Source organism: Calliopsis andreniformis, unplaced genomic scaffold (assembly GCF_051401765.1).
Source record: "Calliopsis andreniformis isolate RMS-2024a unplaced genomic scaffold, iyCalAndr_principal scaffold0004, whole genome shotgun sequence".
NCBI lineage: Eukaryota > Metazoa > Arthropoda > Insecta > Hymenoptera > Andrenidae > Calliopsis > Calliopsis andreniformis.
Genome location: NW_027480424.1, coordinates 5,063,833 through 5,208,011, shown reverse-complemented (window position 1 = coordinate 5,208,011; position 144,179 = coordinate 5,063,833).

Genomic DNA, 144,179 nt, shown 5'->3' with positions numbered 1-144,179 from the left:
AACTGTTGTATTTATACTGTATTTTATGCTTCTGACGTTGACTTCTAAGGCACTAAGTATTCGATATGGTGGAGCAACGCCCTAGAGTGAAGCCTAGGGTGCCCGGAACGTAGAAATGACCATCACTTTCAAACTGGTTGCGATTACTCCTGTTATATGATGGGAAAACTGTTGTATTTTTATTGCATTTTATGCTTCGGGCGTTGACTTCTAAGGCACTAACTATTCAATCTGTTGGAGCAACGCCCTAGGGTGAATCCTTGGTTTCCCGGGACGTAGAAATGGCCATAACTTTCACACTGGTAGCAATTATTCGATTTATACAATGGAAAAACTGTTCTATTTATTCTGTGTTTTATGTTTCGCGCGTTGACTTCTAAGGCCCTAACTATTCGATCTAGTGGAGCAACGCCCTAGGGTGAAGCCTAGGTTGCCTGGAAAGTAGAAATGTCCATAACTTTCATACTGGTTGCTATTATTCGTTTTATACGATGGAAGAACTGTTGTATTTATACTGTATTTTATGCTTCTGACGTTGACTTCTAAGGCACTAACTATTCGATCTGGTGGAACAACGCACTAGGGTGAAGCCTAGGTTGCCCGGAACGTAGAAATGACCATAACTTTCACACTGGTAGCAATTATTCAGTTTATACAATGGAAAAACTGTTCTATTTATTTTGTGTTTTATGTTCCGCGCGTTGACTTCTAAGGCCCTAACTATTCGATCTGGTGCAGCATCGCCCTAGGGTGAAGCCTAGGTTGCCCGGATAGTAGAAATGACCATAACTTTCATAGTGGTTGCAATTATTCGTTTTATACGATGGAAAAACTGTTGTATTTATATTGTATTTTATGCTTCTGGCGTTGACTTCTGAGGCCCTAACTATTCGATCTGTTGGAGCAACGCCCTAGAGTGAAGCCTTGGTTTCGCGGAACGTAGAAATGACCATGACTTTCATACTGGTTGCAATTATTCGTTTTATACGATGGAAGAACTGTTGTATTTATACTGTATTTTATGCTTCTGACGTTGACTTCTAAGGCACTAACTATTCGATCTGGTGGAGCTACGCCCTAGAGTGAAACCTAGGTTGCCCGGAACGTAGAAATGACCATTACTTTCACACTCTTTGCAATTATTCGTTTTATACGATGGAAAAGCTGTTGCATTTATATTGTATTTTATGCTTCTGGCGTTGACTTCTTAGGCCCTAACTATTCGATCTGGTGGAGCAACGCCTTAGAGTGAAGCCTTGGTTTCCCGGAACGTAGAAATGACCATCACTTTCATACTGGTTGCAACTATTCGTTTTATACGATGGAAAAACTGTTGTATTTATATTGTATTTTATGCTTGTGGCGTTGTATTCTAAGGCACTAACTGTTCGATCTGGTGGAGCAACACCCTAGAGTGAAGCTTAGGTTGCCCGGAACATAGAAATGACCATAACCATCACACTGGTTGCTATTATTCGTTTTATTCGATGGAAAAACTGTTATATTTATATTGTATTTTATGTATTCTGGCGCTGACTTCTTAGGCCCTAACTATTCGATCTGGTGGAACAACGCCATAGAGTGAAGTCTAGGTTGCCCGAAACGTAGAAATGACCATCACTTTCACACTGGTTGCAATTATTCATACTATAGGATGGAAAACCTGTTGTATTTATATTGTATTTTATGCTCCAGGTGTTGACTTCTTAGGCCCTAACTATTCGATCTGGTGGAGCAACGCCCTAGAGTGAAGCCTAGGTTGCCCGGAACGTAGGAATGACCATCACTTTCAAACTGGTTACACTTATTCCTGTTATACGATGGAAAAACTGTTGTATTCTTATTGCATTTTATGCTTCGGGCGTTGACTTCTAAGGCCCTAACTATTCAATCTGTTGGAGCAACGCCCTAGGGTGAAGCCTAGGTTGCCCGGAAAGTAGAAATGTCCATAACTTTCATACTGGTTGCAATTATCTGATTTATACGATGGAAAAACTGTTGTATTTATATTGTATTTTATGCTTCTGGCGTTCACTTCTTAGGCCTTAACTATTCGATCTGGTGGAGCTACGCCCTAGAGTGAAACTTAGGTTGCCCGGAACGTAGAAATGACCATTACATTCACACTCTTTGCAATTATTCATTTTATACGGTGGAAAAACTGTTGTACTTATATTGTATTTTATGCTTGTGGCGTTGAATTCTAAGGCACTAACTATTCGATCTGGTGGAGCAACGCCCTAGAGTGAAGCCTAGGGTGCCCGGAACGTAGAAATGACCATCACTTTCAAACTGGTTGCAACTATCCCTGTTATATGATGGAAAAACTGTTGCATTTTTATTGCATTTTATGCTTCGGGCGCTGACTTCCAAGGCCCTAACTGTCCAATCTGTTGGAGCAACACCCTAGGGTGAAGCCTAGGTTGCACGGAAAGTAGAAATGACCATAACTTTCATACTCGTTGCAATTATACGTTTTATACGATGGAAAAGCTGCTGTATTTATATTGTATTTTATGCTTCTTGCGCTCACTTCTTAGGCCCTAACTGTTCGATATGGTGGAACATCGCCCTAGGGTGAAGCCTAGGTTTCCCGGAACGTAGAGATGACCATAACTTTCACAGTTGTAGCAATTATTCGACTTATACAATGGAAAAACAGTTCTATTAGTTTTGTTTTTTATGTTTCGGGCATTGACTTCTAAGGCACTAACTATTCGATCTGGTGGAGCAACGCCCTAGGGTGAAGCCTAGGTTGCCCGGAAAGTAGAAATGTCCATAACTTTCATACTGGTTGCAATTATTCGTTTTATACGATGGAAAAGCTGTTGTATTTATATTGTATCTTATGCTTCCGGCGTTGACTTCTGAGGCCCTAACTATTCGATCTGTTGGAGCAACGCCCTAGAGTGAAGCCTTGGTTTCCCGGAACGTAGAAATGACCCTGACTTTCATACTGGTTGCAATTATTCGTTTTATACGATGGAAGAACTGTTGTATTTATACTGTATTTTATGCTTCTGGCGTTGACTTCTAAGGCACTATTTTCGATCTGGTGGAGCTGCGCACTAGGGTGAAGGCTATGTTGCCCGGAAAGTAGAAATGACCATAACTTTCAAACTGGTTGCAATGATTCCTGTTATACGACGGAAAAACTGTTGTATTTATTTTGTATTTTATGCTTCTGGCGTTGACTTCTAAGCCAATAAGTATTCGATATGGTGGAGCAACGCCCTAGAGTGAAGCATAGGGTGCCCGGAACGTAGAAATGACCATCACTTTCAAACTGGTTGCAATTACTCCTGTAATATGATGGAAAAACTGTTGTATTTTTATTGCATTTTATGCTTCGGGCGTTGACTTCTAAGGCACTAACTATTCAATCTGTTGGAGCAACGCCCTAGGGTGAATCCTAGGTTGCCCGGAAAGTAGAAATGACCATAACTTTCATACTGGTTGCAATTATCCGGTTTATACGATGGAAAAGCTGTTGTATTTATATTGTATTTTATGCTTCTGGCGTTCACTTCTTAGGCCTTAACTATTCGATCTGGTGGAACAACGCACTAGGGCGAAGCCTAGGTTTCCCGGGACGTAGAAATGGCCATAACTTTCACACTGGAAGCAATTATTCGATTTATACAATGGAAAAACTGTTCTATTTATTTTGTGTTTTATGTTTCGCGCGTTGACTTCTAAGGCCCTAACTATTCGATCTAGTGGAGCAACGCCCTAGGGTGAAGCCTAGGTTGCCTGGAAAGTAGAAATGTCCATAACTTTCATACTGGTTGCAATTATTCGTTTTATACGATGGAAGAACTGTTGTATTTATACTGTATTTTATGCTTCTGACGTTGACTTCTAAGGCACTAGCTATTCGATCTGGTGGAGCTACGCCCTAGAGTGAAACCTAGGTTGCCCGGAACGTAGAAATGACCATTACTTTCACACTCTTTGCAATTATTCATTTTATACGATGGAAAAGCTGTTGCATTTATATTGTATTTTATGCTTCTGGCGTTGACTTCTTAGGCCCTAGCTATTCGATCTGGTGGAGCAACGCCTTAGAGTGGAGCCTTGGTTTCCCGGAACGTAGAAATGACCATCACTTTCATACTGGTTGCAACTATTCGTTTTATACGATGGAAAAACTGTTGTATTTATATTGTATTTTATGCTTGTGGCGTTGAATTCTAAGGCACTAACTATTCGACCTGGTGGAGCAACGCCCTAGAGTGAAGCCTAGGTTGCCCGGAAAGTAGAAATGACCATAACTTTCACACTCGTTGCAATTATACGTTTTATACGATGGAAAAGCTGTTGTATTTATATTGTATTTTATGCTTCTGGCGTTCACTTCTTAGGCCTTAACTATTCGATCTGGTGGAACAACGCACTAGGGTGAAGCCTAGGTTTCCCGGGACGTAGAAATGGCCATAACTTTCACACTGGAAGCAATTATTCGATTTATACAATGGAAAAACTGTTCTATTTATTTTGTGTTTTATGTTTCGCGCGTTGACTTCTAAGGCCCTAACTATTCGATCTAGTGGAGCAACGCCCTAGGGTGAAGCCTAGGTTGCCTGGGAAGTAGAAATGTCCATAACTTTCATACTGGTTGCAGTTATTCGTTTTATACGATGGAAGAACTGTTGTATTTATACTGTATTTTATGCTTCTGCCGTTGACTTCTAAGGCCCTAACTATTCGATCTGGTGGAGCAACGCCTTAGAGTGACGCCTAGGTTGCCCGGAACGTAGAAATGGCCATATCTTTCACACTGATTGCTATTGTTCCTGTTATACGATGGAAAAGCTGTTGTATTTATATTGTACATTATGCTTCTGGCGTTGACTTCTAAGGCCCTAACTATTCGATCTGGTGGAGCAACGCCCTAGGGTGAAGCCTGGGTTTCCCGGAACGTAGAAATGACCATAACTTTCACACTGGTTGCAATTATTCGTTTTATGCGATGGAAAAACTGTCGTATTTATATTGTATTTTATGCTTCTGGCGTTCACTTCTTAGGCCTTAACTATTCGATATGGTGGAGCAACGCCCTAGAGTGAAGCCTAGGGTGCCCGGAACGTAGAAATGACCATCACTTTCAAACTGGTTGCGATTACTCCAGTTATATGATGGGAAAACTGTTGTATTTTTATTGCATTTTATGCTTCGGGCGTTGACTTCTAAGGCACTAACTATTCAATCTGTTGGAGCAACGCCCTAGGGTGAATCCTAGGTTGCCCGGAAAGTAGAAATGACCATAACTTTCATACTGGTTGCAATTATCCGGTTTATACGATGGAAAAACTGTTGTATTTATATTGTATTTTATGCTTCTGGCGTTCACTTCTTAGGCCTTAACGATTCGATCTGGTGGAACAACGCACTAGGGTGATGCCTAGGTTTCCCGGAACGTAGAAATGGCCATAACTTTCACACTGGTAGCAATTATTCGATTTATACAATGGAAAAACTGTTCTATTTATTTTGTGTTTTATGTTTCGCGCGTTGTCTTCTAAGGCCCTAACTATTCGATCTAGTGGAGCAACGCCCTAGGGTGAAGCCTAGGTTGCCTGGAAAGTAGAAATGTCCATAACTTTCATACTGGTTGCAATTATTCGTTTTATACGATGGAAGAACTGATGTATTTATGCTGTATTTTATGCTTCTGACGTTGACTTCTAAGGCACTAAGTATTCGATATGGTGGAGCAACGCCCTCGAGTTAAGCCTAGGGTGACCGGAACGTAGAAATGACCATCACTTTCAAACTGGTTGCAATTACTCCTGTTATATGATGGAAAAACTGTTGTATTTCTATTGCATTTTATGCTTCGGGCGTTGACTTCTAAGGCACTAACTATTCAATCTGTTGGAGCAACGCCCTAGGGTGAATCCAAGGTTGCCCGGAAAGTAGAAATGTCCATAGCTTTCATACTGGTTGCAATTATCCGGTTTATACGATGGAAAAACTGTTGTATTTATATTGTATTTTATGCTTCTGACGTAGACTTCTAAGGCACTAACTATTCGATCTGGTGGAGCTACGCCCTAGAGTGAAGCCTAGGTTGCCCGGAACGTAGAAATGACCATAACTTTCACACTGGTTGCAATTATTCGTTTTATACGATGGAAAAACTGTTGTATTTATATTGTATTTTATGCTTCTGGCGTTCACTTCTTGGACCCTAACTATTCGATCGGGTGGAACAACGCCCTAGAGTGAAGCCTTGGTTTCCCGGAACGTAGAAATGACCATCACTTTCATACTGGTTGCAATTATTCGTTTTATACGATGGAAAGACTGTTGTACTTAAATTGTATTTTATGCTTGTGGCGTTGAATTCTAAGGCACTAACTATTCGATCTGGTGGAGCAACGCCCTAGAGTGAAGCCTAGGGTGCCCGGAACGTAGAAATGACCATCACTTTCACACTGGTAGCAATTATTCGATTTATACAATGGAAAAACTGTTCTATTTATTTTGTGTTTTATGTTTCGCGCGTTGACTTCTAAGGCCCTAACTATTCGATCTGGTGGAACATCGCCCTAGGGTGAAGCCTAGGTTGCCCGGAAAGTAGAAATGTCCATAACTTTCACACTGGTTGCAATTGTTCGTTTTATACGATGGAAAAACTGTTGTATTTATATTGTATTTTATGCTTCTGGCGTTCACTTCTTAGGCCCTAACTATTCGATCGGGTGGAACAACGCCCTAGGGTGAAGCCTAGGTTGCCCGGAAAGTAGAAATGACCTTAACTTTCAAACTGGATGCAATTATTCCTGTTATACGATGGAAAAGCTGTTGCATTTATATTGTATTTTAGGCTTCTGCCGTTGACTTCTTAGGCCCTAACTATTCGATCTGGTGGAGCAACGCCCTAGAGTGAAGCCTAGGGTGCCCGGAACGTAGAAATGACCATCACTTTCGAACTGGTTGCAATTGTTCGTTTTGTACGATGGAAAAACTGTTGTATCTATACTGTATTTTATGCTTCTGACGTTGACTTCTAACGCACTAACAATTCGATCTATTGGAGCAACGCCCTAGAGTGAAGCCTTGGTTTCCCGGAACGTAGAAATGACCATGACTTTCACACCGGTAGCAATTATTCGATTTATACAATGGAAAAACTGTTCTATTTGTTTAGTGTTTTATGTTTCGCGCGTTGTCTTCTAAGGCCCTAACTATTCGATCTAGTGGAGCAACGCCCTAGGGTGAAGCCTAGGTTGCCTGGAAAGTAGAAATGTCCATAACTTTCACACTGGTTGCAATTATTCGTTTTATACGATGGAAGAACTGTTGTATTTATACTGTATTTTATGCTTCTGACGTTGACTTCTAAGGCACTAAGTATTCGATATGGTGGAGCAACGCCCTAGAGTGAAGCCTAGGGTGCCCGGAACGTAGAAATGACCATCACTTTCAAACTGGTTGCAATTACTCCTGTTATATGATGGAAAAACTGTTGTATTTTTATTGCATTTTATGCTTCGGGCGTTGACTTGTAAGGCCCTAACTATTCAATCTGTTGGAGCAACGCCCTAAGGTGAAGCCTAGGTTGCCCGGAAAGTAGAAATGTCCACATCTTTCATACTGGTTGCAATTATTCGTTTTATACGATGGAAAAACTGTTGTATTTATATTGTATTTTATGCTTCTGGCGTTCACTTCGTAGGCCTTAACTATTTGATCTGGTGGAACAACGCACTAGGGTGAAGCCTAGGTTGCCCGGAACGTAGAAATGACCATAACTTTCACACTGGTAGCAATTATTCGATTTATACAATGGAAATACTGTTCTATTTATTTTGTGCTTTATGTTTCGCGCGTTGACTTCTAAGGCCCTAACTATTCGATCGAGTGGAGCAACGCCCTAGGGTGAAGCCTAGGTTGCCTGGAAGGTAGAAATGTCCATAACTTTCATACTGGTTGCAATTATTCGTTTTATACGATGGAAGAACTGTTGTATTTATACTGTATTTTATGCTTCTGACGTTGACTTCTAAGGCACTAACTATTCGATCTGGTGGAGCTACGCCCGAGAGTGAAGCCTAGGTTGCCCGGAACCTAGAAATGACCATTACATTCACACTCTTTGCAATTATTCATTTTATACGATGGAAAAGCTGTTGCATTTATATTGTATTTTATGCTTCTGGCGTTGACTTCTTAGGCCCTAACTATTCGATCTGTTGGAGCAACGCCTTAGAGTGAAGCCTTGGTTTCCCGGAACGTAGAAATGACCATCACTTTCATACTGGTTGCAATTATTCGTTTTATACGATGGAAAAACTGTTGTACTTATATTGTATTTTATGCTTGTGGCGTTGAATTCTAAGGCACTAACTATTCGATCTGGTGGAGCAACGCCCTAGAGTGAAGCCTAGCGTGCCCGGAACGTAGAAATGACCATCACTTTCAAACTGGTTGTAACTATCCCTGTTATATGATGGAAAAACTGTTGCATTTTTAGTGCATTTAATGCTTCGGGCGTTGACTTCTAAGGCACTAACTATTCAATCTGTTGGAGCAACGCCCTAGGGTGAAGCCTAGGTTTCCCGGAATGTAGAAATGTCCATAACTTTCATACTGCTTGCAATTACCCGTTTTATACGATGGAAGAACTGTTGTATTTATACTATATTTTATGCTTCTGACGTTGACTTCTAAGGCACTAACTATTCGATCTGGCGGAACAACGCACTAGGGTGAAGCCTAGGTTGACCGGCACGTAGAAATGACCATAACTTTCACACTGGTAGCAATTATTCGATTTATACAATGGATAAACTGTTCTATTTATTTTGTGTTTTATGTTTCACTCGTTGACTTCTAAGGCCCTAACTATTCGATCGAGTGGAGCAACGCCCTACGGTGAAGCCCAGGTTGCCTGGAAAGTAGAAATGTCCATAACTTTCATACTGGTTGCAATTATTCGTTTTATACGATGGAAGAACTGTTGTATTTATACTGTATTTTATGCTTCTGACGTTGACTTCTAAGGCACTAACTATTCGATCTGGTGGAGCTACGCCCGAGAGTGAAGCCTAGGGTGACCGGAACGTAGAAATGACCATCACTTTCAAACTGGTTGCAATTACTCCTGTTATATGATGGAAAAACTGTTGTATTTCTATTGCATTTTATGCTTCGGGCGTTGACTTCTAAGGCACTAACTATTCAATCTGTTGGAGCAACGCCCTAGGGTGAATCCAAGGTTGCCCGGAAAGTAGAAATGTCCATAGCTTTCATACTGGTTGCAATTATCCGGTTTATACGATGGAAAAACTGTTGTATTTATATTGTATTTTATGCTTCTGACGTAGACTTCTTAGGCCCTAACTATTCGATCTGTTGGAGCAACGCCTTAGAGTGAAGCCTTGGTTTCCCGGAACGTAGAAATGACCATCACTTTCATACTGGTTGCAATTATTCGTTTTATACGATGGAAAAACTGTTGTACTTATATTGTATTTTATGCTTGTGGCGTTGAATTCTAAGGCACTAACTATTCGATCTGGTGGAGCAACGCCCTAGAGTGAAGCCTAGCGTGCCCGGAACGTAGAAATGACCATCACTTTCAAACTGGTTGTAACTATCCCTGTTATATGATGGAAAAACTGTTGCATTTTTAGTGCATTTAATGCTTCGGGCGTTGACTTCTAAGGCACTAACTATTCAATCTGTTGGAGCAACGCCCTAGGGTGAAGCCTAGGTTTCCCGGAATGTAGAAATGTCCATAACTTTCATACTGCTTGCAATTACCCGTTTTATACGATGGAAGAACTGTTGTATTTATACTATATTTTATGCTTCTGACGTTGACTTCTAAGGCACTAACTATTCGATCTGGCGGAACAACGCACTAGGGTGAAGCCTAGGTTGACCGGCACGTAGAAATGACCATAACTTTCACACTGGTAGCAATTATTCGATTTATACAATGGATAAACTGTTCTATTTATTTTGTGTTTTATGTTTCACTCGTTGACTTCTAAGGCCCTAACTATTCGATCGAGTGGAGCAACGCCCTACGGTGAAGCCCAGGTTGCCTGGAAAGTAGAAATGTCCATAACTTTCATACTGGTTGCAATTATTCGTTTTATACGATGGAAGAACTGATGTATTTATGCTGTATTTTATGCTTCTGACGTTGACTTCTAAGGCACTAAGTATTCGATATGGTGGAGCAACGCCCTCGAGTTAAGCCTAGGGTGACCGGAACGTAGAAATGACCATCACTTTCAAACTGGTTGCAATTACTCCTGTTATATGATGGAAAAACTGTTGTATTTCTATTGCATTTTATGCTTCGGGCGTTGACTTCTAAGGCACTAACTATTCAATCTGTTGGAGCAACGCCCTAGGGTGAATCCAAGGTTGCCCGGAAAGTAGAAATGTCCATAGCTTTCATACTGGTTGCAATTATCCGGTTTATACGATGGAAAAACTGTTGTATTTATATTGTATTTTATGCTTCTGACGTAGACTTCTAAGGCACTAACTATTCGATCTGGTGGAGCTACGCCCTAGAGTGAAGCCTAGGTTGCCCGGAACGTAGAAATGACCATAACTTTCACACTGGTTGCAATTATTCGTTTTATACGATGGAAAAACTGTTGTATTTATATTGTATTTTATGCTTCTGGCGTTCACTTCTTGGACCCTAACTATTCGATCGGGTGGAACAACGCCCTAGAGTGAAGCCTTGGTTTCCCGGAACGTAGAAATGACCATCACTTTCATACTGGTTGCAATTATTCGTTTTATACGATGGAAAGACTGTTGTACTTAAATTGTATTTTATGCTTGTGGCGTTGAATTCTAAGGCACTAACTATTCGATCTGGTGGAGCAACGCCCTAGAGTGAAGCCTAGGGTGCCCGGAACGTAGAAATGACCATCACTTTCACACTGGTAGCAATTATTCGATTTATACAATGGAAAAACTGTTCTATTTATTTTGTGTTTTATGTTTCGCGCGTTGACTTCTAAGGCCCTAACTATTCGATCTGGTGGAACATCGCCCTAGGGTGAAGCCTAGGTTGCCCGGAAAGTAGAAATGTCCATAACTTTCACACTGGTTGCAATTGTTCGTTTTATACGATGGAAAAACTGTTGTATTTATATTGTATTTTATGCTTCTGGCGTTCACTTCTTAGGCCCTAACTATTCGATCGGGTGGAACAACGCCCTAGGGTGAAGCCTAGGTTGCCCGGAAAGTAGAAATGACCTTAACTTTCAAACTGGATGCAATTATTCCTGTTATACGATGGAAAAGCTGTTGCATTTATATTGTATTTTAGGCTTCTGCCGTTGACTTCTTAGGCCCTAACTATTCGATCTGGTGGAGCAACGCCCTAGAGTGAAGCCTAGGGTGCCCGGAACGTAGAAATGACCATCACTTTCGAACTGGTTGCAATTGTTCGTTTTGTACGATGGAAAAACTGTTGTATCTATACTGTATTTTATGCTTCTGACGTTGACTTCTAACGCACTAACAATTCGATCTATTGGAGCAACGCCCTAGAGTGAAGCCTTGGTTTCCCGGAACGTAGAAATGACCATGACTTTCACACCGGTAGCAATTATTCGATTTATACAATGGAAAAACTGTTCTATTTGTTTAGTGTTTTATGTTTCGCGCGTTGTCTTCTAAGGCCCTAACTATTCGATCTAGTGGAGCAACGCCCTAGGGTGAAGCCTAGGTTGCCTGGAAAGTAGAAATGTCCATAACTTTCACACTGGTTGCAATTATTCGTTTTATACGATGGAAGAACTGTTGTATTTATACTGTATTTTATGCTTCTGACGTTGACTTCTAAGGCACTAAGTATTCGATATGGTGGAGCAACGCCCTAGAGTGAAGCCTAGGGTGCCCGGAACGTAGAAATGACCATCACTTTCAAACTGGTTGCAATTACTCCTGTTATATGATGGAAAAACTGTTGTATTTTTATTGCATTTTATGCTTCGGGCGTTGACTTGTAAGGCCCTAACTATTCAATCTGTTGGAGCAACGCCCTAAGGTGAAGCCTAGGTTGCCCGGAAAGTAGAAATGTCCACATCTTTCATACTGGTTGCAATTATTCGTTTTATACGATGGAAAAACTGTTGTATTTATATTGTATTTTATGCTTCTGGCGTTCACTTCGTAGGCCTTAACTATTTGATCTGGTGGAACAACGCACTAGGGTGAAGCCTAGGTTGCCCGGAACGTAGAAATGACCATAACTTTCACACTGGTAGCAATTATTCGATTTATACAATGGAAATACTGTTCTATTTATTTTGTGCTTTATGTTTCGCGCGTTGACTTCTAAGGCCCTAACTATTCGATCGAGTGGAGCAACGCCCTAGGGTGAAGCCTAGGTTGCCTGGAAAGTAGAAATGTCCATAACTTTCATACTGGTTGCAATTATTCGTTTTATACGATGGAAGAACTGTTGTATTTATACTGTATTTTATGCTTCTGACGTTGACTTCTAAGGCACTAACTATTCGATCTGGTGGAGCTACGCCCGAGAGTGAAGCCTAGGTTGCCCGGAACCTAGAAATGACCATTACATTCACACTCTTTGCAATTATTCATTTTATACGATGGAAAAGCTGTTGCATTTATATTGTATTTTATGCTTCTGGCGTTGACTTCTTAGGCCCTAACTATTCGATCTGTTGGAGCAACGCCTTAGAGTGAAGCCTTGGTTTCCCGGAACGTAGAAATGACCATCACTTTCATACTGGTTGCAATTATTCGTTTTATACGATGGAAAAACTGTTGTACTTATATTGTATTTTATGCTTGTGGCGTTGAATTCTAAGGCACTAACTATTCGATCTGGTGGAGCAACGCCCTAGAGTGAAGCCTAGCGTGCCCGGAACGTAGAAATGACCATCACTTTCAAACTGGTTGTAACTATCCCTGTTATATGATGGAAAAACTGTTGCATTTTTAGTGCATTTAATGCTTCGGGCGTTGACTTCTAAGGCACTAACTATTCAATCTGTTGGAGCAACGCCCTAGGGTGAAGCCTAGGTTTCCCGGAATGTAGAAATGTCCATAACTTTCATACTGCTTGCAATTACCCGTTTTATACGATGGAAGAACTGTTGTATTTATACTATATTTTATGCTTCTGACGTTGACTTCTAAGGCACTAACTATTCGATCTGGCGGAACAACGCACTAGGGTGAAGCCTAGGTTGACCGGCACGTAGAAATGACCATAACTTTCACACTGGTAGCAATTATTCGATTTATACAATGGATAAACTGTTCTATTTATTTTGTGTTTTATGTTTCACTCGTTGACTTCTAAGGCCCTAACTATTCGATCGAGTGGAGCAACGCCCTACGGTGAAGCCCAGGTTGCCTGGAAAGTAGAAATGTCCATAACTTTCATACTGGTTGCAATTATTCGTTTTATACGATGGAAGAACTGTTGTATTTATACTGTATTTTATGCTTCTGACGTTGACTTCTAAGGCACTAACTATTCGATCTGGTGGAGCTACGCCCGAGAGTGAAGCCTAGGTTGCCCGGAACGTAGAAATGACCATAACTTTCACACTGGTTGCAATTATTCGTTTTATACGATGGAAAAACTGTTGTATTTATATTGTATTTTATGCTTCTGGCGTTCACTTCTTAGGCCCTAACTATTCGATCGGGTGGAACAACGCCCTAGGGTGAAGCCTAGGTTGCCCGGAAAGTAGAAATGACCATAACTTTCAAACTGGTTGCAATTATTCCGGTTATACGATGGAGGAACTGTTGTATTTATATTGTATTTTATGCTTCTGGCGTTCACTTCTTAGGCCTTAACTATTCGATCTGATGGAGCTACGCCCTAGAGTGAAATCTAGGTTGCCCGGAACGTAGAAATGACCATTACATTCACACTCTTTGCAATTATTCATTTTATACGATGGAAAAGCTGTTGCATTTATATTGTATTTTATGCTTCTGGCGTTGACTTCTTAGGCCCTAACTATTCGATCTGTTGGAGCAACGCCTTAGAGTGAAGCCTTGGTTTCGCGGAACGTAGAAATGACCATCACTTTCATACTGGTTGCAATTATTCGTTTTATACGATGGAAAAACTGTTGTACTTATATTGTATTTTATGCTTGTGGCGTTGAATTCTAAGGAACTAACTATTCGATCTGGTGGAGCAACGCCCTAGAGTGAAGCCTAGGGTGCCCGGAACGTAGAAATGACCATCACTTTCAAACTGGTTGCAACTATCCCAGTTATATGATGGAAAAACTGTTGTATTTATATTGTATTTTATGCTTCTGGCGTTCACTTCTTAGGCCCTAACTATTCGATCGGGTGGAACATCGCCCTAGGGTGAAGCCTAGGTTTCCCGGAACGTAGAGATGACCATAACTTTCACAGTTGTAGCAATTATTCGATTTCTACAATGGAAAAACTGTTCTATTTATTTTGTGTTTTATGTTCCGCGCGTTGACTTCTAAGGCCCTAACTATTCGATCTGGCGCAGCATCGCCCTAGGGTGAAGCCTAGGTTGCCCGGAAAGTAGAAATGTCCATAACTTTCATACTGGTTGCAATTATTCGTTTTATACGATGGAAAAACTGTTGTATTTATATTGTATTTTATGCTTCTGGCGTTGACTTCTAAGGCACTAAGTATTCGATATGGTGGAGCAACGCCCTAGAGTGAAGCCTAGGGTGCCCGGAACATAGAAATGACCATCACTTTCAAACTGGTTGCAATTACTCCTGTTATACGATGGAAAGACTGTTGTATTTATACTGTATTTTATGCTTCTGACGTTGACTTCTAACGCACTAACTATTCGATCTGGTGGAGCAACGTCCTAGAGTGAAACCTAGGTTCCCCGGAACGTAGAAATGACCATAACTTTCACACTGGTTGCAATTATTCGTTTTATACGATGGAAAAACTGTTGTATTTATATTGTATTTTATGCTTCTGGCGTTCACTTCTTAGGCCCTAACTATTCGATCGGGTGGAACAACGCCCTAGGGTGAAGCCTAGGTTGCCCGGAAAGTAGAAATGACCATAGCTTTCAAACTGGTTGCAATTATTCCTGTTATACGATGGAAAAACTGTTGTGTTTATATTGTATTTTATGCTTCTGGCGTTGACTTCTAAGGCACTAAGAATTCGATATGGTGGAGCAACGCCCTAGAGTGAAGCCTAGGGTGCCCGGAACGTAGAACTGCCCATCACTTTCAAACTGGTTGCAATTACTCCTGTTATATGATGGAAAAACTGTTGTATTTTTATTGCGTTTGATGCTTCGGGCGTTGACTTCTAGGGCTCTAACTATTCAATCTGTTGGAGCAACGCCCTAGGGTGAATCCTAGGTTGCCCGGAACGTAGAAATGACCATAACTTTCACACTGGTTGCAATTATTCGTTTCATACGATGGAAAAACTGTTGTATTTATATTGTATTTTATGCTTCTGGCGTTCACTTCTTAGGCCCTAACTATTCGATCGGGTGGAACAACGCCCTAGGGTGAAGCCTAGGTTGCCCGGAAAGTAGAAATGTCCATAACTTTCACACTGGTTGCAATTATTCGTTTTATACGATGGAAAAACTGTTGTATTTATATTGTATTTTATTCTTCTGGCGTTCACTTCTTAGGCCCTAACTATTCGATCGGGTGGAACAACGCCCTAGGGTGATGCCTAGGTTGCCCGGAAAGTAGAAATGACCATAACTTTCAAACTGGTAGCAATTATTCCTGTTATACGATGGAAAACCTGTTGCATTTATATTGTATTTTATGCTTCTGGCGTTGACTTCTAACGCACTAACTATTCGATCTGGTGGAGCAACGCCCTAGAGTGAACCCAGGTTGCCCGGAACGTAGAAATGACCATTACTTTCACACTCTTTGCAATTTGTCATTTTAAACGATGGAAAAGCTGTTGCATTTATATTGTATTTTATGCTTCTGGCGTTGACTTCTTAGGCCCTAACTATTCGATCGGGTGGAGCAACGCCTTAGAGTGACGCCTAGGTTGCCCGGAACGTAGAAATGGCCATATCTTTCACACTGATTGCTATTGTTCCTGTTATACGATGGAAAAGCTGTTGTATTTATATTGTACATTATGCTTCTGGCGTTGACTTCTTAGGCCTTCACTATTCGATCTGGTGGAGCAACGCCCTAGGGTGAAGCCTTGGTTGCCTGGATAGTAGAAATGACCATAACTTTCATAGTGGTTGCAATTATTAGTTTTATAGGATGGAAAAACTGTTGTATTTATATTGTATTTTATGCTTCTGGCGTTGACTTCTGAGGCCCTAACTATCCGATCTGTTGGAGCAACGCCCTAGAGTGAAGCCTTGGTTTCCCGGAACGTAGAAATGACCATGACTTTCACACTGGTTGCAATTATCCGTTTTATACGATGGAAAAACTGTTGTATTTATATTGTATTTTATGCTTCTGGCGTTGACTTCTAAGGCACTAACTGTTCGATCTGGTGGAGCAACGCCCTAGAGTGAAGATTAGGTTGCCCGGAACATAGAAATGACCATAACCTTCACACTGGTGGCTATTATTCGTTTTATTCGATGGAAAAACTGTTATATTTATATTGTATTTTATGCTTCCGGCGCTGACTTCTTAGGCCCTAACTATTCGATCTGGTGGAACAACGCCCTAGAGTGAAGTCTAGGTTGCCCGAAACGTAGAAATGACCATCAGTTTCACACTGGTTGCAATTATTCATATTATAGGATGGAAAACCTGTTGTATTTATATTGTATTTTATGCTTCTGACGTTGACTTCTAAGGCACCAACTATTCGATCAGTTGGAGAAACGCCCTAGAGTGAAGCCTAGGTTGCCCGGAACGTAGAAATGACCATAACTTTCACACTGCTTGCAATTATTCGTTTTATACGATGGAAAAACTGTTGTATTTACATTGTATTTTATGCTTCTGGCGTTCACTTCTTAGGCCCTAACTATTCGATCGGGTGGAGCAACGCCCTAGGGTGAATCCTAGATTGCCCGGGAAGTAGAAATGACCATAACTTTCATACTGGTTGCAATTATCCGTTTTAAACGATGGTAAAACTGTTGTATTTATATTGTATTTTATGCTTCTGGCGTTCACTCCTTAGGCCTCAACTATTCGATCTGGTGGAACAACGCACTAGGGTGAAGCCTAGGTTGCCCGGAACGTAGAAATGACCATAACTTTCACACTGGTAGCAATTATTCGATTTATACAATGGTAAAACTGTTCTATTTATTTTGTGTTTCATGTTCCGCGCGTTGACTTCTAAGGCCCTAACTATTCGATCTGGTGCAGCATCGCCCTAGTGTGAAGCCTAGGTTGCCAGGATAGTAGAAATGACCATAACTTTCATAGTGGTTGCAATTATTCGTTTTATACGATGGAAAAACTGTTGTATTTATATTGTATTTTATGCTTCTGGCGTTGACTTCTGAGGCCCTAACTATTCGATCTGTTGGAGCAACGCCCTAGAGTGAAGCCTTGGTTTCCCGGAACGTAGAAATGACCATGACTTTCATACTGGTTGCAATTATTCGTTTTATTCGATGGAAAAACTGTTATATTTATATTGTATTTTATGCTTCTGGCGCTGACTTCTTAGGCCCTAACTATTCGATCTGGTGGAACAACGCCCTAGAGTGAAGTCCAGGTTGCCCGAAACGTAGAAATGACCATCACTTTCACACTGGTTGCAATTATTCATACTATAGCATGGAAAACCTGTTGTATTTATATTGTATTTTATGCTTCTGGCATTGACTTCTAACGCACTAACTATTCGATCTGGTGGAGCAACGCCCTAGAGTGAAACCTAGGTTGCCGGGAACGTAGAAGTGACCATAACTTTCACACTGGTTGCAATTATTCCTGTTATACGATGGAAAAACTGTTGCATTTATATTGTATTTTATGCTTCTGGCGTTGACTTCTTTGGCCCTAACTATTCGATCTGGTGGAGCAACGCCCTAGAGTGAAGCCTAGGTTGCCAGGAACGTAGAAATGACCATCAATTTCAAACTGGTTACAATTATTCCTGTTGTACGATGGAAAAACTGTTGTATTTTTATTGCATTTTATGCTTCTTGCGCTCACTTCTTAGGCCCTAACTATTCGATCTGGTGGAACATCGCCCTAGGGTGAAGCCTAGGTTTCCCGGAACGTAGAGATGACCATAACTTTCACAGTTGTAGCAATTAATCGATTTCTACAATGGAAAAACTGTTCTATTTATTTTGTGTTTTATGTTCCGCGCGTTGACTTCTAAGGCCCTAACTATTCGATCTGGCGCAGCATCGCCCTAGGGTGAAGCCTAGGTTGCCCGGAAAGTAGAAATGTCCATAACTTTCATACTGGTTGCAATTATTCGTTTTATACGATGGAAAAACTGTTGTATTTATATTGTATTTTATGCTTCTGGCGTTGACTTCTAAGGCACTAAGTATTCGATATGGTGGAGCAACGCCATAGAGTGAAGCCTAGGGTGCCCGGAACATAGAAATGACCATCACTTTCAAACTGGTTGCAATTACTCCTGTTATACGATGGAAAGACTGTTGTATTTATACTGTATTTTATGCTTCTGACGTTGACTTCTAACGCACTAACTATTCGATCTGGTGGAGCAACGTCCTAGAGTGAAACCTAGGTTCCCCGGAACGTAGAAATGACCATAACTTTCACACTGGTTGCAATTATTCGTTTTATACGATGGAAAAACTGTTCTATTTATTTTGTGTTTTATGTTCCGCGCGTTGACTTCTAAGGCCCTAACTATTCGATCTGGCGCAGCATCGCCCTAGGGTGAAGCCTAGGTTGCCCGGAAGGTAGAAATGACCATAACTTTCATACTGGTTGCAATTATTCGTTTTATACGATGGAAAAACTGTTGTATTTATACTGTATTCTATGCTTCTGACGTTGACTTCTAAGGCCCTAACTATTCGATCTGGTGCAGCATCGCCCTAGTGTGAAGCCTAGGTTGCCAGGATAGTAGAAATGACCATAACTTTCATAGTGGTTGCAATTATTCGTTTTATACGATGGAAAAACTGTTGTATTTATATTGTATTTTATGCTTCTGGCGTTGACTTCTGAGGCCCTAACTATTCGATCTGTTGGAGCAACGCCCTAGAGTGAAGCCTTGGTTTCCCGGAACGTAGAAATGACCATGACTTTCATACTGGTTGCAATTATTCGTTTTATTCGATGGAAAAACTGTTATATTTATATTGTATTTTATGCTTCTGGCGCTGACTTCTTAGGCCCTAACTATTCGATCTGGTGGAACAACGCCCTAGAGTGAAGTCCAGGTTGCCCGAAACGTAGAAATGACCATCACTTTCACACTGGTTGCAATTATTCATACTATAGCATGGAAAACCTGTTGTATTTATATTGTATTTTATGCTCCTGGTGTTGACTTCTTTGGCCCTAACTATTCGATCTGGTGGAGCAACGCCCTAGAGTGAAGCCTAGGTTGCCAGGAACGTAGAAATGACCATCAATTTGAAACTGGTTACAATTATTCCTGTTGTACGATGGAAAAACTGTTGTATTTTTATTGCATTTTATGCTTCGGGCGTTGACTTCTAAGGCCCTAACTATTCAATCTGTTGGAGCAACGTCCTAGGGTGAAGCCTAGGTTGCCCGGAAAGTAGAAATGTCCATAACTTTCATACTGGTTGCAATTATTCGTTTTATACGATGGAAAAACTGTTGTATTTATATTGTATTTTACGCTTCTGGCGTTCACTTCTTAGGCCTTAACTATTCGATCTGGTGGAACAACGCGCTAAGGTGAAGCCTAGGTTTCCCCGAACGTAGAAATGGCCATAACTTTCACACTGGTAGCAATTATTCGATTTATACAATGGAAAATCTGTTCTATTTATTTTGTGTTTTATGTTTCGCTCGTTGACTTATAAGGCCCTAACTATTCGATCGAGTGGAGCAACGCCCTACGGTGAAGCCTAGGTTGCCTGGAAAGTAGAAATGTCCATAACTTTCATACTGGTTGCAATTATTCGTTTTATACGATGGAAGAACTGTTGTATTTATACTGTATTTTATGCTTCTGACGTTGACTTCTAAGGCACTAACTATTCGATCTGGTGGAGCTACGCCCGAGAGTGAAGCCTAGGTTGCCCCGAACGTAGAAATGACCATAACTTTCACACTGGTTGCAATTATTCGTTTTATACGATGGAAAAACTGTTGTATTTATATTGTATTTTATGCTTCTGGCGTTCACTTCTTAGGCCCTAACTATTCGATCGGATGGAACAACGCCCTAGGGTGAAGCCTAGGTTGCCCGGAAAGTAGAAATGACCATAACTTTCAAACTGGTTGCAATTATTCCGGTTATACGATCGAGGAACTGTTGTATTTATATTGTATTTTATGCTTCTGGCGTTGACTTCTAAGACAGTAAGTATTCGATACGGTCTAGCAACGCCCTAGAGTGAAGCCTAGGGTGCCCGCAACGTAGAAATGACCATCACTTTCAAACTGGTTGCAATTACTCCTGTTATATGATGGAAAAACAGTTGTAGTTTTATTGCATTTTATGCTTCTGGCGTTGACTTCTTAGGCCCTAACTATTCGATCTGTTGGAGCAACGCCTTAGAGTGAAGCCTTGGTTTCCCGGAACGTAGAAATGACCATCACTTTCATACTGGTTGCAATTATTCGTTTTGTACGATGGAAAAACTGTTGTACTTATATTGTATTTTATGCTTGTGGCGTTGAATTCTAAGGCACTAACTATTCGATCTGGTGGAGCAACGCCCTAGAGTGAAGCCTAGGGTGCCCGGAACGTAGAAATGACCATCACTTTCAAACTGGTTGCAACTATCCCAGTTATATGATGGAAAAACTGTTGCATTTTTATTGCATTTTATGCTTCGGGCGCTGACTTCCAAGGCCCTAACTGTCCAATCTGTTGGAGCAACGCCCTAGGGTGAAGCCTAGGTTGCCCGGAAAGTAGAAATGACCATAACTTTCATACTCGTTGCAATTATACGTTTTATACGATGGAAAAGCTGTTGTATTTATATTGTATTTTATGCTTCTTGCGCTCACTTCTTAGGCCCTAACTATTCGATCTGGTGGAACATCGCCCTAGGGTGAAGCCTAGGTTTCCCGGAACGTAGAGATGACCATAACTTTCACAGTTGTAGCAATTATTCGATTTCTACAATGGAAAAACTGTTCTATTTATATTGTGTTTTATGTTCCGCGCGTTGACTTCTAAGGCCCTAACTATTCGATCTGGCGCAGCATCGCCCTAGGGTGAAGCCTAGGTTGCCCGGAAAGTAGAAATGTCCATAACTTTCATACTGGTTGCAATTATTCGTTTTATACGATGGAAAAACTGTTGTATTTATGCTGTATTTTATGCTTCTGACGTTGACTTCTAACGCACTAACTATTCGATCTGGTGGAGCAACGCCCTAGAGTGAAACCTAGGTTGCCCGGAACGTAGAAATGACCATTACTTTCATACTCTTTGCAATTTGTCATTTTATACGATGGAAAAGCTGTTGCATTTATATTGTATTTTATGCTTCTGGCGTTGACCTCTTAGGCCCTAACTATTCCATCGGGTGGAACAACGCCCTAGGGTGAAGCCTAGGTTGCCCGGAAAGTAGAAATGACCATAACTTTCAAACTGGTTGCAATTATTCCTGTTATACGATGGAAAAACTGTTGTATTTATATTGTATTTTATGCTTCTGGCGTTGACTTCTTAGGCCTTCACTATTCGATCTGGTGGAGCAACGCCCTAGAGTGAAGCCTTGGTTTCCCGGAACGTAGAAATGACCATGACTTTCATACTCGTTGCAATTATACGTTTTATACGATGGAAAAGCTGTTGTATTTATATTGTATTTTATGCTTCTTGCGCTCACTTCTTAGGCCCTAACTATTCGATCTGGTGGAACATCGCCCTAGGGTGAAGCCTAGGTTTCCCGGAACGTAGAGATGACCATAACTTTCACAGTTGTAGCAATTATTCGATTTATACTATGGTAAAACAGTTCTATTAATTTTGTTTTTTATGTCTCGGGCGTTGACTTCTAAGGCACTAACTATTCGATCTGGTGGAGCAACGCCCTAGAGTGAAGCCTAAGATGCCTGGAACGTAGAAATGACCATAGCCTTCACGCTGGTTGCAATTATTCGTTTTATGCGATGGAAAAGCTGTTGTATTTATATTGTATTTTATGCTTCTAGCGTTCACTTCTTAGGCCTTAACTATTCGATCTGGTGGAACAACGCACTAGTGTGAAGCCTAGGTTTCCCGGAACGTAGAAATGGCCATAACTTTCACACTGGTAGCAATTATTCGAATTATACAATGGAAAAACTGTTCTACTTATTTTGTGTTTTATGTTTCGCGCGTTGACTTCTGAGACCCTAACTATTCGATCTGTTGGAACAACGCCCTAGAGTGAAGCCTTGGTTTCCGGGACGTAGAAATGACCATGACATTCATACTGGTTGCAATTATTCGTTTTATACGATGGAAAAACTGTTGTATTAATATTGTATTTTATGCTTCTGTCGTTGACTTCTAAGGCACTAACTGTTCGATCTGGTGGAGCAACGCCCTAGAGTGAAGCTTAGGTTGCCCGGAACATAGAAATGACCATAACCTTCACAATGATGGCTATTATTCGTTTTATTCGATGGAAAAACTGTTATATTTATATTGTATTTTATGCTTCTGGCGCTGACTTCTTAGGCCCTAACTATTCAGTCGGGTGGAACAACGCCCTAGGGTGAAGCCCAGGTTGCCCGGAAAGTAGGAATGACCATAACTTTCAAACAGGTTGCAATTATTCCTGTTATGCGATGGAAAAACTGTTGTATTTATATTGTATTTTATGCTTCTGGCGTTGACTTCTAAGGCACTAAGTATTCGATATGGTGGAGCAACGCCCTAGAGTGAAGCCTAGGGTGCCCGGAACATAGAAATGACCATCACTTTCAAACTGGTTGCCATTACTCCTGTTATAGGATGGAAAGACTGTTGTATTTATACTGTATTTTATGCTTCTGACGTTGACTTCTAACGCACTAACTATTCGATCTGGTGGAGCAACGCCCTAGAGTGAAACCTAGGTTCCCCGGAACGTAGAAATGACCATTACTTTCGCACTCTTTGCAATTTGTCATTTTATACGATGAAAAAGCTGTTGCATTTATATTGTATTTTATGCTTCTGGCGTTCACTTCTTAGGCCTTCACTATTCGATCTGGTGGAGCAACGCCCTAGGGTGAACCCTTGGCTGCCCGGATAGTAGAAATGACCATAACTTTCATAGTGGTTGCAATTATTAGTTTTATAGGATGGAATAACTGTTGTATTTATATTGTATTTTATGCTTCTGGCGTTGACTTCTGAGGCCCTAACTATTCAATCTGTTGGAGCAACGCCCTAGGGTGAATCCTAGGTTGCCCGGGAAGTAGAAATGACCATAACTTTCATACTGGTTGCAATTATGCGGTTTATACGATGGAAAAACTGTTGTATTTATATTGTATTTTATGCTTCAGGCGTTCACTTCGTAGGCACTAACTTTTCAGTCTGTTGGAGCAACGCCCTAAGGTGAATCCTAGGTTGCCCGGAACGTAGAAATGACCATAACTTTCACACTGGTTGCAATTATTCGTTTCATACGATGGAAAAACTGTTGTATTTATATTGTATTTTATGCTTCTGGCGTTCACTTCTTAGGCCCTAACTGTTCGATCTGGTGGAGCAACGCACTAGGGTGAAGCCTAGGTTGCCCGGAACGTAGAAATGACCATAACTTTCACACTGGTAGCAATTATTCGATTTATACAATGGTAAAACTGTTCTATTTATTTTGTGTTTCATGTTCCGCGCGTTGACTTCTAAGGACCTAACTATTCGATCTGGTGCAGCATCGCCCTAGTGTGAAGCCTAGGTTGCCTGGAAAGTAGAAATGTCCATAACTTTCATACTGGTTGCAATTATTCGTTTTATACGATGGAAGAACTGTTGTATTTATACTGTATTTTATGCTTCTGACGTTGACTTCTAAGGCACTAACTATTCGATCTGGTGGAGCTACGCCCTAGGGTGAATCCTAGGTTGCCCGGAACGTAGAAATGACCATAACTTTCACACTGGTTGCAATTATTCGTTTTATACGATGGAAAAACTGTTGTATTTGTATTGTATTTTATTCTTCTGGCGTTCACTTCTTAGGCCTTAACTATTCGATCTGGTGGAACAACGCGCTAAGGTGAAGCCTAGGTTTCCCGGACCGTAGAAATGGCCATAACTTTCACACTGGTAGCAATTATTCGATTTATACAATGGAAAATCTGTTCTATTTATTTTGTGTTTTATGTTTCGCTCGTTGACTTCTAAGGCCCTAACTATTCGATCGAGTGGAGCAGCGCCCTACGGTGAAGCCTAGGTTGCCTGGAAAGTAGAAATGTCCATAACTTTCATACTGGTTGCAATTATCTGTTCTATAGGATGGAAAAACTGTTGTATTTATATTGTATTTTATGCTTCTGGCGTTGACTTCTGAGGCCCTAACTATCCGATCTGTTGGAGCAACGCCCTAGAGTGAAGCCTTGGTTTCCCGGAACGAAGAAATGACCATGACTTTCATACTGGTTGCAATTATCCGTTTTATACGATGGAAAAACTGTTGTATTTATATTGTATTTTATGCTTCTGGCGTTCACTTCTTAGGCCTTAACTATTCGATCTGATGGAGCTACGCCCTAGAGTGAAATCTAGGTTGCCCGGAACGTAGAAATGACCATCACTTTCATACTGGTTGCAATTATTCGTTTTATACGATGGAAAAACTGTTGTACTTATATTGTATTTTATGCTTGTGGCGTTGAATTCTAAGGCACTAACTATTCGGTCGGGTGGAACAACGCCCTAGGGTGAAGCCTAGGTTGCCCGGAAAGTAGGAATGACCATAACTTTCAAACAGGTTGCAATCATTCCTGTTATGCGATGGAAAAACTGTTGTATTTATATTGTATTTTATGCTTGTGGCGTTGACTTCTAAGGCACTAAGTATTCGATATGGTGGAGCAACGCCCTAGAGTGAAGCCTAGGGTGCCCGGAACATAGAAATGACCATCACTTTCAAACTGGTTGCAATTACTCCTGTTATACGATGGAAAGACTGTTGTATTTATACTGTATTTTATGCTTCTGACGTTGACTTCTAACGCACTAACTATTCGATCTGGTGGAGCAACGCCCTAGAGTGAAACCTAGGTTCCCCGGAACGTAGAAATGACCATTACTTTCGCACTCTTTGCAATTTGTCATTATATACGATGAAAAAGCTGTTGCATTTATATTGTATTTTATGCTTCTGGCGTTCACTTCTTAGGCCTTCACTATTCGATCTGGTGGAGCAACGCCCTAGGGTGAAGCCTTGGTTGCCCTGATAGTAGAAATGACCATAACTTTCATAGTGGTTGCAATTATGCGGTTTATACGATGGAAAAACTGTTGTATTTATATTGTATTTTATGCTTCTGGCGTTCACTTCGTAGGCACTAACTTTTCAGTCTGTTGGAGCAACGCCCTAAGGTGAATCCTAGGTTGCCCGGAACGTAGAAATGACCATAACTTTCACACTGGTTGCAATTATTCGTTTCATACGATGGAAAAACTGTTATATTTATATTGTATTTTATGCTTCCGGCGCTGACTTCTTAGGCCCTAACTATTCGATCTGGTGGAACAACGCCCTAGAGTGAAGTCTAGGTTGCCCGAAACGTAGAAATGACCATCACTCGCACACTGGTTGCAATTATTCGTTTTATACGATGGAAAAACTGTTGTATTTATATTGTATTTTATGCTTCTGGCGTTAAACCTCTAAGGCACTAAGTATTCGATATTGTGGAGCAACGCCCTAGAGTGAAGCCTAGGGTGCCCGGAACGTAGAAATGACCATCACTTTCAAACTGGTTGCAATTACTCCTGTAATATGATGGAAAAACTGTTGTATTTTTATTGCATTTGATGCTTCGGGCGTTGACTTCGAAGGCACTAACTATTCAATCCGTCGGAGCAACGCACAAGGGTGAATCCTAGGTTGCCCGGAAAGTAGAAATGACCATAACTTTCATACTGGTTGCAATTATTCGTTTTATACGATGGAAAAGCTGTTGTATTTCTACTGTATTTTATGCTTCTGCCGTTGACTTCTGAGGCCCTAACTATCCGATCTGTTGGAGCATCGCCCTAGGGTGAAGCCTAGGTTGCCCGGAACGTAGAAATGACCATTACTTTCACACTCTTTGCAATTATTCATTTTATACGATGGAAAAGCTGTTGCATTTATATTGTATTTTATGCTTCCGGCGTTGACTTCTTAGGCCCTAGCTATTCGATCTGGTGGAGCAACGCCTTATAGTGACGCCTAGGTTGCCTGGAACGTAGAAATGACCATATCTTTCACACTGGTTGCTATTGTTCCTGTTATACGATTGAAAAGCTGTTGTATTTATATTGTACCTTATGCTTCTGGCGTTGACTTCTAAGGCCCTAACTATTCGATCTGGTGGACCAACGCCCTAGGGTGAAGCCTAGGTTGCCCAGATCGTAGAAATGACCATCACTTTCACACTGGTTGCAATTATTCCTGTTATACGATGGAAAAACTGTTGTATTTTTTTGCATTTTATGCTTCGGATGCTGACCTCTAAGGACCCAACTATTCAGTCTGTTGGAGCAACGCCCTAGGGTGAAGCCTAGGTTGCCCGGAAAGTAGGAATGTCCATAACTTTCATACTGGTTGCAATTATTGGTTTTATACGATGGAAAGACTGTTGTATTTATATTGTAATTTAAGCTTCTGACGTTGAATTCTATGGCACCAACCATTCGATCTAGTGGAGCAACGCCCTAGAGTGAAGCCTAGGTTGCCCAGAACGTAGAAGTGACCATAACTTTCACACTGGTTGCAATTATTCGTTTTATACGATGGAAAAACTGTTGTATTTATATTGTATTTTATGCTTCTGGCGTTCACTTCTTAGGCCCTAACTATTCGATCGGGTGGAACAACGCCCTAGGGTGAAGCCTAGGTTGCCCGGAAAGTAGAAATGACCATAACTTTCGAACTGGTTGCAATCATTCCTGTTATACGACGGAAAAACTGTTGTATTTATATTGTATTTTATGCTTCTGGCGTTGGCTTCTAAGGAACTAAGTATTTGATATGGTGGAGCAACGGCCTAGAGTGAAGCCTAGGGTGCCCGGAACGTAGAAATGACCATCACTTTCAAACTGGTTGCAATTACTCCTGTTATATGATGGAAAAACTGTTGTATTTTTATTGCATTTTATGCTTCGGGCGTTGACTTCTAAGGCACTAACTATTCAATCTGTTGGAGCAACGCGCTAGGGTGAATCCTAGGTTGCCCGGAAAGTAGAAGAGACCATAACTTTCATACTGGTTGCAATTATGCGGTTTATACGATGGAAAAACTGTTGTATTTATATTGTATTTTATGCTTCTGGCGTTCACTTCTTAGGCCTTAACTATTCGGTCTGGTGGAACAACGCACTAGGGTGAAGCCTAGGTTTCCCGGAACGTAGAAATGGCCGTAACTTTCACACTGGTAGCAATTATTCGATTTATACAATGGAAAATCTGTTCTATTTATTTTGTGTTTTATGTTTCGCGCGTTGACTTCTAAGGCCCTAACTATTCGATCTAGTGGAGCAACGCCCTATGGTGAAGCCTAGGTTGCCTGGAAAGTAGAAATGACCATAACTTTCATACTGGTTGCAATTATTCGTTTTATACGATGGAAGAACTGTTGTATTTATACTCTATTTTATGCTTCTGACGTTGACTTCTAAGGGACTAACTATTCGATCTGGTGGAGCTACGCCCTAGGGTGAAGCCTAGGTTGCCCGGAAAGTAGGAATGTCCATAACTTTCATACTGGTTGCAATTATTCGTTTTATACGATGGAAAAACTGTTGTATTTATATTGTAATTTAAGCTTCTGACGTTGAATTCTATGGCACCAACTATTCGATCTGGTGGCGCAACGCCCTAGAGTGAAGCCTAGGTTGCCCAGAACGTAGAAGTGACCATAACTTTCACACTGGTTGCAATTATTCGTTTTATACGATGGAAAAACTGTTGTATTTATATTGTATTTTATGCTTCTGGCGTTCACTTCTTAGGCCCTAACTATTCGATCGGGTGGAACAACGCCCTAGGGTGAAGCCTAGGTTGCCCGGAAAGTAGAAATGACCATAACTTTCGAACTGGTTGCAATCATTCCTGTTATACGACGGAAAAACTGTTGTATTTATATTGTATTTTATGCTTTTGGCGTTGACTTCTAAGGAACTAAGTATTTGATATGGTGGAGCAACGCCCTAGAGTGAAGCCTAGTGTGCCCGGAACGTAGAAATGACCATCACTTTCAAACTGGTTGCAATTACTCCTGTTATATGATGGAAAAACTGTTGTATTTTTATTGCATTTTATGCTTCGGGCGTTGACTTCTAAGGCACTAACTATTCAATCTGTTGGAGCAACGCGCTAGGGTGAATCCTAGGTTGCCCGGAAAGTAGAAGAGACCATAACTTTCATACTGGTTGCAATTATGCGGTTTATACAATGGAAAAACTGTTGTATTTATATTGTATTTTATGCTTCTGGCGTTCACTTCTTAGGCCTTAACTATTCGGTCTGGTGGAACAACGCACTAGGGTGAAGCCTAGGTTTCCCGGAACGTAGAAATGGCCGTAACTTTCACACTGGTAGCAATTATTCGATTTATACAATGGAAAAACTGTTCTATTTATTTTGTGTTTTATGTTTCGCGCGTTGACTTCTAAGGCCCTAACTATTCGATCTAGTGCAGCAACGCCCTATGGTGAAGCCTAGGTTGCCTGGAAAGTAGAAATGTCCATAACTTTCATACTGGTTGCAATTATTCGTTTTATACGATGGAAGAACTGTTGTATTTATACTCTATTTTATGCTTCTGACGTTGACTTCTAAGGCACTAACTATTCGATCTGGTGGAGCTACGCCCTAGAGTGAAGCCTAGGTTGCCCGGAACCTAGAAATGACCATTACTTTCACACTCTCTGCAATTATTCATTTTATACGATGGAAAAGCTGTTGCATTTATATTGTATTTTATGCTTCCGGCGTTGACTTCTTAGGCCCTAGCTATTCGATCTGGTGGAGCAACGCCATATAGTGACGCCTAGGTTTCCCGGAACGTAGAAATGACCATATCTTTCACACTGGTTGCAATCATTCCTGTTATACGACGGAAAAACTGGTGTATTTATATTGCATTTTATGCTTCTGGCGTTGACTTCTAAGGTACTAAGTATTCCATATGGTGGAGCAACGCCCTAGAGTGAAGCCTAGGGTGCCCGGAACGTAGAAATGACCATAACTTTCATACTGGTTGCAATTATTCGTTTTATACGATGGAAAAACTGTTGTATTTATACTGTATTTTATGCTTCTGACGTTGACTTCTAACGCACTAACTATTCGATCTGGTGGAGCAACGCCCTTGTGTGAAACCTAGGTTACACGGAACGTAGAAATGGCCATAACTTTCACACTGGTAGCAATTATTCGATTTATACAATGGAAAAACTGTTCTATTTATTTTGTGTTTTATGATTCGCGCGTTGACTTCTAAGGCCCTTACTATTCGATCTAGTGGAACAACGCCCTAGGGTGAAGACTAGGTTGCATGGAAAGTAGAAATGTCCATAACTTTCATACTGGGTTCAATTATTCGTTTTATACGATGGAAGAACTGTTGTGTTTATACTGTATTTTATGCTTCTGACGTTGACTTCTAAGGCACTAACTATTCGATCTAGTGGAGCAACGCCCTAGGGTGAAGACTAGGTTGCCTGGAAAGTAGAAATGTCCATAACTTTCATACTGGTTGCAATTATTCGTTTTATACGATGGAAGAACTGTTGTGTTTATGCTGTATTTTATGCTTCTGACGTTGACTTCTAAGGCACTAACTATTCGATCTGGTGGAGCTACGCCCTAGAGTGAAGCCTAGGTTGCCCGGAACGTAGAAATGATCATTACTTTCACACTGGATGCAATTATTCGTTTTATACGATGGAAAAACTGTTGTATTTATATTGTATTTTATGCTTCTGGCGTTCACTTCTTAGGCCTTAACTATTCGGTCTGGTGGAACAACGCACTAGGGTGAAGCCTAGGTTGCCCGGAACGTAGAAATGACCATAACTTTCACACTGGTAGCAATTATTCGATTTATACAATGGAAAAACTGTTCTATTTATTTTGTGTTTTATGTTTCGCGCCTTGACTTCTAAGGCCCTAACTATTCGATCTGGTGGAGCATCGCCCTAGGGTGAAGCCTAGGTTGCCCGGAAAGTAGAAATGTCCATAGCTTTCACACTGGTTGCAATTATTCGTTTTATGCGGTGGAAAAACTGTTGCATTTATATTGTATTTTATGCTTCTGGCGTTGACTTCTTAGGCCCTAACTATTCGATCTGGTGGAGCAACGCCTTAGAGTGACGCCTAGGTTGCCCGGAACGTAGAAATGACCATACCTTTCACACTGGTTGCTATTGTTCCTGTTATACGATGGAAAAGCTGTTGTATTTATATTGTACCTTATGCTTCTGGCGTTGACTTCTAAGGCCCTAACTATTCGATCTGGTGGAGTAACGCCCTAGGGTGAAGCCTTGGAAGCCCGGATAGTAGAAATGACGATAACTTTCATAGTGGTTGCAATTATTCGTTTTATAGGATGGAAAAACTGTTGTATTTATATTGTATTTTATGCTTCTGGCGTTGACTTCTGAGGTCCTAACTATCCGATCTGTTGGAGCAACGCCCTAGATCGGAGCCTTGGATTCCCGGAACGTAGAAATGACCATGACTTTCATACTGGTTGCAATTATTCATTTTATACGATGGAAAAACTGTTGTATTTATATTGTATTTTATGCTTCTGGCGTTGACTTCTAAGGCACTAACTGTTCGATCTGGTGGAGCAACGCCCTAGAGTGAAGCTTAGGTTGCCCGGAACAGAGAAATGACCATAACCTTCACACTGGTGGCTATTATTCGTTTTATTCGATGGAAAAACTGTTATATTTATATTGTATTTTATGCTTCCGGCGCTGACTTCTTAGGCCCTAACTATTCGATCTGGTGGAACAACGCCCTAGAGTGAAGTCTAGGTTGCCCGAAACGTAGAAATGACCATCACTCGCACACTGGTTGCAATTATTCGTTTTATACGATGGAAAAACTCTTGTATTTATATTGTATTTTATGCTTCTGGCGTTAAACTTCTAAGGCACTAAGTATTCGATATGGTGGAGCAAAGCCCTAGAGTGAAGCCTAGGGTGCCCGGAACGTAGAAATGACCATCACTTTCAAACTGGTTGCAATTACTCCTGTTATATGATGGAAAAACTGTTGTATTTTTATTGCATTTGATGCTTCGGGCGTTGACTTCGAAGGCACTAACTATTCAATCCGTTGGAGCAACGCACAAGGGTGAATCCTAGGTTGCCCGGAAAGTAGAAATGACCATAACTTTCATACTGGTTGCAATTATCCGGTTTATACGATGGAAAAACTGTTGTATTTATATTGTATTTTATGCTTCTGGCGTTCACTTCTTAGGCCTTAACTATTCGGTCTGGTGGAACAACGCACTAGGGTGAAGCCTAGGTTGCCCGGAACGTAGAAATGACCATAACTTTCACACTGGTAGCAATTATTCGATTTATACAATGGAAAAACTGTTCTATTTATTTTGTGTTTTATGTTTCGCGCCTTGACTTCTAAGGCCCTAACTATTCGATCTGGTGGAGCATCGCCCTAGGGTGAAGCCTAGGTTGCCCGGAAAGTAGAAATGTCCATAACTTTCACACTGGTTGCAATTATTCGTTTTATGCGATGGAAAAACTGTTGTATCTATATTGTATTTTATTCTTCTGGCGTTCACTTCTTAGGCCCTAACTATTCGATCGGGTGGAACAACGCCCTAGGGTGAGGCCTAGGTTGCCCGGAAAATAGAAATGACCATAACTTTCAAACTGGTTGCAATTATTCCTGTTATACGATGGAAACACTGTTGTGTTTATATTGTATTTTATGCTTCTGGCGTTCACTTCTTAGGCACTAACTTTTCAGTCTGTTGGAGCAACGCCCTAAGGTGAATCCTAGGTTGCCCGGAACGTAGAAATGACCATAACTTTCACACTGGTTGCAATTATTCGTTTTATAAGATGGAAAAACTGTTGTATTTATATTGTATTTTATGCTTCTGGCGTTCACTTCTTAGGCCCTAACTATTCGATCAGGTGGAACAACGCCCTAGGGTGAAGCCTAGGTTGCCCGGAAAGTAGAAATGACCATAACTTTCAAACTGGTTGCAATTATTCCTGTTATACGATGGAAAAACTGTTGTGTTTATATTGTATTTTATGCTTCTGGCGTTGACTTCTAAGGCACTAAGAATTCGATATGGTGGTGCAACGCCCTAGAGTGAAGCCTAGGGTGCCCGGAACGTAGAAATGACCATCACTTTCAAACTGGTTGCAATTACTCCTATTATATGATGGAAAAACTGTTGTATTTTTATTGCGTTTGATGCTTCGGGCGTTGACTTCTAGGGCTCTAACTATTCAATCTGTTGGAGCAACGCCCTAGGGTGAATCCTAGGTTGCCCGGAACGTAGAAATGACCATAACTTTCACACTGGTTGCAATTATTCGTTTCATACGATGGAAAAACTGTTGTATTTATATTGTATTTTATGCTTCTGGCGTTCACTTCTTAGGCCCTAACTATTCGATCGGGTGGAACAACGCCCTAGGTTGAAGCCTAGGTTGCCCGGAACATAGAAATGACCATAACCTTCACACTGGTGGCTATTATTCGTTTTATTCGATGGAAAAACTGTTATATTTATATTGTATTTTATGCTTCCGGCGCTGACTTCTTAGGCCCTAACTATTCGATCTGGTGGAACAACGCCCTAGAGTGAAGTCTAGGTTGCCCGAAACGTAGAAATGACCATCACTCGCACACTGGTTGCAATTATTCGTTTTATACGATGGAAAAACTGTTGTATTTATATTGTATTTTATGCTTCTGGCGTTAAACTTCTAAGGCACTAAGTATTCGATATGGTGGAGCAACGCCCTAGAGTGAAGCCTAGGGTGCCCGGAACGTAGAAATGACCATCACTTTCAAACTGGTTGCAATTACTCCTGTAATATGATGGAAAAACTGTTGTATTTTTATTGCATTTGATGCTTCGGGCGTTGACTTCGAAGGCACTAACTATTCAATCCGTTGGAGCAACGCACAAGGGTGAATCCTAGGTTGCCCGGAAAGTAGAAATGACCATAACTTTCATACTGGTTGCAATTATTCGTTTTATACGATGGAAAAGCTGTTGTATTTCTACTGTATTTTATGCTTCTGCCGTTGACTTCTGAGGCCCTAACTATCCGATCTGTTGGAGCATCGCCCTAGGGTGAAGCCTAGGTTGCCCGGAACGTAGAAATGACCATTACTTTCACACTCTTTGCAATTATTCATTTTATACGATGGAAAAGCTGTTGCATTTATATTGTATTTTATGCTTCCGGCGTTGACTTCTTAGGCCCTAGCTATTCGATCTGGTGGAGCAACGCCTTATAGTGACGCCTAGGTTGCCTGGAACGTAGAAATGACCATATCTTTCACACTGGTTGCTATTGTTCCTGTTATACGATTGAAAAGCTGTTGTATTTATATTGTACCTTATGCTTCTGGCGTTGACTTCTAAGGCCCTAACTATTCGATCTGGTGGACCAACGCCCTAGGGTGAAGCCTAGGTTGCCCAGATCGTAGAAATGACCATCACTTTCACACTGGTTGCAATTATTCCTGTTATACGATGGAAAAACTGTTGTATTTTTTTGCATTTTATGCTTCGGATGCTGACCTCTAAGGACCCAACTATTCAGTCTGTTGGAGCAACGCCCTAGGGTGAAGCCTAGGTTGCCCGGAAAGTAGGAATGTCCATAACTTTCATACTGGTTGCAATTATTGGTTTTATACGATGGAAAGACTGTTGTATTTATATTGTAATTTAAGCTTCTGACGTTGAATTCTATGGCACCAACCATTCGATCTGGTGGAGCAACGCCCTAGAGTGAAGCCTAGGTTGCCCGGAACGTAAAAATGACCATCACTTTCACACTGGTTCCAATTATTCGTTTTATACGATGGAAAAACTGTTGCATCTTTATCGTATTTTATGCTTCGGGCGTTGACTTCTAAGGCCCTAACTGTTTGATCTGGTGGAGCATCGCCGTAGAGTGAAGCCTAGGTTGCCCGGAACGTAGAAATGACCATATCTTTCACACTGTTTGCAATTTTTCGTTTTGTACGATTAAAGAACTGTTTTATTTATTTTGTATTTTATGCTTCGGGCGTTGACTTCTAAGGCCCTAACTATTGGATCTGGTGGAGCAACGCCCTAGGGTGAAGCCTAGGTTGCTCGGAAAGTAGAAATGACCATAAGTTTCATACTGGTTGCAATTATTTATTTTATACGATGGAAAAGCTGTTGTATTTATATCGTATTTTATGCTTCTGGCGTTGACTTCTTAGGCCCTAACTATTCCATCTGGGGGAACAACGCCCTAGGGTAAAGCCCAGGTTGCGCGGAACGTAGAAATGACCATAACTTTCACACTGGTAGCAATTATTCGTTTTATACGATGGAAGAACTGTTACATTTATATTGCATTTTATGCTTCGGGCATTGACTTCTAAGGCCCTAACTATTCAATCTGTTGGAGCAACGCCCTAGGGTGAAGCCTAGGTTGCCCGGAAATTAGACATGACCATAACTTTCATACTGGTTGCAATTATTCGTTTTATATGATGGAAAAGCTGTTGCATCATTAATGTATTTTATTCATCTGGGGTTGACTTCTAAGGCCCTAACTATTCGATCAGGTGGAGCACCGCCCTAGAGTGAAGCCTAGGTTGCCCGGAACGTAGAAATGACCATAACTTTTACACTGGTAGCAATTATTCGTTTTATACAATGGAAAAACTGTTCTTTTTATTTTGTATTTAATGCTTCGGGCGTTGACTTCTAAGGCCCTAACTGTTTGATCTGGTGGAGCAACGCCCTAGAGTGAAGCCTAGGTTGCCCGGAACGTAGAAATGACCATGACTCTCACACTGGTTGCTATCACTCGTTTTATACGATGGAAGAACTGTTATATTTATATTGTATTTTATGCTTCTGGCGTTCACTTCTTAGGCCCTAACTATTCGATCTGGTGGAACAACTGCCAAGGGTGAAGCCTAGGTTGCCCGGAACGTAGAAATGACCATCACTTTCACACTGGTTGCAATTATTCGTTTTATACGATGGAAAAACTGTTGCATCTTTATCGTATTTTATGCTTCTGGCGTTGTCTTCTTAGGCCGTAACAATTCGACCTGGTGGAGCAACGCCCTGGAGTGAAACCTAGGTTGCCCGGAACGTAGAAATGACCACTACTATCAGACTGGTTGCAAATTATTCCTGCTATACGATGGAAAGACTGTTGTATATTTATTGCATTTTATGCTTCTGGCGTTCACTTCTTAGGCCCTAACTATTCGATCTGGTGGAACAACGGCCTAGAGTGAAGCCTAGGTTGCCCGGTACGTGGAAATGACCATAACTTTCACACTGGTTGCAATTATTTGTTTTATACGATGGAAAAGCTGTTGTATTGATATCGTATTTTATGCTTCTGGCGTTGACTTCTTAGGCAATAACTATTCCTTCTGTTGGAACAACGCCCTAGGGTGAAGCCTAGGTTGCCCGGAAAGTAGAAATGACCATAACTTTCACACTGGTAGCAATTATTCGTTTTATACGATGGAAAAACTGTTGTATTTATTTTGTATTTTATGCTTTGGGCGTTGACTTCTAAGGCCCTAACTATTCGATCTGCTAGAGCAACGCCCTAGAGTGAAGCCTAGGTTGCCCGGTACGTAGAAATGACCATAAGTTTCATACTGGTTGCTATTATTCGTTTTATACGATGGAAAAACTGTTATATTTATATTGTATTTAAGCTTCTGGCGTTGACTTCTGAGGCCGTTGCTATTCGATGTGGTGGAAGAACGCCATAGAGTGAAGCCTAGGTAGCCCGGTTCGTAGAAATGTCCATATCTTTCACACTGTTTGCAATTTTTCGTTTTGTACGATGGAAAAACTTTTTTATTTATATCGTATTTTATGCTCCTGGCGTTGACTTCTTAGGCCCTAACTATTCCATCTGGTGGAACAACGCCCTAGGGAGAAGCCCAGGTTGCGCGGAACGTGGAAATGACCATAACTTTCACACTGGAAGCAATTATTCATTTTATACGATGGAAAAACTGTTTTATTTATTTTGTATTTTATGCTTCGGGCGTTGACTTCTAAGGCCCTAACTGTTTGATCTGGTGGAGCATCGCCGTAGAGTGAAGCCTAGGTTGTCCGGAACGTAAAAATGACCATCACTTTCACACTGGTTCCAATTATTCGTTTTATACGATGGAAAAACTGTTGCATCTTTATCGTATTTTATGCTTCGGGCGTTGACTTCTAAGGCCCTAACTGTTTGATCTGGTGGAGCATCGCCGTAGAGTGAAGCCTAGGCTGCCCGGAACGTAGAAATGACAATAACTTTCACACTGGTTGCAATTATTTATTTTATACGATGGAAAAGCTGTTGTATTTATATCGTATTTTATGCATCTGGCGTTGACTTCTTAGGCCCTAACTATTCCATCTGGTGGAACAACGCCCTAGGGTAAAGCCCAGGCTGCGCGGAACGTAGAAATGACCATAACTTTCACACGGGTAGCAATTATTCGTTTTATACGATGGAAGAACTGTTATATTTATATTGAATTTTATGCTTCGGGCATTGACTTCTAAGGCCCTAACTATTCAATCTGTTAGAGCAACGCCCTGGAGTGAAGCCTAGGTTGCCCGGAACGTAGAAATGACCATGACTCTCACACTGGTTGCTATCACTCGTTTTATACGATGGAAGAACTGTTATATTTATATTGTATTTTATGCTTCTGGCGTTCACTTCTTAGGCCCTAACTATTCGATCTGGTGGAACAACTGCCAAGGGTGAAGCCTAGGTTGCCCGGAACGTAGAAATGACCATCACTTTCGCACTGGTTGCAATTATTCGTTTTATACGATGGAAAAACTGTTGCATCTTTATCGTATTTTATGCTTCTGGCGTTGTCTTCTTAGGCCGTAACTATTCGACCTGGTGGAGCAACGCCCTGGAGTGAAACCTAGGTTGCCCGGAACGTAGAAATGACCACTACTATCACACTGGTTGCAAATTATTCCTGCTATACGATGGAAAGACTGTTGTATATTTATTGCATTTTATGCTTCTGGCGTTCACTTCTTAGGCCCTAACTATTCGATCTGGTGGAACAACGGCCTAGAGTGAAGCCTAGGTTGCCCGGTACGTAGAAATGAGCATAACTTTCACACTGGTTGCAATTATTTGTTTTATACGATGGAAAAGCTGTTGTATTGATATCGTATTTTATGCTTCTGGCGTTGACTTCTTAGGCCATAACTATTCCATCTGTTGGAACAACGCCCTAGGGTGAAGCCTAGGTTGCCCGGAAAGTAGAAATGACCATAACTTTCACACTGGTAGCAATTATTCGTTTTATACGATGGAAAAACTGTTGTATTTATTTTGTATTTTATGCTTTGGGCGTTGACTTCTAAGGCCCTAACTATTCGATCTGCTAGAGCAACGCCCTAGAGTGAAGCCTAGGTTGCCCGGTACGTAGAAATGACCATAAGTTTCATACTGGTTGCAATTATTCGTTTTATACGATGGAAAAACTGTTGTATTTATATTGTATTTTATGCTTCTGGCGTTCACTTCATAGGCCCTAACTATTCGATCTGGTGGTACAACGCCCTAGGGTGAAGCCTAGGTTGCCCGGAACGTAGAAATGACCATAACTTTTACACTGGCAGCAATTATTCGTTTTATACAATGGAAAAACCGTTCTATTTATTTTGTATTTTATGCTTCGGGCGTTGACTTCTAATGCCCTATCTGTTTGATCTGGTGGAGCATCGCCGTAGAGTGAAGCCTAGGTTGCCCGGAACGTAGAAATAACCATAACTTTCACATTGGTTGCTATTATTCGTTTTATACGATGGAAAAACTGTTATATTTATATTGTATTTAAGCTTCTGGCGTTGACTTCTGAGGCCGTTGCTATTCGATGTGGTGGAAGAACGCCATAGAGTGAAGCCTAGGTAGCCCGGTTCGTAGAAATGTCCATATCTTTCACACTGTTTGCAATTTTTCGTTTTGTACGATGGAAAAACTTTTTTATTTATATCGTATTTTATGCTCCTGGCGTTGACTTCTTAGGCCCTAACTATTCCATCTGGTGGAACAACGCCCTAGGGAGAAGCCCAGGTTGCGCGGAACGTGGAAATGACCATAACTTTCACACTGGAAGCAATTATTCATTTTATACGATGGAAAAACTGTTTTATTTATTTTGTATTTTATGCTTCGGGCGTTGACTTCTAAGGCCCTATCTATTCGATATGGTGGAGCAACGCCCTAGAGTGAAGCCTAGGTCGCCCGGAACGTAGAAATGACCATAACTCTCACACTGGTTGCTATCATTCGTTTTATACGATGGAAGAACTGTTATATTTATATTGTATTTTATGCTACTGGCGTTGACTTCTAAGGCCCTAACTATTCGATCTGGTGGTGCAACTCCCTAGGGTGAAGCCTAGGTTGCTCGGAAAGTAGAAATGACCATAACTTTCATACTGGTTGCGATTATTCGTTTTATACTATGGAAAAACTGTTGTATTTATATCGTGTTTTATGCTTCTGGCGTTGACTTCTTAGGCCCTAACTATTCCATCTGGTGGAACAACGCCCTAGGGTGAATCCTAGGTTGCCCGGAAAGTAGAAATGCCCATAACTTCCTCACTGGTAGAAATTATTCGTTTTATACGATTGAAAAACTGTATTATTTATTTTGTATTTTATGCTTCGGGCGTTGACTTTTAAGGCCCTAACTATTCGGTCTGGTGGAGCAACGCCCTAGAGTGAAGCGTAGGTTGCTCGGAACGTAGAAATGACCATAACTTTCACACTGGTTGCAATTATTCGTTTCATACGATGGAAAAGCTGTTGTATTTATATCGTATTTTATGCTTCTGGCGTTGACTTCTTAGGCCCAAACTATTCCATCTGGTGGAACAACGCCCTAGGGTGAAGTCTAGGTTGCCCGGAAAGTAGAAATGACCATAACTTTCACACTGGTAGCAATTATTCGTTTTATACGATGGAAAAACTGTTGTATTTGTTTTATATTTTATGCTCCGGGCGTTGACTTCTAAGGCCCTAACTATTCGATCTGGTGGAGCAACGCCCTAGAGTGAAGCCTAGGTTGCCCGGTACGTAGAAATGACCATCACTATCAAACTGGTTGCAATTATTTGTTTTATACGATGGAAACGCTGTTGTATTGATATCGTATTTTATGCTTCTGGCGTTGACTTCTTAGGCCATAACTATTCCATCTGTTGGAACAACGCCCTGGAGTGAAGCCTAGGTTGCCTGGAACGTAGAAATGACCATCACTTTCACACGGGTTGCAATCATTCCTGTTATAGGATGGAAATACTGTTGTATTTTTATTGTATTTTATACTTCAGGCGTTGAGCTCTGAGGCCGTAGCTATTCGATGCGGTGGAAGAACGCCATACAGTGAAGCCTGGGTTGCCAGGAACGTACAAATGACCATAAGTTTCATACTGGTTGCAATTATTCGTTTTATACGATGGAAAAACTGTTGTATTTATATTGTATTTTATGCTTCTGGCGTTCACTTCTTAGGCCCTAACTATTCGATCTGGTGGTACAACGCCCTAGGGTGAAGCCTAGGTTGCCCGGAACGTAGAAATGACCACTACTATCACAATGGTTGCATATTATTCATGCTACACGATGGAAAAGCAGTTGTATTTTTATTGCATTTTATGCTTCTGGCGTTCACTTCTTAGGCCCTAACTATTCGATCTGGTGGAACAACGGCCTAGGGTGAAGCCTAGGTTGCCCGGAACGTAGAAATGACCATAACTTTTACACTGGTAGCAATTATTCGTTTTATACGATGGAAAAACTGTTCTATTTATTTTGTACTTATGCTTCGGGCGTTGACTTCTAAAACCCTAAATGTTTGATCTGGTGGAGCAACGCCCTACAGTGAAGCCTAGGTTGACCGGAACGTAGAAATGACCATAACTTTCACACTGGTTACAATTATTTGTTTTATACGATGGAAAAGCTGTTGTATTTATATCGTATTTTATGCTTCTAGCGTTGACTTCTTAGGCCCTAACCATTCCATCTTGTGGAACAACGCCCTAGGGTAAAGCCCAGGTTGCGCGGAACGTGGAAATGTCCATAACTTTCACACTGGAAGCAATTATTCATTTTATACGATGGAAAAACTGTTTTATTTATTTTGTATTTTATGCTTCGGGCGTTGACTTCTAAGGCCCTATCTATTCGATATGGTGGAGCAACGCCCTAGAGTGAAGCCTAGGTCGCCCGGAACGTAGAAATGACCATAACTCTCACACTGGTTGCTATCATTCGTTTTATACGATGGAAGAACTGTTATATTTATATTGTATTTTATGCTACTGGCGTTGACTTCTAAGGCCCTAACTATTCGATCTGGTAGTGCAACTCCCTAGGGTGAAGCCTAGGTTGCTCGGAAAGTAGAAATGACCATAACTTTCATACTGGTTGCGACTATTCCTTTTATACGATGGAAAAACTGTTGTATATTTATCGTGTTTTATGCTTCTGGCGTTGACTTCTTAGGCCCTAACTATTCCATCTGGTGGAACAACGCCCTGGAGTGAAACCTAGGTTGCCCGGAACGTAGAAATGAGCACTACTATCACACTGGTTGCAAATTATTCCTGCTATACGATGGAAAAACTGTTGTATTTTTATTGCATTTTATGCTTCTGGCGTACACTTCTTAGGCCCTAACAATTCGATCTGGTGGAACAACGGCCTAGGGTGAAGACTAGGTTGCCCGGAACGTAGAAATGACCATAACTTTTACACTGGTAGCAATTATTTATTTTATACGATGGAAAAGCTGTTGTATTTATATCGTATTTTATGCTTCTGGCGTTGACTTCTTAGGCCCTAACTATTCCATCTGGGGGAACAACACCCTAGGGTAAAGCCCCTTTTGCGCGGAACGTAGAAAGGACCATAACTTTCACACTGGTAGCAATTATTCGTTTTATACGATGGAAGAACTGTTATATTTATATTGCATTTTATGCTTCGGGCATTGACTTCTAAGGCCCTAACTATTCAATCTGTTGGAGCAACGCCCTAGGGTGAAGCCTAGGTTGCCCGGAAAGTAGACATGACCATAACTTTCATACTGGTTGCAATTATTCGTTTTATATGATGGAAAAGCTGTTGCATCATTAATGTATTTTATTCATCTGGGGTTGACTTCTAAGGCCCTAACTATTCGATGAGGTGGAGCACCGCCCTAGAGTGAAGCCTAGGTTGCCCGGAACGTAGAAATGACCATAACTTTTACACTGGTAGCAATTATTCGTTTTATACAATGGAAAAACTGTTCTATTTATTTTGTATTTAATGCTTCGGGCGTTGACTTCTAAGGCCCTAACTGTTTGATCTGGTGGAGCAACGCCCTAGAGTGAAGCCTAGGTTGGCAGGAACGTAGAAATGATCATAACTTTCACACTGGTTGCTATTATACGTTTTATACGATGGAGAAACTGTTATATTTATATTGTATTTTATGCTTCTGGCGTTGACTTCTTAGGCCCTAACTATTCGATCTTGTGGAACAACGCCCTGGAGTGAAGTCTAGATTGCCTGGAACGTAGAAATGACGATCACTTTCACACGGGTTGCAATTATTCCTTTTATAGGATGGAAATACTGTTGTATTTTTATTGCATTTTATACTTCAGGCGTTGACTTCTGAGGCCGTAGCTATTCGATGCGGTGGAAGAACGCCATACAGTGAAGCCTAGGTTGCCAGGAACGTACAAATGACCATAAGTTTCATACTGGTTGCAATTATTCGTTTTATACGATGGAAAAACTGTTGTATTTATATTGTATTTTATGCTTCTGGCGTTCACTTCTTAGGCCCTAACTATTCGATCTGGTGGTACAACGCCCTAGGGTGAAGCCTAGGTTGCCCGGAACGTAGAAATGACCATAACTTTTACACTGGTAGCATTTATTCGTTTAATGCAATGGAAAAACCGTTCTATTTACTTTGTATTTTATGCTTCGGGCGTTGACTTCTAAGGCCGTAACTATTCGATCTGGTGGAGCAACGCCCTGGAGTGAAACCTAGGTTGCCCGGAACGTAGAAATGACCACTACTATCACACTGGTTGCATATTATTCCTGCTACACGATGGAAAAGCTGTTGTATTTTTATTGCATTTTATGCTTCTGGCGTTCACTTCTTAGGCCCTAACTATTCGATCTGGTGGAACAACGGCCTAGGGTGAAGCCTAGGTTGCCCGGAACGTAGAAATGACCATAACTTTTACACTGGTAGCAATTATTCGTTTTATACAATGGAAAAACTGTTCTATTTATTTTGTACTTATGCTTCGGGCGTTGACTTCTAAAACCCTAACTGTTTGATCTGGTGGAGCAACGCCCTACAGTGAAGCCTAGGTTGACCGGAACGTAGAAATGACCATAACTTTCACACTGGTTACAATTATTTGTTTTATACGATGGAAAAGCTGTTGTATTTATATCGTATTTTATGCTTCTGGCGTTGACTTCTTAGGCCCTAACTATTCCATCTTGTGGAGCAAGCCCTAGGGTAAAGCCCAGGTTGCGCGGAACGTGGAAATGACCATAACTTTCACACTGGAAGCAATTATTCATTTTATACGATGGAAAAACTGTTCTATTTGTTTTATATTTTATGCTCCGGGCGTTGACTTCTAAGGCCCTAACTACTCGATCTGGTGGAGCAACGCCCTGGAGTGAAGCCTAGGTTGCCCGGTACGTAGAAATGACCATCACTATCAAACTGGTTGCTATTATTTGTTTTATACGATGGAAAAGTTGTTGTATTGATATCGTATTTTATGCTTCTGGCGTTGACTTCTTAGGCCATAACTATTCCATCTGTTGGAACAACGCCCTAGGGAGAAGCCTAGGTTGCCCGGAACGTAGAAATGACCATAGCTTTTACACTGGCAGCAATTATTCGTTTTATACAATGGAAAAACCGTTCTATTTATTTTGTATTTTATGCTTCGGGCGTTGACTTCTAAGGCCCTAACTCTTTGATCTGGTGGAGCATCGCCATAAAGTGAAGCCTAGGTTGCTCGAAATGTAGAAAAGACCATAACTTTCACACTGGTTGCAATTATTCATTTTATACGATGGAAAAACTGTTGTACTTATATTGTATTTTATTCTTATGGCGTTCACTTCTTAGGCCCTAACTATTCGATCTGGTGGAACAACGGCCTAGGGTGAAGCCTAGGTTGCCCGGAACGTAGAAATTACCATCACTTTCACACTGGTTGCAATTATTCGTTTTATACGATGGAAAAACTGTTGCATCTTTATCGTATTTTATGCTTCTGGCGTTGACTTCTTAGGCCGTAACTATTCGACCTGGTGGAGCAACGCCCTGGAGTGAAACCTAGGTTCCCCGGAACGTAGAAATGAGCACTACTATCACACTGGTTGCAAATTATTCCTGCTATACGATGGAAAAACTGTTGTATTTTTATTGCATTTTATGCTTCTGGCGTTCACTTCTTAGGCCCTAACAATTCGATCTGGTGGAACAACGGCCTAGGGTGAAGACTAGGTTGCCCGGAACGTAGAAATGACCATAACTTTTACACTGGTAGCAATTATTTATTTTATACGATGGAAAAGCTGTTGTATTTATATCGTATTTTATGCTTCTGGCGTTGACTTCTTAGGCCCAAACTATTCCATCTGGGGGAACAACGCCCTAGGGTAAAGCCCAGGTTGCGCGGAACGTAGAAATGACCATAACTTTCACACTGGTAGCAATTATTCGTTTTATACGATGGAAGAACTGTTATATTTATATTGCATTTTATGCTTCGGGCATTGACTTCTAAGGCCCTAACTATTCAATCTGTTGGAGCAACGCCCTAGGGTGAAGCCTAGGTTGCCCGGAAAGTAGACATGAACATAACTTCCATACTGGTTGCAATTATTCGTTTTATATGATGGAAAAGCTGTTGCATCATTAATGTATTTTATTCATCTGGGGTTGACTTCTAAGGCACTAACTATTCGATGAGGTGGAGCACCGCCCTAGAGTGAAGCCTAGGTTGCCCGGAACGTAGAAATGACCATAACTTTTACACTGGTAGCAATTATTCGTTTTATACAATGGAAAAACTGTTCTATTTATTTTGTATTTAATGCTTCGGTCGTTGACTTCTTAGGCCCTAACTGTTTGATCTGGTGGAGCAACGCCCTAGAGTGAAGCCTAGGTTGGCAGGAACGTAGAAATGATCATAACTTTCACACTGGTTGCTATTATTCGTTTTATACGATGGAGAAACTGTTATATTTATATTGTATTTTATGCTTCTGGCGTTGACTTCTTAGGCCCTAACTATTCGATCTTGTGGAACAACGCCCTGGAGTGAAGCCTAGGTTGCCTGGAACGCAGAAATGACGATCACTTTCACACGGGTTGCAATCATTCCTGTTATAGGATGGAAATACTGTTGTATTTTTATTGCATTTTATACTTCAGGCGTTGACTTCTGAGGCCGTAGCTATTCGATGCGGTGGAAGAACGCCATACAGTGAAGCCTAGGTTGCCAGGAACGTACAAATGACCATAAGTTTCATACTGGTTGCAATTATTCGTTTTATACGATGGAAAAACTGTTGTATTTATATTGTATTTTATGCTTCTGGCGTTCACTTCTTAGGCCCTAACTATTCGATCTGCTGGTACAACGCCCTAGGGTGAAGCCTAGGTTGCCCGGAACGTAGAAATGACCATAACTTTTACACTGGTAGCATTTATTCGTTTAATGCAATGGAAAAACCGTTCTATTTACTTTGTATTTTATGCTTCGGGCGTTGACTTCTAAGGCCGTAACTATTCGATCTGGTGGAGCAACGCCCTGGAGTGAAACCTAGGTTGCCCGGAACGTAGAAATGACCACTACTATCACACTGGTTGCATATTATTCCTGCTACACGATGGAAAAGCTGTTGTATTTTTATTGCATTTTATGCTTCTGGCGTTCACTTCTTAGGCCCTAACTATTCGATCTGGTGGAACAACGGCCTAGGGTGAAGCCTAGGTTGCCCGGAACGTAGAAATGACCATAACTTTTACACTGGTAGCAATTATTCGTTTTATACAATGGAAAAACTGTTCTATTTATTTTGTACTTATGCTTCGGGCGTTGACTTCTAAAACCCTAACTGTTTGATCTGGTGGAGCAACGCCCTACAGTGAAGCCTAGGTCGCCCGGAACGTAGAAATGACCATAACTCTCACACTGGTTGCTATCATTCGTTTTATACGATGGAAGAACTGTTATATTTATATTGTATTTTATGCTACTGGCGTTGACTTCTAAGGCCCTAACTATTCGATCTGGTGGTGCAACTCCCTAGGCTGAAGCCTAGGTTGCTCGGAAAGTAGAAATGACCATAACTTTCATACTGGTTGCGATTATTCGTTTTATACGATGGAAAAACTGTTGTATTTATATCGTGTTTTATGCTTCTGGCGTTGACTTCTTAGGCCCTAACTATTCCATCTGGAGGAACAACGCCCTAGGGTGAATCCTAGGTTGCCCGGAAAGTAGAAATGCCCATAACTTCCTCACTGGTAGAAATTATTCGTTTTATACGATTGAAAAACTGTACTATTTATTTTGTATTTTATGCTTCGGGCGTTGACCTTTAAGGCCCTAACTATTCGGTCTGGTGGAGCAACGCCCTAGAGTGAAGCGTAGGTTGCTCGGAACGTAGAAATGACCATACCTTTCACACTGGTTGCAATTATTCGTTTTATACGATGGAAAAGCTGTTGTATTTATATCGTATTTTATGCTTCTGGCGTTGACTTCTTAGGCCCAAACTATTCCATCTGGTGGAACAACGCCCTAGGGTGAAGTCTAGGTTGCCCGGGAAGTAGAAATGACCATAACTTTCACACTGGTAGCAATTATTCGTATTATACGATGGAAAAACTGTTCTATTTGTTTTATATTTTATCCTCCGGGCGTTGACTTCTAAGGCCCTAACTATTCGATCTGGTGGAGCAACGCCCTAGAGTGAAGCCTAGGTTGCCCGGCACGTAGAAATGACCATCACTATCAAACTGGTTGCTATTATTTGTTTTATACGATGGAAAAGTTGTTGTATTGATATCGTATTTTATGCTTCTGGCGTTGACTTCTTAGGCCATAACTATTCCATCTGTTGGAACAACGCCCTAGGGTGAAGCCTAGGTTGCCCGGAAAGTAGAAATGACCATAACTTTCACACTGGTAGCAATTATTCGTTTTATACGATGGAAAAACTGTTGTATTTATTTTGTATTTTATGCTTCGGGCGTTGACTACTAAGGCCCTAACTATTCGATCTGCTAGAGCAACGCCCTAGAGCGAAGCCTAGGTTGCCCGGTACGTAGAAATGACCATAAGTTTCATACTGGTTGCAATTATTCGTTTTATACGATGGAAAAACTGTTGTATTTATATTGTATTTTATGCTTCTGGCGTTCACTTCATAGGCCCTAACTATTCGATCTGGTGGTACAACGCCCTAGCGTGAAGCCTAGGTTGCCCGGAACGTAGAAATGACCATAACTTTTACACTGGCAGCAATTATTCGTTTTATACAATGGAAAAACCGTTCTATTTATTTTGTATTTTATGCTTCGGGCGTTGACTTCTAATGCCCTATCTGTTTGATCTGGTGGAGCATCGCCGTAGAGTGAAGCCTAGGTTGCCCGGAACGTAGAAATGACCATAACTTTCACATTGGTTGCTATTATTCGTTTTATACGATGGAAAAACTGTTATATTTATATTGTATTTAAGCTTCTGGCGTTGACTTCTGAGGCCGTTGCTATTCGATGTGGTGGAAGAACGCCATAGAGTGAAGCCTACGTAGCCCGGTTCGTAGAAATGTCCATATCTTTCACACTGTTTGCAATTTTTCGTTTTGTACGATGGAAAAACTTTTTTATTTATATCGTATTTTATGCTTATGGCGTTCACTTCTTAGGCCCTAACTATTCAATCTGTTGGAGCAACGCCCTAGGGTGAAGCTTAGGTTGCCGGAAAGTAGACATGACCATAACTTTCATACTGGTTGCAATTATTCGTTTTATATGATGGAAAAGCTGTTGCATCATTAATGTATTTTATTCATCTGGGGTTGACTTCTAAGGCCCTAACTATTCGATGAGGTGGAGCACCGCCCTAGAGTGAAGCCTAGGTTGCCCGGAACGTAGAAATGACCATAACTTTTACACTGGTAGCAATTATTCGTTTTATACGATGGAGAAACTGTTATATTTATATGGTATTTTATGCTTCTGGCGTTGACTTCTTAGGCCCTAACATTTCGATCTTGTGGAACAACGCCCTGGAGTGAAGCCTAGGTTGCCTGGAACGTAGAAATGACCATCACTTTCACACGGGTTGCAATCATTCCTGTTATAGGATGGAAATACTGTTGTATTTTTATTGTATTTTATACTTCAGGCGTTGACTTCTGAGGCCGTAGCTATTCGATGCGGTGGAAGAACGCCATACAGTGAAGCCTAGGTTGCCAGCAACGTACAAATGACCATAAGTTTCATACTGGTTGCAATTATTCGTTTTATACGATGGAAAAACTGTTGTATTTTTATTGCATTTTATGCTTCTGGCGTTCACTTCTTAGGCCCTAACTATTCGATCTGGTGGAACAACGGCCTAGGGTGAAGCCTAGGTTGCCCGGAACGTAGAAATGACCATAACTTTTACACTGGTAGCAATTATTCGTTTTATACAATGGAAAAACTGTTCTATTTATTTTGTACTTAATGCTTCGGGCGTTGACTTCTAAGACCCTAACTGTTTGATCTGGTGGAGCAACGCCCTAGAGTGAAGCCTAGGTTGACCGGAACGTAGAAATGACCGTAACTCTCACACTGGTTGCAATTATTCGTTTTATACGATGGAAAAACTGTTGCATCTTTATCGTATTTTATGCTTCTTGCGTTGACTTCTTAGGCCGTAACTATTCGACCTGGTGGAGCAACGCCCTGGAGTGAAACCTAGGTTGCCCGGAACGTAGAAATGAGCACTACTATCACACTGGTTGCAAATTATTCCTGCTATACGATGGAAAAACTGTTGTATTTTTATTGCATTTTATGCTTCTGGCGTTCACTTCTTAGGCCCTAACAATTCGATCTGGTGGAACAACGGCCTAGGGTGAAGACTAGGTTGCCCGGAACGTAGAAATGACCATAACTTTTACACTGGTAGCAATTATTTATTTTATACGATGGAAAAGCTGTTGTATTTATATCGTATTTTATGCTTCTGGCGTTGACTTCTTAGGCCCTAACTATTCCATCTGGGGGAACAACGCCCTAGGGTAAAGCCCAGGTTGCGCGGAACGTAGAAATGACCATAACTTTCACACTGGTAGCAATTATTCGTTTTATACGATGGAAGAACTGTTATATTTATATTGCATTTTATGCTTCGGGCATTGACTTCTAAGGCCCTAACAATTCAATCTGTTGGAGCAACGCCCTAGGGTGAAGCCTAGGTTGCCCGGAAAGTAGACATGAACATAACTTTCATACTGGTTGCAATTATTCGTTTTATATGATGGAAAAGCTGTTGCAGCATTAATGTATTTTATTCATCTGGGGTTGACTTCTAAGGCCCTAACTATTCGAAGAGGTGGAGCACCGCCCTAGAGTGAAGCCTAGGTTGCCCGGAACGTAGAAATGACCATAACTTTTACACTGGTAGCAATTATTCGTTTTATACAATGGAAAAACTGTTCTATTTATTTTGTACTTATGCTTCGGGCGTTGACTTCTAAAACCCTAACTGTTTGATCTGGTGGAGCAACGCCCTACAGTGAAGCCTAGGTTGACCGGAACGTCGAAATGACCATAACTTTCACACTGGTTACAATTATTTGTTTTATACGATGGAAAAGCTGTTGTATTTATATCGTATTTTATGCTTCTGGCGTTGACTTCTTAGGCCCTAACTATTCCATCTTGTGGAGCAAGCCCTAGGGTAAAGCCCAGGTTGCGCGGAACGTGGAAATGACCATAACTTTCACACTGGAAGCAATTATTCATTTTATACGATGGAAAAACTGTTCTATTTGTTTTATATTTTATGCTCCGGGCGTTGACTTCTAAGGCCCTAACTACTCGATCTGGTGGAGCAACGCCCTAGAGTGAAGCCTAGGTTGCCCGGTACGTAGAAATGACCATCACTATCAAACTGGTTGCTATTATTTGTTTTATACGATGGAAAAGTTGTTGTATTGATATCGTATTTTATGCTTCTGGCGTTGACTTCTTAGGCCATAACTATTCCATCTGTTGGAACAACGCCCTAGGGAGAAGCCTAGGTTGCCCGGAACGTAGAAATGACCATAGCTTTTACACTGGCAGCAATTATTCGTTTTATACAATGGAAAAACCGTTCTATTTATTTTGTATTTTATGCTTCGGGCGTTGACTTCTAAGGCCCTAACTGTTTGATCTGGTGGAGCATCGCCATAAAGTGAAGCCTAGGTTGCTCGAAATGTAGAAAAGACCATAACTTTCACACTGGTTGCAATTATTCATTTTATACGATGGAAAAACTGTTGTACTTATATTGTATTTTATTCTTATGGCGTTCACTTCTTAGGCCCTAACTATTCGATCTGGTGGAACAACGGCCTAGGGTGAAGCCTAGGTTGCCCGGAACGTAGAAATTACCATCACTTTCACACTGGTTGCAATTATTCGTTTTATACGATGGAAAAACTGTTGCATCTTTATCGTATTTTATGCTTCTGGCGTTGACTTCTTAGGCCGTAACTATTCGACCTGGTGGAGCAACGCCCTGGAGTGAAACCTAGGTTGCCCGGAACGTAGAAATGAGCACTACTATCACACTGGTTGCAAATTATTCCTGCTATACGATGGAAAAACTGTTGTATTTTTATTGCATTTTATGCTTCTGGCGTTCACTTGTTAGGCCCTAACAATTCGATCTGGTGGAACAACGGCCTAGGGTGAAGACTAGGTTGCCCGGAACGTAGAAATGACCATAACTTTTACACTGGTAGCAATTATTTATTTTATACGATGGAAAAGCTGTTGTATTTATATCGTATTTTATGCTTCTGGCGTTGACTTCTTAGGCCCTAACTATTCCATCTGGGGGAACAACGCCCTAGGGTAAAGCCCAGGTTGCGCGGAACGTAGAAATGACCATAACTTTCACACTGGTAGCAATTATTCGTTTTATACGATGGAAGAACTGTTATATTTATATTGCATTTTATGCTTCGGGCATTGACTTCTAAGGCCCTAACTATTCAATCTGTTGGAGCAACGCCCTAGGGTGAAGCCTAGGTTGCCCGGAAAGTAGACATGAACATAACTTTCATACTGGTTGCAATTATTCGTTTTATATGATGGAAAAGCTGTTGCATCATTAATGTATTTTATTCATCTGGGGTTGACTTCTAAGGCCCTAACTATTCGATGAGGTGGAGCACCGCCCTAGAGTGAAGCCTAGGTTGCCCGGAACGTAGAAATGACCATAACTTTTACACTGGTAGCAATTATTCGTTTTATACAATGGAAAAACTGTTCTATTTATTTTGTATTTAATGCTTCGGGCGTTGACTTCTAAGGCCCTAACTGTTTGATCTGGTGGAGCAACGCCCTAGAGTGAAGCCTAGGTTGGCAGGAACGTAGAAATGATCATAACTTTCACACTGGTTGCTATTATTCGTTTTATACGATGGAGAAACTGTTATATTTATATTGTATTTTATGCTTCTGGCGTTGACTTCTTAGGCCCTAACTATTCGATCTTGTGGAACAACGCCCTGGAGTGAAGCCTAGGTTGCCTGGAACGTAGAAATGACGATCACTTTCACACGGGTTGCAATCATTCCTGTTATAGGATGGAAATACTGTTGTATTTTTATTGCATTTTATACTTCAGGCGTTGACTTCTGAGGCCGTAGCTATTCGATGCGGTGGAAGAACGCCATACAGTGAAGCCTAGGTTGCCAGGAACGTACAAATGACCATAAGTTTCATACTGGTTGCAATTATTCGTTTTATACGATGGAAAAACTGTTGTATTTATATTGTATTTTATGCTTCTGGCGTTCACTTCTTAGGCCCTAACTATTCGATCTGGTGGTACAACGCCCTAGGGTGAAGCCTAGGTTGCCCGGAACGTAGAAATGACCATAACTTTTACACTGGTAGCATTTATTCGTTTAATGCAATGGAAAAACCGTTCTATTTACTTTGTATTTTATGCTTCGGGCGTTGACTTCTAAGGCCGTAACTATTCGATCTGGTGGAGCAACGCCCTGGAGTGAAACCTAGGTTGCCCGGAACGTAGAAATGACCACTACTATCACACTGGTTGCATATTATTCCTGCTACACGATGGAAAAGCTGTTGTATTTTTATTGCATTTTATGCTTCTGGCGTTCACTTCTTAGGCCCTAACTATTCGATCTGGTGGAACAACGGCCTAGGGTGAAGCCTAGGTTGCCCGGAACGTAGAAATGACCATAACTTTTACACTGGTAGCAATTATTCGTTTTATACAATGGAAAAACTGTTCTATTTATTTTGTACTTATGCTTCGGGCGTTGACTTCTAAAACCCTAACTGTTTGATCTGGTGGAGCAACGCCCTACAGTGAAGCCTAGGTCGCCCGGAACGTAGAAATGACCATAACTCTCACACTGGTTGCTATCATTCGTTTTATACGATGGAAGAACTGTTATATTTATATTGTATTTTATGCTACTGGCGTTGACTTCTGAGGCCGTAGCTATTCGATGCGGTGGAAGAACGCCATACAGTGAAGCCTAGGTTGCCAGCAACGTACAAATGACCATAAGTTTCATACTGGTTGCAATTATTCGTTCTATACGATGGAAAAACTGTTGTATTTTTATTGCATTTTATGCTTCTGGCGTTCACTTCTTAGGCCCTAACTATTCGATCTGGTGGAACAACGGCCTAGGGTGAAGCCTAGGTTGCCCGGAACGTAGAAATGACCATAACTTTTACACTGGTAGCAATTATTCGTTTTATACAATGGAAAAACTGTTCTATTTATTTTGTACTTAATGCTTCGGGCGTTGACTTCTAAGACCCTAACTGTTTGATCTGGTGGAGCAACGCCCTAGAGTGAAGCCTAGGTTGACCGGAACGTAGAAATGACCGTAACTCTCACACTGGTTGCAATTATTCGTTTTATACGATGGAAAAACTGTTGCATCTTTATCGTATTTTATGCTTCTGGCGTTGACTTCTTAGGCCGTAACTATTCGACCTGGTGGAGCAACGCCCTGGAGTGAAACCTAGGTTGCCCGGAACGTAGAAATGAGCACTACTATCACACTGGTTGCAAATTATTCCTGCTATACGATGGAAAAACTGTTGTATTTTTATTGCATTTTATGCTTCTGGCGTTCACTTCTTAGGCCCTAACAATTCGATCTGGTGGAACAACGGCCTAGGGTGAAGACTAGGTTGCCCGGAACGTAGAAATGACCATAACTTTTACACTGGTAGCAATTATTTATTTTATACGATGGAAAAGCTGTTGTATTTATATCGTATTTTATGCTTCTGGCGTTGACTTCTTAGGCCCTAACTATTCCATCTGGGGGAACAACGCCCTAGGGTAAAGCCCAGGTTGCGCGGAACGTAGAAATGACCATAACTTTCACACTGGTAGCAATTATTCGTTTTATACGATGGAAGAACTGTTATATTTATATTGCATTTTATGCTTCGGGCATTGACTTCTAAGGCCCTAACTATTCAATCTGTTGGAGCAACGCCCTAGGGTGAAGCCTAGGTTGCCCGGAAAGTAGACATGAACATAACTTTCATACTGGTTGCAATTATTCGTTTTATATGATGGAAAAGCTGTTGCATCATTAATGTATTTTATTCATCTGGGGTTGACTTCTAAGGCCCTAACTATTCGAAGAGGTGGAGCACCGCCCTAGAGTGAAGCCTAGGTTGCCCGGAACGTAGAAATGACCATAACTTTTACACTGGTAGCAATTATTCGTTTTATACAATGGAAAAACTGTTCTATTTATTTTGTACTTATGCTTCGGGCGTTGACTTCTAAAACCCTAACTGTTTGATCTGGTGGAGCAACGCCCTACAGTGAAGCCTAGGTTGACCGGAACGTCGAAATGACCATAACTTTCACACTGGTTACAATTATTTGTTTTATACGATGGAAAAGCTGTTGTATTTATATCGTATTTTATGCTTCTGGCGTTGACTTCTTAGGCCCTAACTATTCCATCTTGTGGAGCAAGCCCTAGGGTAAAGCCCAGGTTGCGCGGAACGTGGAAATGACCATAACTTTCACACTGGAAGCAATTATTCATTTTATACGATGGAAAAACTGTTCTATTTGTTTTATATTTTATGCTCCGGGCGTTGACTTCTAAGGCCCTAACTACTCGATCTGGTGGAGCAACGCCCTAGAGTGAAGCCTAGGTTGCCCGGTACGTAGAAATGACCATCACTATCAAACTGGTTGCTATTATTTGTTTTATACGATGGAAAAGTTGTTGTATTGATATCGTATTTTATGCTTCTGGCGTTGACTTCTTAGGCCATAACTATTCGATCTGTTGGAACAACGCCCTAGGGAGAAGCCTAGGTTGCCCGGAACGTAGAAATGACCATAGCTTTTACACTGGCAGCAATTATTCGTTTTATACAATGGAAAAACCGTTCTATTTATTTTGTATTTTATGCTTCGGGCGTTGACTTCTAAGGCCCTAACTGTTTGATCTGGTGGAGCATCGCCATAAAGTGAAGCCTAGGTTGCTCGAAATGTAGAAAAGACCATAACTTTCACACTGGTTGCAATTATTCATTTTATACGATGGAAAAACTGTTGTACTTATATTGTATTTTATTCTTATGGCGTTCACTTCTTAGGCCCTAACTATTCGATCTGGTGGAACAACGGCCTAGGGTGAAGCCTAGGTTGCCCGGAACGTAGAAATTACCATCACTTTCACACTGGTTGCAATTATTCGTTTTATACGATGGAAAAACTGTTGCATCTTTATCGTATTTTATGCTTCTGGCGTTGACTTCTTAGGCCGTAACTATTCGACCTGGTGGAGCAACGCCCTGGAGTGAAACCTAGGTTGCCCGGAACGTAGAAATGAGCACTACTATCACACTGGTTGCAAATTATTCCTGCTATACGATGGAAAAACTGTTGTATTTTTATTGCATTTTATGCTTCTGGCGTTCACTTGTTAGGCCCTAACAATTCGATCTGGTGGAACAACGGCCTAGGGTGAAGACTAGGTTGCCCGGAACGTAGAAATGACCATAACTTTTACACTGGTAGCAATTATTTATTTTATACGATGGAAAAGCTGTTGTATTTATATCGTATTTTATGCTTCTGGCGTTGACTTCTTAGGCCCTAACTATTCCATCTGGGGGAACAACGCCCTAGGGTAAAGCCCAGGTTGCGCGGAACGTAGAAATGACCATAACTTTCACACTGGTAGCAATTATTCGTTTTATACGATGGAAGAACTGTTATATTTATATTGCATTTTATGCTTCGGGCATTGACTTCTAAGGCCCTAACTATTCAATCTGTTGGAGCAACGCCCTAGGGTGAAGCCTAGGTTGCCCGGAAAGTAGACATGAACATAACTTTCATACTGGTTGCAATTATTCGTTTTATATGATGGAAAAGCTGTTGCATCATTAATGTATTTTATTCATCTGGGGTTGACTTCTAAGGCCCTAACTATTCGATGAGGTGGAGCACCGCCCTAGAGTGAAGCCTAGGTTGCCCGGAACGTAGAAATGACCATAACTTTTACACTGGTAGCAATTATTCGTTTTATACAATGGAAAAACTGTTCTATTTATTTTGTATTTAATGCTTCGGGCGTTGACTTCTAAGGCCCTAACTGTTTGATCTGGTGGAGCAACGCCCTAGAGTGAAGCCTAGGTTGGCAGGAACGTAGAAATGATCATAACTTTCACACTGGTTGCTATTATTCGTTTTATACGATGGAGAAACTGTTATATTTATATTGTATTTTATGCTTCTGGCGTTGACTTCTTAGGCCCTAACTATTCGATCTTGTGGAACAACGCCCTGGAGTGAAGCCTAGGTTGCCTGGAACGTAGAAATGACGATCACTTTCACACGGGTTGCAATCATTCCTGTTATAGGATGGAAATACTGTTGTATTTTTATTGCATTTTATACTTCAGGCGTTGACTTCTGAGGCCGTAGCTATTCGATGCGGTGGAAGAACGCCATACAGTGAAGCCTAGGTTGCCAGGAACGTACAAATGACCATAAGTTTCATACTGGTTGCAATTATTCGTTTTATACGATGGAAAAACTGTTGTATTTATATTGTATTTTATGCTTCTGGCGTTCACTTCTTAGGCCCTAACTATTCGATCTGGTGGTACAACGCCCTAGGGTGAAGCCTAGGTTGCCCGGAACGTAGAAATGACCATAACTTTTACACTGGTAGCATTTATTCGTTTAATGCAATGGAAAAACCGTTCTATTTACTTTGTATTTTATGCTTCGGGCGTTGACTTCTAAGGCCGTAACTATTCGATCTGGTGGAGCAACGCCCTACAGTGAAGCCTAGGTCGCCCGGAACGTAGAAATGACCATAACTCTCACACTGGTTGCTATCATTCGTTTTATACGATGGAAGAACTGTTATATTTATATTGTATTTTATGCTACTGGCGTTGACTTCTAAGGCCCTAACTATTCGATCTGGTGGTGCAACTCCCTAGGGTGAAGCCTAGGTTGCACGGAAAGTAGAAATGACCATAACTTTCATACTGGTTGCGATTATTCGTTTTATACGATGGAAAAACTGTTGTATTTATATCGTGTTTTATGCTTCTGGCGTTGACTTCTTAGGCCCTAACTATTCCATCTGGTGGAACAACGCCCTAGGGTGAATCCTAGGTTGCCCGGAAAGTAGAAATGCCCATAACTTCCTCACTGGTAGAAATTATTCGTTTTATACGATTGAAAAACTGTACTATTTATTTTGTATTTTATGCTTCGGGCGTTGACCTTTAAGGCCCTAACTATGCGGTCTGGTGGAGCAACGCCCTAGAGTGAAGCGTAGGTTGCTCGGAACGTAGAAATGACCATAACTTTCACACTGGTTGCAATTATTCGTTTTATACGATGGAAAAGCTGTTGCATTTATATCGTATTTTATGCTTCTGGCGTTGACTTCTTAGGCCCAAACTATTCCATCTGGTGGAACAACGCCCTAGGGTGAAGTCTAGGTTGCCCGGAAAGTAGAAATGACCATAACTTTCACACTGGTAGCAATTATTCGTATTATACGATGGAAAAACTGTTCTATTTGTTTTATATTTTATCCTCCGGGCGTTGACTTCTAAGGCCCTAACTATTCGATCTGGTGGAGCAACGCCCTAGAGTGAAGCCTAGGTTGCCCGGTACGTAGAAATGACCATCACTATCAAACTGGTTGCTATTATTTGTTTTATACGATGGAAAAGTTGTTGTATTGATATCGTATTTTATGCTTCTGGCGTTGACTTCTTAGGCCGTAGCTATTCGATGCGGTGGAAGAACGCCATACAGTGAAGCCTACGTAGCCCGGTTCGTAGAAATGTCCATATCTTTCACACTGTTTGCAATTTTTCGTTTTGTACGATGGAAAAACTTTTTTATTTATATCGTATTTTATGCTTATGGCGTTCACTTCTTAGGCCCTAACTATTCAATCTGTTGGAGCAACGCCCTAGGGTGAAGCTTAGGTTGCCCGGAAAGTAGACATGACCATAACTTTCATACTGGTTGCAATTATTCGTTTTATATGATGGAAAAGCTGTTGCATCATTAATGTATTTTATTCATCTGGGGTTGACTTCTAAGGCCCTAACTATTGGATCTGGTGGAACAACGCCCTAGAGTGAAGCCTAGGTTGGCAGGAACGTAGAAATGATCATAACTTTCACACTGGTTGCTATTATTCGTTTTATACGATGGAGAAACTGTTATATTTATATTGTATTTTATGCTTCTGGCGTTGACTTCTTAGGCCCTAACTATTCGATCTTGTGGAACAACGCCCTGGAGTGAAGCCTAGGTTGCCTGGAACGTAGAAATGACGATCACTTTCACACGGGTTGCAATCATTCCTGTTATAGGATGGAAATACTGTTGTATTTTTATTGCATTTTATACTTCAGGCGTTGACTTCTGAGGCCGTAGCTATTCGATGCGGTGGAAGAACGCCATACAGTGAAGCCTAGGTTGCCAGGAACGTACAAATGACCATAAGTTTCATACTGGTTGCAATTATTCGTTTTATACGATGGAAAAACTGTTGTATTTATATTGTATTTTATGCTTCTGGCGTTCACTTCTTAGGCCCTAACTATTCGATCTGGTGGTACAACGCCCTAGGGTGAAGCCTAGGTTGCCCGGAACGTAGAAATGACCATAACTTTTACACTGGTAGCATTTATTCGTTTAATGCAATGGAAAAACCGTTCTATTTACTTTGTATTTTATGCTTCGGGCGTTGACTTCTAAGGCCGTAACTATTCGATCTGGTGGAGCAACGCCCTGGAGTGAAACCTAGGTTGCCCGGAACGTAGAAATGACCACTACTATCACACTGGTTGCATATTATTCCTGCTACACGATGGAAAAGCTGTTGTATTTTTATTGCATTTTATGCTTCTGGCGTTCACTTCTTAGGCCCTAACTATTCGATCTGGTGGAACAACGGCCTAGGGTGAAGCCTAGGTTGCCCGGAACGTAGAAATGACCATAACTTTTACACTGGTAGCAATTATTCGTTTTATACAATGGAAAAACTGTTCTATTTATTTTGTACTTATGCTTCGGGCGTTGACTTCTAAAACCCTAACTGTTTGATCTGGTGGAGCAACGCCCTACAGTGAAGCCTAGGTCGCCCGGAACGTAGAAATGACCATAACTCTCACACTGGTTGCTATCATTCGTTTTATACGATGGAAGAACTGTTATATTTATATTGTATTTTATGCTACTGGCGTTGACTTCTAAGGCCCTAACTATTCGATCTGGTGGTGCAACTCCCTAGGGTGAAGCCTAGGTTGCACGGAAAGTAGAAATGACCATAACTTTCATACTGGTTGCGATTATTCGTTTTATACGATGGAAAAACTGTTGTATTTATATCGTGTTTTATGCTTCTGGCGTTGACTTCTTAGGCCCTAACTATTCCATCTGGTGGAACAACGCCCTAGGGTGAATCCTAGGTTGCCCGGAAAGTAGAAATGCCCATAACTTCCTCACTGGTAGAAATTATTCGTTTTATACGATTGAAAAACTGTACTATTTATTTTGTATTTTATGCTTCGGGCGTTGACCTTTAAGGCCCTAACTATGCGGTCTGGTGGAGCAACGCCCTAGAGTGAAGCGTAGGTTGCTCGGAACGTAGAAATGACCATAACTTTCACACTGGTTGCAATTATTCGTTTTATACGATGGAAAAGCTGTTGCATTTATATCGTATTTTATGCTTCTGGCGTTGACTTCTTAGGCCCAAACTATTCCATCTGGTGGAACAACGCCCTAGGGTGAAGTCTAGGTTGCCCGGAAAGTAGAAATGACCATAACTTTCACACTGGTAGCAATTATTCGTATTATACGATGGAAAAACTGTTCTATTTGTTTTATATTTTATCCTCCGGGCGTTGACTTCTAAGGCCCTAACTATTCGATCTGGTGGAGCAACGCCCTAGAGTGAAGCCTAGGTTGCCCGGTACGTAGAAATGACCATCACTATCAAACTGGTTGCTATTATTTGTTTTATACGATGGAAAAGTTGTTGTATTGATATCGTATTTTATGCTTCTGGCGTTGACTTCTTAGGCCGTAGCTATTCGATGCGGTGGAAGAACGCCATACAGTGAAGCCTACGTAGCCCGGTTCGTAGAAATGTCCATATCTTTCACACTGTTTGCAATTTTTCGTTTTGTACGATGGAAAAACTTTTTTATTTATATCGTATTTTATGCTTATGGCGTTCACTTCTTAGGCCCTAACTATTCAATCTGTTGGAGCAACGCCCTAGGGTGAAGCTTAGGTTGCCCGGAAAGTAGACATGACCATAACTTTCATACTGGTTGCAATTATTCGTTTTATATGATGGAAAAGCTGTTGCATCATTAATGTATTTTATTCATCTGGGGTTGACTTCTAAGGCCCTAACTATTCGATCTGGTGGAACAACGGCCTAGAGTGAAGCCTAGGTTGCCCGGAACGTAGAAATGACCATAACTTTTACACTGGTAGCAATTATTCGTTTTATACGATGGAGAAACTGTTATATTTATATGGTATTTTATGCTTCTGGCGTTGACTTCTTAGGCCCTAACATTTCGATCTTGTGGAACAACGCCCTGGAGTGAAGCCTAGGTTGCCTGGAACGTAGAAATGACCATCACTTTCACACGGGTTGCAATCATTCCTGTTATAGGATGGAAATACTGTTGTATTTTTATTGTATTTTATACTTCAGGCGTTGACTTCTGAGGCCGTAGCTATTCGATGCGGTGGAAGAACGCCATACAGTGAAGCCTAGGTTGCCAGCAACGTACAAATGACCATAAGTTTCATACTGGTTGCAATTATTCGTTTTATACGATGGAAAAACTGTTGTATTTTTATTGCATTTTATGCTTCTGGCGTTCACTTCTTAGGCCCTAACTATTCGATCTGGTGGAACAACGGCCTAGGGTGAAGACTAGGTTGCCCGGAACGTAGAAATGACCATACCTTTTACTCTGGTAGCAATTATTCGTTTTATACAATGGAAAAACTGTTCTATTTATTTTGTATTTAATGCTTCGGGCGTTGACTTCTAAGGCCCTAACTGTTTGATCTGGTGGAGCAACGCCCTAGAGTGAAGCCTAGGTTGGCCGGAACGTAGAAATGATCATAACTTTCACACTGGTTGCTATTATTCGTTTTATACGATGGAGAAACTGTTATATTTATATGGTATTTTATGCTTCTGGCGTTGACTTCTTAGGCCCTAACATTTCGATCTTGTGGAACAACGCCCTGGAGTGAAGCCTAGGTTGCCTGGAACGTAGAAATGACCATCACTTTCACACGGGTTGCAATCATTCCTGTTATAGGATGGAAATACTGTTGTATTTTTATTGTATTTTATACTTCGGGCGTTGACTTCTAAGACCCTAACTGTTTGATCTGGTGGAGCAACGCCCTAGAGTGAAGCCTAGGTTGACCGGAACGTAGAAATGACCGTAACTCTCACACTGGTTGCTATCATTCGTTTTATACGATGGAAGAACTGTTGTATTTATACTGTATTTTATGCTTCTGACGTTGACTTCTAAGGCACTAACTATTCGATCTGGTGGAGCTACGCCCTAGAGTGAAGCCTAGGTTGCGCGGAACGTAGAAATGACCATAACTTTCACACTGGTTGCAATTATTCGTTTTATATGATGGAAAAACTGTTGTATTTATATTGTATTTTATGCTTCTGGCGTTGACTTCTTAGGCCGTAGCTATTCGATGCGGTGGAAGAACGCCATACAGTGAAGCCTACGTAGCCCGGTTCGTAGAAATGTCCATATCTTTCACACTGTTTGCAATTTTTCGTTTTGTACGATGGAAAAACTTTTTTATTTATATCGTATTTTATGCTTATGGCGTTCACTTCTTAGGCCCTAACTATTCAATCTGTTGGAGCAACGCCCTAGGGTGAAGCTTAGGTTGCCCGGAAAGTAGACATGACCATAACTTTCATACTGGTTGCAATTATTCGTTTTATATGATGGAAAAGCTGTTGCATCATTAATGTATTTTATTCATCTGGGGTTGACTTCTAAGGCCCTAACTATTCGATCTGGTGGAACAACGGCCTAGAGTGAAGCCTAGGTTGCCCGGAACGTAGAAATGACCATAACTTTTACACTGGTAGCAATTATTCGTTTTATACGATGGAGAAACTGTTATATTTATATGGTATTTTATGCTTCTGGCGTTGACTTCTTAGGCCCTAACATTTCGATCTTGTGGAACAACGCCCTGGAGTGAAGCCTAGGTTGCCTGGAACGTAGAAATGACCATCACTTTCACACGGGTTGCAATCATTCCTGTTATAGGATGGAAATACTGTTGTATTTTTATTGTATTTTATACTTCAGGCGTTGACTTCTGAGGCCGTAGCTATTCGATGCGGTGGAAGAACGCCATACAGTGAAGCCTAGGTTGCCAGCAACGTACAAATGACCATAAGTTTCATACTGGTTGCAATTATTCGTTTTATACGATGGAAAAACTGTTGTATTTTTATTGCATTTTATGCTTCTGGCGTTCACTTCTTAGGCCCTAACTATTCGATCTGGTGGAACAACGGCCTAGGGTGAAGACTAGGTTGCCCGGAACGTAGAAATGACCATACCTTTTACTCTGGTAGCAATTATTCGTTTTATACAATGGAAAAACTGTTCTATTTATTTTGTATTTAATGCTTCGGGCGTTGACTTCTAAGGCCCTAACTGTTTGATCTGGTGGAGCAACGCCCTAGAGTGAAGCCTAGGTTGGCCGGAACGTAGAAATGATCATAACTTTCACACTGGTTGCTATTATTCGTTTTATACGATGGAGAAACTGTTATATTTATATGGTATTTTATGCTTCTGGCGTTGACTTCTTAGGCCCTAACATTTCGATCTTGTGGAACAACGCCCTGGAGTGAAGCCTAGGTTGCCTGGAACGTAGAAATGACCATCACTTTCACACGGGTTGCAATCATTCCTGTTATAGGATGGAAATACTGTTGTATTTTTATTGTATTTTATACTTCGGGCGTTGACTTCTAAGACCCTAACTGTTTGATCTGGTGGAGCAACGCCCTAGAGTGAAGCCTAGGTTGACCGGAACGTAGAAATGACCGTAACTCTCACACTGGTTGCTATCATTCGTTTTATACGATGGAAGAACTGTTGTATTTATACTGTATTTTATGCTTCTGACGTTGACTTCTAAGGCACTAACTATTCGATCTGGTGGAGCTACGCCCTAGAGTGAAGCCTAGGTTGCGCGGAACGTAGAAATGACCATAACTTTCACACTGGTTGCAATTATTCGTTTTATACGATGGAAAAACTGTTGTATTTATATTGTATTTTATGCTTCTGGCGTTCACTTCTTAGGCCCTAACTATTCGATCGGGTGGAACAACGCCCTAGGGTGAAGCCTAGGTTGCCCGGAAAGTAGAAATGACCATAACTTTCAAACTGGTTGCAATTATTCCTGTTATACGATGGAAGAACTGTTGCATTTATATTGTACTTTAAGCTTCTGGCGTTGACTTCTTAGGCCCTAACTATTCGATCTGTTGGAGCAACGCCTTAGAGTGAAGCCTTGGTTTCCCGGAACGTAGAAATGACCATCACTTTCATACTGGTTGCAATTATTCGTTTTATACGGTGGAAAAACTGTTGTACTTATATTGTATTTTATGCTTGTGGCGTTGAATTCTAAGGCACTAACTATTCGATCTGGTGGAGCAACGCCCTAGAGTGAAGCCTAGGGTGCCCGGAACGCAGAAATGACCATCACTTTCAAACTGGTTGCAACTATCCCTGTTATATGATGGAAAAACTGTTGCATTTTTATTGCATTTTATGCTTCTGGCGTTGACTTCTAAGGCACTAACTATTCGATATGGTGGAGCAACGCCTTAGAGTGAAGCCTAGGGTGCCCGGAACGTAGAAATGACCATCACTTTCAAACTGGTTGCAATTACTCCTGTTATATGATGGAAAAGCTGTTGTATTTTTATTGCATTTTATGCTTCGGGCGTTGACTTCTAAGGCACTAACTATTCAATCTGTCGGAGCAACGCCCTAGGGTGAATCCTAGGTTGCCCGGAAAGTAGAAATGACCATAACTTTCATACTGGTTGCAATTATACGTTTTATACGATGGTAAAACTGTTGTATTTATATTGTATTTTATGCTTCTGGCGTTGACTTCTGAGGCCCTAACTATTCGATCTGGTGGAGCTACGCCCTAGAGTGAAACCTAGGTTGCCCGGAACATAGAAATGACCATTACTTTCACACTCTTTGCAATTATTCATTTTATACGATGGAAAAGCTGTTGCATTTATATTGTATTTTATGCTTCTGGCGTTGACTTCTTAGGCCCTAACTATTCGATCTGGTGGAGCAACGCCTTAGAGTGAAGCCTTGGTTTCCCGGAACGTAGAAATGACCATCACTTTCATACTGGTTGCAACTATTCGTTTTATACGATGGAAAAACTGTTGTATTTATATTGTATTTTATGCTTGTGGCGTTGAATTCTAAGGCACTAACTATTCGATCTGGTGGAGCAACGCCCTAGAGTGAAGCCTAGGTTGCCCGGAAAGTAGAAATGACCATAACTTTCATACTGGTTGCAATTATACGTTTTATACGATGGAAAAGCTGTTGTATTTATATTGTATTTTATGCTTCTTGCGTTCACTTCTTAGGCCCTAACTATTCGATCTGGTGGAGCAACGCCCTAGAGTGAAGCCTAGGTTGCCCGGAACGTAGAAATGACCATCACTTTCAAACTGGTTACAATTATTCCTGTCATACGATGTAATAATTGTTGTATTTTTATTGCATTTTATGCTTCGGGCGTTGACTTCTAAGGCCCTAACTATTCAATCTGTTGGAGCAATGCCCTAAGGTGAAGCCTAGGGTGCCCGGAACGTAGAAATGACCATCACTTTCAAACTGGTTACAATTACTCCTGTTATATGATGGAAAAGCTGTTGTATTTTTATTGCATTTTATGCTTCGGGCGTTGACTTCTAAGGCACTAACTATTCAATCTGTCGGAGCAACGCCCTAGGGTGAATCCTAGGTTGCCCGGAAAGTAGAAATGACCATAACTTTCATACTGGTTGCAATTATCCGTTTTATACGATGGTAAAACTGTTGTATTTATATTGTATTTTATGCTTCTGGCGTTGACTTCTGAGGCCCTAACTATTCGATCTGGTGGAGCTACGCCCTAGAGTGAAACCTAGGTTGCCCGGAACGTAGAAATGACCATTACTTTCACACTCTTTGCAATTATTCATTTTATACGATGGAAAAGCTGTTGCATTTATATTGTATTTTATGCTTCTGGCGTTGACTTCTTAGGCCCTAACTATTCGATCTGGTGGAGCAACGCCTTAGAGTGAAGCCTTGGTTTCCCGGAACGTAGAAATGACCATCACTTTCATACTGGTTGCAACTATTCGTTTTATACGATGGAAAAACTGTTGTATTTATATTGTATTTTATGCTTGTGGCGTTGAATTCTAAGGCACTAACTATTCGATCTGGTGGAGCAACGCCCTAGAGTGAAGCCTAAGATGCCCGGAAAGTAGAAATGACCATAACTTTCACACTGGTTGCAATTATTCGTTTTATACGATGGAAAAGCTGTTGTATTTATATTGTATTTTATGCTTCTGGTGTTGACTTCTTAGGCCCTAACTATTCGATCTGGTGGAGCAACGCCCTAGAGTGAAGCCTAGGTTGCCCGGAACGTAGAAATGACCATCACTTTCAAACTGGTTACAATTATTCCTGTCATACGATGGAATAACTGTTGTATTTTTATTGCATTTTATGCCTCGGGCGTTGACTTCTAAGGCCCTAACTATTCAATCTGTTGGAGCAATGCCCTAAGGTGAAGCCTAGGTTGCCCGGAAAGTAGAAATGTCCATATCTTTCATAGTGGTTGCAATTATTCGTTTTATACGATGGAAAAACTGTTGAATTTATATTGTATTTTACGCTTCTGGCGTTCACTTCGTAGGCCTTAGCTATTCGATCTGGTGGAACAACGCACTAGGGTGAAGCCTAGGTTTCCCGGAACGTAGAAATGGCCATAACTTTCACACTGGTAGCAATTATTCGATTTATACAATGGAAAAACTGTTCTATTTATTTTGTGTTTTATGTTCCGCGCGTTGACTTCTAAGGCCCTAGCTATTCGATCTGATGCAGCATCGCCCTAGGGTGAAGCCTAGGTTGCCCGGAAAGTAGAAATGTCCATAACTTTCATACTCGATGCAATTATTCGTTTTATACGATGGAAAAACTGTTGTGTTTATACTGTATTTTATGCATCTGGCGTTGACTTCTAAGGCACTAACTGTTCGATCTGGTGGAGCAACACCCTAGAGTGAAGCTTAGGTTGCCCGGAACATAGAAATGACCATAACCTTCACACTGGTGGCTATTATTCGTTTTATTCGAAGGAAAAACTGTTAAATTTATATTGTATTTTATGCTTCTGGCGCTGACTTCTTAGGCCCTAACTATTCGATCTGGTGGAACAACGCCTTAGAGTGAAGTCTAGGTTGCCCGAAACGTAGAAATGACCATCACTTTCAAACTGGTTGCAATTATTCCTGTTATACGATGCAAAAACTGTTGAATTTATATTGTATTTTATGCTTCTGGCGTTGACTTCTAAGGCACTAACTATTCGATATGGTGGAACAACGCCCTAGAGTGAAGTCTAGGTTGCCGGAACGTAGAAATGACCATCACTTTCAAACTGGTTGAAATTACTCCTGTTATATGATGGAAAAGCTGTTGTATTTTTATTGCATTTTATGCTTCGGGCGTTGACTTCGAAGGCACTAGCTATTCAATCTGTTGGAGCAACGCCCTAGGGTGAATCCTAGGTTGCCCGGAAAGTAGAAATGTCCATAACTTTCATACTGGTTGCAATTATTCGTTTTATACGATGGAAAAACTGTTGTATTTATACTGTATTTTATGCTTCTGACGTTGACTTCTAACGAACTAACTATTCGATCTGGTGGAGCAACGCCCTAGAGTGAAACCTAGGTTGCCCGGAACGTAGAAATGACCATTACTTTCACACTCTTTGCAATTTGTCGTTTTATACGATGGAAAAGCTGTTGCATTTATATTGTATTTTATGCTTCTGGCGTTGACTTCTTAGGCCCTAACTATTCGATCGGGTGGAACAACGCCCTAGGGTGAAGCGTAGGTTGCCCGGAAAGTAGAAATGACCATAACTTTCAAACTGGTTGCAATTATTCCTGTTATACGATGGAAAAACTGTTGTATTTATATTGTATTTTATGCTTCTGGCGTTCACTTCTTAGGCCTTCACTATTCGATCTGGTGGAGCAACGCCCTAGGGTGAAGCCTTGGTAGCCCGGATAGTAGAAATGACCATAACTTTCATAGTGGTTGCAATTATTAGTTTTATAGGATGGAAAAACTGTTGTATTTATATTGTATTTTATGCTTCTGGCGTTGACTTCTGAGGCCCTAACTATCCGATCTGTTGGAGCAACGCCCTAGAGTGAAGCCTTGGTTTCCCAGAACGTAGAAATGACCATGACTTTCATACTGGTTGCAATTATCCGTTTTATACGATGGAAAAACTGTTGTATTTATATTGTATTTTATGCTTCTGGCGTTGAGTTCTGAGGCACTAACTGTTCGATCTGGTGGAGCAACGCCCTAGAGTGAAGCTTAGGTTGCCCGGAACATAGAAATGACCATAACCTTCACACTGGTGGCTATTATTCGTTTTATTCGATGGAAAAACTGTTATATTTATATTGTATTTTATGCTTCCGGCGCTGACTTCTTAGGCCCTAACTACTCGATCTGGTGGAACAACGCCCTAGAGTGAAGTCTAGGTTGCCCGAAACGTAGAAATTACCATAACTCTCACACTGGTTGCTATCATTCGTTTTTAACGATGGAAGAACTGTTATATTTATATTGTATTTTATGCTTCTGGCGTTCACTTCTTAGGCCCTAACTATTCGATCTGGTGGAGCAACGCCCTAGAGTGAAGCCTAGGTTGCCCGGAACGTAGAAATGACCATAACTTTTGCACTGGTAGCAATTATTCGTTTTATACAATGGAAAAACTGTTCTATTTATTTTGTATTTAATGCTTCGGGCGTTGACTTCTAAGACCCTAACTGTTTGATCTGGTTGAGCAACGCCCTAGAGTGAAGCCTAGGTTCCCTGGAACGTAGAAATGACCATCACTTTCACACGGGTTGCAATTATTCCTGTTATAGGATGGAAAGACTGTTGTATTTTTATTGTATTTTATACTTCAGGCGTTCACTTCTGAGGCCGTAGCTATTCGATGTGGTGGAAGAACGCCATACAGTGAAGCCTAGGTTGCCCGGAACGTACAAATGACCATTACTTTCACACTGTTTGCAATTATTCCTTTTATACGATGGAACAGCTGTTGTATTTATATCGTATTTTATGCTTCTGGCGTTGACTTCTAAGGACCTAACTATTCGATCTGGTGGAGCAACGCCCTAGAGTGAAGCCAAGGTTGCTCGGAATGTAGAAATGACCATAAGTTGCATACTGGTTGCAATTATTCGTTTTATACACTGGAAAAACTGTTGGATTTACATTGTATTTTATGCTTCTGGCGTTGACTCCTAAGGCCATAAATATTCGATCTGGTGGAGCAATGCCTCAGAGTTAAGTCTAGGATGCCCGAAACGCCGAAATGATCATTACTTTCACGCTTGCTGCAACTATTCCTGTTATACGATGAAAAGACTGTTGTGTTTTTATTGTATTTTATGCTTCAGGCGTGGACTTCTGAGGCCGTAGCTATTCGATGTGGTGGAAGACCGCCATACAGTGAAGCCTAGGTTACCGGAACGTAGATATGACCATAACCTTCACACAGATTGCAATTATTCGTTTTGTACGGTGTAAAGGCTGTTGTATTTATTTTATATTTTATTCTTCTGGTGTTGACTTCTTAGGCCCTAACTATTCGATGTGGTGGAACAGCGCCGTAGAGTGAAGCCTAGGTTGCCCGGAACGTAGAAATGACCATTACTTTCACACTGTTTGCAATTATTCCTCTTATACGATGGAAAAGCTGTTGCATTCATATCGTATTTTATGCTTCTGGCGTTGCCTTCTTAGGCCTTAACTATTCGATCTGGTGGAACAACGCGGTAGAGTGATGCCTAGGTTGCCCGGAACGTAGAAATGACCATTACTTTCACACTGTTTGCAATTATTTGTTTTATACGATGGAAAAACTGTTGCATCTTTATCGTATTTTATGCTTCTGGCGTTGACTTCTTAGGCCGTAACTATCCGATCTGGTGGAGCAACGCCCTGGAGTGAAACCTGGGTTGCCCGGAACGTAGAAATGACCACTACTATCACCCTGGTTGCAAATTATTCCTGCTATACGATGGAAAAACTGTTGTATTTTTATTGCATTTTATGCTTCTAGCGTTCACTTCTTAGGCCCTAGCTATTCGATCTGGTGGAACAACGCCCTAGGGTGAAGCCTAGGTTGCCGGAACGTAGAAATGACCATAACTTTTACACTGGTAGCAATTATTCGTTTTATACAATGGAAAAACTGTTCTATTTATTTTGTATTTAATGCTTCGGGCGTTGACTTCTAAGGCCCTAACTGTGTTATCTGGTGGAGCAACGCCCTGGAGTGAAGCCCTGGTTGCCTGGAACGTATAAATGACCATCACTTTCACACGGGTTGCAATTATTCCTGTTATAGGATGGAAAGACTGTTGTATTTTTATTGTATTTTATGCTTCACGCGTTCACTTCTGAGGCCGTAGCTATTCGATGTGGTGGAAGAACGCTGTAGAGTGAAGCCTAGGTTGCCTCGAACGTAGAAATGACCATTACTTTCACACTGTTTGCAATTATTCCTTTTACACGATGGAAAAGCTGTTGTGTTTATATCGTATTTTATGCCTCTGGCGTTGACTTCTTAGGCCCTAACTATTCGATCTGGTGGAACAACGACGTAGAGTGAAGCCTAGGTTGCCCGGAACGTAGAAATGACCGTTACTTTCACACTGTTTGCAATTATCCGTTTTATACGATGGAAAAACTGTTGCATCTTTATCGTATTTCATGCTTCTGGCGTTGACTACATAGGCCGTAACTATCCGATCTGGTGGAGCAACGCCCTGGACTGAAACCTGGGTTGCCCGGAACGTAGAAATGACCACTACTATCACACTGGTTGCAAATTATTCCTGCCATACGATGGAAAAACTGTTGTATTTTTATTGCATTTTATGCTTCTGGCGTTCACTTCTTAGGCCCTAATTATTCGATCTGGTGGAACAACGCCCTGGGGTGAAGCCTAGGTTGCCCGAAACGTAGAAATGACCATAGCTTTTACACTCGTAGCAATTATTCGTTTTATACAATGGAAAAACCTTTCTATTTATTTTGTATTTTATGCTTCGGGCGTTGACTTCTAAGGCCCTAACTATTCAATCTGTTGGAGCAAAGCCCTAGGGTGAAGCCTAGGTTGCTCGGAAAGTAGAAATGACCATAAGTTTCATACTGGTTGCAATTATTCGTTTTATACGATGGAAAAACTGTTGTATTTATATAGTATTTTATGCTTCTGGCGTTGACTTCTAAGGCCCTAATTATTCGATTTGGTGGAGCAATGCCTCAGAGTTAAGTCTAGGATGCCCGATACGCCGAAATGATCATTACTTTCACGCTTGTTGCAATTATTCCAGTTATACGATGAAAAGATTGTTGTATTTTTATTGTATTTTATGCTTCAGGCGTGGACTTCTGAGGCCGTAGCTATTCGATGTGGTGGAAGAACGCCATACAGTGAAGCCTAGGTTACCCGGAACGTTGAATAGACCATAACTTCCACACTGGTTGCTATTATTCGTTTTATACGATGGAAAAACTGTTATATTTATATTGTATTTTATGCTTCTGGCGTTGAGTTCTTAGGCCCTAACTATTCGATCTTGTGGAACAACGCCCTAGAGTGAAGCCTAGGTTGCCTCGAACGTAGAAATGACCATCACCTTCACACAGGTTGCAATTATTCCTGTTATAGAATGGAAAGACTGTTGTATTTTTATTGTATTTTATACTTCAGGCGTTGACTTCTGAGGCCGTAGCTATTCGATGTGGTGGAAGAACGCCATACAGTGAAGCCTAGGTTACCGGAACGTAGATATGACCATAACCTTCACACAGATTGCAATTATTCGTTTTGTACGGTGTAAAGGCTGTTGTATTTATTTTATATTTTATTCTTCTGGTGTTGACTTCTTAGGCCCTAACTATTCGATGTGGTGGAACAGCGCCGTAGAGTGAAGCCTAGGTTGCCCGGAACGTAGAAATGACCATTACTTTCACACAGATTGCAATTATTCGTTTTGTACGGTGTAAAGGCTGTTGCATTTATTTTATATTTTATGCTTCTGGCGTTGCCTTCTTAGGCCTTAACTATTCGATGTGGTGGAAGAACGCCGTAGAGTGAAGCCTAGGTTGCCTGGAAGGTAGAAATGACCACTACTTTCACACTGTTTGCAATTATTCATTTAATACGATGGAAATGCTGTTGTATTTATATCGTATTTTATGCTTCGGGCGTTGACTTCTTAGGCCCTAACATTTCGATCTGGTGGAGCAGCGACCGACAGTGAAGCCTAGGTTGCCCGGAACGTAGATATGACCATAACCTTCACACAGGTTGCAATTATTCGTTTTATACGGTGTAAAGGCTGTTGTATTTATTTTGTATTTTATTCTTCTGGTGTTGACTTCTTAGGCCCTAACTATTCGATCTGGTGGAACAACGCCGTAGAGTGAAGCATAGGTTGCCCGGAACGTAGAAATGACCATTACTTTCACACTGGTAGCAATTATTCGTTTTATACAATGGAAAAGCTGTTCTATTTATTTTGTATTTAATGCTTCGGGTGTTGACTTCTAAGGCCCTAACTGTGTGATCTGATGGAGCAACGCCCAGGAGTGAAGCCCTGGTTGCCTGGAACGTAGAAATGACCATCACTTTCACACGGGTTGCAATTATTCCTGTTATAGGATGGAAAGACCCTTGTATTTTTATTGTATTTTATGCTTCAGGCGTTCTGAGGCCGTAGCTATTCGATGTGGTGGAAGAACGCCGTAGAGTGAAGCCTAGGTTGCCTGGAACGTAGAAATGACCATTACTTTCACACTGTTTGCAATTATTCCTTTTATACGATGGAAAAGCTGCTGTGTTTATATCGTATTTTATGCTTCTGGCGTTGACTTCTTAGGCCCTAACTATTCGATCTGGTGGAACAACGACGTAGAGTGAAGCCTAGGTTGCCCGGAACGTAGAAATGACCATTACTTTCACAAGGTTTGCAATTATCCGTTTTATACGCTGGAAAAACTGTTGCATCTTTATCGTATTTCATGCTTCTGGCGTTGACTACTTAGGCCGTAACTATCCGATCTGGTGGAGCAACGCCCTGGAGTGAAACCTGGGTTGCCCGGAACGTAGAAATGACCACTACTATCACAGTGGTTGCAAATTATTCCTGCTTTACGATGGAAAAACTGTTGTATTTTTATTGCATTTTATGCTTCTGGCGTTCACTTCTTAGGCCCTAACTATTCGATCTGGTGGAACAACGCCCTAGGGTGAAGCCTAGGTTGCCCGGAACGTAGAAATGACCATAGCTTTTACACTCGTAGCAATTATACGTTTTATACAATGGAAAAACCTTTCTATTTATTTTGTATTTTATGCTTCGGGCGTTGACTTCTAAGGCCCTAACTATGCAATCTGTTGGAGCAAAGCCCTAGGGTGAAGCCTAGGTTGCTCGGAAAGTAGAAATGACCATAAGTTTCATACTGGTTGCAATTATTCGTTTTATACGATGGAAAAACTGTTGTATTTATATAGTATTTTATGCTTCTGGCGTTGACTTCTAAGGCCCTAATTATTCGATTTGGTGGAGCAATGCCTCAGAGTTGAGTCTAGGATGCCCGATACGCCGAAATGATCATTACTCTCACGCTTGTTGCAATTATTCCAGTTATACGATGAAAAGATTGTTGTATTTTTATTGTATTTTATGCTTCAGGCGTGGACTTCTGAGGCCGTAGCTATTCGATGTGGTGGAAGAACGCCATACAGTGAAGCCTAGGTTACCCGGAACGTTGAATAGACCATAACTTCCACACTGGTTGCTATTATTCGTTTTATACGATGGAAAAACTGTTATATTTATATTGTATTTTATGCTTCTGGCGTTGAGTTCTTAGGCCCTAACTATTCGATCTTGTGGAACAACGCCCTAGAGTGAAGCCTAGGTTGCCTCGAACGTAGAAATGACCATCACCTTCACACAGGTTGCAATTATTCCTGTTATAGAATGGAAAGACTGTTGTATTTTTATTGTATTTTATACTTCAGGCGTTGACTTCTGAGGCCGTAGCTATTCGATGTGGTGGAAGAACGCCATACAGTGAAGCCTAGGTTACCGGAACGTAGATATGACCATAACCTTCACACAGATTGCAATTATTCGTTTTGTACGGTGTAAAGGCTGTTGTATTTATTTTATATTTTATTCTTCTGGTGTTGACTTCTTAGGCCCTAACTATTCGATGTGGTGGAACAGCGCCGTAGAGTGAAGCCTAGGTTGCCCGGAACGTAGAAATGACCATTACTTTCACACAGATTGCAATTATTCGTTTTGTACGGTGTAAAGGCTGTTGCATTTATTTTATATTTTATGCTTCTGGCGTTGCCTTCTTAGGCCTTAACTATTCGATGTGGTGGAAGAACGCCGTAGAGTGAAGCCTAGGTTGCCTGGAAGGTAGAAATGACCACTACTTTCACACTGTTTGCAATTATTCATTTAATACGATGGAAATGCTGTTGTATTTATATCGTATTTTATGCTTCGGGCGTTGACTTCTTAGGCCCTAACATTTCGATCTGGTGGAGCAGCGACCGACAGTGAAGCCTAGGTTGCCCGGAACGTAGATATGACCATAACCTTCACACAGGTTGCAATTATTCGTTTTATACGGTGTAAAGGCTGTTGTATTTATTTTGTATTTTATTCTTCTGGTGTTGACTTCTTAGGCCCTAACTATTCGATCTGGTGGAACAACGCCGTAGAGTGAAGCATAGGTTGCCCGGAACGTAGAAATGACCATTACTTTCACACTGGTAGCAATTATTCGTTTTATACAATGGAAAAGCTGTTCTATTTATTTTGTATTTAATGCTTCGGGTGTTGACTTCTAAGGCCCTAACTGTGTGATCTGATGGAGCAACGCCCAGGAGTGAAGCCCTGGTTGCCTGGAACGTAGAAATGACCATCACTTTCACACGGGTTGCAATTATTCCTGTTATAGGATGGAAAGACCCTTGTATTTTTATTGTATTTTATGCTTCAGGCGTTCTGAGGCCGTAGCTATTCGATGTGGTGGAAGAACGCCGTAGAGTGAAGCCTAGGTTGCCTGGAACGTAGAAATGACCATTACTTTCACACTGTTTGCAATTATTCCTTTTATACGATGGAAAAGCTGCTGTGTTTATATCGTATTTTATGCTTCTGGCGTTGACTTCTTAGGCCCTAACTATTCGATCTGGTGGAACAACGACGTAGAGTGAAGCCTAGGTTGCCCGGAACGTAGAAATGACCATTACTTTCACAAGGTTTGCAATTATCCGTTTTATACGCTGGAAAAACTGTTGCATCTTTATCGTATTTCATGCTTCTGGCGTTGACTACTTAGGCCGTAACTATCCGATCTGGTGGAGCAACGCCCTGGAGTGAAACCTGGGTTGCCCGGAACGTAGAAATGACCACTACTATCACAGTGGTTGCAAATTATTCCTGCTTTACGATGGAAAAACTGTTGTATTTTTATTGCATTTTATGCTTCTGGCGTTCACTTCTTAGGCCCTAACTATTCGATCTGGTGGAACAACGCCCTAGGGTGAAGCCTAGGTTGCCCGGAACGTAGAAATGACCATAGCTTTTACACTCGTAGCAATTATACGTTTTATACAATGGAAAAACCTTTCTATTTATTTTGTATTTTATGCTTCGGGCGTTGACTTCTAAGGCCCTAACTATGCAATCTGTTGGAGCAAAGCCCTAGGGTGAAGCCTAGGTTGCTCGGAAAGTAGAAATGACCATAAGTTTCATACTGGTTGCAATTATTCGTTTTATACGATGGAAAAACTGTTGTATTTATATAGTATTTTATGCTTCTGGCGTTGACTTCTAAGGCCCTAATTATTCGATTTGGTGGAGCAATGCCTCAGAGTTGAGTCTAGGATGCCCGATACGCCGAAATGATCATTACTCTCACGCTTGTTGCAATTATTCCAGTTATACGATGAAAAGATTGTTGTATTTTTATTGTATTTTATGCTTCAGGCGTGGACTTCTGAGGCCGTAGCTATTCGATGTGGTGGAAGAACGCCATACAGTGAAGCCTAGGTTACCCGGAACGTTGAATAGACCATAACTTTCACACTGGTTGCTATTATTCGTTTTATACGATGGAAAAACTGTTGTATTTATATTGTATTTTATGCTTCTGGCGTTGAGTTCTTAGGACCTAACTAATCGATCTGGTGGAACAACGGCAAAGGGTGAAGCCTAGGTTGCCCGGAACCTAAAAATGACCTTCACTTTCACACTGGTTGCAATTATTCGTTTCATACGATGGAAAAACTTTTGCATCTTTATCGTATTTTATGCTTCGGGCGTTGACTTCTAAGGCCCTAACTGTTTGATCTGGTGGAGCATCGCCGTAGAGTGAAGCCTAGGTTGCCCGGAACGTAAAAATGACCATCACTTTCACACTGGTTCCAATTATTCGTTTTATACGATGGAAAAACTGTTGCATCTTTATCGTATTTTATGCTTCGGGCGTTGACTTCTAAGGCCCTAACTGTTTGATCTGGTGGAGCATCGCCGTAGTGTGAAGCCTAGGCTGCCCGGAACGTAGAAATGACCATAACTTTCACACTGGTTGCAATTATTTATTTTATACGATGGAAAATCTGTTGTATTTATATCGTATTTTATGCTTCTGGCGTTGACTTCATAGGCCCTAACTATTCCATCTGGTGGAACAACGCCCTAGAGTGAAGCCTAGGTTGCCCGGAACGTAGAAATGACCATAACTCTCACACTGGTTGCTATCATTCGTTTTATACGATGGAAGAACTGTTATATTTATATTGTATTTTATGCTTCTGGCGTTCACTTCTTAGGCCCTAACTATTCGATCTGGTGGAACAACTGCCAAGGGTGAAGCCTAGGTTGCCCGGAACGTAGAAATGACCATCACTTTCACACTGGTTGCAATTATTCGTTTTATACGATGGAAAAACTGTTGCATCTTTATCGTATTTTATGCTTCTGGCGTTGACTTCTTAGGCCGTAACTATTCGACCTGGTAGAGCAACGCCCTGGAGTGAAACCTAGGTTGCCCGGAACGTAGAAATGACCATTACTTTCACACTGGTAGCAATTATTCGTTTTATACAATGGAAAAGCTGTTCTATTTATTTTGTATTTAATGCTTCGGGCGTTGACTTCTAAGGCCCTAACTGTTTGATCTGGTGGAGCAACGCCCTAGAGTGAAGCCTAGGTTGCCCGGAACGTAGAAATGATCATAACTTTCACACTGGTTGTTATTATTCGTTTTATACGATGGAGAAACTGTTATATTTATATTGTATTTTATGCTTCTGGCGTTGACTTCTTAGGCCCTAACTATTCGATCTGGTGGTACAACGCCCTAGGGTGAAGCCTAGGTTGCCCGGAACGTAGAAATGACCATAACTTTTACACTGGTAGCAATTATTCGTTTTATACAATGGAAAAACTGTTCTATTTATTTTGTATTTAATGCTTCGGGCGTTGACTTCTAAGACCCTAACTGTTTGATCTGGTTGAGCAACGCCCTAGAGTGAAGCCTAGGTTCCCTGGAACGTAGAAATGACCATCACTTTCACACGGGTTGCAATTATTACTGTTATAGGATGGAAAGACTGTTGTATTTTTATTGTATTTTATACTTCAGGCGTTCACTTCTGAGGCCGTAGCTATTCGATGTGGTGGAAGAACGCCATACAGTGAAGCCTAGGTTGCCCGGAACGTACAAATGACCATTACTTTCACACTGTTTGCAATTATTCCTTTTATACGATGGAACAGCTGTTGTATTTATATCGTATTTTATGCTTCTGGCGTTGACTTCTAAGGACCTAACTATTCGATCTGGTGGAGCAACGCCCTAGAGTGAAGCCTAGGTTGCTCGGAATGTAGAAATGACCATAAGTTGCATACTGGTTGCAATTATTCGTTTTATACACTGGAAAAACTGTTGTATTTACATTGTATTTTATGCTTCTGGCGTTGACTTCTAAGGCCATAAATATTCGATCTGGTGGAGCAATGCCTCAAAGTTAAGTCTAGGATGACCGAAACGCCGAAATGATCATTACTGTCACGCTTGTTGCAATTATTCCTGTTATACGATGAAAAGACTGTTGTATTTTTATTGTATTTTATGCTTCAGGCGTGGACTTCTGAGGCCGTAGCTATTCGATGTGGTGGAAGACCGCCATACAGTGAAGCCTAGGTTACCGGAACGTAGATATGACCATAACTTTCACACAGATTGCAATTATTCGTTTTGTACGGTGTAGAGGCTGTTGTATTTATTTTATATTTTATTCTTCTGGTGTTGACTTCTTAGGCCTTAACTATTCGATGTGGTGGAAGAACGCCGTAGAGTGAAGCCTAGGTTGCCTGGAAGGTAGAAATGACCACTACTTTCACACTGTTTGCAATTATTCATTTAATACGATGGAAATGCTGTTGTATTTATATCGTATTTTATGCTTCGGGCGTTGACTTCTTAGGCCCTAACATTTCGATCTGGTGGAGCAGCGACCGACAGTGAAGCCTAGGTTGCCCGGAACGTAGATATGACCATAACCTTCACACAGGTTGCAATTATTCGTTTTATACGGTGTAAAGGCTGTTGTATTTATTTTGTATTTTATTCTTCTGGTGTTGACTTCTTAGGCCCTAACTATTCGATCTGGTGGAACAACGCCGTAGAGTGAAGCATAGGCTGCCCGGAACGTAGAAATGACCATTACTTTCACACTGGTAGCAATTATTCGTTTTATACAATGGAAAAGCTGTTCTATTTATTTTGTATTTAATGCTTCGGGTGTTGACTTCTAAGGCCCTAACTGTGTGATCTGATGGAGCAACGCCCAGGAGTGAAGCCCTGGTTGCCTGGAACGTAGAAATGACCATCACTTTCACACGGGTTGCAATTATTCCTGTTATAGGATGGAAAGACCCTTGTATTTTTATTGTATTTTATGCTTCAGGCGTTCTGAGGCCGTAGCTATTCGATGTGGTGGAAGAACGCCGTAGAGTGAAGCCTAGGTTGCCTGGAACGTAGAAATGACCATTACTTTCACACTGTTTGCAATTATTCCTTTTATACGATGGAAAAGCTGTTGTGTTTATATCGTATTTTATGCTTCTGGCGTTGACTTCTTAGGCCCTAACTATTCGATCTGGTGGAACAACGACGTAGAGTGAAGCCTAGGTTGCCCGGAACGTAGAAATGACCATTACTTTCACAAGGTTTGCAATTATCCGTTTTATACGATGGAAAAACTGTTGCATCTTTATCGTATTTCATGCTTCTGGCGTTGACTACTTAGGCCGTAACTATCCGATCTGGTGGAGCAACGCCCTGGAGTGAAACCTGGGTTGCCCGGAACGTAGAAATGACCACTACTATCACACTGGTTGCAAATTATTCCTGCTATACGATGGAAAAACTGTTGTATTTTTATTGCATTTTATGCTTCTGGCGTTCACTTCTTAGGCCCTAACTATTCGATCTGGTGGAACAACGCCCTAGGGTGAAGCCTAGGTTGCCCGGAACGTAGAAATGACCATAGCTTTTACACTCGTAGCAATTATACGTTTTATACAATGGAAAAACCTTTCTATTTATTTTGTATTTTATGCTTCGGGCGTTGACTTCTAAGGCCCTAACTATGCAATCTGTTGGAGCAAAGCCCTAGGGTGAAGCCTAGGTTGCTCGGAAAGTAGAAATGACCATAAGTTTCATACTGGTTGCAATTATTCGTTTTATACGATGGAAAAACTGTTGTATTTATATAGTATTTTATGCTTCTGGCGTTGACTTCTAAGGCCCTAATTATTCGATTTGGTGGAGCAATGCCTCAGAGTTGAGTCTAGGATGCCCGATACGCCGAAATGATCATTACTTTCACGCTTGTTGCAATTATTCCAGTTATACGATGAAAAGATTGTTGTATTTTTATTGTATTTTATGCTTCAGGCGTGGACTTCTGAGGCCGTAGCTATTCGATGTGGTGGAAGAACGCCATACAGTGAAGCCTAGGTTACCCGGAACGTTGAATAGACCATAACTTTCACACTGGTTGCTATTATTCGTTTTATACGATGGAAAAACTGTTGTATTTATATTGTATTTTATGCTTCTGGCGTTGAGTTCTTAGGACCTAACTAATCGATCTGGTGGAACAACGGCAAAGGGTGAAGCCTAGATTGCCCGGAACCTAAAAATGACCTTCACTTTCACACTGGTTGCAATTATTCGTTTCATACGATGGAAAAACTTTTGCATCTTTATCGTATTTTATGCTTCGGGCGTTGACTTCTAAGGCCCTAACTGTTTGATCTGGTGGAGCATCGCCGTAGAGTGAAGCCTAGGTTGCCCGGAACGTAAAAATGACCATCACTTTCACACTGGTTCCAATTATTCGTTTTATACGATGGAAAAACTGTTGCATCTTTATCGTATTTTATGCTTCGGGCGTTGACTTCTAAGGCCCTAACTGTTTGATCTGGTGGAGCATCGCCGTAGTGTGAAGCCTAGGCTGCCCGGAACGTAGAAATGACCATAACTTTCACACTGTTTGCAATTATTCCTTTTATACGATGGAAAAGCTGTTGTGTTTATATCGTATTTTATGCTTCTGGCGTTGACTTCTTAGGCCCTAACTATTCGATCTGGTGGAACAACGACGTAGAGTGAAGCCTAGGTTGCCCGGAACGTAGAAATGACCATTACTTTCACAAGGTTTGCAATTATCCGTTTTATACGATGGAAAAACTGTTGCATCTTTATCGTATTTCATGCTTCTGGCGTTGACTACTTAGGCCGTAACTATCCGATCTGGTGGAGCAACGCCCTGGAGTGAAACCTGGGTTGCCCGGAACGTAGAAATGACCATTACTTTCACACTGGTAGCAATTATTCGTTTTATACAATGGAAAAGCTGTTCTATTTATTTTGTATTTAATGCTTCGGGCGTTGACTTCTAAGGCCCTAACTGTTTGATCTGGTGGAGCAACGCCCTAGAGTGAAGCCTAGGTTGCCCGGAACGTAGAAATGATCATAACTTTCACACTGGTTGTTATTATTCGTTTTATACGATGGAGAAACTGTTATATTTATATTGTATTTTATGCTTCTGGCGTTGACTTCTTAGGCCCTAACTATTCGATCTGGTGGTACAACGCCCTAGGGTGAAGCCTAGGTTGCCCGGAACGTAGAAATGACCATAACTTTTACACTGGTAGCAATTATTCGTTTTATACAATGGAAAAACTGTTCTATTTATTTTGTATTTTATGCTTCGGGCGTTGACTTCTATGGCCCTAACTATTCGATCTGGTGGAGCAACGCCCTAGAGTGAAGCCTAGGTTGCCCGGGAAGTAGAAATGACCATAACTTTCACACTGGTAGCAATTATTCGTTTTTCACATGGAAAAACTGTTCTATTTTTTTGTATTTTATGCTTCGGGCGTTGACTTCTAAGGCCCTAGCTATTCGATCTGGTGGAGCAACGCCCTAGAGTGAAACCTAGGTTACCCGGAACGTAGAAATGACCAGTACTTTCACACTGTTTGCAGTTATTCCTGTTGTACGATGAAAAACTGTTGCATCTTTATTGTATTTTATGCTTGTGGCGTTGACTTCTAAGGCCCTAACTATTCGATCTGCTGGAGTAACGCCCTAGAGTGACGACTAGGTTATCCGGAACGTAGAAATGACCATTACTTTCACACTGTTTGGAAATATACATTATATACGATGGAAAAGCTGTTGTACTTATATTGTAATTTATGCTACTGGCGTTGACTTCTTAGGCCCTAACTATTTGATCTGGTGGAGCACCGCCCCAGTGTGAAGCCTAGGCTGCCCGGAACGCAGAACGTACCATTACCTTCACACTGGTTGCAATTATTCCTGTTATACGATGGAAAAACTGTTGCACCTTTATTGTATTTTATGCTTCTGGCGTTGACTTCATAGGCCCTAACTATTCGATCTGGTGGAGCAACGACCTAGAGTGAAGCCTAGGTTGACTGGAACGTAGAAATGACCATAACTATCACACTGGTTACCATTATTCGTTTTATACGATGGAAAAGCTGTTGAATTTATATCGTATTTTATGCTTCTGGCGTCGACTTTTAAGGCCGTAGCTATTAGATGTGGTGGAGCAACGCACTAGAGTGTCGCATAGGTTGCCCGGAACGTAGAAATGACCATAACTTTCACACTGGTAGCAATTATTCGTTTTACACATGGAACAACTGTTCTATTTTTTTGTATTTTATGCTTCGGGCGTTGACTTCTTAGGCCCTAACTATTTGATCTGGTGGAGCACCGCCCTAGAGTGAAGCCTAGGCTGCCCGGAACGTAGAACATACCATTACCTTCACACTGGTTGCAATTATTCCTGTTATACGATGGAAAAACTGTTGCACCTTTATTGTATTTTATGCTTCTGGCGTTGACTTCATAAGCCCTAACTATTCCATCTGGTGGAACAACACCCTAGGGTGAAGCCTAGGCTGCCGTAACGTAGAAATGACCAGTACTTTCACACTGGTTGCAGTTATTCGTTTTATACAATGGAACTACTGTTCTATTTATTTTGCATTTTATGCCTCGGGCGCTGACTTCTAAGGCCCTAACTATTCGATCTGGTGGAGCAACGCCCTAGAGTGAAGCCTAGGTTGCCCGGGGAGTTGAAATGACCATAACAATCACACTGGTTGCAATTATTCCTGTTACACGAAGGAAAAACTGTTGCACCTTTATTGTATTTTATGTTTCTGGCGTTGACTTCTTAGGCCCTAACTATTCCATCTGGTGTAACAACGCCCTAGGGTGAAGCCTAGGCTGCTCGGAACGTCGGAATGACCAGTACTTTCACACTGGTTGCAGTTACTCGTTTTATACAATGGCACAACTGTTCTATTTATTTTGCATTTTATGCTTCGGGCTTTGACTTCTAAGGCCCTAACTATTCGACCTGGTGGAGCAACGCCCTAGAGTGAAGCCTAGATTGCCCGGGAAGTAGAAATGACCATAACTTTCACACTGGTAGCAATTATTCGTTTTTCACATGGAAAAACTGTTCTATTTTATTGTATTTTATGCTTGTGGCGTTGACTTCTAAGGCCCTAACTATTCGATCTGGTGGAGTAACACCCTAGAGTGACGACTGGGTTACCCAGAACGTAGAAATGACCATTACTTTCACGCTGTTTGCAATTATTCGTTTTATACGATGGAAAAGCTGTTGTATTTATATCGTATTTTATGCTTCTGGCGTTGACTTCTTAGGCCCTAACTATTCCATCTGGTGGAACAACACCCTAGGGTGAAGCCTAGGCTGCCGGAACGTAGAAATGACCAGTACTTTCACACTGGTTGCAGTTATTCGTTTTATACAATGGAACTACTGTTCTATTTATTTTGCATTTTATGCTTCGGGCGCTGACTTCTAAGGCCCTAACTATTCGATCTGGTGGAGCAACGCCCTAGAGTGAAGCCTAGGTTGCCCGGGGAGTTGAAATGACCATAACAATCACACTGGTTGCAATTATTCCTGTTACACGAAGGAAAAACTGTTGCACCTTTATTGTATTTTACGTTTCTGGCGTTGACTTCTTAGGCCCTAACTATTCCATCTGGTGTAACAACGCCCTAGGGTGAAGCCTAGGCTGCTCGGAACGTCGGAATGACCAGTACTTTCACACTGGTTGCAGTTACTCGTTTTATACAATGGAACAACTGTTCTATTTATTTTGCATTTTATGCTTCGGGCGTTGACTTCTAAGGCCCTAACTATTCGACCTGGTGGAGCAACGCCCTAGAGTGAAGCCTAGATTGCCCGGGAAGTAGAAATGACCATAACTTTCACACTGGTAGCAATTATTCGTTTTTCACATGGAAAAACTGTTCTATTTTATTGTATTTTATGCTTGTGGCGTTGACTTCTAAGGCCCTAACTATTCGATCTGGTGGAGTAACACCCTAGAGTGACGACTAGGTTACCCGGAACGTAGAAGTGTCCATTACTTCCACACTGTTTGCAAATATACATTATATACGATGGAAAAGCTGTTGTACTTATATTGTAATTTATGCTACTGTCGTTGACTTCTTAGGCCCTAACTATTTGATCTGGTGGAGCACCGCCCTAGAGTGAAGCCTAGGCTGCCCGGAACGCAGAACGTACCATTACCTTCACACTGGTTGCAATTATTCCTGTTATACGATGGAAAAGCTGTTGCAGCTTTATTGTGTTTTATGCTTCTGGCGTTGACTTCATAGGCCCTAACTATTCGATCTGGTGGAGCAATGACCTAGAGTGAAGCCTAGGTTGACTGGAACGTAGAAATGACCATAACTATCACACTGGTTACCATTATTCGTTTTATACGATGGAAAAGCTGTTGTATTTATATCGTATTTTATGCTTCTGGAGTCGACTTTTAAGGCCGTAGCTATTAGATGTGGTGGAGCAACGCCCTAGAGTGTCGCATAGGTTGCCCGGAACGTAGAAATGACCATAACTTTCACAGTGGTAGCAATTATTCGTTTTACACATGGAAAAACTGTTCTATTTTTTTGTATTTTATGCATCCGGCGTTGACTTCTAAGGCCCTAGCTGTTCGATCTGGTGGAGCAACGCCCTAGAGTGAAACCTAGGTTACACGGAACGTAGAAATGACCAGTACTTTCACACTGGTTGCAGTTATTCGTTTTATACAATGGAAAAACTGTTGTATTTATATCGTATTTTATGCTTCTGGCGTTGACTTCTAAGGCCCTAACTATTCCATCTGGTGGAACAACGCCCTAGGGTGAAGCCTAGGTTGCCCGTAACGTAGAAATGACCATAACTTTCACACTGGTAGCAATTATACGTTTTATACGATGGAAAGACTGTTGTATTTATTTTGTAGTTAATGCTTATGGCGTTGACTTCTAAGGCCCTAACTCTTCCATCCGGTGGAGCAACGCCTCAGAGTTAAGCCTAGGATGCCCGAAACGTCGATATGATCATTACTTACGCACTGGTTGCAATTAGTCATGCTATACGATGGAAAAACTGTTGCATTTTTATTGTATTTTATGCTTCTGGCGTTGACTTCTAAGGCCGTAGCTATTAGCTGTGGTGGAGCAACGCCCTACAGTGACGTCTAGGTTGCCCGGAACGCAGAAATGACCATTACTTTCACACTGTTTTTCAAATATACATTATATACGATGGAAAAGCTGTTGCACTTATATTGTAATTTATGCTTCGGGCGTTGACTTGTACGGCCCTTGCTATTCGATCTGGTGGAGCAACGGCCTAGAGTGAAGCCTAGGTTGCCCGGAACGTAGAAATGACCATAACTTTGACACTGGTTGCCGTTATTCGTTTTATACGGTGGAAAAGCTGTTGTATTTATATCGTATTTTATGCTTCTGGCGTCGACTTCTTAGGCCCCAACTATTCCATCTGGTGGAACAGCGCCCTATGGTGAAGCCTAGGTTTCCCGGGACGTAGAAATGACCAGAACTTTCACACTGGTAGTAATTATTCGTTTTACACATGGAAAAACTGTTCTATTTTTTTGTATTTTATGCATCGGGCGTTGACTTCTAAGGCCCTAGCTGTTCGATCTGGTGGAGCAACGCCCTAGAGTGATACCTAGGTTACCCGGAACGTAGAAATGACCAGTACTTTCACACTGTTTGCAGTTATTCCTGTTGTATGACGGAAAAACTGTTGCATCTTTATTGTATTTTATGCTTCTGGCGTTGACTTCTAAGGCCCTAACTATTCGATCTGGTGGAGCAACGCCGTGGAGTGAAGCCTAGGTTGCTCGGAACGTAGAAACGACCATAACTTTCACACCGGTAGCAATTATTCGTTTTATGCGATAGAAAAACTGTTGTATTAATATTGCATTTTATGCTTCTGGCTTCGACTTCTATGGTCATAGATATTCGATCTGGTGGAGCAACGCCCTAGGGTGAAGCTTAGCTTGCCCGGAAAGTAGAAATGACGTTAACTTTCACACTGGTTGCTATTATTCGTTCTATACGATGGAAAAACTGTTATATTTATATTGTATCTTATGCTTCTGGCGTTTACTTCTTAGGCCCTAACAATTCGATCTGGCGGAACAACGACCTAGAGTGAGGCCTAGGTTGCCCGGAACGTAGAACTGACCATACCTTTTACACTGGTAGCAATTGTTCGTTTTATACAATGGAAAAACTGTTCTATTTATTTTGTAGTTTATGCTTCGGGCGTTGACTTCTAAGGCCCTAACTATTCAATCTGTTGGAGCAACGCCCTAGGGCCAAGCCTAGGTTGCCCGGAAAGTAGAAATGACGTTAACTTTCATACTGGTTGCAATTATTCGTTTTATACGATGGAAAAACTGTTGTATTTATATTGTATTTTATGCTTCTGGCGTTCACTTCTTAGGCCGTGACTATTCGATCTGGTGGAACAGCGCCCTATGGTGGAGCCTAGGTTGACCGGAACGTAGAAATGACCATAACTTTCACACCGGTAGCAATTATTCGTTTTACACGATGGAAAAACTGTTCCATTTATTTTGTATCTTATGCTTCTGGCGTTGACTTCTAAGGCACTAACTTTTCGATCTGGTGGAGCAACGCCCTAGAGTGAAGCCTAAGATGCCCGGAACGTAGAAATTACCATCACTTTCAAACTGGTTGCAAATATTCCTGTTATATGATGGAAAAACTGTTTTATATTTATTGCATTTTATGCTTCGGGCAATGACTTCTAAGGCCCTAACTATTCAATCTGTAGGAGCAACGCCCTAGGGTGTAGCCTAGGTTGCCCGTAAAGTAGAAATGACCATAGCTTTCATTCTGGTTGCAATTATTCGTTTTATATGATGGATAAACAATTGTATTTATATTGTATTTTATGCTTCTGGCGTTTACTTCTTAGGCCCTAACTATTCGATCTGGTGGAACAACGCCTTGGGGTGAAGCCTAGGTTCCCGTGAACGTAGAAATGACCATAACTTTCACACTGGTCGCTATTATTCGTTTTATACGATGGAGAAACTGTTATATTTATATTGTATTTTATGCTTCTGGCTTTGCCTTCTTAGGCCCTAGCTGTTCGATCTGGTGGAACAACGCCCTAGAGTGAAGCCTAGGTTGCCCGGAACGTAGAAATGACCATAACTTTCAAACTGGTTGCCTTTATTCGTTCTATAAGGTGGAAAAACTGTTATATTTATATAGTATCTTATGCTTCTGGCGTTGACTTCTTAGGCCCTAACAATTCGATCTGGTGGAACAACGCCCTAGAGTGAAGCCTAGGTTGCCTGGAACGTACAAATGACCATCACTTTCACACGGGTTGCAATTATTCCTGTTACAGGATGGAAAGACTGTTGTATTTTTATTGTATTTTATGCTTCAGGTGCTGACTTCCCGAAGCCGTAGCTACTCGATGTGGTGGAACAACGCCATAGAGTGAAGCCTAGGTTGCCCGGAACGTAGAAATGACCATAACTTTCATGCTGGTGGCAATTATTCGTTTTATGTGATGGAAAAACTGTTGTAATTATATTGTATTTTATGCTGCTGGCGTTCAGTTCTTAGGCCCTAACTATTCGATCTGGTGGCACAACGCCCTGGGGTGAAGCCTAGGTTGCCCGGAACGTAGAAATGAACATAACTTTCACACTGGTTGCTATTATTCCTTTTATACGATGGAAAAACTGTTGTATTTATATTTTATTAAATGCTTCTGGCGTTGACTTCTAAGGCCGTAGCTATTAGATGTGGTGGAGTAACGCCCTAGAGTGACGCCTAGGTTGCCTGGAACGTAGAAATGACCATTACTTTCACAATGTTTCCAATTATTCATTTTATACGATGGAAAAACTGTTGTACTCATATTGTATTTTATTCTTATGGCGTTGAATTCTAAGTCTCTAGCTATGCGATCTGGTGGAGCAACGCCCTAGAGTGAAACCGAGGTTGCCCGGAACGCAGAAATTACCATAAGTTTCACACTGATAGCAATTATTCGTTTTATACGATGGAACAACTGTTCTATTTATTTTGTATTTCATGCTTCGGGCGTTGACTTCTAAGGCCCTAACTATTCAATCTGTTGGAACAACGCCCTAGGGTGAAGCCTAGGTTGCCCGGAAAGTAGAAATGACCATAACTATCATACTTGTTGCAATTATTCGTTTTATACGATGGAAAAACTGTTGTATTTATATTGTGTTTTATGCTTCTGGCGCTGACTTCTAGGGCACTAACTATTCGATCTGGTGGAGCAGCGCCCTAGGGTGAAGCCTAGGTTGCCCGGAACGTAGAAATGACCATTACTTTTCCACTGGTTTCAATTACTCGTCTTATACGATGGAAAAACTGTTGCATCTTTATTGTATTTTATGCCTCTGGCGTTGACTTCTAAGGCCCTAACTATTCGATCTGGTGGAGCAACACCCTAGAGTGAAGCCTAGGTTGCCGGGCACGTAGAAATGACCATAACTTTCACACTGGTAGCAATTATTCGTTTTATACAATGGAAAAACTGTTCTATTTATTTTGTAGTTTATGCTTCGGGCGTTGACTTCTAAGGCCCTATCTATTCGATCTGGTGGAGCAACGCCCCAGAGTGAAGCCTAGGTTGCCCGGAACGTAGAAATTACCATAACTTCCACACTGATAGCAATTATTCGTTTTATACGATGGAACAACTGTTCTATTTATTTTGTATTTCGTGCTTCGGGGGTTGACTTCTAAGGCCCTAACTATTCAATCTGTTGGAACAACGCCCTAGGGTGAAGCCTAGGTTGCCCGGAACGTAGAAATGACCATAACTTTCACACCGGTAGCAATTATTCGTTTTATGCGATAGAAAAACTGTTGTATTAATATTGCATTTTATGCTTCTGGCTTCGACTTCTATGGTCCTAGATATTCGATCTGGTGGAGCAACGCCCTAGGGTGAAGCTTAGCTTGCCCGGAAAGTAGAAATGACGTTAACTTTCACACTGGTTGCTATTATTCGTTCTATACGATGGAAAAACTGTTATATTTATATTGTATCTTATGCTTCTGGCGTTTACTTCTTAGGCCCTAACAATTCGATCTGGCGGAACAACGACCTAGAGTGAGGCCTAGGTTGCCCGGAACGTAGAACTGACCATACCTTTTACACTGGTAGCAATTGTTCGTTTTATACAATGGAAAAACTGTTCTATTTATTTTGTATTTTATGCTTCGGGCGTTGACTTCTAAAGCCCTAGCTGTTTGATCTGGTGGAGCAACGCCCTAGAGTGAAGCCTAGGTTGCCCGGAACGTAGAATTGACCATAACTTTCACTCTGGTTGCTATTATTCGTTCTATACGATGGAAAAACAGTTATATTTATATTGTATCTTATGCTTATGGCGTTGACTTCTTAGGCCCTAACAATTCGATCTGGTGGAACAACGACCTAGAGTGAGGCCTAGGTAGCCCGGAACGTAGAAATGACCATCACTTCCATACTGTTAGCAATTAATCCTTTTATACGATGGAAAAACTGTTGTATTTATATTGTATTTTATGCTTCTGGCGCTGACTTCTAGGGCACTAACTATTCGATCTGGTGGAGCAGCGCCCCAGGGTGAAGCCTAGGTTGCCCGGAACGTAGAAATGACCATTACTTTTCCACTGGTTTCAATTACTCGTTTTATACGATGGAAAAACTGTTGCATCTTTATTGTATTTTATGCCTCTGGCGTTGACTTCTAAGGCCCTAACTATTCGATCTGGTGGAGCAACGCCCTAGAGTGAAGCCTAGGTTGCCGGGCACGTAGAAATTACCATAACTTTCACACCGGTAGCAATTATTCGTTTTACACGATGGAAAAATTGTTCCATTCATTTTGTATCTTATGCTTCTGGCGTTGACTTCTAAGGCACTAACTATTCGATCTGGTGGAGCAACGCCCTAGAGTGAAGCCTATGTTGCCCGGAACGTAGAAATTACCATCACTTTCATACTGGTTGCAAATATTCCTGTTATATGATGGAAAAACTGTTGTATTTTTATTGCATTTTATGCTTCGGGCAATCACTTCTAAGGCCCTAACTATTCAATCTGTAGGAGCAACGCCCTAGGGTGTAGCCTAGGTTGCCCGTAAAGTAGAAATGACCATAGCCTTCATACTGGTTGAAATTATTCGTTTTATACGATGGAAAAACTGTTGTATGTTTATCGTATTTTATGCTTCGGGCGTTGACTTCTATGGCCCTACCTATTCGATCTGGTGGAGCAACACCCTACAGTGAAGCCTAGTTTGTCCGGAACGTAGATATGACCATAACCTTCACACAGGTTGCAATTACTCGTTTTATACGATTGAACGACTGTTGTATTTATTTCGTAGTTCATGCTTCTGGCGTTGAATTCCAAGGCCCTAACACTTCGACCTGGTGGAGCAATGCCTCAGAGTTAAGTCTAGGATGCCCGAAACGTCGAAATGATCGTTACTTTCACACTGGTTGCAATTATTCATGCTATACGATTCAAGAACTGTTGCATTTTTATTGTATTTTCTGCTTCTGTCTTTGAATTCTGAGGTCCTAGCTATTCGATCTGGTGGGGCAACGCCTCAGAGTTAAGCCTAGGATGCCCGAAACGTCGAAATGGTCATTACTTTCGCACTGGTTGCAATTATTCCTGTTATACGATGGTAAAACTGTTGTATTTTTATTGTATTGTATACTTCTGGCGTTGACTTCTAAGGCACTAGCTATTCGATCTGGTGGAGCAACACCCTACAGTGAAGCCTAGTTTGTCCGGAACGTAGATATGACCATAACCTTCACACAGGTTGCAATTACTCGTTTTATACGATTGAACGACTGTTGTATTTATTTTGTAGTTCATGCTTCTGGCGTTGAATTCCAACTCCCTAACACTTCGACCTGGTGGAGCAATGCCTCAGAGTTAAGTCTAGGATGCCCGAAACGTCGAAATGATCGTTACTTTCACACTGGTTGCAATTATTCATGCTATACGATTCAAGAACTGTTGCATTTTTATTGTATTTTCTGCTTCTGTCTTTGAATTCTGAGGTCCTAGCTATTCGATCTGGTGGGGCAACGCCTGAGAGTTAAGCCTAGGATGCCCGAAACGTCGAAATGGTCATTACTTTCGCACTGGTTTCAATTATTTCTGTTATACGATGGTAAAACTGTTGTATTTTTATTGTATTGTATGCTTCAGGCGATGACTTCTAAGGCCCTACCTATTCGATCTGGTGGAACAACGCCCTAGAGTGAAGCCTAGGTTGCCCGGAACGTAGAAATGACAATAACTTTCACACTGGTAGCAATTATTCGTTTTATACATGGAAGAACTGTTCTATTTATTTTGTATTTTATGCTTCTGGCGTTGACTTCTAAAGCCCTAACTATTCGATCTGGTGGTACAACGCCCTAGAGTGAAGCCTAGGTTGCCCGGAACGTAGAAATGACCGTCACTTTCACACTGGTTGCAATTATTCCTGTTGTACGATGGAAAAACTCTTTTATATTTATCGTATTTTTTGCTTCGGGCGTTGACTTCTATGGCCCTACCTATTCGATCTGGTGGAGCAACACCCTACAGTGAAGCCTAGGTTGTCCGGAACGTAGATATGACCATAACCTTCACACAGGTTGCAATTATTCGTTATATACGATTGAAAGACTGTTGTATTTATTTTGTAGTTTATGCATCTGGCGTTGAATTCCAAGGCCCTAACACTTCGACCTGGTGGAGCAATGCCTCAGAGTTAAGTCTAGGATGCCCGATACGTCGAAATGATCATTAATTTCTCACTGGTTGCAACTATTAATGCCATACGATGGAAAAACCGTTGCATTTTTATTGTTTTTTCTGCTTCTGGCCTTGACTTCTATGGTCCTAGCTATTCGATCAGGTGAGGCAACGTCCAAGAGGGAAGCCTATGTTGCCCGGTACGTAGAAATGACCATCACTTTCACACTGGTTGCCATTATTCGTTTTATACGATGGAAAAGCTGTTGTATTTATATCGTATTTTATGCTTCTGGCGTTGACTTCTTAGGCCCCAACTATTCCATCTGGTGCAACAACGCCCTACGGTGAAGCCTAGGTTGCCCGGAACGTAGAAATGATCATAACTTTCACACTGGAAACAATTATTCGTTTTATACATGGAACAGCTGTTCTATTTATTTTGTATTTTATGCTTCGGGCGCTGACTTCTAAGGCCCTAACTATTCAATCTGTTGGAACAACGCCCTAGGGTGAAGCCTAGGTTGCCCGGAAAGTAGAAATGACCATAACTATCATACTTGTTGCAATTATTCGTTTTATACGATGGAAAAACTGTTGTATTTATATTGTATTTTATGCTTCTGGCGCTGACTTCTAGGGCACTAACTATTCGATCTGGTGGAGCAGCGCCCTAGGGTGAAGCCTAGGTTGCCCGGAACGGAGAAATGACCATTACTTTTAAACTGGTTTCAATTACTCGTTTTATACGATGGAAAAACTGTTGCATCTTTATTGTATTTTATGCCTCTGGCGTTGACTTCTAAGTCCCTAACTATTCGATCTGGTGGAGCAACGCACTAGAGTGAAGCCTAGGTTGCTCGGAATGTAGAAATGTCCATAACTTTCACACTGGTAGCAATTATTCGTTCTATACCATGGAAAAACTGTTCTATTTATTTTGTATTTTATGCTTCGGGCGTTGACTTCTAAGGCCCTAACTATTCGATCTGGTGGAGCAACGCCCTAGAGTGAAGCCTATGTTGCCCGGAACGTAGAAATGACCAGAACTTTCACACTGTTTGCTATTATTCGTTTTATACGATGGAAAAACTGTTATATTTATATTGTATTTTATGCTTCTGGCGTTGATTTCTTAGGCCCTAACTTTTCGATATGGTGGAACAACGCCCTAGAGTGAAGCCTAGGTTGCCCGGAACGTAGAAATGACCATCACTTTCACACTGGTTGCAATTATTCCTGTTATACGATGGAAAAGCTCTTGTATATTTAATGTATTTTATGCTTCGGGCGTTGACTTCTAAGGCCGTAGCTATTCGATGTGGTGGAGCAACGCCCTAGAGTGACGCCTAGGTTGCCCGGAACGTAGAAATAACCATAGCTTTCACACTGGTTGCTATTATTCGTTTTATACGATGGAAAAACTGTTATATTTATATTGTATTTTATGCTTCTGGCGTTGACTTCTTAGGCCCTATCTATTCCATTTGGTGGAACAACGCCCTGGAGTGAAGCCTAGGTTGCCCGGAACGTAGAAATGACCATAACTTTCACACTGGTAGCAATTATTCGTTTTATACATGGAAAAACTGTTGTATTTATTTTGTATTTTATGCTTCTGGCGTTGACTTCTAAGGCCGTAGCTTTTAGCTGTGGTGGAGCAACGCCCTAGAGTGACGCCTAGGTTGCCCGGCACGTAGAAATGACCATTACTTTCACAATGTTTGCAATTATTCGTTTTATACGATGGTAAACTGTTGTACTTATATTGCATTTGATTCTTCTGGCGTTGACTTCTTAGGCCCTAACTATTCGATCTGGTGGAACAACGCCCTAGAGTGAAGCCTAGGCTGCCAGGACCGTAGAAATGACCATTACTTTCACACTGTATGCAAATATACATTATATACGATGGAAATGTTGTTGTATTTATATTGTATTTTATGCTTCTGGCGTTGACTTCTTAGGCCCTAACTACTTAACCTGGTGGAGCACCGCCCTAGAGTGAAGCCTAGGTTGCCCGGAACGTAGAACATACCATTACCTTCAAACTGGTTGCAATTATTCCTGTTATACGATGGAAAAACTGTTGCATCTTTATTGTATTTTATGCTCCTGGCGTTGACTTCTTAGGCCCTAACTATTCCATCAGGTGGAACAACGCCCTAGGGTGAAGCCTAGGTTGCCCGGAACGTAGAAATGACCAACTCTTTCACACTGGTAACAATTATTCGTTTTATACATGGAAAAGCTGTTATATATATATTGCATTTTATGTTTCTGGCATTGAATTCTAAGTCCCTAGCTATTCGATCTGTTGGAGCAACGCCCTAGAGTGTAACCTGGATTACCCGGAACGTAGAAATGACCTGTACTTTCACACTGTTTGCAATTATTCCTGTTAAACGATGGAACAACTGTTGCATCTTTATTGTATTTTAAGCTTCTGGCGTTGACTTCTTAGGCCCTAACTATTCGATCTGGTGGAGCATCGTCCTAGAGTGAAGCCTTGGTTGCCCGGAACGTAGAAATGACCATAACTTTCACACTGGTTACCATTATTCGTTTTATACGATGGAAAAGCTGTTGTATTTATATCGTATTTTATGTTTCTGGCGTTGACATCTTAGGCCCTAACTATTCCATCTGGTGGAACAACGCCCTGGAGTGAAGCCTAGGTTACCCGGAACGTAGAAATGACCATAGCTTTCACACTGGTTGCTATTATTCGTTTTATACGATGGAAAAACTGTTATATTTATATTGTATTTTATGCTTCTGGCGTTGACTTCTTAGGCCCTAACTATTCGATCTGGTGGAACAACGCCCCAGAGTGAATCCTAGGTTGCCCGGAACGAAGAAATGACCATCACTTTCACACTGGTTACCATTATTCGTTTTACACGATGGAAAAGCTGTTGCATTTATATCGTATTTCATGCTTCTGGCGTTGACTTCTTAGGCCCTATCTATTCCATCTGGTGGAACAACGCCCTGGAGTGAAGCCTAGGCTGCCAGGACCGTAGAAATGACCATTACTTTCACACTGTATGCAAATATACATTATATACGATGGAAATGCTGTTGTATTTATATTGTATTTTATGCTTCTGGCGTTGACTTCTTAGGCCCTAACTATTTAACCTGGTGGAGCACCGGCCTTGAGTGAAGCCTAGGTTGCCCGGAACGTAGAACATACCATTACCTTCAAACTGGTTGCAATTATTCCTGTTATACGATGGAAAAACTATTGCATCTTTATTGTATTTTATGCCTCTGGCGTTGACTTCTAAGGCCCTAACTATTCGATCTGGTGTAGCAACGCCCTAGAGTGAAGCCTAGGTTGCCGGGCACGTAGAAATGACCATAACTTTCACACTGTTAGCAATTATTCGTTTTATATAATGGAAAAACTGTTCTATTTATTTTGTAGTTTATGCTTCGGGCGTTGACTTCTAAGGCCCTATCTATTCGATCTGGTGGAGCAACGCCCCAGAGTGAAGCCTAGGTTGCCCGGAACGTAGAAATGACCATAACTTTCACACTGGTTACCATTATTCGTTTTATACGATGGAAAAGCTGTTGTATTTATATCGTATTTTATGTTTCTGGCGTTGACATCTTAGGCCCTAACTATTCCATCTGGTGGAACAACGCCGTGGAGTGAAGCCTAGGTTACCCGGAACGTAGAAATGACCATAACTTTCACACTGGTAGCAATTATTCGTTTTATACATGGAAAAACTGTTGTATTTATTTTGTATTTTATGCTTCTCGCGTTGAATTCTAAGTCCCTAGCTATTCGATCTGTTGGAGCAACGCCCTAGAGTGAAACCTGGATTACCCGGAACGTAGAAATGACCTGTACTTTCACACTGTTTGCAATTATTCCTGTTAAACGATGGAACAACTGTTGCATCTTTATTGTATTTTATGCTTCTGGCGTTGACTTCTTAGGCCCTAACTATTCGATCTGGTGGAGCATCGTCCTAGAGTGAAGCCTTGGTTGCCCGGAACGTAGAAATGACCATAACTTTCACACTGGTTACCATTATTCGTTTTATACGATGGAAAAGCTGTTGTATTTATATCGTATTTTATGCTTCTGGCGTTGACTTCTGAGGCCCTAACTATCCGATCTGTTGGAGCAACGCCCTAGAGTGAAGCCTTGGTTTCCTGGAACGTAGAAATGACCATGACTTTCATACTGGTTGCAATTATTCGTTTTATACGAAGGAAAAACTGTTGTATTTATATTGTATTTTATGCTTCTGGCGTTGACTTCTAAGGCACTAACTGTTCGATCTGGTGGAGCAACGCCCAAGAGTGATGCCTAGGTTGCCCCGAACGTAGAAATGACCAGTACCTTCACGCTTGCTGCAATTATTACTGTTATACGATGAAAAAACTGTTGTATTTTTATTGCATTTTATGCTTCAGGCGTTGACTTCTACGGCCGTAGCTATTCGATGTGGTGGAGTAATGCCCTAGAGTGCAACCTGGGTTACCCGGATCGTAGAAATGACCATCACTTTCACACTGGTTGCAATTATTCCAGTTATACGATGGAAAAATTGTTGTATTTTTATTGTATTTTATGCTTCGGGCGATGACTTCTAAGGCCCTAACTGTTCGATCTCGTGTAGCAATGCACTAGAGTGAAGCCTAGGTTGCCCGGAACGTAGAAATGACCATTACTTTCACACTGGTTGCATTATTCGTATTATACGATGGAAAAGCTGTTGTATTTATATCGTATTTTATGCTTCTGGCGTTGACTTCTTAGGCCCCAACTATTCCATCTGGTGGAGCAACCCCCTATGTTGAAGCCTATGTTGCCCGGAACGTAGAAATGACCAGAACTTTCACACTGTTTGCTATTATTCGTTTTATACGATGGAAAAACTGTTATATTTATATTGTATTTTATGCTTCTGGCGTTGATTTCTTAGGCCCTAACTTTTCGATATGGTGGAACAACGCCCTAGAGTGAAGCCTAGGTTGCCCGGAACGTAGAAATGACCATCACTTTCACACTGGTTGCAATTATTCCTGTTATACGATGGAAAAGCTCTTGTATATTTAATGTATTTTATGCTTCGGGCGTTGACTTCTAAGGCCGTAGCTATTCGATGTGGTGGAGCAACGCCCTAGAGTGACGCCTAGGTTGCCCGGAACGTAGAAATAACCATAGCTTTCACACTGGTTGCTATTATTCGTTTTATACGATGGAAAAACTGTTATATTTATATTGTATTTTATGCTTCTGGCGTTGACTTCTTAGGCCCTATCTATTCCATTTGGTGGAACAACGCCCTGGAGTGAAGCCTAGGTTGCCCGGAACGTAGAAATGACCATAACTTTCACACTGGTAGCAATTATTCGTTTTATACATGGAAAAACTGTTGTATTTATTTTGTATTTTATGCTTCTGGCGTTGACTTCTAAGGCCGTAGCTTTTAGCTGTGGTGGAGCAACGCCCTAGAGTGACGCCTAGGTTGCCCGGCACGTAGAAATGACCATTACTTTCACAATGTTTGCAATTATTCGTTTTATACGATGGTAAACTGTTGTACTTATATTGCATTTGATTCTTCTGGCGTTGACTTCTTAGGCCCTAACTATTCGATCTGGTGGAACAACGCCCTAGAGTGAAGCCTAGGCTGCCAGGACCGTAGATATGACCATTACTTTCACACTGTATGCAAATATACATTATATACGATGGAAATGTTGTTGTATTTATATTGTATTTTATGCTTCTGGCGTTGACTTCTTAGGCCCTAACTACTTAACCTGGTGGAGCACCGCCCTAGAGTGAAGCCTAGGTTGCCCGGAACGTAGAACATACCATTACCTTCAAACTGGTTGCAATTATTCCTGTTATACGATGGAAAAACTGTTGCATCTTTATTGTATTTTATGCTCCTGGCGTTGACTTCTTAGGCCCTAACTATTCCATCAGGTGGAACAACGCCCTAGGGTGAAGCCTAGGTTGCCCGGAACGTAGAAATGACCAACTCTTTCACACTGGTAACAATTATTCGTTTTATACATGGAAAAGCTGTTATATATATATTGCATTTTATGTTTCTGGCATTGAATTCTAAGTCCCTAGCTATTCGATCTGTTGGAGCAACGCCCTAGAGTGTAACCTGGATTACCCGGAACGTAGAAATGACCTGTACTTTCACACTGTTTGCAATTATTCCTGTTAAACGATGGAACAACTGTTGCATCTTTATTGTATTTTAAGCTTCTGGCGTTGACTTCTTAGGCCCTAACTATTCGATCTGGTGGAGCATCGTCCTAGAGTGAAGCCTTGGTTGCCCGGAACGTAGAAATGACCATAACTTTCACACTGGTTACCATTATTCGTTTTATACGATGGAAAAGCTGTTGTATTTATATCGTATTTTATGTTTCTGGCGTTGACATCTTAGGCCCTAACTATTCCATCTGGTGGAACAACGCCCTGGAGTGAAGCCTAGGTTACCCGGAACGTAGAAATGACCATAGCTTTCACACTGGTTGCTATTATTCGTTTTATACGATGGAAAAACTGTTATATTTATATTGTATTTTATGCTTCTGGCGTTGACTTCTTAGGCCCTAACTATTCGATCTGGTGGAACAACGCCCCAGAGTGAATCCTAGGTTGCCCGGAACGAAGAAATGACCATCACTTTCACACTGGTTACCATTATTCGTTTTACACGATGGAAAAGCTGTTGCATTTATATCGTATTTCATGCTTCTGGCGTTGACTTCTTAGGCCCTATCTATTCCATCTGGTGGAACAACGCCCTGGAGTGAAGCCTAGGCTGCCAGGACCGTAGAAATGACCATTACTTTCACACTGTATGCAAATATACATTATATACGATGGAAATGCTGTTGTATTTATATTGTATTTTATGCTTCTGGCGTTGACTTCTTAGGCCCTAACTATTTAACCTGGTGGAGCACCGGCCTTGAGTGAAGCCTAGGTTGCCCGGAACGTAGAACATACCATTACCTTCAAACTGGTTGCAATTATTCCTGTTATACGATGGAAAAACTATTGCATCTTTATTGTATTTTATGCCTCTGGCGTTGACTTCTAAGGCCCTAACTATTCGATCTGGTGTAGCAACGCCCTAGAGTGAAGCCTAGGTTGCCGGGCACGTAGAAATGACCATAACTTTCACACTGTTAGCAATTATTCGTTTTATATAATGGAAAAACTGTTCTATTTATTTTGTAGTTTATGCTTCGGGCGTTGACTTCTAAGGCCCTATCTATTCGATCTGGTGGAGCAACGCCCCAGAGTGAAGCCTAGGTTGCCCGGAACGTAGAAATGACCATAACTTTCACACTGGTTACCATTATTCGTTTTATACGATGGAAAAGCTGTTGTATTTATATCGTATTTTATGTTTCTGGCGTTGACATCTTAGGCCCTAACTATTCCATCTGGTGGAACAACGCCCTGGAGTGAAGCCTAGGTTACCCGGAACGTAGAAATGACCATAACTTTCACACTGGTAGCAATTATTCGTTTTATACATGGAAAAACTGTTGTATTTATTTTGTATTTTATGCTTCTCGCGTTGAATTCTAAGTCCCTAGCTATTCGATCTGTTGGAGCAACGCCCTAGAGTGAAACCTGGATTACCCGGAACGTAGAAATGACCTGTACTTTCACACTGTTTGCAATTATTCCTGTTAAACGATGGAACAACTGTTGCATCTTTATTGTATTTTATGCTTCTGGCGTTGACTTCTTAGGCCCTAACTATTCGATCTGGTGGAGCATCGTCCTAGAGTGAAGCCTAGGTTGCCCGGAACGTAGAAATGACCATAACATTCACACTGGTTGAAATTATTCGTTTTATACGATGGAAAAGCTGTTGCATCTTTATTGTATTTTATGCTTCTGGCGTTGACTTCTAAGGCACAAACTATTCCATCTGGTGGAACAACGCCCTAGAGTGAAGCCTAGGTTGCCCGGAACGTAGAAATGACCATCACTTTCAAACTGGTTGCAATTATTCCTGTTATATGATGGAAAAACTGTTGTATTTTTATTGCATGTTATGATTCGGGCATTGACTTCTAAGGTTCTAACTATACAATCTGTTGGAGCAACGCCCTAGGGTGTAGCCTAGGTTGCCCGGAAAGTGGAAAAGACAATAACTTTCACACTGGTTGCAATTATTCGTTTTATACGATGGAAAAGCTGTTGCACCTTTATTGTATTTTATGCTTCTGTCGTTGATGTCTAAGGCCGTAGCTATTCGATGTGGTGGAGCAACGCCATAGAGTGACGCCTAGGTTGCCTGGAACGTAGAAGTGACCATAACTTTCACACCGGTTGCTATTATTCGTTCTTTACGATGGAAAAACTGTTATATTTATATTGTATCTTATGCTTCTGGCGTTGACTTCTTAGGCCCTAACAATTCGATCTAGTGGAACAACGCCCTAGAGTGAAGCCTAGGTTGCCTGGAACGTACAAATGACCATCACTTTCACACGGGTTGCAATTATTCCTGTTATAGGATGGAAAGACTGTTGTATTTATATTGTATTTTATGCTTCTGGCGTTCACTTCTTAGGCCCTAACTATTCGATCTGGTGGAACAACGCCTTGGGGTGAAGCCTAGGTTGACGGGAACGTAGAAATGGCCATAACTTTCACACTGGTCGCTATTATTCGTTCTATACGATGGAAAAACTGTTATATTTATATTGTATCTTATGCTTCTGGCGTAGACTTCTTAGGCCCTAACAATTCGATCTGGTGGAACAACGCCCTAGAGTGAAGCCTAGGTTGCCCGGAACGTAGAAATGACCATCACTTTCAAACTGGTTGCAATTATTCCTGTTATATGATGGAAAAACTGTTGTATTTATATTGCATTTTATGCTTCGGGCATTGACTTCTAAGGTCCTAACTATTCAATCTGTTGGAGCAACGCCCTAGGGCCAAGCCTAGGTTGCCCGGAAAGTAGAAATGACGTTAACTTTCATACTGGTTGAAATTATTCGTTTTATACGATGGAAAAACTGTTGTATTTATATTGTATTTTATGCTTCTGGCGTTCACTTCCTAGGCCCTGACTATTCGATCTGGTGGAACAACGCCCTATGGTGAAGCCTAGGTTGACCGGAACGTAGAAATGACCATAACTTTCACACCGGTAGCAATTATTCGTTTTACACGATGGAAAAACTGTTCCATTTATTTTGTATCTTATGCTTCTGGCGTTGACTTCTAAGGCACTAACTATTCGAGCTGGTGGAGCAACGCCCTAGAGTGAAGCCGAAGTTGCCCTGAACGTAGAAATTACCATCACTTTCAAACTGGTTGCAAATATTCCTGTTATATGACGGAAGAACTGTTGTATTTTTATTGCATTTTATGCTTCGGGCAATGACTTCAAAGGCCCTAACTATTCAATCTGTAGGAGCAACGCCCTAGGGTGTAGCCTAGGCTGCCCGTAAAGTATAAATGACCATAGCTTTCATACTGGTTGCAATTATTCGTTTTATATGATGGAAAAACTGTTGTATTTATATTGTATTTTATGCTCCTGGCGTTCACTTCTTAGGCCCTAACTATTCGATCTGGTGGAACAACGCCTTGGGGTGAAGCCTAGGTTGGCGGGAACGTAGAAATGACCATAACTTTCACACTGGTCGCTATTATTCGTTTTATACGATGGAGAAACTGTTATATTTATATTGTATTTTATGCTCCTGGCTTTGCCTTCTTAGGCCCTAGCTATTCGATCTGGTGAAACAACGCCCTAGAGTGTAGCCTAGGTTGCCCGGAACGTAGAAATGACCGTAACTTTCACACTGGTTGCTATTATTCGTTCTATACGATGGAAAAACTGTTATATTTATATTGTATCTTATGCTTCTGGCGTTGACTTCTTAGGCCCTAACAATTCGATCTGGTGGAACAACGCCCTAGAGTGAAGCCTAGGTTGCCCGGAACGTAGAAATGACCAACACTTTCAAACTGGTTGGAATTATTCCTGTTATATGATGGAAAAACTGTTGTATTTTTATTGCATTTTATGCTTCGGGCGTTGACTTCTAAGGCCCTAACTATTCAATCTGTTGGGTCAGCGCCCTAGAGTGAAGCCTAGGTTGCTCGTAATGTAGAAATGACCATAACATTCACACTGGTTGAAATTATTCGTTTTATACGATGGAAAAGCTGTTGCATCTTTATTGTATTTTATGCTTCTGGCGTTGACTTCTAAGGCCCTAACTATTCGATCTGGCGGAGCAACACCCTAGAGTGAAGCCTAGGTTGCCCGGAACGTAGAAATGACCATCACTTTCAAACTGGTTGCAATTAATCCTTTTATACGATTGAAAAACTGTTGTATTTTTATTGAATTTTATGCTTCCGGCGTTGACTTCTAAGGCCCTAACTATTCAATCTGTTGGAGCAACGCCCTAGGGTGAAGCCTAGGTTACCCGGAAAGTGGAAAAGACAATAACTTTCACACTGGTTGCAATTATTCGTTTTATACGATAGAAAAGCTGCTGCATCTTAATTGTATTTTATGCTTCTGTCGTTGACGTCTACTAAGGCCGTAGCTATTAGATGTGTTGGAGCAACGCACTAGAGTGACGCCTAGGTTGCCCGGAACGTAGAAATGACCATTACTTTCGCAATGTTTGCAATTATTCATTTTATACGATGGAAAAAGTGTTGTACTTATATTGTATTTTATGCTTCTGGCGTTGACTTCTTATGCCATAACTATTCCATCTGGTGGAACAACGCCCAAGGGTGAAGCCTAGGTTGCCCGGAACGTAGAAATGGAAATAACTTTGACACCGGTAGCAATTATTCGTTTTATACGATGGAAAAACAGTTCTATTTATTTTGTATTTTATGCTTCGGCTGTTGACTTCTAAGGCCCTAAGTATTCGATCTGTTGGAGCAACGCCCTAGGGTGAAGCCTAGGTTGCCGGAAAGTAGAAATGACCATAACTTTCATACTGGTTGCAATTATTCGTTTTAGACGATGGAAAAACTGTTGTATTTATATTGTATTTTATGCATCGGGCGTTGACTTCTTAGGCCCTAACAATTCGATCTGGTGGAACAACGCCCTAGAGTGAAGCCTAGGTTGCCTGGAACGTACAAATGACCATCACTTTCACACGGGTTGCAATTATTCCTGTTATAGGATGGAAAGACTGTTGTATTGTTATTGTATTTTATGCTTCAGGCGTTGACTTCTGAAGCCGTAGCTATTCGATGTGGTGGAAGAACGCCATAGAGTGAAGCCTAGGTTGCCCGGAACGTAGAAATGACCATAACTTTCATACTGGTGGCAATTATTCGATTTATGTGATGCAAAAACTGTTGTAATTATATTGTATTTTATGCTGCTGGCGTTCAGTTCTTAGGCCCTAACTATTCGATCTGGTGGCACAACGCCCTGGGGTGAAGCCTAGGTTGCCCGGAACGTAGAAATGACCATAACTTTCACACTGGTTGCTATTATTCGTTTTATACGATGGAAAACCTGTTGTATTTATATTGTATTTTATGCTTCTGGCGTTGACTTCTAAGGCACAAACTCTTCCATCTGGTGGAGCAATGCCCTAGAGTGAAGCCTAGGTTGCCCGGAACGTAGAAATGACCATCACTTTCAAACTGGTTGCAATTATTCCTGTTATATGATGGAAAAACTGTTGTATTTTTATTGAATTTTATGCTTCCGGCGTTGACTTCTAAGGCCCTAGCTATTCAATCTGTTGGAGCAACGCCCTAGGGTGAAGCCTAGGTTGCCCGGAAAGTGGAAAAGACAATAACTTTCACACTGGTTGCAATTATTCGTTTTATACGATGGAAAAACTGTTCTATCTATTTTATATTTATGCTTCTGGCGTTGACTTCTAAGACCCTAACTATTCGATCTGGTGGAGCAACGACCTAGAGTGAAGCCTAGGTTTCCCGGTACGTAGAAATGACCATTACTTTCACACTGTTTGCAATTATTCCTTTTATACGATAGAAAAGCTGTTGTATTTATATCGTATTTTATGCTTCTGGCGTTGACTTCTAAGGACCTAACTATTCGATCTGGTGGAGCAACGTCCTAGAGTGAAGCCTAGGTTGCTCGGAGCGTAGAAATGACCATAACTTTTACACTGGTAGCAATTATTCGTTTTATACATTGGAAAAACTGTTCTATTTATTTTGTATTTAATGCTTCGGGCGTTGACTTCTTAGGCCCTAACCATTCGATCTGTTGGAGCAACGCCCTAGGGTGTAGCCTAGGTTGCCCGGAAAGTGGAAAAGACAATAACTTTCACACTGGTTGCAATTATTCGTTTTATACGATGGAAAAGCTGTTGCACCTTTATTGTATTTTATGCTTCTGTCGTTGATGTCTAAGGCCGTAGCTATTAGATGTGTTGGAGCAACGCACTAGAGTGACGCCTAGGTTGCCCGGAACGTAGAAATGACCATTACTTTCGCAATGTTTGCAATTATTCATTTTATACGATGGAAAAAGTGTTGTACTTATATTGTATTTTATGCTTCTGGCGTTGACTTCTTATGCCATAACTATTCCATCTGGTGGAACAACGCCCAAGGGTGAAGCCTAGGTTGCCCGGAACGTAGAAATGGAAATAACTTTGACACCGGTAGCAATTATTCGTTTTATACGATGGAAAAACAGTTCTATTTATTTTGTATTTTATGCTTCGGCTGTTGACTTCTAAGGCCCTAAGTATTCGATCTGTTGGAGCAACGCCCTAGGGTGAAGCCTAGGTTGCCGGAAAGTAGAAATGACCATAACTTTCATACTGGTTGCAATTATTCGTTTTAGACGATGGAAAAACTGTTGTATTTATATTGTATTTTATGCATCGGGCGTTGACTTCTTAGGCCCTAACAATTCGATCTGGTGGAACAACGCCCTAGAGTGAAGCCTAGGTTGCCTGGAACGTACAAATGACCATCACTTTCACACGGGTTGCAATTATTCCTGTTATAGGATGGAAAGACTGTTGTATTGTTATTGTATTTTATGCTTCAGGCGTTGACTTCTGAAGCCGTAGCTATTCGATGTGGTGGAAGAACGCCATAGAGTGAAGCCTAGGTTGCCCGGAACGTAGAAATGACCATAACTTTCATACTGGTGGCAATTATTCGATTTATGTGATGCAAAAACTGTTGTAATTATATTGTATTTTATGCTGCTGGCGTTCAGTTCTTAGGCCCTAACTATTCGATCTGGTGGCACAACGCCCTGGGGTGAAGCCTAGGTTGCCCGGAACGTAGAAATGACCATAACTTTCACACTGGTTGCTATTATTCGTTTTATACGATGGAAAACCTGTTGTATTTATATTGTATTTTATGCTTCTGGCGTTGACTTCTAAGGCACAAACTCTTCCATCTGGTGGAGCAATGCCCTAGAGTGAAGCCTAGGTTGCCCGGAACGTAGAAATGACCATCACTTTCAAACTGGTTGCAATTATTCCTGTTATATGATGGAAAAACTGTTGTATTTTTATTGAATTTTATGCTTCCGGCGTTGACTTCTAAGGCCCTAGCTATTCAATCTGTTGGAGCAACGCCCTAGGGTGAAGCCTAGGTTGCCCGGAAAGTGGAAAAGACAATAACTTTCACACTGGTTGCAATTATTCGTTTTATACGATGGAAAAACTGTTCTATCTATTTTATATTTATGCTTCTGGCGTTGACTTCTAAGACCCTAACTATTCGATCTGGTGGAGCAACGACCTAGAGTGAAGCCTAGGTTTCCCGGTACGTAGAAATGACCATTACTTTCACACTGTTTGCAATTATTCCTTTTATACGATAGAAAAGCTGTTGTATTTATATCGTATTTTATGCTTCTGGCGTTGACTTCTAAGGACCTAACTATTCGATCTGGTGGAGCAACGTCCTAGAGTGAAGCCTAGGTTGCTCGGAGCGTAGAAATGACCATAACTTTTACACTGGTAGCAATTATTCGTTTTATACATTGGAAAAACTGTTCTATTTATTTTGTATTTAATGCTTCGGGCGTTGACTTCTTAGGCCCTAACCATTCGATCTGTTGGAGCAACGCCCTAGGGTGTAGCCTAGGTTGCCCGGAAAGTGGAAAAGACAATAACTTTCACACTGGTTGCAATTATTCGTTTTATACGATGGAAAAGCTGTTGCACCTTTATTGTATTTTATGCTTCTGTCGTTGATGTCTAAGGCCGTAGCTATTAGATGTGTTGGAGCAACGCACTAGAGTGACGCCTAGGTTGCCCGGAACGTAGAAATGACCATTACTTTCGCAATGTTTGCAATTATTCATTTTATACGATGGAAAAAGTGTTGTACTTATATTGTATTTTATGCTTCTGGCGTTGACTTCTTATGCCATAACTATTCCATCTGGTGGAACAACGCCCAAGGGTGAAGCCTAGGTTGCCCGGAACGTAGAAATGGAAATAACTTTGACACCGGTAGCAATTATTCGTTTTATACGATGGAAAAACAGTTCTATTTATTTTGTATTTTATGCTTCGGCTGTTGACTTCTAAGGCCCTAAGTATTCGATCTGTTGGAGCAACGCCCTAGGGTGAAGCCTAGGTTGCCGGAAAGTAGAAATGACCATAACTTTCATACTGGTTGCAATTATTCGTTTTAGACGATGGAAAAACTGTTGTATTTATATTGTATTTTATGCATCGGGCGTTGACTTCTTAGGCCCTAACAATTCGATCTGGTGGAACAACGCCCTAGAGTGAAGCCTAGGTTGCCTGGAACGTACAAATGACCATCACTTTCACACGGGTTGCAATTATTCCTGTTATAGGATGGAAAGACTGTTGTATTGTTATTGTATTTTATGCTTCAGGCGTTGACTTCTGAAGCCGTAGCTATTCGATGTGGTGGAAGAACGCCATAGAGTGAAGCCTAGGTTGCCCGGAACGTAGAAATGACCATAACTTTCATACTGGTGGCAATTATTCGATTTATGTGATGCAAAAACTGTTGTAATTATATTGTATTTTATGCTGCTGGCGTTCAGTTCTTAGGCCCTAACTATTCGATCTGGTGGCACAACGCCCTGGGGTGAAGCCTAGGTTGCCCGGAACGTAGAAATGACCATAACTTTCACACTGGTTGCTATTATTCGTTTTATACGATGGAAAACCTGTTGTATTTATATTGTATTTTATGCTTCTGGCGTTGACTTCTAAGGCACAAACTCTTCCATCTGGTGGAGCAATGCCCTAGAGTGAAGCCTAGGTTGCCCGGAACGTAGAAATGACCATCACTTTCAAACTGGTTGCAATTATTCCTGTTATATGATGGAAAAACTGTTGTATTTTTATTGAATTTTATGCTTCCGGCGTTGACTTCTAAGGCCCTAGCTATTCAATCTGTTGGAGCAACGCCCTAGGGTGAAGCCTAGGTTGCCCGGAAAGTGGAAAAGACAATAACTTTCACACTGGTTGCAATTATTCGTTTTATACGATGGAAAAACTGTTCTATCTATTTTATATTTATGCTTCTGGCGTTGACTTCTAAGACCCTAACTATTCGATCTGGTGGAGCAACGACCTAGAGTGAAGCCTAGGTTTCCCGGTACGTAGAAATGACCATTACTTTCACACTGTTTGCAATTATTCCTTTTATACGATAGAAAAGCTGTTGTATTTATATCGTATTTTATGCTTCTGGCGTTGACTTCTAAGGACCTAACTATTCGATCTGGTGGAGCAACGTCCTAGAGTGAAGCCTAGGTTGCTCGGAGCGTAGAAATGACCATAACTTTTACACTGGTAGCAATTATTCGTTTTATACATTGGAAAAACTGTTCTATTTATTTTGTATTTAATGCTTCGGGCGTTGACTTCTTAGGCCCTAACCATTCGATCTGTTGGAGCAACGCCCTAGGGTGTAGCCTAGGTTGCCCGGAAAGTGGAAAAGACAATAACTTTCACACTGGTTGCAATTATTCGTTTTATACGATGGAAAAGCTGTTGCACCTTTATTGTATTTTATGCTTCTGTCGTTGATGTCTAAGGCCGTAGCTATTCGATGTGGTGGAGCAACGCCCTAGAGTGACGCCTAGGTTGCCTGGAACGTAGAAATGACCATAACTTTCACACCGGTTGCTATTATTCGTTCTTTACGATGGAAAAACTGTTATATTTATATTGTATCTTATGCTTCTGGCGTTGACTTCTTAGGCCCTAACAATTCGATCTAGTGGAACAACGCCCTAGAGTGAAGCCTAGGTTGCCTGGAACGTACAAATGACCATCACTTTCACACGGGTTGCAATTATTCCTGTTATAGGATGGAAAGACTGTTGTATTTATATTGTATTTTATGCTTCTGGCGTTCACTTCTTAGGCCCTAACTATTCGATCTGGTGGAACAACGCCTTGGGGTGAAGCCTAGGTTGACGGGAACGTAGAAATGGCCATAACTTTCACACTGGTCGCTATTATTCGTTCTATACGATGGAAAAACTGTTATATTTATATTGTATCTTATGCTTCTGGCGTAGACTTCTTAGGCCCTAACAATTCGATCTGGTGGAACAACGCCCTAGAGTGAAGCCTAGGTTGCCCGGAACGTAGAAATGACCATCACTTTCAAACTGGTTGCAATTATTCCTGTTATATGATGGAAAAACTGTTGTATTTATATTGCATTTTATGCTTCGGGCATTGACTTCTAAGGTCCTAACTATTCAATCTGTTGGAGCAACGCCCTAGGGCCAAGCCTAGGTTGCCCGGAAAGTAGAAATGACGTTAACTTTCATACTGGTTGCAATTATTCGTTTTATACGATGGAAAAACTGTTGTATTTATATTGTATTTTATGCTTCTGGCGTTCACTTCCTAGGCCCTGACTATTCGATCTGGTGGAACAACGCCCTATGGTGAAGCCTAGGTTGACCGGAACGTAGAAATGACCATAACTTTCACACCGGTAGCAATTATTCGTTTTACACGATGGAAAAACTGTTCCATTTATTTTGTATCTTATGCTTCTGGCGTTGACTTCTAAGGCACTAACTATTCGAGCTGGTGGAGCAACGCCCTAGAGTGAAGCCGAAGTTGCCCTGAACGTAGAAATTACCATCACTTTCAAACTGGTTGCAAATATTCCTGTTATATGACGGAAGAACTGTTGTATTTTTATTGCATTTTATGCTTCGGGCAATGACTTCAAAGGCCCTAACTATTCAATCTGTAGGAGCAACGCCCTAGGGTGTAGCCTAGGCTGCCCGTAAAGTATAAATGACCATAGCTTTCATACTGGTTGCAATTATTCGTTTTATATGATGGAAAAACTGTTGTATTTATATTGTATTTTATGCTCCTGGCGTTCACTTCTTAGGCCCTAACTATTCGATCTGGTGGAACAACGCCTTGGGGTGAAGCCTAGGTTGGCGGGAACGTAGAAATGACCATAACTTTCACACTGGTCGCTATTATTCGTTTTATACGATGGAGAAACTGTTATATTTATATTGTATTTTATGCTCCTGGCTTTGCCTTCTTAGGCCCTAGCTGTTCGATCTGGTGAAACAACGCCCTAGAGTGAAGCCTAGGTTGCCCGGAACGTAGAAATGACCGTAACTTTCACACTGGTTGCTATTATTCGTTCTATACGATGGAAAAACTGTTATATTTATATTGTATCTTATGCTTCTGGCGTTGACTTCTTAGGCCCTAACAATTCGATCTGGTGGAACAACGCCCTAGAGTGAAGCCTAGGTTGCCCGGAACGTAGAAATGACCAACACTTTCAAACTGGTTGGAATTATTCCTGTTATATGATGGAAAAACTGTTGTATTTTTATTGCATTTTATGCTTCGGGCGTTGACTTCTAAGGCCCTAACTATTCAATCTGTTGGGTCAGCGCCCTAGAGTGAAGCCTAGGTTGCTCGTAATGTAGAAATGACCATAACATTCACACTGGTTGAAATTATTCGTTTTATACGATGGAAAAGCTGTTGCATCTTTATTGTATTTTATGCTTCTGGCGTTGACTTCTAAGGCCCTAACTATTCGATCTGGCGGAGCAACACCCTAGAGTGAAGCCTAGGTTGCCCGGAACGTAGAAATGACCATCACTTTCAAACTGGTTGCAATTAATCCTTTTATACGATTGAAAAACTGTTGTATTTTTATTGAATTTTATGCTTCCGGCGTTGACTTCTAAGGCCCTAACTATTCAATCTGTTGGAGCAACGCCCTAGGGTGAAGCCTAGGTTACCCGGAAAGTGGAAAAGACAATAACTTTCACACTGGTTGCAATTATTCGTTTTATACGATAGAAAAGCTGTTGCATCTTAATTGTATTTTATGCTTCTGTCGTTGACGTCTAAGGCCGTAGCTATTAGATGTGTTGGAGCAACGCACTAGAGTGACGCCTAGGTTGCCCGGAACGTAGAAATGACCATTACTTTCGCAATGTTTGCAATTATTCATTTTATACGATGGAAAAAGTGTTGTACTTATATTGTATTTTATGCTTCTGGCGTTGACTTCTTATGCCATAACTATTCCATCTGGTGGAACAACGCCCAAGGGTGAAGCCTAGGTTGCCCGGAACGTAGAAATGGAAATAACTTTGACACCGGTAGCAATTATTCGTTTTATACGATGGAAAAACAGTTCTATTTATTTTGTATTTTATGCTTCGGCTGTTGACTTCTAAGGCCCTAAGTATTCGATCTGTTGGAGCAACGCCCTAGGGTGAAGCCTAGGTTGCCGGAAAGTAGAAATGACCATAACTTTCATACTGGTTGCAATTATTCGTTTTAGACGATGGAAAAACTGTTGTATTTATATTGTATTTTATGCATCGGGCGTTGACTTCTTAGGCCCTAACAATTCGATCTGGTGGAACAACGCCCTAGAGTGAAGCCTAGGTTGCCTGGAACGTACAAATGACCATCACTTTCACACGGGTTGCAATTATTCCTGTTATAGGATGGAAAGACTGTTGTATTGTTATTGTATTTTATGCTTCAGGCGTTGACTTCTGAAGCCGTAGCTATTCGATGTGGTGGAAGAACGCCATAGAGTGAAGCCTAGGTTGCCCGGAACGTAGAAATGACCATAACTTTCATACTGGTGGCAATTATTCGATTTATGTGATGCAAAAACTGTTGTAATTATATTGTATTTTATGCTGCTGGCGTTCAGTTCTTAGGCCCTAACTATTCGATCTGGTGGCACAACGCCCTGGGGTGAAGCCTAGGTTGCCCGGAACGTAGAAATGACCATAACTTTCACACTGGTTGCTATTATTCGTTTTATACGATGGAAAACCTGTTGTATTTATATTGTATTTTATGCTTCTGGCGTTGACTTCTAAGGCACAAACTCTTCCATCTGGTGGAGCAATGCCCTAGAGTGAAGCCTAGGTTTCCCGGAACGTAGAAATGACCATCACTTTCAAACTGGTTGCAATTATTCCTGTTATATGATGGAAAAACTGTTGTATTTTTATTGAATTTTATGCTTCCGGCGTTGACTTCTAAGGCCCTAGCTATTCAATCTGTTGGAGCAACGCCCTAGGGTGAAGCCTAGGTTGCCCGGAAAGTGGAAAAGACAATAACTTTCACATTGGTTGCAATTATTCGTTTTATACGATGGAAAAACTGTTCTATCTATTTTATATTTATGCTTCTGGCGTTGACTTCTAAGACCCTAACTATTCGATCTGGTGGAGCAACGACCTAGAGTGAAGCCTAGGTTTCCCGGTACGTAGAAATGACCATTACTTTCACACTGTTTGCAATTATTCCTTTTATACGATAGAAAAGCTGTTGTATTTATATCGTATTTTATGCTTCTGGCGTTGACTTCTAAGGACCTAACTATTCGATCTGGTGGAGCAACGTCCTAGAGTGAAGCCTAGGTTGCTCGGAGCGTAGAAATGACCATAACTTTTACACTGGTAGCAATTATTCGTTTTATACATTGGAAAAACTGTTCTATTTATTTTGTATTTAATGCTTCGGGCGTTGACTTCTTAGGCCCTAACCATTCGATCTGGTGGAACAACGCCCTAGGGTGAAGCCTAGGTTGTCCGGAACGTAGAAATGACCATGACTTTCACACTGGTTGCTATTATTCGTTCTATACGATGGAAAAACTGTTATATTTATATTGTATCTTATGCTTCTGGCGTTGACTTCCTAGGCCCTAACAATTCGATCTGGTGGAACAACGCCCTAGAGTGAAGCCTAGGTTGCCCGGAACGTAGAAATGACCATCACTTTCAAACTGGTTGCAATTATTCCTGTTATATGATGGAAAAACTGTTGTATTTATATTGCATTTTATGCTTCGGGCATTGACTTCTAAGGTCCTAGCTATTCAATCTGTTGGAGCAACGCCCTAGGGCCAAGCCTAGGTTGCCCGGAAAGTAGAAATGACGTTAACTTTCATACTGGTTGCAATTATTCGTTTGTTACGATGGAAAAACTGTTGTATTTATATTGTATTTTATGCTTCTGGCGTTCACTTCCTAGGCCCTGACTATTCGGTCTGGTGGAACAACGCCTTGGGGTGAAGCCTAGGTTGCCGGGAACGTAGAAATGACCATAACTTTCACACTGGTCGCTATTATTCGTTTTATACGATGGAGAAACTGTTATATTTATATTGTATTTTATGCTTCTGGCTTTGCCTTCTTAGGCCCTAGCTGTTCGATCTGGTGAAACAACGCCCTAGAGTGAAGCCTAGGTTGCCCGGAACGTAGAAATGACCATAACATTCACACTGGTTGAAATTATTCGTTTTATACGATGGAAAAGCTGTTGCATCTTTATTGTATTTTATGCTTCTGGCGTTGACTTCTAAGGCACAAACTATTCCATCTGGTGCAGCAATGCCCTAGAGTGAAGCCTAGGTTGCCCGGAACGTAGAAATGACCATCACTTTCAAACTGGTTGCAATTATACCTGTTATATGATGGAAAAACTGTTGTATTTTTATTGCATTTTATGATTCGGGCATTGACTTCTAAGGTCCTAACTATACAATCTGTTGGAGCAACGCCCTTGGGTGAAGTCTAGGTTGCCCGGAACGTAGAAATGACCATCACTTTCAAACTGGTTGCAATTATTCGTCTTATACCATGGAAAAGCTGTTGTATTTATATCGTATTTTATGCTTCTGGCGTTGACTTCTTAGGCCCTAACTATTCCATCTGGTGGAACAACGCCCTAGGGTGAAGCCTAGGTTGCCCGGAAAGTAGAAATGACCATAACTTTCACACTGGTAGCAATTATTCGTTTTATACGACGGAAAAACTGTTCTATCTATTTTATATTTTATGCTTCTGGCGTTGACTTCTAAGACCCTAACTATTCGATCTGGTGGAGCAACGCCCTAGAGTGAAGCCTAGGTTGCCCGGTACGTAGAAATGACCATTACTTTCACACTGTTTGCAATTATTCCTTTTATACGATAGAAAAGCTGTTGTATTTATATCGTATTTTATGCTTCTGGCGTTGACTTCTAAGGACCTAACTATTCGATCTGGTGGAGCAACGTCCTAGAGTGAAGCCTAGGTTGCTCGGAGCGTAGAAATGACCATAACTTTTACACTGGTAGCAATTATTCGTTTTATACATTGGAAAAACTGTTCTATTTATTTTGTATTTAATGCTTCGGGCGTTGACTTCTTAGGTCCTAACCATTCGATCTGGTGGAACAACGCCCTAGGGTGAAGCCTAGGTTGCCCGGAACGTAGAAATGACCATAACATTCACACTGGTTGAAATTATTCGTTTTGTACGATGGAAAAGCTGTTGCATCTTTATTGTATTTTATGCTTCTGGCGTTGACTTCTAAGGCACAAACTATTCCATCTGGTGGAGCAATGCCCTAGAGTGAAGCCTAGGTTGCCCGGAACGTAGAAATGACCATCACTTTCAAACTGGTTGCAATTATACCTGTTATATGATGGAAAAACTGTTGTATTTTTATTGCATTTTATGATTCGGGCATTGACTTCTAAGGTCCTAACTATACAATCTGTTGGAGCAACGCCCTTGGGTGAAGTCTAGGTTGCCCGGAAAGTGGAAAAGACAATAACTTTCACACTGGTTGCAATTATTCGTTTTATACGATGGAAAAGCTGTTGCATCTTTATTGTATTTTATGCTTCTGGCGTTGACTTCTAAGGCCCTAACTATTCGATCTGGCGGAGCAACACCCTAGAGTGAAGCCTAGGTTGCCCGGAACGTAGAAATGACCATCACTTTCAAACTGGTTGCAATTAATCCTTTTATACGATTGAAAAACTGTTGTATTTTTATTGAATTTTATGCTTCCGGCGTTGACTTCTAAGGCCCTAACTATTCAATCTGTTGGAGCAACGCCCTAGGGTGAAGCCTAGGTTACCCGGAAAGTGGAAAAGACAATAACTTTCACACTGGTTGCAATTATTCGTTTTATACGATAGAAAAGCTGTTGCATCTTAATTGTATTTTATGCTTCTGTCGGTGACGTCTAAGGCCGTAGCTATTAGATGTGTTGGAGCAACGCACTAGAGTGACGCCTAGGTTGCCCGGAACGTAGAAATGACCATTACTTTCGCAATGTTTGCAATTATTCATTTTATACGATGGAAAAAGTGTTGTACTTATATTGTATTTTATGCTTCTGGCGTTGACTTCTTATGCCATAACTATTCCATCTGGTGGAACAATGCCCAAGGGTGAAGCCTAGGTTGCCCGGAACGTAGAAATGGAAATAACTTTCACACCGGTAGCAATTATTCGTTTTATACGATGGAAAAACAGTTCTATTTATTTTGTATTTTATGCTTCGGCTGTTGACTTCTAAGGCCTAAGTATTCGATCTGTTGGAGCAACGCCCTAGGGTGAAGCCTAGGTTGCCGGAAAGTAGAAATGACCATAACTTTCATACTGGTTGCAATTATTCGTTTTAGACGATGGAAAAACTGTTGTATTTTTATTGTATTTTATGCATCGGGCGTTGACTTCTTAGGCCCTAACAATTCGATCTGGTGGAACAACGCCCTAGAGTGAAGCCTAGGTTGCCTGGAACGTACAAATGACCATCACTTTCACACGGGTTGCAATTATTCCTGTTATAGGATGGAAAGACTGTTGTATTGTTATTGTATTTTATGCTTCAGGCGTTGACTTCTGAAGCCGTAGCTATTCGATGTGGTGGAAGAACGCCATAGAGTGAAGCCTAGGTTGCCCGGAACGTAGAAATGACCATAACTTTCATACTGGTGGCAATTATTCGATTTATGTGATGCAAAAACTGTTGTAATTATATTGTATTTTATGCTGCTGGCGTTCAGTTCTTAGGCCCTAACTATTCGATCTGGTGGCACAACGCCCTGGGGTGAAGCCTAGGTTGCCCGGAACGTAGAAATGACCATAACTTTCACACTGGTTGCTATTATTCGTTTTATACGATGGAAAACCTGTTGTATTTATATTGTATTTTATGCTTCTGGCGTTGACTTCTAAGGCACAAACTCTTCCATCTGGTGGAGCAATGCCCTAGAGTGAAGCCTAGGTTGCCCGGAACGTAGAAATGACCATCACTTTCAAACTGGTTGCAATTATTCCTGTTATATGACGGAAAAACTGTTGTATTTTTATTGCATTTTATGCTTCGGGCATTGACTTCTAAGTCCCTAACTATTCAATCTGTTGGAGCAACGCCCTAGGGTGTAGCCTAGGTTGTCCGGAACGTAGAAATGACCATCACTTTCAAACTGGTTGCAATTATTCCGGTTATATGATGGAAAAACTGTTGTATTTTTATTGCATTTTATGCTTCGGGCATTGACTTCTAAGGCCCTAACTATTCAATCTGTTGGAGCAACGCCCTAGGGTGTAGCCTAGTTTGACCGGAACGTAGAAATGACCACAACCTTCATACTGGTTGCAATTACTCGTTTTATATGATGGAAAAACTGTTGTATTTATATTGTATTGTATACTTCTGGCGTTCACTTCTTAGGCCCTAACTATTCGATCTGGTGGAACAGCGCCCTAGGGTGAAGCCTAGGTTGCCCGGAACGTAGAAATGACCATTACTTTTACACTGGTAGCAATTATTCGTTTCATACAATGGAAAAACTGTTCTATTTATTTAGCATTTTATGCTTCGGGCGTTGACTTCTAAGGCCCTAATTGTTTGATCTGGTGGAGCAACGCCCTAGAGTGAAGCCTAGGCTGCCCGGAACGTAGAAATGACCATAACTTTCACACTGGTTGCTACTATTCGTTCTATACGATGGAAAAACTGTTATATTTATATTGTATCTTATGCTTCTGGCGTTGACTTCTTAGGCCCTAACAATTCGATCTGGTGGAACAACGCCCTAGAGTGAAGCCGAGGTTTCCCGGAACGTAGAAATGACCATCACTTTCAAACTGGTTGCAATTATTCCTGTTATATGATGGAAAAACTGTTGTATTTTTAATGCATTTTATGCTTCGGGCATTGACTTCTAAGGCCCTAACTATTCAATCTCTTGGAGCAACGCCCTAGGGTGTAGCCTAGGTTGCCCGGAAAGTAGAAATGACCATAACTTTCATACTGGTAGCAATTATTCGTTTTATACGATGGAAAAACTGTTTTATTTATATTGTATTTTATGCTTCTGGCGCTGACTTCTAAGGCTCTAACTATTCGATCTGGTGGAGCAACGCCCTTGAGTGAAGCCTAGGTTGCGCGGAACGTAGAAATGACCATCACTTTCAAACTGGTTGCAATTATTCCTGTCATATGATGGAAAAACTGTTGTATTTTTATTGCATTTTATACTTCGGGCATTGACTTTTAAGGTCCTAACTATTCAGTCTGTTGGAGCAACGCCCTAGGGTGAAGCCTAGGTTGCGCGGAAAGTAGAAATGACAATAACTTTCACACTGGGTGCAATTATTCGTTTTATACGATGGAAAAGCTGTTGCATCTTTATTGTATTTTATGCTTCTGTCTTTGACGTCTAAGGCCGTAGCTATTAGATGTGGTGGAGCAACGCACTAGAGTGACGCCTAGGTTGCCCGGAACGTGGAATGACCATTACTTTCGCAAAGTTTGCAAATATTCATTTTATACGATGGAAAAACTGTTGTACTTATATTGTATTTTATGCTTCTGGCGTTGACTTCTTAGGCCCTAACAATTCGATCTGGTGGAACAACGCCCTGGAGTGAAGCCTAGGTTGCCTGGAACGTACAAATGACCATCACTTTCACACGGGTTGCAATTATTCCTGTTATAGGACGGAAAGACTGTTGTATTTTTATTGTATTTTATGCTTCTGGCGTTGTCTTCTGAGGCCGTTGCTATTCGATGTAGTGGAAGAACGCCATAGAGTGAAGCCTAGGTTGCCCGGAACGTAGAAATGACCATAACCTTCATACTGGTTGCAATTATTCCTGTTATATTATGGAAACACTGTTGTATTTTTATTGCATTTTATGCTTCGGGCGTTGACTTCTAAGGCCCTAACTATTCAATCTGTTGGAGCAACGCCCTAGGGTTGAAGCCTAGCTTTCTCGGAAAGTAGAAATGACCATAAGTTTCATACTGGTTGCAATTATTCGTTTTATACGATGGAAAAACTGTTGTATTTTTATTGTATTTTATGCTTCTGGCGGTGACTTCTAAGGAACTCACTACTCGATCTGGTGGAGCAACGCCCTAGGGTGTAGCCTAGGTTGCCCGTAAAGTAGGAATGTCCATAACTTTCATTCTGGTTGCAATTATTCGTTTTATATGATGGAAAAACTGTTATATTTATATTGTATTTTATGCTTCTGGCGTTCACTTCTTAGGCCCTAACTATTCGATCTGGTGGAACAACGCCCTATGGTGAAGCCTAGGTTGACCGGAACGTAGAAATGACCATATCTTTCACACCGGTAGCAATTATTCGTTTTACACGATGGAAAAACTGTTCCATTTATTTTGTATTTTATGCATCGTGCGTTGACTTCTAAGGCTCTAACTATTCAATCTGTTGGAGCAACGCCCAAGGGTGAAGCCTAGGTTGCCCGGAAAGTAGAAATGACGTTAACTTTCACACTGGTTGCTATTATTCGTTCTATACGATGGAAAAACTGTTATATTTATATTGTATCTTATGCTTCTGGCGTTGACTTCTTAGGCCCTAACAATTCGATCTGGTGGAAAAACGACCTAGAGTGAGGCCTAGGTTTCCCGGAACGTAGAACTGACCATAACTTTTACACTGGTAGCAATTATTCGTTTTATACAATGGAAAAACGGTTGTATTTATATTGTATTTTATGCTTCTGGCGTTGACTTCTAATGCCCTAACTATTCAATCTGTTGGAGCAACGCCCTAGTGTGTAGCCTAGGTTGCCCGGAAAGTAGAAATGACCACAACTTTCATACTGGTTGCAATTACTCGTTTTACATGATGGAAAAACTGTTGTATTTATATTGTATTTTACGCTTCTGGCGTTCACTTCTTATGCCCTAACTATTCGATCTGGTGGAACAACGCCCTAGGGTGAAGCCTAGGTTGCCCGGAACGCAGAAATGACCATAACTTTTACACTGGTAGAAATTATTCGTTTTATACAATGGAAAAACTGTTCTATTTATTTTGTATTTTATTCTTCGGGCGTTGACTTCTAAGGCCCTAACTGTTTGATCTGGTGGAGCAACGCCCTAGAGTAAAGCCTAGGTTGCCCGGAACGTAGAAATGACCATAACTTTCACACTGGTTGCTATCATTCGTTTTATATGATGGAAAAACTGTTGTATGTATATTGTACTTTATGCTTCTGTCGTTCACTTCTTAGGCCCTAACTATTCGATCTGGTGGAGCAACGACCTAGGGTGAGGCCTAGGTTGCCCGGAACGTAGAAATGACCATAACTTTCATACTGGTTGCAATTATTCGTTTTATACGGTGGAAAAGCTGCTGTATTTATATTCGTATTTTATGCTTCTGGCGTTGACTTCTTAGGCCCTAACTATTCCATCTGGTGGAACAACGCCCTAGGGTGAAGCCTAGGTTGCCCGGAACGTAGAAATGACCATAACTTTCATACTGGTTGCAATTATTCGTTTTATATGGTGGAAAAACTGTTGTATTTATATTGTATTTTATGCTTCTGGCGTTGACTTCTGAGGCCGTTGCTATTCGATGTGGTGGAAGAACGCCATAGAGTGAAGCCTAGGTAGCCCGGAACGTAGAAATGTCCATATCTTTCACACTGTTTGCAATTATTCATTTTATACGATGGCAAAGCTGTTGTATTTATATTGTATTTTATGCTTCTGGCGTTGACTTCTTAGGCCCTAACTATTCGATCAGGTGGAGCGATGCCTCAGAGTTAAGTCTAGGATGCCCGAAACGCCGAAATGATCATTACTTTCACGCTTGTTGCAACTATTCCTGTTATAGGATGGAAAGACTGTTGTATTTTTATTGTATTTTATACTTCAGGCGTTGACTTCTGAGGCCGTATCTATTCGAAGTGGTGGAAGAACGCCATACAGTGAAGCCTAGGTTGCCCGGAACGTAGAAATGACCATTACTTTCACACTGTTTGCAATTATTCCTTTTATACGATGGAAAAGCTGTTGTATTTATATCGTATTTTATGCTTCTGGCGTTGACTTCTAAGGACCTAACTATTCGGTCTGGTGGAGCAACGCCCTAGAGTGAAGCCTAGGTTGCTCGGAATGTAGAAATGACCATAACTTTCACACTGGTTGCAATTATTCGTTTTATACGATGGAAAAACTGTTGCATCTTTATCGTATTTTGTGCTTCTGGTGTTGACTTCTTAAGCAGTAACTATTCGATCTGGTGGAGCACCGCCCTGGAGTGAAACCCAGGTTGCCCGGAACGTAGAAATGACCACTACCATCACACTGGTTGCAAATTATTTCTGCTATACGATGGAAAAGCTGTTGTATTTTTATTGCATTTTATGCTTCGGGCGTTGACTTCTAAGGCCCTAACTATTCAATCTGTTGGAGCAACGCCCTAGGGTGAAGCCTAGGTTGCCCGGAACGTAGAAATGACCATAACTTTCACACTGGTTGCAATTATTCGTTTTATACGATGGAAAAGCTGTTGTATTTATATCGTATTTTATGCTTCTGGCGTTGACTTCTTAGGCCCTAACTATTCCATCTGGTGGAACAACGCCCTAGGGTGAAGTCTAGGTTGCCCGGAAAGTAGAAATGACCATAACTTTCACACTGGTAGCAATTATCCGTTTTTAACGATGGTAAAACTGTTCTATTTATTTTATATTTTATGCTTCGGGCGTTGACTTCTAAGGCCCTAACTATTCGACCTAGTGGAGCAACGCCCTAGAGTGCAGCCTAGGTTGCCCGGAACGTAGAAATGACCATAACTTTCACACTGGTTGCTATCATTCGTTTTATATGATGGAAAAACTGTTGTATTTATATTGTATTTTATGCTTCTGGCGTCCACTTCTTAGGCCCTAACTATTCGATCTGGTGGAACAACGGCCTAGGGTGAAGCCTATGTTGCCCGGAACGTAGAAATGACCATAACTTTTACACTGGTAGCAATTATTCGTTTTATACAATGGAAAAACTGTTCTATTTATTTTGTATTTAATGCTTCGGGCGCTGACATCTAAGGCCCTAACTGTTTGATCTGGTGGAGCAACGCCCTAGAGTGAAGCCTAGGTTGCCCGGAACGTAGAAATGACCATCACTTTCAAACTGGTTGCAATCATTCGTTTTATATGGTGGAAAAACTGTTGTATTTATATTGTATTTTATGCTTCTGGCGTTGACTTCTGAGGCCGTTGCTATTCGATGTGGTGGAAGAACGCCATAGAGTGAAGCCTAGGTAGCCTGGAACTTAGAAATGTCCATATCTTTCACACTGTTTGCAATTATTCATTTTATACGATGGCAAAGCTGTTGTATTTATATTGTATTTTATGCTTCTGGCGTTGACTTCTTAGGCACTAACTATTCGATCAGGAGGAGCGATGCCTCAGAGTTAAGTCTAGGATGCCCGAAACGCCGAAATGATCATTACTTTCACGCTTGTTGCAATTATTCCTGTTATAGGATGGAAAGACTGTTGTATTTTTATCGTATTTTATACTTCAGGCGTTGACTTCTGAGGCCGTAGCTATTGGATGTGGTGGAAGAACGCCATACAGTGAAGCCTAGGTTGCCCGGAACGTAGAAATGACCATTACTTTCACACTGTTTGCAATTATTCCTTTTATACGATGGAAAAGCTGTTGTATTTATATCGTATTTTATGCTTCTGGCGTTGACTTCTAAGGACCTAACTATTCGGTCTGGTGGAGCAACGCCCTAGAGTGAAGCCTAGGTTGCCCGGAACGTAGAAATGACCATAACTTTCACACTGGTTGCTATCATTCGTTTTATATGATGGAAAAACTGTTGTATTTATATTGTATTTTATGCTTCTGGCGCTCACTTCTTAGGCCATAACTATTCGATCTCGTGGAACAACGGCCTAGGGTGAAGCCTAGGTTGCCCGGAACGTAGAAATGACCATAACTTTCACACTGGTTGCAATTATTTGTTTTATACGATGGAAAAGCTGTTGTATTTATATCGTATTTTATGCTTCGGGCGTTGACTTCTAAGGCACTAACTATTCGATCTGGTGGAGCAACGCCCTAGAGTGCAGCCTAGATTGCCCGGAACGTAGAAATGACCATAACTTTCACACTGGTTGCTATCATTCGTTTTATATGATGGAGAAACTGTTGTATTTATATTGTATTTTATGCTTCTGGCGTCCACTTCTTAGGCCCTAACTATTCGATCTGGTGGAATAACGGCCTAGGGTGAAGCCTAGGTTGCCCGGAACGTAGAAATGACCATAACTTTTACACCGGTAGCAATTATTCGTTTTATACAATGGAAAAACTGTTCTATTTATTTTGTATTTAATGCTTCGGGCGTTGACTTCTAAGGCTCTAACTGTTTGGTCTGGTGGAGCAACGCCCTAGAGTGAAGCCTAGGTTGCCTGGAACGTAGAAATGACCATCCCTTTCACACGGGTTGCAATTATTCCTGTTATAGGATAGAAAGACTGTTGTATTTTTATTGTATTTTATACTTCAGGCGTTGACTTCTGAGGCCGTAGCTATCCGATGTGGTGGAAGAACGCCATACAGTGAAGCCTAGGTTGCCCGGAACGTGGAAATGACCATAACTTTCACACTGGTTGCAATTATTTGTTTTATACGATGGAAAAGCTGTTGTATTTATATCGTATTTTATGCTTCTGGCGTTGACTTCTGAGGCCGTTTCTGTTCGATGTGGTGGAAGAACGCCATAGAGTGAAGCCTAGGTAGCCCGGATCGTAGAAATGTCCATATCTTTCACACTGTTTGCATTTTTTCGTTTTATACGATGGAAAAACTGTTTTATTTATTTTGTATTTTCTGCTTCGGGCGTTGACTTCTAAGGCCCTAACTATTCGACCTAGTGGAGCAACGCCCTAGAGTGCGGCCTAGGTTGCCCGGAACGTAGAAATGACCATAACTTTCACACTGGTTGCTATCATTCGTTTTATATGATGGAAAAACTGTTGTATTTATATTGTATTTTATGCTTCTGGCGTCCACTTCTTAGGCCCTAACTATTCGATCTGGTGGAATAACGGCCTAGAGTGAAGCCTAGGTTGCCTGGAACGTAGAAATGACCATCACTTTCACACGGGTTGCAATTATTCCTGTTATAGGATAGAAAGACTGTTGTATTTTTATTGTATTTTATACTTCAGGCGTTGACTTCTGAGCCCGTAGCTATCCGATGTGGTGGAAGAACGCCATACAGTGAAGCCTAGGTTGCCCGGAACGTAGAAATGACCATAACTTTCACACTGGTTGCAATTATTTGTTTTATACGATGGAAAAGCTGTTGTATTTATATCGTATTTTATGCTTCTGGCTTTGACTTCTGAGGCCGTTTCTGTTCGATGTGGTGGAAGAACGCCATAGAGTGAAGCCTAGGTAGCCCGGATCGTAGAAATGTCCATATCTTTCACACTGTTTGCATTTTTTCGTTTTATACGATGGAAAAACTGTTTTATTTATTTTGTATTTTCTGCTTCGGGCGTTGACTTCTAAGGCCCTAACTATTCGACCTAGTGGAGCAACGCCCTAGAGTGCGGCCTAGGTTGCCCGGAACGTAGAAATGACCATAACTTTCACACTGGTTGCTATCATTCGTTTCATATGATGGAAAAACTGTTGTATTTATATTGTATTTTATGCTTCTGGCGTTCACTTCTTAGGCCCTAACTATTCGATCTGGTGGAACAACGGCCAAGGGTGAAGCCTATGTTGCCCGGAACGTAGAAATGACCATAATTTTTACACTGGTAGCAATTATTCGTTTTATACAATGGAAAAACTGTTCTATTTATTTTGTATTTAATGCTTCTGGCGCTGACTTCTAAGGCCCTAACTGTTTGATCTGGTGGAGCAGCGCCCTAGAGTGCAGCCTAGGTTGCCCGGAACGTAGAAATGACCATAACTTTCACACTGGTTGCTATTATTCGTTCTATACGATGGAAAAGCCGTTATATTTATATTGTATTTTATGCTTCTGGCGTTGACTTCTGAGGCCGTTGCTATTCGATGTGGTGGAAGAACGGCATAGAGTGAAGCCTAGGTAGCCCGGAACGTAGAAATGTCCATATCTTTCACACAGTTTGCAATTATTCATTTTATACGATGGCAAAGCTGTTGTATTTATATTGTATTTTATGCTTCTGGCGTTGACTTCTTAGGCCCTAACTATTCGATCAGTTGGAGCGACGCCTCAGAGTTAAGTCAAGGATGCCCGAAACGCCGAAATGATCATTACTTTCACGCTTGTTGCAATTATTCCTGTTATAGGATGGAAAGACTGTTGTATTTTTATTGTATTTTATACTTCAGGCGTAGACTTCTGTGGCCGTAGCTATTCGATGTGGTGGAGGAACGCAATACAGTGAAGCCTAGGTTGCCCGGAACGTAGAAATGACCATAACTTTCACACTGGTTGCTATTATTCGTTTCATATGATGGAAAAACTGCTGTATTTATATTGTATTTTATGCATCTGGCGTTCACTTCTTAGGCCCTAACTATTCGATCTGGTGGAACAACGGCCAAGGGTGAAGCCTAGATTGCCCGGAACGTAGAAATGACCATCACTTTCACACTGGTTGCAATTATTCGTTTTATACGATGGAAAAACTGTTGCATCTTTATCGTATTTTATGCTTCTGGCGTTGACTTCTTAGGCCGTAACTATTCGACATGGTGGAGCAACGCCCTGGAGTGAAACCTAGGTTGCCCGGAACGTAGAAATGACCACTACTATCACACTGGATGCAAATTATTCCTGCTAAACGATGGAAAAACTGTTGTATTTTTATTCCATTTTATGCTTCTGGCGTTCATTTCTTAGGCCCTAACTATTCTATCTGATGGAACAACGGCCTAGGGTGAGGCATAGGTTGCCCGGAACGTAGAAATGACCATAACTTTCATACTGGTTGCAATTATTCGTTTTATATGGTGGAAAAACTGTTGTATTTATATTGTATTTTATGCTTCTGGCGTTGACTTCTAAGGCCCTAACTATTCGATCAGGTGGAGCAACGCCCTAGAGTGAAGCCTAGGTTGCTCGAAATGTAGGAATGACCATAACTTTCACACTGGTTGCGATTATTCGTTTTATACGATGGAAAAGCTGTTGTATTTATATCGTATTTTATGCTTCTGGCGTTGACTTCTTAGGCCCTAACTATTCCATCTGGTGGAACAACGCCCTAGGGTGAAGCCTAGGGTGCCCGGAACGTAGAAATGACCATAACTTTCATATTGGTTACAATTATTCCTGTTATACGATGGAAAAACTGTTGTATTTTTATTGCATTTTATGCTTCTGGCGTTGACTTCTAAGGACCTAACTATTCGGTCTGGTGGAGCAACGCCCTAGAGTGAAGCCTAGGTTGCTCGGAATGTAGAAATGACCATAACTTTCACACTGGTTGCAATTATTTATTTTATACGATGGAAAAGCTGTAGTATTTATATCGTATTTTATGCTTCTGGCGTTGACTTCTTAGACCCTAACTATTCCATCTGGTGGAACAACGCCCTAGGGTAAAGCCCAGGTTGCGCGGAACGTAGAAATGACCATAACTTTCACACTGGTAGCAATTATTCGTTTTATACAATGGAAGAACTGTTATATTTATATTGCATTTTATGCTTCGGGCATTGACTTCTAAGGCCCTAACTATACAATGTGTTGGAGCAACGCCCTAGGGTGAAGCCTAGGGTGCGCGGAAAGTAGACATGACCATAACTTTCATACTGGTTGCAATTATTCGTTTTATATGATGGAAAAGCTGTTGCATCATTAACGTATTTTATTCATTTGGGGTTGACTTCTAAGGCCCTAACTATTCGATCAGGTGGAGCACCGCCCTAGAGTGAAGCCTAGGTTGCCCCGAACGTAGAAATGATCATAACTTTCACACTGGTTGCAATTATTCGTTTTATACGATGGAAAAACTGTTGTATTTATTTTGTACTTTATGCATCTGGCGTTGACTTCTTAGGCCCTAACTATTCGATCTGGTGGAGCAACGCCCTAGAGTGTAGCCTTGGTTGCCCGGAGCGTAGAAGTGACCATTACCTTCACACTTGTTGCAATTACTCCTGTTATACGATGCAAAAACTGTTGCATTTTTATTGTATTTTATGCTTTAGGCTTTGAATTCTAAGGCTCTAGCTATTCGACCTGGTGGAGCAACGCCCTAGAGTGACGCCTAGGTTGCCCGGAACGTAGAAATGACCATTACTTTCGCACTGGATGCAATTATTCGTTTTATACGATGGAAGAACTGTTGTATTTAATTTAATTTTATGCTTCTGGTGTTGACTTCTTAGGCCCTAACTATTCGATCTGGTGGAACAGCGCCCTAGACTGTAGAGTAGGTTGCCCGGAATGTAGAAATGACCATCACATTCACACTGGTTGCATTTATTCCTGTTATACGATGGAAAAGCTGTTGTATTTATATTGTATTTTATGCTTCTGTCGTTGTTTTCTAAGGACCTATCTATACGATCTGGTGAAGCAACGCCCTAGAGTGAAGCCTATGTTGCCCGGAACGTAGAAATGACCATTACTTTCGCACTGTTTGCAAATATTCATTTTATACAGTGGAAAAGCTGTTGCATTTATGTTGTGATTTATACTTCGGGCGTTGACTTTTAAGGCCCTAACTATTCGATCTGGTGGAGCAACGCCATGGTGTGAAGCCTAGTTTGCCCGAAACGCAGAAATGACCATAACTTTCACGCTGGTTGCAATTATTCGTGTTATACGATGGAAAAGCTATTCCATTTTTATTGTATTTTATGCTTCTGGCGTTGACTTCTTAGGCCCTAACTATTCGGTTTGGTGGAACAACGCCCTAGAGTGAAGCCTAGGTTGCCCGGAACGTAGAAATGACCATAACTTTCATACTGGTTGCAATTATTCGTTTTATACGATGAAAAAACTGTTGTATTTAAATTGTATTTTATGCTTCTGACATTGACTTCTCGTGCCCTAACTATTCGATCTGGTGGAACAACGCCGTAGATTGAAGCCTAGGTAGCCCGCAACGTAGAAATGACTATCACTTTCACACTGGTTGCTATTATTCCCGCTATACGATGGAAAAACTGTTGCATCTTTATTGTTTTTAAAGCTTCTGGGGTTGGCTTCTAAGGCCCTAACTATTCGATCTGATGGAGCAACGCCCTAGAGTGGAGCCTAGATTGCCCGGAACGTAGAAATGACCAGTACTTTCACACTGGTTGCAGATATTCATTTTATGCGATGGAAAAGCTCTTCTATTTATATTGTATTTTATTCTTCTGCCGTTGACTTCTAAGGACCTAACTATTCGATGTGGTGGAGCAACACCCTAGAGTGAAGCCTAGGTTGCCAGGAGCGCAGAAATGACCATTACCTTCACACTGCTTGCAATTATTCACTTTATACAATGGAAAAACTGTTTTATTCATATTATATTTTATGCTTCTGGCGTTGACTTCTAAGGCCGTAGCTGTTCGATCAGGTGGAGCAACGCCCTAGAGTGAAGCCTAGGTTGCGCGTATCGCTGAAATGACCATTACGTTCACACTGCTTGCAATTATTCCTGTTATACTATGGAAAAACTGTTGCATTTTTATTGTACTGTATGCTTCTGTCGTTGACTTCTAAGGCCGTGATTATTCGATCTGGTGGAATTCTATCTATACGATCTGGTGGAGGAATGACTCAGAGTTAAGTCTAGGATGCCCGGAACGTAGAAATGGCCATTACTTTCACACTGTTTGCAATTATTCATTTTACACGATGGAAAAACTGTTGTATTTATATTGTGTTTTATGCTCCTGGCGTTGACTTCTAATGCCGTGATTATTCGATCTGGTGGAGCAATGCCCTAGAGTGACGACTAGGTTGCTCGGAACGTAGAAAGGACCATAACTTTCGCACTGGTTGCTATTATTCGTTTTATACGATGGAAGAACTGTTATATTAGTATTGTATTTTATGCTTTTAGCGTTGACTTCTTAGGCCCTAACTTTTCGATCTGGTGGAACAACGCCCTATAGTGAAGCCTAGGTTGCCCGGAACGTAGAGATGACCATAACCTTCACACAGGTTGCAATTATTCGTTTTATACGATGGAAAGACTGTTGTATTTATTTTGTAGTTAATGCTTCTGGCAGTGACTTCTAAGGCCCTAACTCTTCGATCTGGTGGAGCAACGGCCTTGAGTGAAGCCTATGTTGCCCGGAACGTAGAACAAGCCATTACCTTCACACTGGTTGCAATTATTCCTGCTATACGATGGAAAAACTGTTGCATCTTTATTGTATTTTATGCTTCTGGCGTTGACTTCTTAGGCCCTAACTCTTCGATCTGGTGGAGCAACGTCCTAGGGTGAAGCCTAGGTTGCCCGGAACGTAGAAATGACCATAACTTTCACACTGGTTGCCATTATTCGTTTTATACGATGGAAAAGCTGTTGCATTTATATCGTATTTTATGCTTCTGGCGTTGACTTCTTAGATCCTAACTATTCCAACTGATGGAGCAACGCCCTAGGGTGAAGCGTAGGTTGCCCGGAACATAGAAATGACCATAGCTTTCACACTGGTAGCAATTATTCGTTCTATACATGGAAAAACTGTTATATTCGGATTGCATTTTATGCTTCTGGCGTTGACTTCTTAGGCCCTAACTATTGGATCAGGTGGAGCACCGCCCTAGAGTGAAGCCTACGTTACCCGGAACGTTGAGCATACCATTACTTTCACACTGGTTGCAATTATTCGTTTTATACGATGGAAAAACTGTTGTATTTTTATTGTATTTTATGATTCTGGCGTCTAATTATAAGTCCCTAGCTATTCGATCTGGTGGAGCAACGCCCTACAGTGAAGCCTAGGTTGCTCGGAACGTAGAATTGACCATTACTTTCACACTGTTTGCAATTATTCATTTTATACAATGGAAAAGCTGTTGTATTTATATTGTATTTTATGCTTCTGGCGTTGACTTCTAAGGCCGTGGCTATTAGATGTGGTGGAGCAGCGACCTAGAGTGACGTCTAGGTTGCACGGAACGTAGAAATGACCATTACTTTCACACTGGTTGCAATTATACCTGTTATACGATGGAGAAACTCTTGTATCTTTATTGTATTTTATGCTTCATGCATTGACTTCTATATCCATACCTATTCCATCTGGAGGAGCAACGCCCTAGAGTCATGCCTAGGTGGCCCGGAACGTAGAAGTGCCCATAACATTCACACTGGTTGCAATTATCCTTTTTATACGATGGAAAAACTGTTGTATTTATATTGTATTTTATGCTTCTGGCGTTGACTTCTTAGGCCCTAACTATTCGATCTGGCGGAGCAACGCCCTAGAGTGTAGCCTAGGTTGCACGGAACGTAGAAATGACCAGTACGTTCACACTGGTTGCCATTATCCGTTTTATACGATGGAAAAGCTGTTGTATTTATATTTCATTTTATGCTTCTGGCGTGGACTCCTTAGGCCCTAACTATTCGGTCTGGTGGAACAACGCCCTAGAGTGAAGCCTAGGTTGCCCGGAACGTAGAAAAGACCATACCTTTCATACTGGCTGCAATTATTCGTTTTATACGATGGAAAGGCTGTTGTATTTATATTGTATTTTATGCTTCTGGCGATGACTTCTTAGGCCCTAACTATTCGGTCTCGTGGAGCAACGCCCTAGAGTGCAGCGTAGGTTGCCAGGAACGTAGAAATGACCAGCACTTTCACACTGGTTGCAATTGTTCCTTATATACGATGGAAATACTCTTGTATTTTTATTATATTTTATGCTTCTGTCGTTGGTTTCTATGGACCTAACTATACGATCTGGTGAAGCAACGCCGTAGAGTGAAGCCTAGGATGCCCGGAACGTAGAAATGGGCATTACTTTCACACTGGTTGCAATTATTCGTTTTAAACGATGGAAAAGCTGTTGAATTTATATTGTATTTTATGCTTCAGGCGTTGGCTACATAGGTCCTAACTATTCGATCTGGAGGAGCAACGCCCAAGAGTAAAGCCTAGGTTGCCTGGAATGTAGAAATGACCATATCTTTCACACTGGTTGCAATTATTCGTTTTATACGATGGAAAAACTGTTGCATTTATTTTGTATTTTATGCTTCTGGCGTTGACTTCTAAGGCCCTAACTATTCTATCTGGTGGAGCAGCGCCCTAGAGTGAAGCCTAGGTTGCCCGAAACGTAGAAATGACCATAACTTTCACGCTGGTTGCAATTATTCGTTTTATACGATGGAAAAACTGTTGCATTTACATTGTATTTTATGCTTCTGGCGTCGACGTCTAAGGCCGTAGCTACTCGATGTGGTGGAGCTACGGCCTAGAATGAAGCGTAGGTTGCCCGGAACGTAGAAATGACCATTACCTTCACACTTGCTGCAATTATTCCTGTTATACGATGGAAAAACTGTTTTATTTATATTGTATTTTATGCTTCTGGCGTTGACTTCTTAGGCCCTAACTCTTCGATCTGGTGGAGCAACGTTCCAGGGTGAAGCCTAGGTTGCCCGGAACGTAGAAATGACCATAACTTTCACACTGGTTGCCATTATTCGTTATATACGATGGAAATACTCTTGTATTTTTATTATACTTTATGCTTCTGTCGTTGTTTTCTATGGACCTAACTATACGATCTGGTGAAGCAACGCCGTAGAGTGAAGCCTAGGATGCCCGGAACGTAGAAATGGGCATTACTTTCACACTGGTTGCAATTATTCCTGTTATACGATGGAAAAACTGTTGTATTTTTATTGTATTTTATGATTCTGGGGTTTAATTCTAAGTCCCTAGCTACTCGATCCGGTGGATCAACGCCCTACAGTGAAGCCTAGGTTGCTCGGAACGTAGAAATGACCATTACTTTCACACTGCTTGCAATTATTCATTTTATACGATGGAAAATCTGTTGTATTTACATCGTATTTTATGCTCCTGGCGTTGACTTCTAAGGCCGTGATTATTCGATCTGGTGGAGCAATGCCCTAGAGTGACGACTAGGTTGCTCGGAACGTAGAAATAACCATTACCTTCACACTGTTTGCAATGATTCGTTTTATACGATGGAAATACTGTTGTACGTATATTGTATTTTATGCTTCTGGTGTTGACTTCATAGGCCTTAACTATTCGATCTGGTGGAACAATGCCCTAGAGGGAAGCCTAGGTTGCGCGTAATGTTGAAATGACCATAACTTTCACACCGGTTGCAATTATTCCTGCTATACGATGGAAAAACTGTTGCATTTTAATTGTATTTTATGCTTCTGGCGTTGACTTCTTAGGCCCTAACTTTTCGATCTGGATGAACAACGCCCTAGAGTGAAGCCTAGATTGCCCGGAACGTAGATATGACCATACCCTTCACACAGGTTGCAATTATTCGTTTTATACGATGGAAAAACTGTTGTGTTTTTATTGTATTTTTCGCTTCTGGCGTAAACTTCTAAGGCCGTGATTATTCGATCTGGTGGAGCAATGCCCTAGAGTGACGACTAGGTTGCTCGGAACGTAGAAATGTCCATTACTTTCACACTGTTTGCAATTATCCATTTTATACGATGGCAAAGCTGTTGTATTTATATTGCATTTTATGCTCCTGGCGTTGACTTCTAAGGCCGTAGTTGTTAGATGTGTTGGAGCAACTCCCTAGAGTGAAGCCTAGGTTGCCCGGAACGTAGAAATGACCATAACTTTCACAATGTTTCCAATTATTCATTTTATACGATGGAAAAACTGTTGTACTTAAATTGTATTTTATGATTCTGGTGTTGACTTCATAGGCCTTAACTGTTCGATCTGGTGGAACAGCGCCCTACAGAGAAGCCTAGGTTGCTCGTAATGTTGAAATGACCATAACTTTCACACTGGTTGCAATTATTCCTGTTATACAATGGAAAAACTGTTGTATTTTTATTGTATTTCATTATTCTGGCGTTTAATTCTAAGTCCCTAGCTATTCGATCTGGTGGAGCAACGCACTACAGTGAAGCCTAGGTTGCTCGGAACGTAGAAATGACCATTACTCTCACTCTGTTTGCAATTATTCATTTTATACGATGGAAAAGCTGTTGTATTTATATCGTATTTTATGCCTCTGGCGTTGACTTCTAAGGCCGTAGCTATTAGATGTGGTGGAGCAACGCCCTAGAGTGCCGCCTAGGTTGCCCGGAACGTAGAAATCACCATTACTTTCTCAACGCTTGCAATTATTCATTTTATACGATGGAAAAACTGTTGTATTTATATTGTATTTTATGCTCCTGGCGTTGACTTCTAAGGCCGTGATTATTCGATCTGGTGGAGCAATGCCCTAGAGTGACGACTAGATTGCTCGGAACGTAGAAATGACCATTTCTTTCACACTGTTTGCAATGATTCGTTTTATACGATGGAAAAACTGTTGTACGTATATTGTATTTTATGCTTCTGGTGTTGACTTCATAGGCCTTAACTGTTCGATCTGGTGGAACAACGCCCTAGAGGGAAGCCTAGGTTGCTCGTAATGTTGAAATGACCATAACTTTCACACCGGTTGCAATTATTCCTGTTATACGATGGAAAACTGTTGTATTTTTATTGTACTTTATGCTTCTGGCGTTGACTTCTAAGGCCGTAACTATTCGATCTGTTGGAACAACGCCCTAGATTGAAGCATAGATTGCCCGGAGCGTAGAAATGACCATCACTTTCACACTGGTTGCAATTATTCCTGATATACGATGGAAAAACTGTTCCATTTTATTGTATTTTCTGCTTCTGGCTTAGACTTCTGCGGTCCTAGCTATTCGATCTGGTGGGGCAATGTCCAGGAGTGAAGCCTATGCTGCCCGGAACATAGAAATAAACCTAACTTTCACAGTGGTTGCAATTATTCGTTTTATACAATGGAAAAACTGTTGTATTTATATTGTAATTTATGCTTCTGGCGTTGACTTCTTAGGCCCTAACTATTCGATCTGGTGGAGCAACGCCCTAGAGTGAAGCCTAGGTTGCCCGGAGCGTAGAATATACCATTACCTTCACACTGGTTGCAATTATTCCTGTTATACGATGGAAAAACTGTTGCATCTTTAATGTATTTTATGCTTTTGGCGTTGTCTTCTTAGGCCCTAACTATTCGATCTGGTGGAGCAACGTCCTAGAGTGAAGCCTATATTGCCCGGACCGTAGAAATGACCATAACTTTCACACTGGTTGACATTATTCGTTTTATACGATGGAAAAGCTGTTGTATTTATATCGTGTTTTATGCTTCTGGCGTTGACTTCTTAGACCCTAACTATTCCATCTGGTGGAGCCTACGCCCTAGGGTGAAGCCTAGGTTGCCCGGAACGTAGAAATGACCATAACTTTCACACTGGTTGCCATTAGTCGTTTTATACGATGGAAAAGCTGTTTTATTTATATCGTATTTTATGCTTCTGGCGTTGACTTCTTAGGCCCTAACTATTCCATCTGGTGGAAGAACGCCCTAGGGTGATGCCTAGGCTGCCCAGAACGTAGAAATGGCCATTACTTTCACTCTGTTTGCAATTATTCATTTTATACGATGGAAAAGCTGTTGTATTTATATTGTATTTTATGCTTCTGGCTTAGACTTCTACGGTCCCAGCTATTCGATCTGGTGGGGCAACGTCCAGAAGTGAAGCCTATGCTGCCCGGAACATAGAAATGAACGTAACTTTCACAGTGGTTGCAATTATTCGTCTTATACAATGGAAAAACTGTTGTATTTATATTGTAATTTATGGTTTTGGCGTAAACTTCTAAGGCCGTGATTATTCGATCTGGTAGAGCAACGCCCTAGAGTGAAGCCTAGTTTGACCGGAACGTAGAAAAGACCATTACTTTCTCACTGGTTTCAATAACTCCTGCTATACAATGGAAAAACTGTTGTATTTTTACTGAATTTTATGCTTCCCGCGTTGACTTCTAAGTCCCTAGCTATTCGATCTGGTGGAGCAACGCCCTAGAGTGTAGCCTTGGTTGCCCGGAGCGTAGAAGTGACCATTACCTTCACACTTGTTGCAATTACTCCTGTTATACGATGCAAAAACTGTTGCATTTTTATTGTATTTTATGCTTTAGGCTTTGAATTCTAAGGCTCTAGCTATTCGACCTGGTGGAGCAACGCCCTAGAGTGAAGCCTAGGTTGCCCAGGACGTAGAAATGACCATAACTTTCACACCGGATGCAATTATTCGTTTTATATGATGGAAGAACTGTTGTATTTATTTTAATTTTATGCTTCTGGTGTTGACTTCTTAGGCCCTAACTATTCGATCTGGTGGAACAACGCCCTAGACTGTAGAGTAGGTTGCCCGGAATGTAGAAATGACCATCACATTCACACTGGTTGCAATTATTCCTGTTATACGATGGAAAAGCTGTTGTATTTATATTGTATTTTATGCTTCTGGTGTTGACTTCTTAGGCCCTAACTATACCAGCTGGTGGAGCAATGCCTCAGTGTTAAGTCTAGGATGCCCGGAACGTAGAAATGGGCATTACTTTCACACTGGTTGCATTTATTCGTTTTATACGATGGAAAAACTATTGCGTTTATATTGTACTTTATGCTTCTGGCGATGACTTCTAAGGCCCTAACTATTCGATCTGGTGGAGCAGCGCCGTAGTGTGAAGCCTAGGTTGCCCGAAACGTAGAAATGTCCATAACTATCACACTGCTAGCAATTATTCGTTGAATACGATGGGAAATCTGTTACATTTTTATTGTATTTTATGCTTCTTGAGTTGACTACTTAGGCCCTAACTATTCGGTCTGGTGGAGCAACGCCCTAGAGTGCAGCGTAGGTTGCCCGGAACGTAGAAATGACCAGCACTTTCACACTGGTTGCAAATGTTCCTTATATACGATGGAAATACTCTTGTATTTTTATTATATTTTATGCTTCTGTCGTTGTTTTCTAAGGACCTAACTATACGATCTGGTGAAGCAACGCCCTAGAGTGAAGCCTAGGTTGCCCGGAACGTAGAAATGACCATTACTTTCGCACTGGATGCAATTATTCGTTTTATACGATGGAAGAACTGTTGTATTTATCTTAATTTTATGCTTCTGGTGTTGACTTCTTAGGCCCTAACTATTCGATCTGGTGGAAGAACGCCCTAGACTGTAGAGTAGGTTGCTCGGAATGTAGAAATGACCATCACATTCACACTGGTTGCATTTATTCCTGTTATACGATGGAAAAGCTGTTGTATTTATATTGTATTTTATGCTTCTGTCGTTGTTTTCTAAGGACCTATCTATACGATCTGGTGAAGCAACGCCCTAGAGTGAAGCCTAGGTTGGCCGGAACGTAGAAATGACCATTACTTTCGCACTGTTTGCAAATATTCATTTTATACAGTGGAAAAGCTGTTGCATTTATGTTGTGCTTTATACTTCGGGCGTTGACTTTTAAGGCCCTAACTATTCGATCTGGTGGAGCAACGCCATGGTGTGAAGCCTAGTTTGCCCGAAACGCAGAAATGACCATAACTTTCACGCTGGTTGCAATTATTCGTGTTATACGATGGAAAAGCTATTCCATTTTTATTGTATTTTATGCTTCTGGCGTTGACTTCTTAGGCCCTAACTATTCGGTTTGGTGGAACAACGCCCTAGAGTGAAGCCTAGGTTGCCCGGAACGTAGAAATGACCATAACTTTCATACTGGTTGCAATTATTCGTGTTATACGATGGAAAAGCTATTCCATTTTTATTGTATTTTATGCTTCTGGCGTTGACTTCTAAGGCCCTAACTATTCGATCTGATGGAGCAACGCCCTAGAGTGGAGCCTAGGTTGCACGGAACGTAGAAATGACCAGTACTTTCACACTGGTTGCAGATATTCATTTTATGCGATGGAAAAGCTCTTCTATTTATATTGTATTTTATTCTTCTGCCGTTGACTTCTAAGGACCTAACTATTCGATGTGGTGGAGCAACACCCTAGAGTGAAGCCTAGGTTGCCAGGAGCGCAGAAATGACCATTACCTTCACACTGCTTGCAATTATTCACTTTATACAATGGAAAAACTGTTTTATTCATATTATATTTTATGCTTCTGGCGTTGACTTCTAAGGCCGTAGCTGTTCGATCAGGTGGAGCAACGCCCTAGAGTGAAGCCTAGGTTGCGCGTATCGCTGAAATGACCATTACGTTCACACTGCTTGCAATTATTCCTGTTACACTATGGAAAAACTGTTGCATTTTTATTGTACTGTATGCTTCTGTCGTTGACTTCTAAGGCCGTGATTATTCGATCTGGTGGACTTCTATCTATACGATCTGGTGGAGGAATGACTCAGAGTTAAGTCTAGGATGCCCGGAACGTAGAAATGGCCATTACTTTCACACTGTTTGCAATTATTCATTTTATACGATGGAAAAACTGTTGTATTTATATTGTGTTTTATGCTCCTGGCGTTGACTTCTAATGCCGTGATTATTCGATCTGGTGGAACAACGCCCTATAGTGAAGCCTAGGTTGCCCGGAACGTAGGGATGACCATAACCTTCACACAGGTTGCAATTATTCGTTTTATACGATGGAAAGACTGTTGTATTTATTTTGTAGTTAATGCTTCTGGCAGTGACTTCTAAGGCCCTAACACTTCGATCTGGTGGAGCAACGGCCTTGAGTGAAGCCTATGTTGCCCGGAAAGTAGAACAAGCCATTACCTTCACACTGGTTGCAATTATTCCTGCTATACGATGAAAAAACTGTTGCATCTTTATTGTATTTTATGCTTCTGGCGTTGACTTCTTAGGCCCTAACTCTTCGATCTGGTGGAGCAACGTCCTAGGGTGAAGCCTAGGTTGCCCGGAACGTCGAAATGACCATAACTTTCACACTGGTTGCCATTATTCGTTTTATACGATGGAAAAGCTGTTGCATTTATATCGTATTTTATGCTTCTGGCGTTGACTTCTTAGATCCTAACTATTCCAACTGATGGAGCAACGCCCTAGGGTGAAGCGTAGGTTGCCCGGAACGTAGAAATGACCATAGCTTTCACACTGGTAGCAATTATTCGTTCTATACATGGAAAAACTGTTATATTCGGATTGCATTTTATGCTTCTGGCGTTGACTTCTTAGACCCTAACTATTGGATCAGGTGGAGCACCGCCCTAGAGTGAAGCCTACGTTACCCGGAACGTTGAGCATACCATTACTTTCACACTGGTTGCAATTATTCGTTTTATACGATGGAAAAACTGTTGTATTTTTATTGTATTTTATGATTCTGGCGTCTAATTATAAGTCCCTAGCTATTCGATCTGGTGGAGCAACGCCCTACAGTGAAGCCTAGGTTGCTCGGAACGTAGAAATGACCATTACTTTCACACTGTTTGCAATTATTCATTTTATACAATGGAAAAGCTGTTGTATTTATATTGTATTTTATGCTTCCGGCGTTGACTTCTAAGGCCGTGGCTATTAGATGTGGTGGAGCAGCGACCTAGAGTGACGTCTAGGTTGCACGGAACGTAGAAATGACCATTACTTTCACACTGGTTGCAATTATACCTGTTATACGATGGAGAAACTCTCGTATCTTTATTGTATTTTATGCTTCATGCATTGACTTCTATATCCATACCTATTCCATCTGGAGGAGCAACGCCCTAGAGTCAAGTCTAGGTGGCCCGGAACGTAGAAGTGCCCATAACATTCACACTGGTTGCAATTATCCTTTTTATACGATGGAAAAACTGTTGTATTTATATTGTATTTTATGCTTCTGGCGTTGACTTCTTAGGCCCTAACTATTCGATCTGGCGGAGCAACGCCCTAGAGTGTAGCCTAGGTTGCCCGGAACGTAGAAATGACCAGTACGTTCACACTGGTTGCCATTATCCGTTTTATACGATGGAAAAGCTGTTGTATTTATATTTCATTTTATGCTTCTGGCGTGGACTCCTTAGGCCCTAACTATTCGGTCTGGTGGAACAACGCCCTAGAGTGAAGCCTAGGTTGCCCGGAACGTAGAAAAGACCATACCTTTCATACTGGTTGCAATTATTCGTTTTATACGATGGAAAGGCTGTTGTATTTATATTGTATTTTATGCTTCTGGCGTCGACGTCTAAGGCCGTAGCTACTCGATGTGGTGGAGCTACGGCCTAGAATGAAGCGTAGGTTGCCCGGAACGTAGAAATGACCATTACCTTCACACTTGCTGCAATTATTAATGTTATACGATGGAAAAACTGTTTTATTTATATTGTATTTTATGCTTCTGGCGTTGACTTCTTAGGCCCTAACTCTTCGATCTGGTGGAGCAACGTCCCAGGGTGAAGCCTAGGTTGCCCGGAACGTAGAAATGACCATAACTTTCACACTGGTTGCCATTATTCGTTATATACGATGGAAAAGCTGTTGCATTTATATCGTATTTTATGCTTCTGGCGTTGACTTCTTAGATCCTAACTATTCCAACTGATGGAGCAACGCCCTAGGGTGAAGCGTAGGTTGCCCGTAACGTAGAAATGACCATAGCTTTCACACTGGTAGCAATTATTCGTTCTATACATGGAAAAACTGTTATATTCAGATTGCATTTTATGCTTCTGGCGTTGACTTCTTAGGCCCTAACTATTGGATCAGGTGGAGCACCGCCCTAGTGTGAAGCCTACGTTGCCCGGAACGTTGAACATAGCATTACTTTCACACTGGTTGCAATTATTCGTTTTATACGATGGAAAAACTGTTGTATTTTTATTGTATTTTATGATTCTGGCGTCTAATTATAAGTCCCTAGCTATTCGATCTGGTGGAGCAACGCCCTACAGTGAGGCCTAGGTTGCTCGGAACGTAGAAATGACCATTACTTTCACACTGTTTGCAATTATTCATTTTATACAATGGAAAAGCTGTTGTATTTATATTGTATTTTATGCTTCTGGCGTTGACTTCTAAGGCCGTGGCTATTCGATGTGGTGGAGCAGCGACCTAGAGTGACGTCTAGGTTGCACGGAACGTAGAAATGACCATTACTTTCACACTGGTTGCAATTATACCTGTTATACGATGGAGAAACTCTTGTATCTTTATTGTATTTTATGCTTCATGCATTGACTTCTATATCCATACCTATTCCATCTGGAGGAGCAACGCCCTAGAGTCAAGCCTAGGTGGCCCGGAACGTAGAAGTGACCATAACATTCACACTGGTTGCAATTATCCTTTTTATACGATGGAAAAACTGTTGTATTTATATTGTATTTTATGCTTCTGGCGTTGACTTCTTAGGCCCTAACTATTCGATCTGGCGGAGCAACGCCCTAGAGTGTAGCCTAGGTTGCCCGGAACGTAGAAATGACCAGTACGTTCACACTGGTTGCCATTATCCGTTTTATACGATGGAAAAGCTGTTGCATTTATATTTCATTTTATGCTTCTGGCGTGGACTCCTTAGGCCCTAACTATTCGGTCTGGTGGAACAACGCCCTAGAGTGAAGCCTAGGTTGCCCGGAACGTAGAAAAGACCAGCACTTTCACACTGGTTGCAATTGTTCCTTATATACGATGGAAATACTCTTGTATTTTTATTATATTTTATGCTTCTGTCGTTGGTTTCTATGGACCTAACTATACGATCTGGTGAAGCAACGCCGTAGAGTGAAGCCTAGGATGCCCGGAACGTAGAAATGGGCATTACTTTCACACTGGTTGCAATTATTCGTTTTAAACGATGGAAAAGCTGTTGAATTTATATTGTATTTTATGCTTCAGGCGTTGGCTACATAGGTCCTAACTATTCGATCTGGAGGAGCAACGCCCAAGAGTAAAGCCTAGGTTGCCTGGAATGTAGAAATGACCATATCTTTCACACTGGTTGCAATTATTCGTTTTATACGATGGAAAAACTGTTGCATTTATTTTGTATTTTATGCTTCTGGCGTTGACTTCTAAGGCCCTAACTATTCTATCTGGTGGAGCAACGCCCTAGAGTGAAGCCTAGGTTGCCCGAAACGTAGAAATGACCATAACTTTCACGCTGGTTGCAATTATTCGTTTTATACGATGGAAAAACTGTTGCATTTACATTGCATTTTATGCTTCTGGCGTAGACTTCTTAGGCCCTAACTATTCGATCTGGTGGAGCAACGCCCTACAGTGAAGCCTAGGTTGCTCGGAACGTAGAAATGACCATTACTTTCACACTGTTTGCAATTATTCATTTTATACAATGGAAAAGCTGTTGTATTTATATTGTATTTTATGCTTCTGGCGTTGACTTCTAAGGCCGTGGCTATTCGATGTGGTGGAGCAGCGACCTAGAGTGACGTCTAGGTTGCACGGAACGTAGAAATGACCATTACTTTCACACTGGTTGCAATTATACCTGTTATACGATGGAGAAACTCTTGTATCTTTATTGTATTTTATGCTTCATGCATTGACTTCTATATCCATACCTATTCCATCTGGAGGAGCAACGCCCTAGAGTCAAGCCTAGGTGGCCCGGAACGTAGAAGTGACCATAACATTCACACTGGTTGCAATTATCCTTTTTATACGATGGAAAAACTGTTGTATTTATATTGTATTTTATGCTTCTGGCGTTGACTTCTTAGGCCCTAACTATTCGATCTGGCGGAGCAACGCCCTAGAGTGTAGCCTAGGTTGCCCGGAACGTAGAAATGACCAGTACGTTCACACTGGTTGCCATTATCCGTTTTATACGATGGAAAAGCTGTTGCATTTATATTTCATTTTATGCTTCTGGCGTGGACTCCTTAGGCCCTAACTATTCGGTCTGGTGGAACAACGCCCTAGAGTGAAGCCTAGGTTGCCCGGAACGTAGAAAAGACCAGCACTTTCACACTGGTTGCAATTGTTCCTTATATACGATGGAAATACTCTTGTATTTTTATTATATTTTATGCTTCTGTCGTTGGTTTCTATGGACCTAACTATACGATCTGGTGAAGCAACGCCGTAGAGTGAAGCCTAGGATGCCCGGAACGTAGAAATGGGCATTACTTTCACACTGGTTGCAATTATTCGTTTTAAACGATGGAAAAGCTGTTGAATTTATATTGTATTTTATGCTTCAGGCGTTGGCTACATAGGTCCTAACTATTTGATCTGGAGGAGCAACGCCCAAGAGTAAAGCCTAGGTTGCCTGGAATGTAGAAATGACCATATCTTTCACACTGGTTGCAATTATTCGTTTTATACGATGGAAAAACTGTTGCATTTATTTTGTATTTTATGCTTCTGGCGTTGACTTCTAAGGCCCTAACTATTCTATCTGGTGGAGCAACGCCCTAGAGTGAAGCCTAGGTTGCCCGAAACGTAGAAATGACCATAACTTTCACGCTGGTTGCAATTATTCGTTTTATACGATGGAAAAACTGTTTTATTTATATTGTATTTTATGCTTCTGGCGTTGACTTCTTAGGCCCTAACTCTTCGATCTGGTGGAGCAACGTCCTAGGGTGAAGCCTAGGTTGCCCGGAACGTAGAAATGACCATAACTTTCACACTGGTTGCCATTATTCGTTTTATACGATGGAAAAGCTGTTGCATTTATATCGTATTTTATGCTTCTGGCGTTGACTTCTTAGATCCTAACTATTCCAACTGATGGAGCAACGCCCTAGGGTGAAGCGTAGGTTGCCCGGAACGTAGAAATGACCATAGCTTTCACACTGGTAGCAATTATTCGTTCTATACATGGAAAAACTGTTATATTCGGATTGCATTTTATGCTTCTGGCGTAGACTTCTTAGGCCCTAACTATTGGATCAGGTGGAGCACCGTCCTAGAGTGAAGCCTACGTTACCCGGAACGTTGAGCATACCATTACTTTCACACTGGTTGCAATTATTCGTTTTATACGATGGAAAAACTGTTGTATTTTTATTGTATTTTAAGCTTCTGACGTTGACTTCTAAGGCACCAACTATTCGATCTGGTGGAGCAACGCCCTAGAGTGAAGCCTGGGTTGCCCGGAACGTAGAAATGACCATAACTTTCACACTGGTTGCAATTATTCGTTTTATACGATGGCAAAACTGTTGTATTTATATTGTATTTTATGCTTCTGGCGTTCACTTCTTAGGCCTTAACTATTCGATCTGGTGGAACAACGCACTAGGGTGAAGCCTAGGTTTCCCGGAACGTAGAAATGGCCATAACTTTCACAGTGGTAGCAATTATTCGATTTATACAATGGAAAAACTGTTCTATTTATTTTGTGTTTTATGTTTCGCGCGTTGTCTTCTAAGGCCCTAACTATTCGATCTAGTGGAGCAACGCCCTAGGGTGAAGCCTGGGTTGCTTGGAAAGCAGAAATGTCCATAACTTTCATACTGGTTGCAATTATTCGTTTTATACGATGGAAGAACTGCTGTATTTATACTGTATTTTATGCTTCTGACGTTGACTTCTAAGGCACTAAGTATTCGATATGGTGGAGCAACGCCCTAGAGTGAAGCCTAGGGTGCCGGGATAGTAGAAATGACCGTAACTTTCATAGTGGTTGCAATTATTCGCTTTATAAGATGGAAAAACTGTTGTATTTGTATTGCATTTTATGCTTCTGGCGTTGACTTCTGAGGCCCTAACTATTCAATCTGTTGGAGCAACGCCCTAGATTGAAGCCTTGGTTTCCCGGAACGTAGAAATGACCATGAATTTCATACTGGTCGCAATTATTCGTTTTATCCGATGGAAAAACTGTTGCATTTATATTGTATTTTATACTTCTGGCGTTCACTTCTTAGGCCTTAACTATTCGATCTGGTGGAACAACGCACTAGGGTGAAGCCTAGGTTTCCCGGAACGTAGAAGTGGCCATAACTTTCACACTGGTAGCAATTATTCGATTTATACAATGGAAAAACTCTTCTATTTATTTTGTGTTTTTTGTTTCGCGCGTTGTCTTCTAAGGCCCTAACTATTCGATCTAGTGGAGCAACGCCCTAGGGTGAAGCCTACGTTGCCTGGAAAGTAGAAATGTCCATAACTTTCATACTGGTTGCAATTATTCGTTTTATACGATGGAAGAACTGCTGTACTTATATTGTATTTTATGCTTGCGGCGTTGAATTCTAAGGCACTAACTATTCGATCTGGTGGAGCAACGCCCTAGAGTGAAGCCTAGGGTGCCCGGTACGTAGAAATGACCATCACTTTCAAACTGGTTGCAACTATCCCTGTTATATGATGGAAAAACTGTTGCATTTTTGTTGCATTTTATGCTTCGGGCGTTGAGTTCCAAGGCCCTAACTGTCCAATCTGTTGGAGCAACGCCCTAGGGTGAAGCCTAGGTTGCCCGGAAAGTAGAAATGACCATAACTTTCATACTCGTTGCAATTATACGTTTTATACGATGGAAAAGCTGTTGTATTTATATTGTATTTTATGCTTCTTGCGCTCACTTCTTAGGCCCTAACTATTCGATCTGGTGGAACATCGCCCTAGGGTGAAGCCTAGGTTTCCCGGAACGTAGAGATGGCCATAACTTTCACAGTTGTAGCAATTATTCGATTTATACAATGGAAAAACTGTTCTATTAATTTTGTTTTTTATGTTTCGGGCGTTGACTTCTAAGGCACTAACTATTCGATCTGGTGGAGCAACGATCTAGAGTGAAGCCTAAGATGCCCGGAACGTAGAAATGACCATAACTTTCACACTGGTTGCAATTATTCGTTTTATACGATGGAAAAGCTGTTGCACTTATATTGTATTTTATGCTTCTGGTGTTGACTTCTTAGGCCCTAACTATTCGATCTGGTGGAGCAACGCCCTAGAGTGAAGCCTAGGTTGCCCGGAACGTAGAAATGACCTTCAGTTTCAAACTGGTTTCAATTATTCCTGTTATACGATGGAAAAACTGTTGTATTCTTATTGCATTTTATGCTTCGGGCGTTGACTTCTAAGGCCCTAACTATTCAATCTGTTGGAGCAACGGCCTAGGGTGAAGCCTTGGTTGCCCGGAAAGTAGAAATGTCCATAACTTTCATACTGGTTGCAATTATTCGTTTTATACGATGGAAAAACTGTTGTATTTATATTGTATTTTATGCTTCTGGCGTTGACTTCTGAGGCCCTAACTATCCGATCTGTTGGAGCAACGCCCTAGAGTGAAGCCTTGGTTTCCTGGAACGTAGAAATGACCATGACTTTCATACTGGTTGCAATTATTCGTTTTATACGATGGAAAAACTGTTGTATTTCTATTGTATTTTATGCTTCTGGCGTTGACTTCTAAGGCACTAACTGTTCGATCTGGTGGAGCAACGCCCTAGAGTGAAGCTTAGGTTGCCCGGAACATAGAAATGACCATAACCTTCACACTGGTGGCTAATATTCGTTTTATTCGATGGAAAAACTGTTATACTTATATTGTATTTTATGCTTCCGGCGCTGACTTCTTAGGCCCTAACTATTCGATCTGGTGGAACAACGCCCTAGAGTGAAGTCTAGGTTGCCCGAAACGTAGAAATGACCATATCTTTCACACTGGTTGCTATTGTTCCTGTTATACGATGGAAAAGCTGTTGTATTTATATTGTACCTTATGCTTCTGGCGTTGACTTCTAAGGCCCTAACTATTCGGTCTGGTGGAGCAACGCCCTAGGATGAAGCCTTGGTTGCCCGGATAGTAGAAATGACCATAACTTTCATAGTGGTTGCAATTATTCGTTTTATAGGATGGAAAAACTGTTGTATTTATATTGTATTTTATGCTTCTGGCGTTGACTTCTGAGGCCCTAACTATCCGATCTGTTGGAGCAACGCCCTAGAGTGAAGCCATGGTTTCCCGGAACGTAGAAATGACCATGACTTTCATACTGGTTGCAATTATCCGTTTTATACGATGGAAAAACTGTTGTATTTATATTGTATTTTATGCTTCTGGCGTTGACTTCTAAGGCACTAACTATTCGATCTGGTGGAACAACGCCCTAGAGTGAAGTCTAGGTTGCCCGAAACGTAGAAATGACCATCACTTTCAGACTGGTTGCAATTATTCATATTATAGGATGGAAAACCTGTTGTATTTATATTGTATTTTATGCTCCTGGTGTTGACTTCTTAGGCCCTAACTATTCGATCTGGTGGTGCAACGTCCTAGAGTGAAGCCTAGGTTGCCCGGAACGTAGAAATGACCATCACTTTCAAACTGGTTACAATTATTCCTGTTATACGATGGAAAAACTGTTGTATTTTTATTGCATTTTATGCTTCGGACGTTGACTTCTAAGGCCCTAACTATTCAATCTGTTGGAGCAACGCCCTAGGGTGAAGCCTAGGTTGCACGGAAAGTAGAAATGTCCATAACTTTCATACTGGTTGCAAGCATTCGTTTTATACGATGGAAAAACTGTTGTATTTATATTGTATTTTATGCTTCTGACGTTGACTTCTAAGGCACCAACTATTCGATCTGTTGGAGCAACGCCCTAGAGTGAAGCCTAGGTTGCCCGGAACGTAGAAATGCCCATAACTTTTACACTGGTTGCAATTATTCGTTTTATACGATGGAAAAACTGTTGTATTTATATTGTATTTTATGCTTCTGGCATTCACTTCTTAGGCCCTAACTATTCGATCGGGTGGAACAACGCCCTAGGGTGAAGCCTAGGTTGTCCGGAAAGTAGAAATGACCGTAACTTTTACACTGGTAGCAATTATTCGATTTATACAATGGAAATACTGTTGTATTTATATTGTATTTTATGCTTCTGGCGTTCACTTCTTAGGCCCTAACTATTCGATCGGGTGGAACAACGCCCTAGGGTGAAGCCTAGG